Raw genomic sequence first — 144179 nt, 5'->3', positions numbered from 1 at the left:
TATTAGACTTCTCTTTGGAATGACTTAGGAGAGATCTATTTGTTGGTATAAAAGTTGGACCCTGGGGTGCCTGGGTGGCTCAACAGGGTAAGTGTCTGCCTTTGGCTCAGGTCATAATCCCAGGAGCCTGGGATAGAGCCTCTTTTGTCTCCCTGCCCAGCAGGGAGGTGCTTCTCCGCTTCTCCCTCTTCCCATGCTTCTCTCTCTCTCAGATAAATAAATAAAATCTTAAAAAGAAAAGGTAGACTCTAAACAGTATAACTCAAATACACTGAAAGTTTTTTATCTTCCAAGTAACAGTACTGTGTAGTTTGGGAGTTTGGCAAAACAGCACTACTCCACCTAGTTGCTTAGAAATCCAGGCGGCAGAAGTTCTGCCAACTTAGAAATCTGGCTTCCAAGGCCTCTGTGTTCTAATCTGTCCTAATAGGGGAGACACATAAATTAGTTTTATAAGATCCTAACCCTGGAAATGGCACACACCATTTTCAGTTATTTTGCTATACCTAACTATAAAATAGACTGAGACATGTAGTCCGTGTTCTAAAAAGAAAATGCAGATTTTGGTGAACTCCTAGCAGGCTTTGCTGTACCCATCTTTGCTGGGATGAGATGGCGCTTCTATATACATTAGTAATATATAGCCCTCCTCTTTACCTTCACTGATTTATTAATAGGGAATACCCGACATGTCACAAACTGGGTCAGTCAGATTTAGATTCTCCTTGCAGGGAATCAGAAAGTGAGATTCAGAGGTCTTTCCTGTCTGTGGCTGGAACCAAAGCTGTTAAACTCATGAAGTTCCAGGAAGAAGGAGGGGAGGGATGTGGATGGGATGAGAATGAAGCGAAAGAATGCAAAAAAGACATGAGACATATTGGGTTTCTGCTGACTTTCGAATTGCTATCTTAGTTTTTTTCCAAAAGTCTGACTGTTAATTCTGCCTGATTCATGAGATGGGCTTACATACTGTTCATTAATTCTTATTTTTTAATTTGACTCAAGTTGATTTCTATTACTCTAAACCAAATTTTTTTTAAAGATTTTTATTTATTTATTTGACAGATCAGAAGTAGTCAGAGAGGCAGGCAGAGAGAGAGAGAGAGAGAGAGGAGGAGGAAGCAGGCTCCCTACTGAGCAGAGAGCCCGATGCGGGGCTTCATCCCAGGACCCTGAGACCATGACCTGAGCCGAAGGCAGAGTCTTTAACCCACTGAGACACCCAGGTGCCCCCAAACCAGATTTTTAATTAAAAGTGTATATTGAGAGGGACAAACAAACTGAGGGTTGCTGGGGGGAGGGGGGTTGGGAGAAGGGGGTGGGATTATGGACATTGGGGAGGGTATGTGCTTTGGTGAGTGCTGTGAAGTGTATAAACCTGGTGATTAACAGACCTGTACCCCTGGGGATAAAAATATATGGGTTTTTGTGTGTGTGTGTGTGTCTTTTCTTTCAAGATCAGAAAGCAAGTATTTATTTGTATATTTTTTAATATTCATATATAAAGTTTTCACAGACATTGTCATGAAGATTAAAATTACACATTAAAGTTTTAAGAGCACCAGCACATACATATGGAGACAATTTTTTCTGCTATTTAAAAAAAAATTTCCAAATTACTATATGTATGCATATACACCCTTTATTAAGTACTAATTTCAGGGCTTTATAGGTTTGTTCCAGGATGAAAAAAATATATGTTTATAAAAAATAAAAAATTTTTAAAAAAAGTGTATATTGATGAAAAAGTTTATACTGACTAGGAAAGAATTAGACAAAAGCATTACTAACCCTGTTCTCACACATGTTAAGTGTCTGCTTTTCAGAAAATAACCTAACTGAGATTTCCCCCATCTGCAAAATGTGAGCAATAATTCACTCTTCAGGGTCCTTATAGGCTTTTAACATATAAAACATAGACTACAATGACATACATACTATGTATGCTTAGTAATTGATAGTTCTGATAATGATAAAAAGGATGATGATGTTGATAATATTTATAGATATCAAATGGCATGGTATATTGATTTCAGTGGAACTAGTGGACAACAGCTGTCCATGTGTCCATGAGGTGGTGTTTTCTCAGATTTCCAGGAGAAACCAAAACCAACTGGAGTATGGTGTATCTCATTAAGTAAATTGAACCTCTGTGCCAACTTTTGTAAGCTGTTTATAGCTAAAAGTCTTCTAAAGACAAGAAAATCTTTTAGAAAAACTCATCTTAAATCAAATAGTACCAATTATGTAACAGGAAAAATGTATTAATTTCTCTCTCTCTTTTTTTTTTTTTGGCCAATGTTGTCTTAAATTCCGTTTCCTGAACATGATTATATCTATAACTACATTGTTACAATCTGCGTAAAAAAATCAGGAAAGTAAAAGATTTGAAAATATGTTTGTCATTTCTAAGAAATATAAAAATGGCAGGTACAATTTAAGCTGTCTAACTTCACCTAACCAACTCAATTAGTTAACCATCATTTTCTGTGGCAGATGCAATGAGATATACTTAATTTAATTCTACTTAACCAAGTCACTGAATTAACCATCATTCTACATTCTTACTATATTTCACATGAATAGATGCCTACATAATCTTATATGTTCCTAACTAGTGGGCTATTCTCTAACACATGTATAAAGTAAATGCTAAAATTCTTTTGAATAAGAAACAAATGATTGGGATGTAGCTGAAAATTCTAGAAGAGCTTGACACTAAAATTGATTAACACACACACACACACACACACACACACACACCCCTTAGATTAGACCAAATAGGCAAATGTCAATGCTGGTATGTGAGTATAGGATCTGCAATAAGATGACGAAATTTTGATCAGCCAAGCAATGTCCAAATGAAAGTACTTGGTCATGAGTCAAAATCTTGTTCAATGACTGTGTGTGTATATATATACACACACATATATATAATTTAAAATATTTATATATATAAATATATAATATAACATATAAATATAATATATAAAATATATAATTGTATGTTATATATTATACATAAATATATAAAGAATATTTAAATATAATATATAAAATATATAATGTATATAACATATAAAATATATACTATATAAATATATAATATACATATATTTATATTAAATATATATATAATTTAAAGATCTAAATGATACTCTTTTACATGATAGCTCTATTTAACTTTTTTTTTTTTAAAGATTTATTTATTTGACAGACAGATCACAAGTAGGCAGAGAGGCAGGCAGAGAGAGAGGAGGAAGCAGGCTTCCTGCTGAGCAGAGAGCCCGATGATGCAGGGTTTGATTCCAGGACCCTGGAATCATGACCTGAGCTGAAGGCAGAGGCTTTAACCCACTAAGCCACCGAGGTGCCCCTCTCTTCAACTTTTTTGATTAACTGGCTAATTGCCTATCCCAATTGCCTATCTCATTCAATCACGTTCAATGAGAGGCGACTTACTGTCCTGTTAGTTGATACTTTCTATATCAGATTCTTTCTCAGTTCATAGAATATTTATGAATAATGCTTAGACTCCTGAGGAAATTGTGCTCATTTTTTTCCTTCTACTCAGGTAAGAACTACCAAATGCTCCAGAAATGCTGCGATGTATTTAAAGGTCAGAGAAATGGAGTGCTATTAAGTGCATCTTATTCAGGACTCTAAAATTATAGATGGTAGTCAGAAAAACCAGGTACATAAGAAATGAGGGAAATAACCATAGGTATCCTGGACCTGTGTATTTACAGTTTTAGGAAAGGACAAAAGTAACAAGAAATTTGATTAAAGGAAAAAGGTAGGGGCGCCTGGGTGGCTCGGAGTGTTAAGTCTCTGCCTTCAGCTCAGGTCATGATCTCAGGGTCCTGGGATTGAGCCCCGCATTGGTCTGTCTGCTCAGCAGGGAGCCTGCTTCCCCCTCTCTCTGCCTGCCTCTCTGCCTACTTGTGATCTCTCTCTGTCAAATAAATAAATAAAATCTTAAAAAAAAGAAGAAGAAATAAGGTAACTAATGCCAAAAGTGCCAATTCATAATATCCTAAGTTAGAAGGCTTTCCCAGTACTGATATATGATCCAGAGGCATTTTTTTTTTATCTTATTAAAATACTTCTCCACAGCAACAACAACAACAAAGTAAAGTCAAAAGACCAAAAAGAGAAAAATAGCACTGCCAATTCGTATCACAGAGCATGAGTTGAAGTACAGATCAACTTGAAAATGATGAACAATCCAACAGAAAGAGAGCAAATAGTATAAATACAAATATGAACATAAAATTTGTCAAAAAGTTATGAATGGGGGGTGCCTGGGTGGCTCAGTGGGTTAAGCCTCTGCCTTCAGCTCAGGTCATAATCTCAGGGTCCTGGGATGGAGTCCTGCATCGGGCTCTCTGCTCAGCAGGAAGCATGCTTCCTCCTCTCTCTCTGCCTGCCTTTCTGCCTACTTGTGATCTATCTCTCTCTGTCAAATAAACAAATAAAATCTTAAAAAAAAAGAGTTATGAGTGGTCCTTAAACATATATAAAGACTTCACTTTCACTAAAAATATGAGATTTGCAAATTAAGCCAAAACTCTTGTGCCATTTTTTGTCCCTATGAGACTGACAAAGATAGAAGTCTGATAACAGATATTCTTGTCAGGGTGAACAAACAGAAACAGGTTGTTTTATACATTGCTGATGGGAATATAATGTAGTACACCTTCTAAGGAAAGCAATTTGGCAATATATATTACAGTGCCAATATGTATAACCCTTTGTTCCTGTAATTCCAAAACTTTTTCCTTATATACACTTATTCTGTCAAATGATTTCTAATAGCATTTTTTTATAAACATTGGAAATAAAAATTATGTGGTTCCACAGATGATCTGATATATATATATACAATTGAGTTCCATGTGGCCATATAAAAGGCGATTTTCATTTCCCTTAGCCAAGAAACCCTTCTACTATAAGGAAACGAAATATAATGCATTAACATTAAAAAATTTCAGATACTAGTCTAAGTTTTCAATTAAACATGGAAATGCCTTAGAAACCAAATGAAGCTAAAGCACAAATTGAGAGCTAAGCAGGTGCACAAATTCAGAGGTAAGCAGGGGTTAAAATTAGCGGTTGCCAAAAGAACTTGCTATTCCTTGCCTTTAGCGTTATGAGCCATTAAAGACAGGATAAAAGGCCAGACTGGTGCATTGTGGAAAGTTGAATAAGAGATGACACCATAACATGGAACCCCAAAGGCTACAACCTTAATAAAAATGTTGGCCAGAGGTTGGGAAGACCATGTAAACATAAAGAACATGTCTATACTGACCATGGTTGTGATTCAAAGAATAAAGTACCCCCCCCTTAGAAAATGGAATCACAGGTTAGCTTCAGTTGAGACATGTGACCCAAATTAAAAATAACATCAACATTTCAAAGACCTCAAGCAAAGAATTTATTTGAATGTATTCTGGATTGATATCGAATCTTGGCAATGAGAAAAGAAAAAGAGGAGAGGTAACCTCCTCTTGAGGTTAACTTAGGAGCAAACTGGATATATCTTGAAAATAAATTGATTTAATAGATTACAGAAGAAAAAGCAATGTGATCATCTACTTGATCATCTCAATGCAGAAAGAACATTCAACATCACTCAAAATCAATTTACATTAAAACATTTTTTAGGAAATTAGGTATAAAAAAAGGATTTTAAAAATCTGATTAGAGGTACCTATTCAAATGTATAGCAACATCAAATTTGATGGTAAAACATTGAAACCATTCCCTTTAAAATCAGAAACAAGGAAAGGAGAACCACTTTATCATTATGTTCTGCTTATACTTTGGTGTTCTAGCCAGCAAAGTAAGAAAAACAAAAGGGCAAATTATTTAGGAAGAATGAAAAAATACCTACCACTTTTTAAATAGCTGATATGATTGCCAACAAAGAAAATCAATGTAATCTCCTAAAAAATGATTTGAATTAATGAGAGAATTTAAAGCGGTTACTTCAAAAAGTGTCAATATACAACTGTCAGTTGTTTTTCTGAAAGCTAGGTACTTAATTTTAAAAAGAATAGAATTTAAAAATCCCCACAGAACAAAAATATGAAAACTTACAGAGAAATTCAACATTATAAATCATCTTTGTGTATGGATTACTTAATGTAAAAGTATCAGTTAATCAGGCACCTGGATGGCTCAGTTGGTTACATGTCTTACCCTTGGTTTAGGCTAAGGTAATGATCTCAGGGTCATGGGATCAAGCTCTGTGTGGAGCTCCACGCTTAGGCACAGAATCTTCTTGTCCCCCTCCTTCTGTCCCTGCTTGCTCTCTTTCTGTCTGTTTCTCAAATAAATAAATAAAATATATTTTTTAAAAAAAGTATCAATTAATTTATGGAAGTGAAAAAGTCCAAAGACAGACATAACACACTGTAAGAAGAATAAAGTGGGACGCTTTACCTTAATGGGTGTGAGCATGTTTTTTATTAAACAGTAAAACTAAAAACATGCAAGAAATAGACCACTGAAATGGAAAGAAAGCACCCAAACAGATCTACAATATAGACACATGATATATAACAAAAGTAGATGGAAAATCATTTGGGATCAAATGGACCTTTAAATAAATAACACTCATATGATAAGGTATCTAAATGGAAAAAGAATGAAATTTAATCCCTACCTCAAACCACAAACAAAAATAAATTCTGGATGGACTGTGAAAGTAAATTTTATACAGTAGTATAGAACAATTACTTTAAAACCTCAAGATAAATAAGAATTTTAAAAATGAAACACAAACTAAAAATAAATGAAAACAAAAATATTGATAAATTTCACTACACTGAAATAAAAACTTCTATATATCAAGAGATCATAATGAAAATGAAGAAATAAGTTATTGAGTGGGAGAAGATGTTTATGACACATATAACTGCAAAGAATTCATACCTAACTATTCAAATAATTCCTACATTAGTCAATAAAAAATAACTCAAAATGGCATTTTGCAAGAGGAATAAATAATTCATAAAAATAATTTTTATTAATAGTGTTGAAAAGAGATATAAAAATGGAAACTGCAGTGATATGTAATTACATACCTACCAGACTGGTTGGGAAAACAAAACAAAACAAAACAGACTGGATCAAGAAATGGTAGAGACTTGGAGTAATACGGTTTCATGTACATGTGGAACATAAGGAATAGTGTGGAGGACCACAGGGGAAGGAGGGAATCTGAATGGGAAGAAATCAGAGAGGGAGACAAATCATGAGAGACTCTGGACTCCAGGAAACAAACAGGGTCACAGAAGGGAGGTGGGTGGGGGGATAGGGTTACCAGGTGATGGGTATTATGGAGGGCACGTGTGATGAGCACTGAGTGTTATACAGAACTAATGAATCTTTGAACACTACATCAAAAACTAATGTACTATATGTTGGCTAGTGGAACATAATTTAAAAAAATAATAAATAAATAAATAGAAACTGTCACAGACTGCTGGTAGAAGTACAATTTTGATACAACCATTTCAAAAACAATTTGACATCATCTAAATGAGTTGAACATAGATACACCTTATGACCCATTAATTCTGTTCCATTAGGTAATGTTTGAGGTAATCTCTTTTGTCTGTGCTTCAGGAAATACAGGAATGTTCATATAGGATTGAAATAGCTAAAGTTAGAAATAACCAAAATGTCCAAAAAGAGTGGAATGGAGAAATTAAATGTACTGTTACTTTTGTGGACTCCTATACTGCATTAAATAGGAATTAGTTGGAGTTACACATAAAAATATTTACAAGTGTGTAAAATGAAAAACAAGACAGAAAAGATGCATAAGGCGTAGTTTCATTTATATAAGATTTAGGCATAGACACAACTAAACTTTACTGACCAGAAATACATATATGAGTGATAAAATGACAAACAATAGCAAGAAAATTATTAACATAAAAAATCAGGAAAATGGTTACCCTGGGAGGATGAATAAAAAAAGAGAGAATGGACATGAAGGAGCTTCTAGAATGTTGAATGCTTTGAATTTTACCTGATTTATATTTATACAAGATTCACTGTATAATTATTCTTTTTTAAAATTTATTTTAAATTTTGGGGCACCTCGGTGGCTCAGTGGGTTAAAGCCTCTGCCTTCAGCTCAGGTCATGATCCCAGGGTCCTGGGATAGAGCTCCATATAATTCTCTCTGCTCAGCGAGGAGCCTGCTTCTCCTTCTCCCGCTCCCTACCACCCCTTCAAATAAATAAATAAATAATGTTCAAAACAACAAAAAAAAACCTCTGGATGACGAAAAAGAGGAAATTTGATTGGAGAGTTTTGCAAATGGACTTTAAGTTTATTGGTGATGTTCTATATAAAGACATGAGATAGCTATATGAGTGGTCATTTTATTATTATTCTATATATCTTTCATATGCATATAATATATATACACATATATTATGTATATGCACATGTACGCATTACTTATGTATTTTTGACACAATCCTTAGTTTAATAGAGTTATAGGAAAGAAAAAAAGTAAGAATGAAGTGATCCTTTTTATATTTAAATGAAAATCATTTAAAAAATTAGTGGATATGTGAGGAGCATGCTACGATTAGTATGAACAAAAGGGCAAAATGAGACTAAACACATGTTTTGTTTATTTGTGTATGAATATCTTTAGGATGTTACACAGGAAACTGATACTGGGTTGCTACCCAGAGGAATTAGATATTTGGATGACACTCAGCGTGAGGGATACTTTTCACTGAATGCCCTGCTGTAACTTTAAATTCTTGTGCCAAGCAAATAACTGCAATTATTACAGTAACTACAATTTAAAAAATTTAAATATATGGTAATATCCTACCCAAATTTTTTGGTTAACATTGGGTACTATGAAATATATAAACGTGTGGGAAAGAATCCGATTTATATTCTACTAACAAAAATACTAAAGCAATTTATTCCAGGCCTTCTTGCCTAGAGGGCATGACACAAGGAAGGGTATATTCTTCTGTTGCCACAAAAAAAGGCGAGCAGGGGAAAGCATGCTGTGATTATTATTTTTACACATTGCAAATAATAAGCATGAAATAGTAGAATGGGACAAAATTCGGTTAATACCAAGCCAGAAAATCATACCAAATGTAAACGTTCCATAGACATTCTGATTAACAACATTTATGCCAATCACATACACTGGTTTCCACAGAGACCAACCAAAATTTCCAATATTACTGGCTTTAAAATCTGACTTTCTAACAAAACACAGCTTATTATATCCATGCAAAGCCAAAGGTTGAGCAACATAGAATAGCAATAGCAGAGAAGAAATATCATGAGCCAAAATAAATCCACTTACTTATGATGTGGCCTAACCAATTTTTGGAGGGTCATATTTTATAGCACCACCCATGATTATGGAATTTTCCTTCAGTTAAGAACTGTGCTAAATTTAATAAATATATCATTTAGTCCTCTAAAATTGACAAAGCCTTCATTTCAATAAAATGATTATTCTATAACATTAACATTTAACTAGTAATTTAAAAAATGGTTTTAGGTAGGACAGAGCCAATTTATTATTACTTTGTTTTTCAAGTTTCTGTATTGCCATGAAGTTTGTCTCTTTAAACTTTCTAAGGTAGTGTCTAAAAAAAAGTACTAAAGTTACCAATCTTGATATATTATACAAGTTAACAAACATTTGTGTGTCTATTGCATGTAAAATGCTTTATCAAGAGGTAAAAAGACATAGATGGAAAAATAACATATAGACTGTGCTTTCCAATAGATTTGTTTGTCTGCTGACAGAGCTGTACTGTGACTGGGTGATGAAAGATAGGCAAAGAAGATAAGTTATTTGTGGTGACATGTGTGTAGCATCTTGGGTTTACAGAGAAATCTGCTATTATTTGGAGCTATCTGAAGTCCACAAGGCTTAAAGGCAGAAGGAATACTTTACCTGAATCTTGGAAGAAGAGAATGACTTTTATAAGAAGGAAGAGAACAGGGAAGTGACTTCCCAAAAAACAGAAGAGCATGAACCTGGTAAGGATGGTAGTACAAAAATGTTACCACTAATTACCTATTTGGAAAACCAGGAACTATGCCTCAGCTTAAACAGCCAGTTGCAAGATCTCAGATAAAGAAAATAAATTCAGATTAGAGGCCCATTGAAGTTATGCTAAGTCATTTACATGGTGGTGTAACATGTTAATCTGTTCATGGTGAAAGCATTGTTTTTGAAAATGGTTACAAAAATTTGAAACAATTTTCTATAATAGAAGAAATATTTGACTGAAGTAGATTGGTGAACAGATCTTTTTACAAAAATTGTGATAAAATACACTTAACATAAAATTTACCATCTTAATCATTTTTAAGTGTGGCTTTTCTACATCCACATTGTTGTGCTGTGTCACCACTGTCCATCCATAGCACTCTTCCCATCTTGCAAAATGTAACTCCATACCCATTCCTTGATAATAAAAACTCCTCATTTTCCCCTTCACAGATTTTTTTTCTAAAAAACAAAACAAAACAAAACAAAAAAACAGGTATACAAGAGGCAAAACAAACAAACAAACAAACTCCTATGGGTAGTGAGAAAGATACAGGATTTAATGTGCTATACCATATTTACATGTTCCTTGTCATCATCTCACTCTAAGTAGACAAATAGATTTTATATATATATATATATATATATATATATATATATATATATATATATATATAATATGTAGGTCCATATATGTGTTTCTGTAGATCTCAGAAAGTAAAGATAGGCTAAGGAGAGAATATGAGTGAACTGATCAAGTATGAAATACACTTAATTAAGAGGAAACCTTAGAGGTTAGCCATCATGAAGCTTGACCAGTAATACTGACTACTGAACATCAAACATAATAGCTTTGGACACAAAGCTATCATTTAGGCAGGACACAAAACTATCATTTAGGCAGAACACAAAGGGTTGTACTGGGTGATACAGTAAGAGGGTATACAACCACTTTCATGAGTCACCTGGCTGACATATTAATAGTGCTAGGACCTAAGGGCAAAGGATCTAATATTCATTTATGGTCCCAAAGACAATCTCCTGGCCAGGGGCTCTTTCATGGTGCCACTGCCTCAGAGGGTCCTCAAATGGCTGAGGAACTGATGAACACATCCAGTCACAGTGTTTTAACAAGTTTCTGTGGAAAAGAGGGAGCAGTCCAGGAAATTTCAAATGAGCCAAGTAGTCTTTATTGAGTACACACAATGTATTCAGCCTGGTTCTAGATTTTACGGATTATAATTAAGTTTTTACAGTGATGTAGAGTCAGGTAAGTAGTTTTACATCTTATAGGAACATGTAGTTGTATCTAACCCCAATATTATGATATTTCCATTATCTTATGGTATTGCCATGGGAAAACACAAATTTATTTTCATGAATTTACTGAAAAATCAGCTGTCATATAGGCCTTAATTTAAAGATAATTAGCTTTTTTGGTAATTGGAAACATGAGAAAGAATACTGTAAAATACCCTAAAGTAAACAAACCCAGTCAGCAAAGTAAATTAGTTTTGACTTACATGAGATTTTATATGCTTAGAAATCTTGGTTTGAAAGAAACTGAAATTTTGACTCCTAAAACAATTTTAGTTCATTTTATTTCTTATGTTTGTCTAATGTTAACTTTATTGCTTTTTATTGCCATCATCAACTTCCCAGAGTCTTTAAAAAGTTGCATTTTCATATCTCTTATAGTCATTAGACTTTTTAAAAGAAGAATTCAATTCTATTTTGTATAAGATGGGTTGATGATCTACAAATTATTTTGCAATAGCTTAATTTTGTGACAAATGTAATAATGAAAATAATTTTCACTGCATTGGAAAATCACAGTTTTTGTCCACAGCATTGGCTGCTATGTGTTCCTGAACCTGAGGATGACATTCCAGTATGACTGCCTAGTTGAGTGTGGGAAATTCTGTCAAGGTTTTGGAATTGTTCCTTTTAAATCACATGAGCAAGTGGAAAAGAACTCTGGGCTCTCTTCTTTGCTTGTTTCTCAAATTAAGATTTCCAAGCCCAGGTTATTATTATAATAATTATTTTTTATATTTTAGTTACATTTTGCTTATTGTGCTTATCAGAACCAGAGAAAACTTTATGCTTGTAGCTCTGAAGTTTTCAATTAAAGTTTGATGTCACTCCTTATTTAAAAAAATGTCCATGGCTAATCACTGACTGTAGGGCAATGTTTCTATACTTCGTTATTGTTTGGCATACTGGTGTAAGGATATTGTGGTCCCCTTCAGAAAATGAACAAGACAGGACCTTTTTCCAAGTAAGTCTACATACGTATATACATTTACAATCATATGCTATTTCAAGGGGCCATACACATCCTGAACTATACTATGTACCTCCAATTTAGAACCTAAAACTTGAAGTATCAAACATATACTTTAAAAAATATATTTTATTTATTTATTTGACAGAGAGAGACACAGAGAGAGGTAAGACAAGCAGGGGCAGTGGGAGATGTAGAAGCAGGGTTCACACTAAGCAAGGAGTCGATGTAGGGCTCAATCCCAGGACCCTGCGATCATGGCCTGAGCCAAAGGCTTAACAACTGAGACACCCATGTGCCCTCAAATATCTTCTTTTTAAGCTTAACTCCCTACAACTAGAACATCTCCTATCCCTCTCACAATCTCTTCACCTACTATTTCATAAAATTAAACTGCTGCTCAAGTCAATATGATTTCCTTACCATCTCTAAAACAGGTCATATTGAAATCTACTACTGCCATTCTCCCTTGGATCCTGGATAACGATTGAGTTTTTTTCCTCCTATTTCCAGTACTATAAAATCAAAGTCTAAAACTTTTTTTTCTCTCCAAGAAAAAAAAATTTATATCAGTCCACAGGGAATTTTTACTTCTTTACAATTTTAATTTGTGAAGCAGTGCACGTTGTTGACTATACTACAGTATCTCTTAAAGCAGTAACATATTCCTGGGTTGTAGATATCCCTAAGAAGATAGTGAACTCCCATAGCAGAGGGTTATATTTCACACTTGAGTCTTTCAATTAGGAACTACCCAATGAAGAAAAATACTATTGGAGAATGCTGCTGACTTACTGTCAAGTGGACTCTTGAGGAGGACAAGCTATGGCAATATTTTAAACAATTGTCCCCCTACCAATTGCCTTGTTTTGCCTTATGATATTCAAATCTCATACTTAATATCCCTATCCTCTTTCTTTTTTGCCATAGAATGCTTGGAGCTAAATTTGTGGAATTCTAGCAGTATAGGACTTCACGGCATGTTATCATTTTGTTTTACCACATTACATTTTCATTTTATGCAACCTTTCCTACAGTATTTATCCTTTGATAATATACCAAGTTTTTTGAAACCATCTAAATGTTCTACTTGGAAAAAGTTAGAAAAATACACAATAAATAAAATATATTATTTGCTTCTTCCACTGTGTTATGGCAATGCTTAAGAGGAAGACTGATTACCAAAGATCAGGTGAGAAGGAAAGGAAGAAAAGAAGGAAGGAAGTAAGGAGAAGTGGAAGGAAGGAGGGAAGGACAGGAGACATCCACAGATTGGAATATTAGTTTCACCAACTTCAAAGGAGTAATTTTTCTTTATAGGTTATAATAATTTGGATTAAAATGGAAATTTCCCATTTCCAGCACTCTATTCCTCATTCCTGTGTTACTGTCTTCATGAGACTTGTGCTTGGCATATCTCTATTTACCCATTGTTTGTATCTTTCTACTGAAACATCAACTCTGTGAAGGTAAAAATTTGTTTTGTTCCTTACAGAGTCCTAAAGCTGTAATAGAGTTTGGCCCTAATTAGATACTCCAAAGACACTGAATAATTTTTTAAAATATTTTATTTACTTATTTATTTGACAGAGAAAAATCACAAGTAGGCAGAGAGAGAGGAGGAGGAGGAGGAAGCAGGCTCCCTGCCAAGCAGAGAGCCTGATGCGGGACTCTATCCCAGGACCCTGAAATCACGACCTGAGCTGAAGGCAGAGGCTTAACCTACTGAGCCACCCAGGCACCCCATACTGAATAATTTCTTTTTAATTTTTTATTTTGTATAAACATATATTTTTATCCCCAGGGGCACAGGTCTGTGAATCACCAGGTTTACACACTTCACAGCACTCACCAAAGCACATACCCTCCCCAATGTCCATAATCCCACCCCCTTCTCCCAAACCCCCTTCCCCCAGCAACCCTCAGTTTGTTTTGTGAGATTAAGAGTCACTTATGGTTTGTCTCCCTCCCAATCCCATCTTGTTTCATTTATTCTTCTCCTACCCACTTAAGCCCCCATGTTGCATCACCACTTCCTCATATCAGGGAGATCATATGATAGTTGTCTTTCTCTGCTTGACTTATTTCGCTAAGCATGATACGCTTTAGTTTTTAAAAATGACAGCAATGTCATATAGATATGGGGAAGAAATAGTCTCACTAAACTGGAAACCTATGCTTTTGGTTCGATATATTCCAATACCAGTGCTGGGTTTGGCCCAATTATAGTATCTTCCAACTTTATTTTCTTCATTTATTTCCCCCAAGATGATTTTGAACTAGAGGAACTAGAAGATGCAATGCCAAATCCGTTTTAAAATTCTATTAGTAGAGACCTTTAAAGTGTATTAAGTCAATTAGAATCCATGGGGAAAATGATTATTTCTGAAAAATTTTCATGTTGTCTTCTATAATCCTTCTGAAAAGGCCTTTATTTCTAGGTCAAGAATCTCTCTCTCTCTCTCTCTCTCTCTTTTCACTTTTTAAAGATTACAATATCTCATACATACCTACAAACATACCTACATATAGACCTACAAACAAATTGATAGGATTGATCTTAATAGCTTTATTAAGCTATTATTTATTCTGTGACCATTTTGAGTAATTGTTCTTGATTTGAAAGATATTAGCAATGGCTCTAAGTGTATGTAATGAGGGTTTCAGGTTATGAAGTCAAGGAAAGTAGATATGGATCAATTATTTGATGATTTTATGAATGAGGACAGCTGTATTCTAAAGGTAGGATAGGAACAATTTACATTTGCAATTCAGACTTACACCATTTACCTATATTATCTTTATATGTCTAGTTCATTTCCCCTGTAGCTTTATATAGTAACAGACTGATTTGGCTCTGTTTTGTACATGTCCTTCAAACCTTTCATCTTTTTGAGCTCATTTTCATAACAGAAAATAAATGAGTTCTTTTCAGGACAATCAAAGACATGTGAGGTAGGCCATATTTACTCTTTAAGTTTCCTGCATTTTGTCCATTTATATCAACATTCTTCCTCATTTACTATGTTGAAGGCTCTGGGGGCAGGGGGAGGTGGTCTGTAGGCAAACAGCCTTTACAGAGTTCAGTGTAGTGGCAAAAATAGATACACACATATCACTACTCTACAGCTAAAGTCATGAGGCGACAGAGGAAAGAAGGACAAATACCAGCAATTTAAGAAGTAAGGGAGTGGGACAGAAAGAGAATTTGCAAGATTATAAAGAAGCTTTGGAGCATAAGATATCATACTGTGTTGGATAGAAAATATGGCTAGAAACACATGTTATAGCTAGAATGTGAAGGGCCTTACTTTCCAGGTTAAGTTGTATGCAATTTTCCTTTTGGGTAAGGAGAGTATTATGATCCTCTAGTAACTAAATATCAAGAAAACAGCCCATTAGTAGCTACTGAGACTATGTGCTTATTTGAGAATATGAAATGATCTGAAGTATCAGAGGGAAAAGAATTACATATTTTAAACATTTTTGTATAAAAACTGATGAAAGCAAATGACATATAAAATTCACTTAATTATTCAACAAATTAATTTTACACAAGAGAATACAATGTGAATTGGGTTTCCCTCCTACTCAGACTCCTAGTCTTTCTCTTCAGAGATAATTACTCGCAGATTTTTATGATTTAATCCCCAAATCTTTTAAATATATACATGTATATATATATATAAAATCATATGCAACTCCTAGAATTGTATCATGAGGTGGTCTATGGCCTCCAAAACAAGAAAAATTGGCTACAATATAAAAAAAAATTATAGCCTTTAAAAGAGACTTCCAAGGCATAGAGCAAATGAAGAAACATTTATTCATGAAAATTTATGAGAATTAGATTAAGACAGAGAGAGTCTGTGGCATTTGAGGCACAATCCTTTCCCTCCCTCTTCCCCCTTTCAACTCAGCGTGAGCTAAGTTTCCTGCCTGGTAGGTGTGGTCAAGAACATGGAGCTTCTTCACCTCAACTCCCAATCAAAGACTACTGTGATTGAGAGCTGTGGAAGGGAGAGGCCACCAGTATTTCTTATCTTCTCCAACTCAAAATGAGAGAGGCTAAAGTTATGGTGAGTGTAGCCAGGAAGTGTGGGGCTCCTTTCTTCCTACCCAGTCCCTACCAGTAGGAAGAAGCTTTTCCCCCAGGTACAGTTGGCTGAGAATACTGGAAAGTCAACTACCCTCACCCAAGCTCACTGGTAGTACAGAGTTTCCAAGCTGGGAGAGGCTAGCCAGGAAGACCAGAGGCTAGTTTCTTGCCTGAAGTAAAAATAGTGGCTCAGAGTTTTAGTTTTAAGGAGAAGTCCATAAGAAAAGAGAGCTCCAACATTCTCCCACAAAGAATCTGACTTTATTTGAAAAAATTTTTTTAATGCTGATAGTAACATCTGAAAACCAATTATGATGTCCTATAAATAGAATAAAAGCCCCCACATGACCATCCCAATAGATGTGGAAAAAGCATTCAGCAAAACTCAACAACCCATTCATGATAGAAACACCTAACTAGAAATAGAAGGGAATTTTCTCAATCTGATAAAGATGTCTATGAAAACCCACAGCTAACATCATATTTAATGGTAAAACACGAAATACTTTTTCCCTAAGATCAAGAACAAGACAAGATTGTCTGTTTTCTCTATATTGTAGTGTTGATAATATATTTGTAGTAAGATTTTGCTAAACATTGTTGACATATTCTCCAAAAATGTTTATATTAAACTGCCATGAAAATATTAAAATGCCTTTTTTCTTTGTCCATCACAAAACATCTTGAGCTCCACAATCCATGAACTTTAATTTGAATTCATTTAATTACAATTGAGGTTAAATATTTTTCATATGTTGTCTATTTTCAATAGCATTTCTGTAAAACGCCTGTTTATACTTTGACCCATTTTTTATTTGCTATTGGTTTCTTATATTGATTTATGAAAACCTTTTACATATTAAGAATTCTGTCTCTATATTTTATATATAAATGGTTTGCCAACTATTTTTAGTTTGTCATTTGACTTTGATCATATTTTTACACTTATAAATTATTTAATTAAATATTTTTTGTTTTTTAAACAAAATATGTTTTTTATGTTTTATGTTTTTTAATTAAATGTTTTTTTAGAAAGGACTTTCTATTTCCAAAAGATAAAAAATACATCCCCCACTTATTTCTTATAATATTTAAATTTTGATCCATCTAAAATTATGACAAAAGATGAAGGTTGGCATACAACTTGTACAGTTAATAGTTTATATTTAATAGTTAAGCAGTTGCTCCCTCACCATTAAAAAACTGATCCTTTTATCACGTTAAAAAGCCATTTTATCATTAAGTTGATTACTATGTGGGTTTTTTAAAAAATGTATATTTGGGTTATTTACCATATTGTTTCCTTTGTTCTACACTGGGACCATAGGTCTTGAACCACCTTGAACCACCATAGGTCTTGAACATGCCTGTATTATCTTTCAGTATGCTGCAAGGCTTACATATTTCCTGATAGGAGTAGTCTGTAGGTAGTTACACAGACAACTAAGTAGGTCAACATTACTCTGTTCATTTTGGGGGTGGGGGGCAGCGCAGAGAGAGCCTGGCTTGTTCATTGCTTGAAACAATGTTTACTGCTTGCTCAAAAAACACTGGGCCCTTTGCCCTTGATTCCTCTCCTTGAACAAAACCCTCTGTGTATGCATGTATCCTCTGGGCACATTGCATAATCTTGGTGGAATTTGGGGGCAGGGGTGAGCACTGCAAAAATGCTGATGACCATGCTGATTGTTGTAATATGAGTAATGAAGTCCTTTTCTCTGACCCAGGAGTTTCATGTCTTCTGCTAGCAACCATGAAATAGTAACAGGCTATCTTATTAGCTTATACTTTGGTAAAATCTCAAACTCTTTTTTGTTGTTGTTGTTGTTGCAAGGCAGGTTATTTCAATGTTTTATATTTAATAAAATTGATGTAGAAATTAACTGAATTCTCAGCACAAAGATTGATCAAAAATGATCAATCACTATGTAATATTTGGCATAGAACTGCATTTCCATTCTTATCTATTAATTTATGTTGACAAGGTTTTCAAGTTTGTAAAAATAAATATAAAAACATATTTAGCCATGTAGTAGTCAACTGTTCCCTGATACACATAATCAATTTTTTATAACTCTTCATCTACTTCATAAAGGGATCCATTTGCAGTAAAAATTTCCTTTCATGTTATTTTTTTTTGCTGTTATCTTATTTTTTTTGCATTGTAATTTTAAAATTTATTTTATTTTTTTCAGTGTGCCAAAATTCATTGTTTATGCACCACACCCAGTGCTCCATGCAATATGTGCCCTCCTTAATACCCACTACCAGGCCCTCCCAACCCTCAACCCGCTCCCCTCTGAAACCCTCAGTTTGTTTCTCAGAGTCCACAGTCTCTCATGGTTCATCTCTCCCTCCAATTTCCCCCAACACACTTCTCTCCTTCACCCAATATCCTCTGTGTTATTCCTGATGCTCCACAAGTAAGTGAAACCATATGATATTTGACTCTCTTTACTTGACTTATTTCACTCAGCATAATCTCCTCCAGTCCCAACCATGTTGATACAAAAGTTGGGTATTCATCCTTTCTGATGGAGACATAATACTCCATTGTATTCTTTAACCATTCATCAGAGTTGAAAGGCATCTTGGTTCTTTCCACAGTTTGGTGACTATGGCCATTGCTCCTATGAACATTGGGGTACAGATGGCCCTTCTTTTCACTACGTCTGTATCTTTGGGGTAAATATCCAGCAGTGCAATTTCAGGGTCATAGGGTAGCTCTATTTTTAATTTCTTAAGGAATCTCCACACTGTTTTCCAAAGTGGCTGCACCAACTTGCATTCCCACCAACAGTCTAAGAGGGTTCCCCTTTCTCCACATTCTCTCCAATATTTGTTTACAGTCTTGTTAATTTTGGCCATTCTAACTGGTGTAAGGTGGTATCTCAATGTGGTTTTGATTTGAATCTCCCTGATGTCTAGTGATGATGAACATTTTTTCATGTGTCTGTTACCCATTTGTATATCTTCTTTGGAGAAGTGTCTGTTCATGTCTTCTGCCTATTTTTTGATGTGATTATCTGTTTTGTGGGTGTTGAGTTTGAGAAGTTGTTATATATCTTGGATATCAGCCCTTTGTCTGTATTGTCATTTGCAAATATCTTCTCACATTCCATGGGTTGCCTCTTTGTCTTGTTGATTTTTTCCTTTGCTGTGCAGAAGCTTTTTAATCTTGATGAGGTCCCAAAGGTTAATTTTTGCTTTTGTTTCCTTTGCCTTTGGAGACGTATCTTGAAAGATGTTACTGTGGCTGATGTTGAAGAGGTTACTGCCTATGTTCTCCCCCCGGGATTTTGGTAGATTCCTGCCTCATGTATTTTCTCCTGTATCATGTTTAATCCATCAAAAAGCAAAGAATACAGATTTCACAGGTTTCAAGTCTATAAAATTGGTTAATATTGCTGCCTCACCCTGGTTATATTATTCTTGGTTTGCTGACTGATCACCTTTCTTATTATCCAAAAAGGTTTGGATCCTAAATAATGGTAAGTTCACCAAGACAAGTGTGATCTTGAAGGTCCCTATTAAGGTAGTTTTTTCCTCTTTCCTAAGCTATACTTTTTTTTTTTTTTAATTTTACTATGTATAACTAAAATAAGCTATTTATTCCTATCTGATTTAAATTAGTTGAAATTTAAAAGCTAGGAAAACATTTTCTCAGGCTACTACAATAATTCTCAGATATATTATCAGCATTCAGCCTGTAATATAATCTTATTATCTTTATAATATAATGGAATAGGGGAAGTTTTCAGAATATTGGCAATTATAAGTAATGTCCTGATTTTCCAAAAGGATATATATACTGGAACTGATCTTAGGTGATCTTAATGTATAAGTTCAGCAAAATTCTACATAGTATTTTAGAAATTATTGTCTTCTGTAGCCCCCAAACACTTATCAAAACAAAATATATCTGATGAAGCAGACATAGTCAATTAAGAAGTTTTAAAATGGGGATATAACAAGAGCAGAATCTCCAAGAACTCAACACAATGAACAGTTGATCAATCAGGGATAGCAGATAATAAAATAAAATAATAGAAGTAAGCAATCACCTTTTAAGGATACACATCTCCTTTCAAGATTTTAAGGAATTGGTCCATGAATTGTCTACCTTAATCCCAAAAGGAGCAGTATGAAAGAAGGTGAGATTCAAGAAATCTGTTGGTGGAGTATTGAATGAGAATAACTATTATCATTATAAATTATAAGCCAATTAAATGCCTAGCTGGAGTGGCCTAAGAAAACTTAAGTTATATCAAAAGTTTCTTAAAAGGTCAAATATAAGATAAAATTAAAGAGACAAAGGAAAACAAAGCCCTAGGTCTATATAGGAACACTGGGTAAAGGCAAACCAGGGAGGCATGGATTTATCACTCCAAAGAAGAGGAAGAAGAGGGGGAAGAAGGGAAGGTCCTCTAATCCCACAAGAGCCATTAAAAGTGAAGTTAGTATTCACAGAATTATGGAACCTGAGTCTACAGTTTTAATTATCACACACTGCTTGGGCAAGAGTCCGAATGGAAAGGCTATGTGAGACTTGGAGTGATGTGATTTCAAAAGACACCAAGACTGCTGTATCACAGAAAAGAAGAGTAAACCAACTGGTGAAAACTTGCAGACCACTTTACGGGAGAAACAGAAAACAGACCAACAATATTTTATCTTGAAATGGGATAGTTTTGAATTAACTATGAATTTAAAATATTTAAAGGATTAGTATGTGGGCACTGGATTGGAATTCTCTACCTATACATTATCTTTGTCTGGCAGTCCAGCTGATTTCTGGAAACTCCTCCAAGATAAGCATTTTATAATTCTAACAGTTATAGATTACAATTTGGAAATAAGATTTGACTCAATGTAAAGACTTCCTTAATAGAGTCATAATGTAGATGGTTTAGGAATATAGACTCTTGAGACAGACTATCAACTTCAAATCCCAACTCTGCCATTTACTGTGTGACATTTTCCAAGTTACCCTTTCTGTGCCTCAGTTTGCCCATCTGTAAATCACAGATAACAGTCAGAGATAAATCATACATCTATGTTGAGGAGTTAAAGTATGATTTAAAACACTGCCAGACATATAGTAAATGCTGCTTTAATGTTAGCCATTATTACTATTAAATTTGTTAAGAAACAGAACAGCATCTCATAAATAATCACACTAGTTGGGGCCATGTTAGTCAATCCTGCTCACTGGGTAGGAGTCTATGATTCCATTATTCCTTTCTCTCTTCATCATAGAGAACAACCTAACAGGAAAGATAGGCATAAGGAAATAATCATACCTAAGAGAGTTCTGTGTCTTCTTGCATTTATCCTATCACAGGGATAAGAGAGAATGGTCAAAGTGATAGTTTTCCCCACAGGAGAGCAACTGACTTTTATAAATAAATATAAATTTAAGATAAAGCATAAATACTGTCATCCAGAAAACTTAAGGAAGAGTATTTAATGTAAGATACGGGATTAACATCATTTCCATTTTGCAGGGGGTGGGGTGAGAGGGATGCAGAGTGACATCTAGTCCAAAAAGCAAAAGCACCATCTGGAGTAAAGCACAGGCTATGCATCTTCCAGCCTTTGCTTTCCACCAACTTGCAGTGTGAGAGTGGAACTAAATCACTTTCTCATACACACTAAATCACTAGATTTAGAGGCACTGAAATTTCATCAGATGAATTAAAATTTATTTACTTTTCAAAATGTAAAAGCAAGGCTAATGTTTCCTTCTCTCTCTAGGTTTTGCCTATACCTCTCCTACAGTAATTATCATAATCTTCTAATTAATCTCTTGCCTCTGGAAACAATGGTATTTTTTCATATCCATATTGCCAAACTTTTTTCACAGAAAGTGAAATCAAATATTTTTAAAATAAATGCATGAAGTTACTAGTAAAAGCCGAAAATATCAGATACTGTTAAATGAGCAAATGTTTTTGTTAATACTTCCTGTATGCCCTCATTAAAGCTCTGGATTAAGATGATGTTTATACAAAAAAATTAAACAATTAAGCTTAGACTCTGAGCTTATTGCAAATATGATTTCTTATTCATATCTGTACTTCCAGGTTCTTCTACACTTCCAAGCACATGTATAATAATAGTGCACAAAAATGCTATAAGATACACAGTCTTATTTGTTATTGAAAACTGTCTGATTCAACTACCTCAAATAACAACAATAATTTAAAAAAATAATTGTCAACATTTCTTAAGGTTTTTATAGTTCCCTGGGGTAAATACTAAAAATGCACTATTTTATTTAATCCTCACAGTGAATCCATGAAATACATATTATTACATAATGTGTGTGTCTCTTAAATCTCATAAATAATCTCATAAATAATCTGTTATTGGATTTAGGGCTCATCTAGATAATCCACCCAAGATCCATAAATTATTTACATCCACAGAGACCTTTTTTTTTTTTAACCAAATAAGGCCATGTTTGCAGATTTGGGGGGTTAGGAAGTATACATATGATTGGGGGTCATTGTTCAACTCACAACACTGTTAGAATAAATATCATAAACTGAGTAGCCTAAGACACAAATTTATGGTCTCACAGTTCTGTATGTCAGAATGCTGACACAGTCTCATTGGGTTAAAATCAAAATGTTGGCAGGACTATGTTCCTTTCTGCAGACACTATGAGTGAAACTGCTTCCTTGCCATTTCCAGATTCTAGAAGCTGCCCACATTTTTTGGCTCATGGTCTTCATCCTCTAACTTAAAGCCAGAATCACTGCATTTCTCTGACCCTTCTTCTGTCATCACATCTGTCCCTAACAGCTAAAGAAGGTTTTTTTTTTTTTTTACTTTTAAGGACTCATAATTGGACTGGGCACACGTGAATAACCCAGGATAATCTTCTCATCTCAAGGACTTTAACCACATCTACAAAGTTCCTTTTACCATGTAAGGTAGGGTAAATTAAAGGTTTTGGAAGCTAGGACATGGATATATTTAAGGGGCCAATATCCTGTCTCCTGTACAATGCCCAAGACCTGTTATTGCCTCAGAAACAAGTTAGAAGACATATTTGAAGATTAGAGGTACTACTGCACTCACAGGAGCTGAAGACAATGTACACTGATAACCTTATCAATGTACTCTATCAGGTCTGCAGTCTCTGCTCTGCTGGTAAGCTCTGCTCACAACTGTTTCCAATATAAGTTCCAGACCAGGACACAATGGTTTCTTAAAGTGCCATGATGCTAGACAATTACTCCACAGGATCATCATCACCCACAACAAATTAATCCACACCACCAGGATTATAGTGTTATAAAAACAGTAATAAATATTTACCCAAGGGGCAATATGGCCACCAGGATGGTGAACTGAGACAGACTTTGGGTGTCCCCTGACTCATAGACCCTAAACTACCTATTACCCTTCAACTTGGTTTGTTGTCAGGGCAAAATAACAGGTCATATAATTTGGTAAAAGTGACATTGCCTGGTGAGGGTCTTTGGTGAAGTTCATCCTAGTCTAACTGAATAGCTTTTAAAAGCTGAATTTATTGTATATCATATGATGCCAATTTCCTTTAAAAAATTTATTTTAATAACTTAGCCAAAATTGGTCTCTGTTGGATGAAACTTTAAAAGCTGACTAATACAGAAACATTTTTAGTCTGTTCAACATGTTACATTTTATCACAGAAAAGGCTTAGTCTTTCAGTGTGATGTTAATTCCCTCAGACACTTCCATTTTGTCTCCATATGTTGAAATATTTTAATTATAATATTGCTGTTTTCCATCAAGTGCATGACCTAATATGTCATTTCTCTTTGATGTCTAGTTATTATCTGGCCTAACTGGACCAAAATAGAAGAAAAGAAAATTTTAAAAAAGATAGATTTAGTCTAAAGAATGCCAAATTAAAATGGATTGTCTATAGCAGGTCATAAGAGAGAAATTATGGTCTATTAAAATGACCTTCTGCAATTGGATTAACCTCTCTCTGCATCAATTTCTAAATTTTTATTGTGACAAATAAGGGATATGAAATCAATTATTATATGTGAAAACATGACATTATACCTCTAATTTAGCAGGTGATTAGTAAATGTCTAATTGTTGATATAACATAGATTTTGATAAAATTATCATTTCATATTATTGTTTATAACTTTCAGTAGTAAATTTGGAATAATATTTTAAAAGAAATCAAAATCGTGTGCTAAAGCTGACTATCTGGTTCAGAATGTTTGCTGTATGCAGTTGGGGTACTATGAAGGACAAGCATAAAGCCACGGTAATCTAAGATCCATGTCAGAATGGATCCCTATTGGCTAAGTATATAATAACAACACTTTCACTCTTTAAAATATTTCTGTTTCGGGGGGCGCCTGGGTGGCTCAGTGGGTTGGAGCCTCTGCCTTCGGCTCGGGTCATGGTCCCAGGATCCTGGGATTGAGCCCCACGTCGGGCTCTACTGCTCGGTGGGGAGCCTGCTTCCTCCCCCTGTCTCTCTGCCTGCTTGGGATCTCTGTCAAATGAATAAATAAAAATATAAAAAAAATATTTATGTTTCGGGGAAAAAAAAGAACTATGATTTAAGGGGCTGCCTAGTGAAACAAAAAAGCTCAGTGCTCAATTTATTATACCACTGCTTTTCTTAATCCATAAAGAGTACCTCTTGGCATTGACCTGGAAGAGTAGAGCCAAGCCCATGATGCAAATCTTAAACATCTACAATTATTAATTCTAGATTTAAATCTTGAGGTGTTTATCACTCAAAGTCCAAATAGGAAAAGAGACACTTCCCTAAGAATGAACTTAAAGGAGATTTTGTTATACAAGTAACGAGATATCTAAGAAGCCAAGTTAAGTATATAAAGACAACCCAGAAATTAGCAACAGCAGGAAACTACTATCAACCTAGGTTGCACAGACAAGGGAAGGAGGCATTTTGAAATTCTAGGGGCTGATGTCACTGGAGAAAGCTAGAAAATATATCAACCCTGCCTGGTGTGAACTGCTGCTGTAGATACACACATTAGCTGGAGACACCATCTAAGGCAAAGAAAAAGAAAAGAGAAAGAGAAAGGAAGAGAAAAAGAAACACCATCTAAGGCAGAGAAAGTGAAAAGAGAAAGAGACAAAGAGAAGAGAAAGAGAAACTAACATTACCAAAGCAGAGAAAGAGAAAGAGAAAGAGAAAAAGAAACACCACTCAAGACAGAGAAAAAGAGAAAGAGAAAAGAAGAGAAAGAAAAAAAGAAAGAGAAAGAAAAGTCACTCAAGCAAAGACAAAGAAAATTACCTTGACTTCCTTCCACCCTTCAATCTCCTGCAAGAACCATGTACTGGCTGAACCCAGTTAAAAGTCAGTTGAATAAATGCAGTCTGTAGAGATTGGGCACTGTGAAAAGACCAGGGGAGAGCAGAAAAAAGGAAAAAAAAGGAAAAAATTGATAATAGAGGAGAAGAGAAGAGTAGAGAAGAGAGGAAAAGGAAAGAAAATAAGAGTGTGAAAAGAAAAAAGAAAAGAAGAGAAAAAAGAAAAGAAAAAGATCTGAATGCTAATAGAGTCAGAGCTGGTCTCAGCCCAGAGGGGCTTTGTCAGTTCTCAGAATGGACCTTGTTCTCAGTACAGTGGGATAGGAAGTAAATATATCACAGGTATTCCTGAAAGTTCAATAAGCTTACCTTTCTCTCTGTTTCTATTGAGTCCATCACGAAATCCTATTGATTTTACTTTATTCTCCACCGTTGCATTTCTAAATCTGTATTATTGTACTGGCTTCCTAAATAAGTTCTCTGCATTTTATACTGTGAAAAACTTGATGGGGCTTATCAGACAAAAATTATTTTCAAATTACAAATCATATTATATCATTCTTCACTTATCATTTAACTCCTCAATGTTTTCCTGTAACTCCTGGAATAAAGATCTATATCTATCACTTGACATATAAGGCCTTATGTAGCCTGGCCTCTGCCTGTCTCCCCAGGTTCACTTTTGGCTGCTTTCCTTCTCACATTCTGGAATTTTAAAAGAAATGTACCATTCTACCTTTTTTTTTTTTTTTTTTTAATTTTTTATTTTTTATAAACATATATTTTTATCCCCAGGGGTACAGGTCTGTGAATCACCAGGTTTACACACTTCACAGCACTCACCAAAGCACATACCCTCCCCAATGTCCATAATCCCACCCCCTTCTCCCAAACCCCCTCCCCCCGGCAACCCTCAGTTTGTTTTATAGCAGCAATGTCCACAATAGCCAAACTATGGAAAGAACCTAGATGTCCATCAACAGATGAATGGATCAAGAAGATGTGGTATATATACACAATGGAATACTATGCAGCCATCAAAAGAAATGAAATCTTGCCATTTGCACCATTCTACCTTTTATTAGATCGTCATCATACACGATAATCCCTCTACTTGGATTGCCATTTACCCAAATAACTTTTTTTGTTTTTTGATCAACACTTCCTAACTCCCGACTATGTCTTTTTAAGGCACTGTGTACCTTCCCTCACAAATGGTTACTACATATTATAATTAGATGTTTAAAATGAGGGTGGTAATTCATTAATGCATATTTTGCCCCAGAGGTCCAAGGGACTTTCTCTTTAATACTACCAATGTCATTTTCTGGGTTTTCCTTCCTGTGCAAGTCTTTCTCAAAGTTCCCCTCATTGAAATCGCTTCGAGGAGTTCCAACTGTATCTTGCCAGGACTCTGACTGGCACATACTTTTCTAGTTTTGCAGAGCAGTTTTTTTCTTTTTTGATATGGGTACTAAATCTCAGAGTGTGAAACAGGGAATAGAACAGAAAGTCTAGATATATATCCCAGCATACACAGTCAATTGGTTTTTAACAAAAATGCCTACACAATTCAATGAGTGAAAGAACAGTCTTTTCAATTAAAGATGCTGAGAAGTTAAACAACCATATGTGGAAAAAAGAAAAAAGAAAAAAGTCAAACTAGATCCTTGACTCATACTATATGCAAAATTTCACTTGAAATAGATCATACATCTATACGTAAAAGCTAAAATTATAAAATTTCTAGAGGAAAACAAAGGAGAATATTAATCACTTTGAGTTTGACAATGATTTCTTATATGTGACACAAAATATATGAACTATAAAAGGAAAATTAACAAATTAGACTTTATCAAAATTAAAATCTCTGCTCTTCAAAATACACTCTTGAGAAAATGAAAATGTATTTCATAAACTGGGAGAAAATATTTGCAAAATGAACATCTGAAAAGCACTTATATCTAGAGTATGTAATTCCTTGAGCTAAATATTTGAATTAGTAAATATATGGATAGCAAATTATCACATAAAGATACAATCAACTAAACAATCATTAGGAGAATGTAAGTGAATTCCATATGAAAGTCCACCATACTCAGTAAATAGCCAAAATTTAAAATACTGACCATACAAAGTTTTGAAGAATTTGTGCATCAACTTAAACTCCCATACACTGCTTGCTGGTGGGAATGTAAAAACTATTTCAAAAATAATTTGAAAATTCCATAAAATGTTAAACATACATTTACCATACTACCTCAAACATTATTCTAGGTATTTAACCAAGATAATTGGAACCATACATCCATAAAAGCACTGCAATCAAGTGTTCATGAAAGTTTTTTTTAAATTTTTTAAATTTTATTTACTTATTTTTTATTTACTGGACAGACAGAGATCACAAGTAGGCAGAGAGGCAGGCAGAGAGAAAGGAGGAAGCAGGCTCCCTGCTGAGCCAAGAACCTGATGTGGGGCTCGATCCCAGGACCCTGAGATCATGACCCGAGCTGAAGGCAGAGACTTAACCCACTGAGCCACCCAGGTGCCCCAAATGTTCATGAAAGTTTTATCTGTAATACCCCAAATCTAAGAACAATTCAAATGTCCATCAAAAGATGAATGAGTACAGGTCTGTGAATCACCTGTACCCCTGGGGATAAAAATATATGTTTATAAAAAATAAAAAATTATACAAAAACAAACAAACAAAAAAAAGATGAATGAGTAAAAAAAAAAATTGTGGCTTATCATACAATGGAATACTATTCACCAATAAAATGGAATCAACTATTGATACATGCAACATGTCTAAATCACAAAATAAGTTTACTAAATGAAAGAAGCAAGACTAAAAAGATAACATATAATTTTACATATACCTTTTATAAAATGCAAATCAATTTATAGTGGCAGAAAATAGATCAATGACAACACAGAATGGGATGAAGGAGGGTTGATAAGAAAGAAGAAGAGACTTAAAAAAGGAGTATGAAGAAATTTTAAAAGGTGACAGATATGTTCACTAATTTGACTATGAAGATGGTTTCATATATATATATATATATTTTCTAAAATCCATCAAAATTTACACTGGAAACATGTATAGCTTATGTATATAATCATATCTCAATAAAGCTATGAAAGAAAGAGGTTTACTCTTGAAAAAAACCAGTTGAGATCATTTTATACCAATACATTGAAACATGTTTCTTTTTAAACTTGAGCGACTGCTTTATAATTCAATGAATGGAAATATCATAATTTATTTAAATAATTTCCCACTGATACATATTATAATTATTTCCAGTCTTTTGATATAAATAACACTCTGGTAATAAACAAAGTTGTATAAAATTATTTAACATGTGCACAAGAATAACTTAAGTGCACAGAAGTGGACTTATGAGATCAAAGATTATATATATATATTGTTATAGTATATAATGTACATAATATACATATGTACATAATATATTATATATACAATATACTATGTATAATCTTAATTGGCAAATTGACTTCCATAAGATTTAAACAATTTGTTCTCCCATAGCTTGTTACTTCTCAATTAGTCACATTCTACCTCAAATTCTCTTTCCAACCTGAAGGCTTCCCCCCATTTCTGAAAATGTATTCCTTCCATCAAATTGTCATTTTAATTCTGTGACTAAAATATTTCTCAAATTCCACTGGTCATGCTTTAGGACTTCTATTAAGACATTCAGAATCTTGTAATAGAGTCTTAATTTGTCACTCTGGCACCTCTTCTTCCTCTGCATCTTTCACACGGTCACCACCTGTCTCAAATCATAGAATACTCACACCACCACTTTGACAAACGCCTGTGTTTCCTCACTAACCACAGAACCCATACATAAACATGTACAGCTTTGCACATCTGAAGCCAGCTAGTCATTTACATTTCTTCCTCCAACATGATTTCCACTGCCCATACATGTTGCTTTACCTGCACCAAAATGGTTGTGTCTGCCAAACATGCCACTCTGTCACACTACTATGTCTTTCAACATGTATTTCTCTTTATGAAGATGCCTCCTCCCACTCTTTTCTCTGAGTAGGAAATTCTTACTTGTTAAGAGTAAACTAATTGCAGCTTAATTGATATTTAACTAGTATTCTCGAAGTTGCCCTTCACACTGTTCCTTCAAACAATCACACACACACATACACACACACACACACACAAAGAACAAGAGAAATGCAGAAGAAAAGAAAAAGAAAAAAAGTATCAACTCTGAAAAAAGACAAGTTTTGAAGGCAATCTTATTAACTGAAAGAGTCATAATGCTGGGTTGAGAAATCACAATTCTTGATCAATAAAACCTTTGTTTGCTTCATTAGCAAAACCACCTCACCTTTCCAAGACACAGCTATGAGAAAACCAATGGGTTTAAGATAGTGAGGGGAGATAGCGGCAATAAGAAGCTTCTCGGCATACATGCTGGGGGTTGTGATTTTACACTTACTAAGTTTCAAAGTGTTGGAAAACTGAAAATTAAGAGATAAAATTTACGTCAGGTTACTTGCAATCTACATATAGTCAGCAGACTCTGGATATTGGGCCTTCTGTCCAGCTGTAATTCTGTAGCTTTTTTTTTTTTTTTAATCACCATTTAAGTACAGAGTATTTGGAACCAAGAGGAAAACCACACTATTTGGGGCAAGCACTGGGTCTTGACAGGTCCCTTTTCTTTGCTGAGCAAGTAGAAAAATAAATAACAATATTCTTATTAAGATGAAATGTAAAAGTAAACAAAAACCACAATTGACATTCAGAAAAAAAGATACCACTCGGGTTTATTTACCAGAGGTATCAGAATACATTTTAGAAAGTTATTTTTATAGTCTTATTGAGATGGAACAGGGCACACATGTTTTAAAAGGAAAAAAAATCATTTCAGGGTAAGAAGAAAATAAATTTTACTCTTTCAAGGAAATTAAAACTTTATAGTAAAATTAAAATCCATGGTGTGTGGCAATAGAGGAGAAAATTAACCCCCAAAACTAGGAATTATAAAAATGGACTCTAACTATATGAAATGAGAGAAGGAAAGAAGGGAAGAAGAAAGAAAATCAGCATTTCACCAGCAGATATGAAGAAACAAATCATATTTCTAAATAGTATGACTGTCATATAAATAGCTGAAAGATGTCAGATGGATTAAAGGGCTACGAGTAAAAAAAAATATAGTACAGTAAACCAGGAACTATGTAATGTTAAAATAATTTCAGGAAGAGGAACAAATTCCTAAGCACTAAAACAACAATCGAAAAAGGCAACTCTGTGGGCCATTAGCAGTGAACCTTCTGGGTGGGTGGAAGAATAAGTGCCTAAGGTGGCTAAATCCTGAAGGGAGGATTAACTCAGAACACTAGCATACCCTCTACAAATATTGATAGAGCTCTAGTTTACCATAGAGTAAATGAAAATCTAATTTGAAAAAATTTTGTAACTTGACCAACAGAAGAGTGATAAGAACCCAAATTATAGATTTCCTGCCCATGGTATGGGCATGGTATCAAGTATTAAAACCTTATTATCAAAATATCTAAGGTCTCGTCTCACTCAAGATTAAAATAATAATGCAAAAATTTGAAAGGTGGTTAATAGTTTCACATCCATTGCCTAAGGACGGTTATTTAGTGTACACTGAAAAGAAATTTTAAAAATTTAAAAATTTAAAAAAAAGAATGGTTATTTAGTTATTGACCAATCAGAATTTTTGTGTCAATCTGATCCTTGGAATAACTCTTACTCTACTGTAAATCATGACTTTATAGCAAGAATTTCCATGTGTAATATTATTAACATAGAATAGATATATATCATTTAGAAAATCAACAGGACTTTAAAGATATTTAAATTTTATCTAATTTGGTTAGAATGATTAATTTCAATGAAAATTCAAATACAAATGTATTTGTATATAATAAGAATATAAAGTAATATATATTGATATATAACATTTAATGAAGAATTTAAAGTATTTTGTAGAAACTCTGCAATTTCTAAAAGGATGATGATAGAGAAAATATATCATTTTGTAATATATTAGCATTTTCTAAAGTAAGAGGTGTTTGAGACCCAGAAATATTATTTCAAAACAAAATTAAAACTTAAAGGAGATATGGTAATGATAGTAGGAGTAAGAGGTTATGTGAAACCTCTCAGAGGCAATGATTTAAAAATCTGAATAAAATATAAAAAAAATTAAGGAAACTTAAGAGTCTAAGAGGTCATATGAGAGTTTACACTTGAAAATCTGCAACTAAATATTAGAATTATGACAGGGTAGGATTCTGGCCTGTGGGCCCTGCCAATTCTCCACAGCTATAGCAGGAGGGCATGGACAGTAGAAAAGCCTTACCTGAGCAGAAAAAGACAATTCTCATACAGTTTCACTCAAATGTGGAATACTAACAAGGGAAGGGAGGGAAAACTTAATGGGAAGAAATCAAAGAGGGAGACAAACCATGAAAGACCTTGGACTCTGGGAACCAAAATGAGGGTTACAGAAGGGAGGGGTTGTGGAGGGATGGGTATTAAGGAGGGCAAATTTTGTGATACACAATGGTACACAAACTAGTGAATCATTGAACCCACTACTTCAAAAACTGATGATGTATTATATGCTGGCTAACCGAACATAAAAAAAGAAAAGAGGGCGCCTGGGTGGCTCAGTGGGTTAAGCCGCTGCCTTCGGCTCAGGTCATGATCTCAGGGTCCTGGGATCGAGTCCCGCATCGGGCTTTCTGCTCAGCAGGGAGCCTGCTTCCCTCTCTCTCTCTCTCTGCCTGCTTCTCCATCTACTTGTGATTTCTCTCTGTCAAATAAATAAAATCTTTTGAAAAAAAAAAAAAAAAAAAAAAAAAAAAAAAAAAAAAAAAAAAAGAAAAGAAAAGAAAAACTCACCTTATCAGTTCAACTTCCAGAGATAAAAACTCAGGTCTGAATAACATGAATTTAAAGGGTAATTTTAATCAGCAAGAGAACTATGGAGGAAATATCTAAAATCTGAGCATTAACTGCCCAAAACATTAACTGAAGTGTTCATTTACAGCAAATATTCCAAAGTCCCTAATGAGAAAGGACAAAGGCTTTAATTGTACTGGGCCAGATCTGTAAGTTTGTAACTTTTTTTTTTTAACTGAGTACATTTCCCAACGGAACTGATATTCTTATATCAGCAGCAGAAAGCTAAAGCCTTTTAAGCTAAGAAAGTAATGAAATCTAGTGGTTGCATGGCATGAGGAAGAAAAATTTTGCAGTGTGAATTAGGTAAGTTAGTTAACTGCCTATTAGAGCATTAAACCAAAATCATCATAAGAATACGACACAATCCAGTCACCACAATATATCTATTATAATATTAATTTTTCAACAAAAAAATTCTGGACATGATAAGAAACAGGAAAATATGACTCATACTTTTCTTTTGGATAAAAAGCTATCATGAGAATATGATTTTGATTTATGGCATGGACGGAGTCTGCCTCTCAAGTAATGCTTTTTCAGTGTTTTGTTTTCTTTTTTATGAGGATGTCTATAGATTACAGTTATCTGCAAGACAGTTGGTTTAACAGGAATTACTTGGTCATCATGGAAGCAGAATCTTTTGATCTGTTCTTGACATGCATTTATTCATTCAGTTATTTGGTCATGCAATTATTCAATAACATATTTGTTAGTATTTGATATCAGTGTGTATAAAGTTTGTTCAAAACTGTGAAGATGAGGTTGAGCCAGAGAAAGACCTTTTCCAATATTAATGAAAGAGACAGAAAATAGATATGAATACAAGCACATTAATTACACATGAAAAGAAATTCTATAGAAAAAGTAAAAGAAGGCAAAGGTGGAGGGTGCGGGGTACGTTTTGTGCTAGGAAATAAAGGAAGTCCTGTATGAGAAGATGAAATTTGAACTGAAGCATGAACAAAGAGAAGAGGAAGCATATAGTCAACTGTAGTATTACATCTTACACAGGAGAACAGCAAGAACTAATGCCTGAAGGAGACTTTGGGAGAGGTTGCCAGTTTGTGAGTAAGTGGCTTTAGAACTTCCAACCTTAGTAAATAAAAATACACTGTTGCCCAGTTAAATTTGAAGAAATTGCCATGAGACGTATTATTTAGTTTAACTGCAATGGAAAGCACTAGAAGATTTTAAGCAAGATTGATATAATCTTTTTTTTTTAATATTTTATTTATTTATTTGCCAGAGAGAGAGAGATCACAAGTAGGCAGAGGGGCAGGTAGAGAGAGGGGGGGAAGCAGGCTCCCCGCTGAGCAGGGAGCCCGATGTGGGACTCAATCCCAGGACCCTGAGATCATGACCCGAGCCAAAGGCAGAGGCTTAACCCACTGAGCCACTCAGGTTCCCCCATAATCTGTTTTTTAAGTTAAACTTTAAAAAACCCCATAATTACAGAATTCAAAGATTAAATTGGATAAACAAAAATCTGGTTGCCTTATAGCAGCAAATATTTTTTTTAATTTTTTTTTATAAACATATATTTTTATCCCCAGGGGTACAGGTTTGTGAATCACCAGGTTTACACACTTCACAGCACTCACCAAAACACATACCCTCCCCAATGTCCATAATCCCACCCCCTTCTCCCAAACCCCCTCCCCCCAGCAACCCTCAGTTTGTTTTGTGAGATTAAGAGTCACTTATGGTTTGTCTCCCTCCCAATCCCATCTTGTTTCATTTATTCTTCTCCTACCCACTTAAGCCCCCATGTTGCGTCACCACTTCCTCATATCAGGGAGATCATATGATAGTTGTCTTTCTCTGCTTGACTTATTTCGCTAAGCATGATACGCTCTAGTTCCATCCATGTTGTCGCAAATGGCAAGATTTCATTTCTTTTGATGGCTGCATAGTATTCCATTGTGTATATATACCACATCTTCTTGATCCATTCATCTGTTGATGGACATCTAGGTTCTTTCCATAGTTTGGCTATTGTGGACATTGCTGCTATAAACATTCGGGTGCACGTGCCCCTTTGGATCACTACGTTTGTATCTTTAGGGTAAATACCCAATAGTGCAATTGCTGGGTCATAGGGCAGTTCTATTTTCAACATTTTGAGGAACCTCCATGCTGTTTTCCAGAGTGGCTGCACCAGCTTGCATTCCCACCAACAGTGTAGGAGGGTTCCCCTTTCTCCGCATCCTCGCCAGCATCTGTCATTTCCTGACTTGTTGATTTTAGCCATTCTGACTGGTGTGAGGTGATATCTCATTGTGGTTTTGATTTGTATTTCCCTGATGCCGAGTGATATGGAGCACTTTTTCATGTGTCTGTTGGCCATCTGGATGTCCTCTTTGCAGAAATGTCTGTTCATGTCCTCTGCCCATTTCTTGATTGGATTATTTGTTCTTTGGGTGTTGAGTTTGCTAAGTTCTTTATAGATTCTGGACACTAGTCCTTTATCTGATATGTCGTTTACAAATATCTTCTCCCATTCTGTCAGTTGTCTTTTGATTTTGTTAACTGTTTCCTTTGCTGTGCAAAAGCTTTTGATCTTGAGGAAATCCCAATAGTTCATTTTTTCCCTTGCTTCCCTTGCCTTTTGCGTTATTCCTAGGAAGATGTTGCTGCGGCTGAGGTCAAAGAGGTTGCTGCCTGTGTTCTCCTCAAGGATTTTGATGGATTCCTTTCGCACATTGAGGTCCTTCATCCATTTTGAGTCTATTTTTGTGTGTGGTGTAAGGAAATGGTCCAATTTCATTTTTCTAGCAGCAAATATTTTTTAACTCATTCATGCTAAAGGTGGAAAAGCAGGAATGCACACGGTAGGTTCATACAATAGGAAGTCAGCTAGCTGGAGTTAAGGGTTTATATTAAACAGAATATAGAAGTAGGCTTAGTATAGTTGAAAAGGGGCCTTGAAAAATGACCAAGATATACCTTATTTTGGTAGGCACTGGGGAGATGAGACAAAAGTATTGTTATAGATCAGATCTGGAGTATGCCTATGGAAATGGCAATTAAAAACATCAAGACTTCTGTTTCCCACAATGTGGCAGACTAGATATTCTTACAAGCCGATTTGATTGAAGCATAGGGAGTGGAGAGCAGGATGAAGATAATTTTGATTTGTTGCACTTTGGGTGCTAATAGAAAACTGAAGTGAATTGCCTTGTGAAGAGTTGGAGTCAACGGTCTGGAGCTCAGAAGTAATCTGGTTAGGAAATTTAGTTATTAAACTTATAAAAGTCGGTTTTATCACCAACACATTGTAGCAGTGAAGAATAGTTGTCTGGCCACTAAGCCTTGGATATGTAAGAACAGAATAAGGAGTTAGCAAAATTAATATAGAAGACATAATAGGAAAAGTGGAAAACACAGACTTCAGACAGAGGTTTTTATAGGAAGGCACTGAATTCACCTTCATCATTACTTCATTCTCTAAGGCTTGTGTTTGGCAGGTGCTTACTTAGTATTTGTTGAGAAGGTTATAAGATCCTCCTGTATTGTAAATTATTCACAGAATAAAAATTAAGTCACCACAACTTTTAATTTGACAGAGTTAGAAATTTTATTAAAAATTTAAAAAGCGGGGGGCGCCTGGGTGGCTCAGTGGGTTGAGCCTCTCCCTTTGGCTTGGGTCATGATACCAGGATCCTGGAATCAAGCCCCGGGCTCTCTGCTGGGCAGGGAGCCTGCTTCCCCCTCTCTCTCTGTCTGTCTCTCTGCCTCTCTCCCTTGTGATCTCTGTCCATTAAATAAATAAATTTAAAAAGCTGGAGTTTTTAACTTATGGACAATTCTTATTTAATAGCCAGTATTTTATAGCTTTTACCTTATCTATAAAGAATATTCCAAGATTCACAATGAAAATATACACCTCTCACTTTGTTCTTATATTTTATAGGTCATAAAACACAGGACTTAAGTATGTAATAGCAGTAGAATGACATCTTATAAATGAACAAAGTACACAGTATTAATGAACAGTCTCAGCTAAATTTGCCCATTTAAAAATAATGCCTACAAAACTAGACTTAAAATATAATAATTTGGGAACTAATCTGCTGAAAGACAATTACTATAATCAATAACGTTTTTGTTTTATTTAGATTTCTGTATTTTAGAAAATATGTGAAAAAATCTTACCATCACTTTGAGATTGTACTATATCAACCATAGTTGATCTTACAGTTGATATCAGCAGTTCTCAACAGGGGTGACTTCCCCACCATGAGACACTTGGCACTGTCTACAGATATTTTTGTTTGTTCCATTTAAGTGGGCAAAGGGATGGAGTGGGGACAGTGCTACTGGTTTTAGTGATGGAGGCCAAGGATACTACTAAGCATCCTGCAACACTCAGGACACTATCTCATCATAAAGAATTATCCTACCAAGTAGTGCCAGCATTGAAGCGCCCTGTATATCAAAGTCTGTGGTTCCAGAGACAGTCTTAAAATATACCTGGGTCAAAACCCTCTTTACAGGGACAAAATTTTTCACCCAGTGCTGAGATTTTGAGGCCCCTTCAGCAGAGCTGTTTTTGCCTGCTTGGATTTATAGTGGAGGTCTTTTCCTTCATATATTCTATACTCCTAAAACTATACAGGAAGCTTGAAAATATTTTGCATATGTCCCAAAAGCTAAAAAATGGTTTTAAAATCCCTCATCACATCTCCTTTGTTAGACACATTCATGGCATATATGTGTCATTTTTTAAATGTACTTTATTTTTCCCTTTCTTCCATCAAGCAGTACGTGGTCAACTAGCTTAGATAGTTAGCATCAAACTCAGTCTATAAATTTGTTACTGTTTTTTCTATCTTTGTGTCAATGTTAAATGTATGATACCTATGATTTTACCAGTATTAACACATTTTTCCATGATCACTCTTGTATAAAAAGGCAACAATTTTCAAATGTCTTTTACTGGTCACCCTGTCCCCTTTTTATATATTCTTACATGATGTCCCAAATGTAAATAAAAGACTTAGTGCCAAGTCACCTTTACTCCCTAACTCTATCGTTCTTACCTCTTTACCTCATCTTCTTAAACAAGCAATAACTTTTTGCAAAACACCTGGGGCTAGAAGAAATAGAATTTGAAAGACACTGTAATACTATATAGAACAATTGCACAAACATTGCCCTTCTCTACTGAGAAAGACCTTGTTGCTGCTAAACAACTTTTGGCTGGCAGTCAGCAAGCTATGTATCGGTTTCAAATATTCCTACATGAACAGATGTATCAAAATCCAAGTCTGGCATACAAGAGTCCCTTTGGGGGCATTAATTTATAATATATAATATAGCATGGGTTGTTCAAAGCTTGATTGTGTATTAATGGGAATGACCATTTTCTCTTCACCTCAACTAATTTTTGCTGAACTTGCTCCCTTGCTATTACCCAATGAAATCTCCCGAATTTGCTCCTTGCCATGGCTAATCTACCCTACTTCTGATAAGGATAGAAGCAGGACACATCTTCTTACCTGTAGTGTCCCCTGCTACTCTTGCCCTAAATGACACTTAGAAAAAAAGAGACATTGAGGTCATTTGACTAAAGGTAAGGTTCTAAATCTTATGGTGATATAAGGCAAATTATCTCTGAAAAAATATTTGGCTTTATTTTTGCCTATCAAAAGCATCTTTAAAAGTAACAGTCTTAGGGGTCCCTTGAGGGTTAAGTGTCTGACTTCTGTTCAGGTCATGATCTGAGGGTCCTGGGATTGAGCCCCACTCCAGACTTCCTGCTCAGCAGGCAGTCTGCTTCTCCCTTGCCCTCTGCCCCTCCCCATCTGCATTTGTGCTCTTAAATAAATAAATAAAAGCTTTAAAAGTAACAATCTTAAAACTGAGATAAAATGGTAATTTAACCAAAAGAATGCATAAAATAAAAAGATATTACCAATGAAAGAAGAACTAACTTCAAATTATATTTTCATATAGAAAATGGTTTTCAGATAAGGAATTTCAGAGGAGCACAGCCATCCAAGACCTGTTTTTGTCTTTGTGCCACCCTCTCTTCTCTACACATTTTATAACCTAATTCCCTTGTCTTGCTTCTTTCATGTAAGAAAGACAAATCTTTTTCTTCAAAAATCACTTGTTCATTTGTCAAATATGTCATGAACATTTATTATGTGTACTGTATATGGAAGATAAAATGAAGCAAATAAAGTGTAAGATTCTTATATCCAACCAGTATAATTCAGTGCCTATAGTTGATGAGGCACTGTTCTAGGTATCTTGGGCACAACAACAAGCAAAACAGGCACCATCTTGCCCTCATGGATTCTAGTGAAAGGTATAATTCCTGTTAATGAAAAGCTTTCAAGGAAAGTTGGAGAGAAATAGGTATGTTGATCATCAAAAATAAGAAGTTGTGCCCCTCACAGTTGTTCCCTAACTGTATATATAGGCATAATAAATTAGTCAATTGTAATTATCTGCTTATTTTTCTATTTCCCTCATTAAAACAGTTTTCAGTCACTAAAGAAAATCAGCAGAAGCCTGTATATGAGTGCATGCCAGTTCCCTATGTAAAACTGATAAAAGTAAAACTGATTAAAGTGGAAAGAAAGGATCATATGTCACCAGCATCCTGGCCAACCTAAATTATCCCTAGGTCACCTACAAGGACTCTGTGGGACACAGATAAAAACCACCATTGAAAATGCTATGGACAGAGAATATAGTTTACTGTGGGTGGCAAAGTGCCCATGAACTCAAATACTTGTTGAATGAATAAGTAACACTTTTGAGAAAAAGGGCTTTCTAAATGCTGTCGTGTAAACGTTTTCATAAAAGACACGAGACTCAGGCTGACATTTAAGAGAATTTTAGTTTGATGTAAAGAAGAAAAGTGGATTTGTCTTGCAAAACAGTGTAAATAAAGAAATGGACAGGGAAGCACAAATGCATGGTGGGGGAGGGGGCAGAAGGAGATCACGGGGGCAGAAGAGGTGGACACATGTTGAAAACAATATGTTGGTACTGTATAGGTAATGGGTCATCAAGAATAGATACTAGCCAGAAAGAAATGAAATTGACCAGATCACACCACTTCCTTAAGGTTAGTCTCCAAATCCGCACTCTATATCATGACCATTTAAATATATTTTATAAAATGCAAAGCAGTGTGCATGCTTTATTTATGAATCATAGGTCATTTTACAATTCTGCGCAGTTATAAGCAGATTATTTCAACTAGAAATACTGAGATACAGTCAAGATTTCTTCTAACTCTAAGACTTGTGATTTTTTTTTAAGATTTTATGTATTTATTTGACACAGAGAGAGAGATCACAAGTAGGCAGAGGTAGGCAGAGAGGGAGGGAAGTAGGCACCCTGCTGAGGAGAGACGGAAACATGGAGCTTGATCCCAGGACCCTGAGATCATGACCTGAGCCAAAGGCAGAAGCTTAACCTACTGAGCCATCCAGGTGCCCCAAAGATTTATGATTTTTAAGCTTAGAGATGTATTCATGGTTGTGTATATATTTATCCTAGTTAAATTAAAAATAAGGGTTCACGTAATTGTTCCTTTTTTGACTGGTCATATTCAAATAATCAAAATTAATTTATATTTTAAAAATAGAATTGCATTAACAATGTTCAATAGTACTTCCATTCTATTCGAAAAGCTATAACTCATGAAGAAAATGGACTTCGAGAAGCACTTAGGAAGGACAAGTATAGCAATATAAATCGTATACATGTCCTCCTAGGAAAGCAGTTATGTTTAAAACTCTTACAAATCATGGTTTATAGTGGTTGTTTTAGAACGAGAAATGAGTATATTACTGTACATATATTTTTATGGCTTCATAAAGCTAAGCACTGCTTAAATGTATAAAGGGGTCATTATGTCAACTAAATGACTTCTCTTCCCCTAGAGTAGGTTTTAAATATCTGAGCTTAGCAAACATTTGCTAGCTTATCCTTGCCCTTTAGAGAGACAATTCTGAAAGAGATATTTCAGTGTTTGATCTATAATAATTAAAAGAAAAACATCTTCTCCTTTTTTCTTTGAGCACCAGGAATTTGAGCTTCAGTTAATATAAAAAATGAAAACTTCCTAATTACTGACCTGAGAAATTTTCCAAGCAGGAATGAGGAATTACTCACCCACTAAGGAATCCAATTAATTCGCTTTCTACTAATTCTTCTCCTCTTAAAAATTTTCTGTAACACACTTAAAAGGTATAATCTGCCAAGTAACTAACTAAATGATCATTATCTACACAGGTGCATATTGACTCTCCTTCCAAATACTCAGCAGATTTACCCAGAGCTCTGAGCCCTATTTCAGTTCCACTGAACTCAACAAATATTTGCTAGATCAACTACTATATGCTAGACATTGTAGCAGTGACAAAAATGAATTATGTCTTAGTTTATTTCCTCAAAGAGTTTCCAATCAAGACAGGAAGCAAGAAATATATAAATAGCTAGCCAGAATCCAGAGGAAAGGTATAAACAAACTGTTCTGGAGAAACCAAAGGAAAACAAAAAATTACTTTCCACTGCAGAGAGGTAAGGCAATCAGGGAAGGATTCACAAAGGAGGCTGTATTTCAGTACATTGGGCTTCAGTAGGTAGAAGGGGGCTAAGAAAGAGGCATCATGGCCTAGAGAAAAATAAGAGCAAAAGTCTTGAGTTATGATACTTCAGATTCTTCTTCAGTGCTGCCTGATCTTATGGACTTCCTCCCTGATAAAGATGGATTCATAATGGGTAAGCTTTTCTATTTTACCCAGAGGCCAGTGGCAAGCTATGTATATAGTGCTAGTAAGATTAGTAGTTCCGGAATCAGAGAGATTTAGGATCTGATTCCAGCTGAGCTGCTTACTGGCAGATATGCTACATACTATTCCTGAGCCTCAGTTTTCTTATCTGTGATATAGATCTAGTAATATCTACCTTAAAAGGAGATTGAGAAAATTAATTTTAAAAACCTCCATAGAGAGCAACTACTAAATAAAATAATATGGAAGGAAATACCACAAAAAGAGTATAAATAAATTAAAATAGAATCCTAAAAAAAAGTTTGATCAGCACACAGTAAGGCAAGAAACAGGAAAAACAAAAAGAAACTAATAGTAAAGATGTAGACTTGAGCTAAGAGCCCAAAACTTGAAGCAGCTCAGATGTCCTTGAGCAGGTGAATGGTTAAATGGTAAATAACCTCTGGTACATATAAACCATGGAATACTACTGACCAGTAGAAAAGAATGAATTATTAATACAAGCAACAATTTGGAAGAATTTCAAAGGAATTATGATGAGCAGGAAAAAAAAAACAATCCCAAGGGTTTTATATTGTGTGATTTCATATATATAATATTCTTGAAATGACAAAATTATACAAATCGAGAAGATATTAGCCTTTTGCCAGGAGTTAAGTATTTGGGGTTATAAAAGGTAACACCAGGGATCTTACAATAGAAATGTCCAATATCTCAGGTGTGGAGGTTGATATGTGAAGACACACATGTGATAAAATTGTACAGAATTAGAAACACGCACAGACACACACACAACTAAAAGTAAAATGGGGTAAATATGAATACTTCAGAATTGTCTCAATATCAGGATCTTCTTTGTGATGGTATACTCTATTTCTATAAGATATTACCATTAAGGGAAACACAATGAATAACACAATTGCATGTAAATCTACATTATCTCAAAATAAAAAGTTTAATTCAAAACCAAAATAAAACAAAACTCCACAGACATTGTATTAGTTTGCTAGGGCTGCCATGATAAAATATCACAGAGTTTGTGGCTTAAATAACACACATTAATTTCCTCATAGTTCTGAAGGTTTGAAAGTCTAAGATGAGTTCTCAACAGCTTTGGTTTCTTCTGAGGCCTTTCTCCTTGGCTCGTAGATTGCTGCCTTTTTGCTGTGTCCTCACATGGTCTTTCCTCTGTGTGCCCATGTCTGTATCCAAGTTTTCTCTTCTTATAGTGATATCAGTCATATTGGGTTGGGCTGGGGCTCATGCTGAAGATCTTATTTTAACTAAATTACCTCTTCAAAGTCTTTATCTCCAAATGTGGTTACATTCTGAGGTACTGGGGTGTAGGGCTTCAACAAAAGAATTTTGGGCAGAGTGCCAATCTAGCCCACACAGTCTTAAAACAATAAAAATATAGCAGAACACATAGGAGGAAATTTTCTTGGCATTTGATTTAGCCATAATTTCTTAGATATGATACCAAAAGCACAGGCAACAAAAGAAAAGCAGATAATTTATATTACCTCAAAATTAAAAACTTCTGTGCATCAAAGGATATGACCAAGAATGAAAAAACAATTCATAGGATGGGAGAAAATAGTTGGAAATCATAAATCTGATAATGGGTCAATATTCAGAATATATAAAGAATGGCTACAACTCAACAAGAAAATAAATAATCCAATGAGAAAATGGGCAAAAGACTTAGATGGACATATCTCCAAAGATATATAAATGACTAGTAAGCACATGAACAGATGCTAGTATCATTAATCACTGGGGAAATGTAGATAAAATCCACAATGAGATATCACTTCCCATCCATTAGGTGACTACTAACAACAACTAAAAAACAAAGCAAAACAAACAAACAAAAAAAACCCAGAAAATAATGCTTGTGCACTGTTGGTAGGATTATACAAAAATACAACTCAGTGGAAGTTGTTCTTGTATTTTTCACAAAAAATTACACTTAAGATTATAATATGATCCCGTAGTTCTACCTTTGGCTATATACCTTATACCCGAAAGAACTGAAAACCGGGACTCAACAAATATTTTAAACCCATATTCATAACAGCATTATTCAGAATAGCAAAAAGTTAGAAGTAACACAAGTATCCATTACCAGATAATTTAGATAAATAAAATGTGATGTAGACATAAAATGGAATATTATTCAGCCTAAAAAAGGAAACGCTAACATATGCTATGACATGGATGAACTCCAAGGACATTATATTAAGTAAAAGAAACCAATCATAAAAGAATATGAGCTATTTCAAGTAGTCAAATTCATAGACACCAAAAGTAGAATGGTAACTGCCAGGGGCTGAGATAGAAGGGAGCATGTAAATTATTATTTAATAGGTAGAGTTATCAGTTTTGTAAAATGAAATAAGTTCAATGGATAGATGGTAGTAATGGTAGCACAAAAATGTGAATGTATTTAATGTCACTAAATTAAACACTTGAGAATTGTTAAGATAGTAAATTTCATGTCTATTTTGCTATAATTAAAATAAATGCAAATTAAAGTTTGTGGGTTTTTTTCAAGTTATAGAGACCTGCACACGTATTAAACACTTAGAAAATGTTAGTTGTTGCCTCTTCTTCTACAGACCCCAAGATGGATTTGTTTCCTTCTTGGTTTCTCTCCAGAATTCACCTCTTATCCTCTTTCCTTTCTTCTTCAGCAAGAAGTCTGAATTTTAGTAAGGAAGATCTTGAAGATATAGTCAGACTAGGTCTCTGTCACTTCACTCCTTTACTCTACATGGCTCCCAAACTGAACAGTTGGGTAGAGGTCATTTTATATGTATTTTTTTCAACTTAGATATAATAAAGTTGTTTCTTGGCTTAATACATCTCTTTTTGTAATAGAATGGCAAATTTAATAACACAAATAAGATAATAAGTGTTCTTATCCTGTTGCCTGGATACATTGGCATTTAATATTCCTGAGGTAATGAAAAAAAATGGAAGTGAGATATTTTTCCTCTACAGTGAGAGCTACATCTAATGGAGTGTCTTACTTTCTATTATTTTAACATAAAATGTATTCAGTGTTCTCCATATTATACATCAGAGTTAATATACCTTAGTCACAAGGACCTAATGTTCATACATGTCAAATAGATTAGACATTTTGCCCAAAATAAACTCCTCATTTCTTACCCCTGAATTTCTTGAATATCTCGAAGGATGTTTATATATAGACAAATCAGTCTATTGTTTATCTTAAGTTTGGAAGACATTGAAAAAGCAAGGTTAAACATTTATTTATGGTTGAGCTTTTTTGGCACCAATTTGTGCTTTTTTTCTCCAAGCAGGAAATACAATAAATGGGAGTCTTCAAACTCCACTGACCATCCTACCACTTATTATTTTAAATTGAATCAGTTCAGAACTGTTAAAATACCTTTTGGGATGCAAGAGGCATTTTGGGATCCAATTTGGGATTGGGATAGATGAGGATGAGACAAGCTGCCCGTGAAGAAACTGGAACATGGTGCTTCATATTGGCTTTTCCTGCAAAAGACATGGGAAAGGCAAACACTGGCTTCTCCTATTTAAATATAAATGTTGTTGTTCTGAGGTTGACCCTAGAAAAATCTGAGAATGTTGGCATGGTGAAGTGGTGACTAGCATTTAACAAGTGTCTGCTGAGCATCAAAGACTTTGTCTTAATAGAGCAGGGTAACCCGGTAATGAAAAGGGAAGCACAAAAGACTGGAGAACTTAATGTATTCATTTGGATATAGCTGGGTTAATTCTCATTATTATAGCTTAAAATAACTGTAAGTGGTTTAAAACCAGATTCTTCAAGGTGGAAAAAAGTAGAGACAAGAAGTTATAATTAAGATAATCAGGAGATACAATCTAAAAATCACTTTCAATAGTACCAAGGAACAATGAAACAAGAGATATGCAAGAACTATTCATAGAAATGTATAATATTTTAATGAGACTTTAAATAAAACCTAAATAATTTGTCAAATATTTCTCATATAGAAAGATGATATTATAAAAATGGCAATTTTCCTAGTTGACCTGGATATCTTACACAACAGCAGTTAAAATCACATCAGGAGGGACACCTGGGTGGCTCAGTTGGTTAAGCAGCTGCCTTCAGCTCAGGTCATGATCCCAGCGTCCTGGGATCGAGTCCCACATTGGGCTCCTTGCTCGGCAGGGAGCCTGCTTCTCCCTCTGCCTCTGCCTGCCATTCTGTCTGCTTGTGCTCATTCTCGCTCCTCTCTCTCTCTGACAAATAAATAAATTAAATCTTTAAAAAATAAAAATAAAATCACATCAGGAATACTTTCTTTTTTTTTCATGTATCATTTTTTAAATTAGTATTTTTTTATTTTATTTTAATTTTTTATTTTTTATAAACATATATTTTTAATTGGTGATACTTTCTTTTTTTAATTTATTTTTTTTGACACAGAGAGAGAGAGATCACAAGTAGGCAGAGAGAGAGAGGGAAGCAGGCTCCCTGCCAAGCAGAGAGCCCAACGCAGGGCTTGATCCCAAGACCCTGAGATCACGACTTGAGCCGAAGGCAGAGGTTTTAATCCACTGAGCCACCCAGGCGCCCCACATCAGGAATACTTTTGAAACTTGATAATATGATTGTAAAATTTATGTACAAAAAAAAGGGCCAGTTGTCAGCATACTTTCAAAGATGAAAAATGAGGAAAGAAAATTGTTTTAACAGATATAAATACTCAAACTAAAGCTATAGTAATTAAGATAATATTGTATTGATGCAGGGATAGGCAAAATAATCAGTAGAATTTAGAAAAGATCCGAAGATAGAATGTTGTGTGGAATGGGTGACATAATAGATCAATTGAAAAAGAAGGGACTATTAAAAAAATAGAGCTGACACTTAGTTAGCCATATTGAGAGGGAGTAGGGGTAGGAAAAGCATTTAATTTATGATATGCAACTCAACCAAAAATTAGCTCCATATGTATTAAGGTCACAAACAGAATTCTAGACCTTTGGAAGAAATTATAGTCTAATATCTTTCTGGTGGTGGATAAGGGAGGCATTCTTAAACAAGATACAAAAACTCACCAGGAAAGAAAAAACCCTGATAAATTATTTTACCTTATTAACAAATATTGCTCATCTAAACATACCTCAAAGCAAGTGAAACATGAGGCTGGGAAGATAACAGAGTAAAAGAACCTTAAACATACTTCATCCCATGGATACAACTAAACAACCTCACATCAGCATAGATAACCTAGAAAATGATCCCCAAACTGGCAGAACAAACTCTCCAACTAAAGGCAGAGGTGATATCAAAAAAGGTAGGAAGGGGTACCTGGGCAGCTTACTCGTTAAGCATTTCAGATCAGGTCATAATCCCAGGGTTCTGGGATTGAAACCCACACCAGGGACCCTGCTCAGTGGGAAGCCTACTTCTGCCTCTCCCACTTACCCTGCTTGTGTTCCCTCTCTCATTTTGTCTCTCTCTGTCAAATAAATAAGTAAAATCTTTTTTTTTTTTAAATAAGTAAAATCTTTAAAAAAAAAAAAAAAAAGGAAGATAAAGATGTAGTATGGAGTTAGAGGGACCTCACAAGTCCAAGGGAGGGAGGGAGCCACAGTGCAGAGAAGGAAAAGAAACAAACTTTCACACTGGGAAGCCCACACAGGAAAAAACAATCCTCATGCATTTGCTTTTGAAAGCAAGAGACACTGAATTCTGTGAATTCTTACAACCAGTGGGACTTAAAGCCTGGAATTTTAAAAGTCAGTAAGCTCAGTTCTGGGAGAAGAAGGTGATAGAAAGTTGAGTTCCTGCCCTTAAAGAGACAACAAGACTAACAGCCTTTGGATATACAGCATAAAGGCAGCAGTTTTAAAAATGCCAGAAGCAAGGGCAAAAATGAACTATTGGGATTTCATCAAGATCAAAAGCTTTTGCACAGCAAAGGAAACAGTTAACAAAATCAAAAGACAACTGACAGAATGGGAGAAGATATTTGCAAACGACATATCAGATAAAGGACTAGTGTCCAGAATCTATAAAGAATTTAGCAAACTCAACACCCAAAGAACAAATAATCCAATCAAGAAATGGGCAGAGGACATGAACAGACATTTGTTTTTTTTTTTTTTTAATTTTTTATTTTTTATAAACATATATTTTTATCCCCAGGGGTACAGGTCTGTGAATCACCAGGTTTACACACTTCACAGCACTCACCAAATCACATACCCTCCCCAATGTCCATAATCCCACCCCCTTCTCCCAAACCCCCTCCCCCCGGCAACCCTCAGTTTGTTCAGACACATAGATCAATGGAACAGAATAGAGAGCCCAGAAATAGACCCTCAAATCTATGGTCAACTAATCTTCGACAAAGCAGGAAAGAATGTCCAATGGAAAAAAGACAGCCTTTTCAATAAATGGTGCTGGGAAAATTGGACATCCACATGCAGAAAAATGAAATTGGACCATTTCCTTACACCACACACAAAAATAGACTCAAAATGGATGATGAACAGACATTTCTGCAAAGAAGACATCCAGATGGCCAACAGACACATGAAAAAGTGCTCCATATCACTCGGCATCAGGGAAATACAAATCAAAACCACAATGAGATATCACCTCACACCAGTCAGAATGGCTAAAATCAACAAGTCAGGAAATGACAGATGCTGGCGAGGATGCGGAGAAAGGGGAACCCTCCTACACTGTTGGTGGGAATGCAAGCTGGTGCAGCCACTCTGGAAAACAGCATGGAGGTTCCTCAAAATGTTGAAAATAGAACTGCCCTATGACCCAGCAATTGCACTATTGGGTATTTACCCTAAAGATACAAACGTAGTGATCCAAAGGGGCACGTGCACCCGAATGTTTATAGCAGCAATGTCCACAATAGCCAAACTATGGAAAGAACCTAGATGTCCATCAACAGATGAATGGATCAAGAAGATGTGGTATATATACACAATGGAATACTATGCAGCCATCAAAAGAAATGAAATCTTGCCATTTGCGACAACATGGATGGAACTAGAGCGTATCATGCTTAGCGAAATAAGTCAAGCAGAGAAAGACAACTATCATATGATCTCCCTGATATGAGGAAGTGGTGACGCAACATGGGGGCTTAAGTGGGTAGGAGAAGAATAAATGAAACAAGATGGGATTGGGAGGGAGACAAACCATAAGTGACTCTTAATCTCACAAAACAAACTGAGGGTTGCTGGGGGGAGGGGGTTTGGGAGAAGGGGGTGGGATTATGGACATTGGGGAGGGTATGTGTTTTGGTGAGTGCTGTGAAGTGTGTAAACCTGGTGATTCACAAACCTGTACCCCTGGGGATAAAAATATATGTTTATAAAAAATAAAAAAATTTATAAAAAAAAAATGCCAGAAGCATCTTCCTTATCCATTCGTCTGTCGAAGGGCATCTTCGTTCTTTCCACAGTGTGGTCCATATACACTATGGAGTATTATGCCTCCATCAGAAAGGATGAACACCCAACTTTTGTAGCAATATGGACGGGACTGGAAGAGATTATGCTGAGTGAAATAAGTCAAGCAGAGAGAGTCAATTATCAGATGGTTTCACTTATTTGTGGAGCATAACAAATAACATGGAGAACAAGGGGGATGGAGAGGAGAAGGGAGTTGAGGGAAATTGGAAGGGGAGGTGAACCATGAGAGACTATGGACTCTGAAAAACAACGAAGGTTTTGAAGGGGCGGGGGGTGGGGTGTTGGGGGAGCCAGGTGGTGGGTCTTAAGGAAGGCACATATTGCATGGAGCACTGGGTGTGGTGCAAAAACAATGAATTCTGTTACGCTGAAAAGAAATTTTAAAAAAATGTATTTTAAGCATATTTAAATATAAATTTTAAGTATCTATAATGCTTATTACTCTTAAAATAATCTGAAGTATTTATAACAAAATTTTAGCATTTTTTTATTCCTGGAGGTATAAATATGGGTGTTTATACTAATCTCTCCTTATGTGTACTTTGGAAATATTTCCTTATGTAAAGAATAATTTTGAAACCTATCTTTAACACAAAACATAGGTTAAAACTATAACCAAAGAAGATTTTATATTCAAGGAATGAGAAATACTTGAATAATCAGAAAATTTTGTTGTTTAAAATCTTTAAATAAATCAGAAGACAGCATCCATAAAGTACAAATAGGAGCTTATACAACAAAAACAAAAAATAGAAAACTCAAACAGGAAGATACCAAAAAAAAGCATTTAAAAATTTTATAAATAAAAAAAATGCCAGGGGCAGTGTCATTTGCAAATATCTTCCCTCATTCCTTGGGTTGCCTCTTTGTTTTACTGACTGTTTCCTTTGCTGTGCAGAAGCTTTTGATCTTAATGAAGTCCCAAAAGTTCATTTTTGCTTTTGTCTCATTTGCTTTTGGAGACATATCTTGAAAGAAGTTGCTGTGGCCAATGTTGAAGAGTTTACTGCCTATGTTCTCCTCCAGGATTTTGATAGATTCCTGCCTCATGTTTAGGTCTTTTATCCATTTTGAGTTTGTCTTTTGTAAGAGAATGGTCAAGTTTCATTCTTCTATACATAGCTGTCCAATTTTCCCAGCACCGTTTATTGAGGAGACTGTCTTTTTTCCACTGGATATTCTTTCCTGCTTTGTTACTTGACCATAGAGTTGTGGGCCCATATCTGGGCTCTCTACTCTGTTCCACTGGTCTATGTGTTTGTTTTTGTGCAAGTACTATGCTGTCTTGGTGATCACAGCTTTGTAGTAAAGCTTGAAATAAGGCAACGTGATGCCCCCAGTTTTGTTTTTCTTTTTCAACATATCCTCAGCAATTTGAGGTCTTTACTGATTCCATACAAATTTTAGGATTATTTGTTCTACCACTTCGAAAAATGCTGGTGGAATTTTAATCGGGATGGCACTGAAAGTATAGAAAAGTGAACTTGGGGGAATCGGAGGAGGAGATGAACCATGAGAGACTGTGGACTCTGAGAAACAAAGGGTTTTGGAGGGGAGGGGAATGGGGGGTTAGGTGAGCCTGGTGATAGGTATTAAGGAGGGTAGGTATTGCATGGAGCACTGGGTGTGGTGCATAAACAATGAATCTTGGGTCACTGAAAAAATAAAATTAATTTTTAAAAAATGCCTGAGGGATACAAGAGGGGAAGTAAATCACTCAATTCAGAGCAAGTCTTGAAGTGAGCTTCCACCACGCACAAAGGAGCTGGCAGGCTGTTTCCCCCTCCTGTCTGCTAACATAAACACATGGCCACCTGCAGGAACCAGAGCAGTGCCTACAAATTGATACCTAACCTGCTTTTACTAACCCTAACCTTCCCAACACCCCTTACTTTGGCAATTTCCATTACACCTGCCTCAGTCCCAGCACGTCAGGTCCCCTCTTTCAGAATACTCGCTCAAATTCTGCCAACATGGTGTTTCCCAACCCACATGTTTTGTGGGTCTTTGGTCCTAGCAGTGGCAACAGTGGGTGCTGGTAAAGCCGAAGGCACACCTTTTTGAAGTAGTGTCTTCCACCCAGCTGGTGACCAAATACTGCCCACAACAGGTGATGAGAGCCTTGGAAGATGACTGCACTAAAAGAAAAATGACCAGGACAAAACAGCACAGCACATGCAGCATACATAGGAGACATCCCCTGAAGCTCTGGGTTCTGGGGAGTAGGGGAAACTACACTACAGGACCTCATCTTCAAGAACAGGAGAGATAGCTGACTTTCATTACACACAGAAACAGACACAGAGAGTTAGGCAAAATGAGGACACAGAGAAATATGTCTGAAATGAAAAAACAATACAAAACCACAGCAAAAGCCTAAGCAGAACAGTTATAATATGCTTGATAGAGAATTTAAAAGTAATGATATGAAGATATAGGACTTGAGAGAAGAGTGGAGGACATCAGTGAGACCTTTAACAAAGAGATTTAAAAAAAATAATTAGAGATGAAAAATACAACAAATGAAATTAAAAATACACTAGATGGAAAAATAACAGGCTAGAGGAAGCTGAGGAATAAATTAGTGACCTAGAAGACAGAGTAATAAAAAGCAATCAAGCAGAGCAGGTGAGAGAAAAAAATATTACACAAAATGTGAATAGACTTAGGGAACTTTGTGACTCCATCAAGTATAATAACACTTACATTATAGGGATCCCAGAAGAAGAAAGAGAGAAAAGGGAGAAGAAAATTTATTTGAAGAAATAATGGCTCTTTCCCTCATTGAGAGAAAGAAATATATATCCAGATCCCTCATCTGAGGAAAGAAACAGATATCCAGATCCAGGAGGCACAGAGAGGCCCTCAAAAGTAAGCCAAGAAGCTCCACACCAAGACACATTGTAATTAAAATGTCAAAAAGTAGTGATAAAGAGAGAAATTTAAAAGCAGCAAGAGAAAATAAGACAGTTACATATAAGGGAAATCCCATAAGGCTTAGCGGTGTTTTCAGCAAAAACTTTGCAGGCCAAAAGGGAGTGGAATGGTATATTCAAAGTGCTGGAAGGAAAAAACAGCAAACAAACAAATGAACAAACAAACAAAAAACCTGCGGCCAATGATACTCTAACCAACAAGGCTACCATTCAGAATAGGAGAAATAAAGAGTTTTCTCAGAGAAACATTGAAGAAGTTCATGAACACTAAGTGAGTGTTCATTGGGTGGAAAGGAAAGACCACTTTCCTGAGAGTATGAAAAGTAGGAAAAACAGAAGAAATAAAAACAAGTATATCTGTAAAAATTAATCAAGGGTTTCATACACATGCACACACACCGAGTTGTAAAATATGATACCGTATACCTAAAATGTATGAGGGAGAGGAGAAAAGAATGAGTCCAAACTTAAGCAACCATCAACTTAATATGGACTAATATATGCAGAAGATGTTATATACAAACCTAATGGTACCCAAAAATCAAAAACGAGTAACATTATGCAAATAATAAAGAGAAAGGAATTCAACTATATCATTAAAGAAAGCCAACAAACCACAAAAAAAGCAAGAGAAGTATCAGACAAAAACTACAAAACAACCACAAAACAAATAACAAAATGGCAACAAATTCATGTTTATCAATAATTACTTTGAACATAAATAGACTAACTGCTCCAATCAAAAGACAGACTGTGACAGAATGGATTTAAAAAAAAAGATCCATCTATATATGATGCCTACAAGAAGCTCATTTCAGACTGAAAGACACACCTGAAGATTAAAAGTGAGGGGATGGAGAAACATTTATCATGAAAATGTTTGCCAAAAGAAAGCGCCTGGGAGGAGGACAATGCTTCTATCAGAAAAAATAGACTTTAAAACAAAGACTGTAACATGAAACAAAGGATGACACTACATTTTAATAAAAGGGACAATCCAACAAGAAGCTCGCTCAAATTCTGCCAACATGGTGTAAATATTGTAAATATTTATGCACCCAACATGGGAGCACCCAAATACATAAAGCACCTAATAACAAACATAAAGGAAGTCATCAATAGTAATACAGTAATAGGGGCCTTGAACACCCCACTTACATTAATGCACAGATCATCTAAGCAGAAAATCAACAATGACTTTGAATGACAAACTGGACCAGATGTATTTAACAGATATAATCAGAACATTCCATCCTAAATAGCAGAATACACATTCTTTCAAGTGCATATGGAACATTCTCCAGAACAGATAACATGTTAGGCCACAAAACAAGTCTCAACAAATTGAAATAGGTCTAAGTCATACCATGCGTCTTTTCAGACCACAACACTATGAAACTAGAAATCAACCACAGGAAAAAATCTGGACAAAGCACAAATACATGAAGGTTATAACATGCCACTGAACAACATAAGGGTCAAACAAGAAATTAAGAAGTTACAGGGAGATAAATGAAAATGAAAACACAACAATTCAAAATCTGAGATGCAGCAAAAGCAGTTCTAAGAGGGCAGCTTATAGCAACACAGGCCTACCTCAAGCAGTAAGCTCAAATACACAACCTAAACTTACGTTTAAAGGAACTAGAAAAGAACAAACAAAACCCGAAACCAGCAAAAGGAAGGAAATAATAAAGAATAGAGCAGAAATAAATAATACAGAAATTTTTTAAAAAGAACACATCAATAAAAGCAGGAGCTGGTTCTTTGAAAATCAATAAGCCTCTTGTTAGACACTTCAAAAAAAGAAAAGGATTCAAATATTCAAATAAATAAAATCAGAAATGAAAGAAAAATAACAACTGAAAACACAAAAATAAAAGCAACCATACAAATGCTAACAAATTTGACAACCTAGATACATATAACCTTCCAAAACTGAAGCAGGAAGAAACAGAACATTTGAACAGACTGATTACCAGCAATGAAACTGAATCAGTAATTAAAAACAAAACAAAACAAAACAAAACAAAAACCTCCCAACAAACAAAAATTCAAGAACAGAGAGCGTCATAGGTGAATTCTACCAAACATTTAAAGAAGGGTTAACTTCTATTTTCATCCTAAATTATTAGGAAAAATAGAAGAGAAAGAGAACTTCCAAGTTCATTCTATTAGGACAGCATTATACCCTGATACTCATACCAGATAAAGACACCACCAAAAAAAAAGAACTAAGGGTCAATAATCCCTGATGAATATAGATGCAAAAATCCTCAACAAAATATTAGCAAACTAAATCCAGCATACATTTGAAAAATTATTCACATGACCAAGAGGGATTTATTTCTGGGTTACAAGTGATAATACATTACACCAACAAAGGAAAGGATAAAAACTGTATGATCATTTCAGGAGATGCAGAAAAAACTTTTGGCAAAGCACAATATCCATTCATGACAAAAACAGTCCACAAAGTAGGTTTACAGGGAACATACCTCTACATATTAAGGTCTTATATGGAAAACCCCAAAGCTAATGTCATATGCAATTGGTAAAACTGGCTTTTTCCCTAAGATCAGGAATAAGACAAGGATCTCCATTCTCACCCCTTTTATTCAATATAGTACTGGAAGTCCTAGCCACAGCAATCAGGCAACAAAAAGACATTAAAAAAGGCATCCAAACTGGTAAGGAAGAAGTTAAACTTTTAGTATTTGCAGATAACATGATGCTATATATAGAAAACTCTAAAGATTTTACCAAAGAGTTACTAGAACTGATAAATTAATTCAGTAAGGTTGCAGTATACAAAATCAATACACAGAAATCTGTTTCACTTCTATAAACTAATAACGAAGTAGCAGAAAGAGAAATTATGAAACAGTTCCATTAGTAATTGCAACAAAAATTGTAAAATCCTAGGAATAAACTTAACCAAAGACATAAAAGACCTGTACTCTGAAAACTGTAAAACACTGCTGAAAAAACTGAAGATGACACAAAGTGGACAGATATTCCACACTTATGGATTAGAAGAAAAAATGTTGTTAAAATCTCCATACTACCCAAAGCAATCTACAGATTAATGCAATCCCTATCAAAATACTAACAGCATTTTTCACAGAACTAGAACAAACAATCCTAAAACTTGTATGGAATCACAAAAGAACCTGAAGAGACAAAGCAATCTTGATAAAGAAAAATAAAACAGAAGGTATCACAACTCTGAAATTCAAGTTATATTACAAAGTTGTAGTAATCAAAATAGTGTGATATGGGCACAGAAACAGACACATAGATCAATGGGACAGAGTAGAAAGCCCCAAAATAAAATTATAATTAATGGTCAATTAATAATTGACAAAGGAAGCAAGAATATGCAATGGGACAAAGTCTCTTCAACAAATGGTGTTGGGAAAACTGGACAACTATATGCAAAAGAATGAAACTAGGCCATATTCTTACACCATACACAAAAATGAACTACAAATAGATTAAAAGACCTAAGTGGGAGTACTGAAGCCATAAGAATCCTAGAAAAGAGCATAGGCTATAATTTCTCTGACATGACCATAGCAACATCTTTCTAGAAACATCTCCTAAGGCAAGAGCAACAAAAGCAAAAATAAACTATTGGGACTGCATCAAAATAAAAAGCTTCTGCATAGCAGAGAAAACCATCAACAAACTAAAAGACAACCTGTGGAATAGGAGAAGATATTTGTAGTGACATGCCCAATAAAGGATTAGTATCTAAATATATATAAAGAACTTACACAACTCATCATCCCCAAAACAAATAATCCAATTAAAAATGGGCAAAAGACACGAACACACATTTCTCCAAAGAAAATATACAGATGGCCAACAGACCCATGAAAAGATGCTCAACATCCCTCATTATCAGGGAAATGCAAATCAAAACCACAGTGAGATACTACCTCATACCTGCCAGAATTGGTAAAATAAAAAATGCAGGAAACAACAAGTGTTGGTGAGATTGTGAAGGAAAAGGAATGAATGCTTGTGCACTGCTAGTGGGAATGCAAAATAGTGCAGCCACTGTGGAAGACAGTATGGAGTTTCTCTAAAAATTAAATACAGAACTACCATATGATCCAGTAATCACACAGTGTATTTAAACAAAGAATACAAATACACTAATTTGAAGGGATATAATCACCCCTATGTTTATTGCAGCATTATTTACAACAGCCAAACTATGGAAACAGCTTGAGTGTCTAGGGGTAGATGAATGGATAAAGAAGTGGCATATACATATAGATGTATATGTATATAGATATATATCTGTATCTATATAGATAGATATAGACTAGACTATAACCCAGCCATAAATAAGAATAAAATTTTGCTATTTGTAATAAAATCTGTGGAACTAGAGTATATAATACTAAGTGAGATAAGTCAGAGAAAAATCCTATATGATTTCCCTCATATGTGGAATTTAAGAACTAAACAAATGAATAAAGGGGGAAATAAAGAGACAGACAAACCAAAAACACGGACTCTCAACCACAGAGAACCAGCAGATGATTACCAGAGGGAAGGTAGATGGAGGGGTAAATGAAATAATGAATGAGGTTAAGAGTACACGTACCATGATGAGCACTGAGTAACATATGGAAATGTTTAATCATTATGTTGTACACCTGAAACTACAATAATACCATATGTTAGTTCACTTGAATTAAAATTTTTAAAAATGGTAAAAGGAAAAGAAAAAGAAAAGAAACAAACAAGGTACAAATTACAGGAAGTATTTGTAGCATACATAATCCAAAGAAGTCTAATATCAGGAATATATAAATCCAATGTATATCCAATATTTGATTGGCAAAAATTAAGAAGTCTGATAATGTACAGAGATGGAGAGATGCGGATGAAACCCAGATTTTCTGCGTTGCTAGTACAAGCTGATGATTCAATACAACCTCACTGGAAAACAACTTGGCATGTCTACATTTGTATATCCCATGACTCAACCATTTCACTGACAGTTTAACCCTAGGTATTTGGACACCTGTACAAGAATACTGATTGTAGTTCTGACTCAGGAAAACAATCAATCTAGAAACAGCCCATATGCTCTTGCTGAGGGAAGGAGCAAATGAATGGTGCTGTTTTCATGAAGTGGGATACTATACAGCAGTGAAAACTTAATGAACTACAGCTAGATGCAACAATAAGCATGAATCTGGGTACACTAAGTTTGAGTCAAAAAAATATAATAGATTAAAAATAGTATACATAAGAATGCACAATACATTCTTTAGGCATGTATACATATGAACTATGGCTCACTTTTATAAAGCAAGAAGAGAGAAAACACAAAATTCTTGAGAAAGTGATTGGCTGACAGAAGGATGAGTGGGTAAGTATGGATCTAGGTTAGAAGAGGAAAACAAAGATGAACACGTAAGTTCCTCTTACTATCGTAGTTCCTGGGTTGAATATTTATAAGTTTCATTTTCCTAACTATGTATACATACAGACAGACATGAGCTGTCAAATAAAAAACTTACATTAGTTCACTTATGATTAATTCAACTTTGTACACCTGATTTTCAGAAGAAAAATAAAATATATAACCTTAGTTTTACATTGTGATGGCCCCCAATGTCTCCACAGAAGCTATTATTACAGTGGAAATAAGCCAGGACCCATTACTCAGAGAGACTTTGTGTTGTGTTTCTACCAGAAACCCAGACCTTTGGGGATCTCCAGTACAGTTCTGGCATCACTACCCTTTCTTGATAATAGAAGGAATTCTAAACAGCACAGCAACACCTTCCTGAGTGTCAATGGAGATGTTTTAAATGTCTCTACATTGCCTTCTTTTTTAGAAAACCTTATTTTTACAGTTATCAATCACTCTTTTTTTTTAAAGATTTTATTTATTTATTTGACAGAGAGAGATCACAAGTAGATGGATAGGCAGGCAGAGAGAGAGAGAGAGGGAAGCAGGCTCCCTGCCGAGCAGAGAGCCCGATGTGGGACTCGATCCCAGGACCCTGAGATCATGACCTGAGCCGAAGGCAGCGGCTTAACCCACTGAGCCACTCAGGCACCCCTATCAATCACTCTTGATTGGAACCTGTCAATCACTAAATCTATTTTCCATTTTCAGATGGCTAAGGTCAAACCCATGGAAGTAGAATTGCCTTCAGTAATGATCAAATTGATGAAGTGAAAGTCAATAAAAATATGTCAGTTCTTATTTTGTCCATGCTGATATCTGTGACTTCTCCCGACCAATGTAGGACTTGAGTGATCTAAAACAGCAGCAGTAGCTGAAAAGTAAACAGAATTGTGGTTTTCATGAGTCATCGATGTGAATCACAACCGGTTTCCAGTCAAACTCTAGTGGCATCTCTGGCCTGGATGGAATGCATTGAAATGTTCCTTTTTCTGACAGCATGTATGCTCACTTTCCTGTACAGTCACTTTCCACTGGGCACTTTCCAACCTCAGTGGGTTAGCATTTTAATAGCTACCTTCCTCAGCCAGGAAGCAGCTTAAGCTATAATTCATTCAGATTGGTAAAAATAGATCTTTCTGGGGACTACAATCTTCAAGTCAATTGAGGAAAACAACTGAGCAGCAAAAGGATATAGGGAAAACATAATAACTAAAGAAAACAAAGAATTTTATTTGATTGGTAGATGATTTGTAGTCTAGCTTTTAGCTTGTGTCTGAGAAATTTAAATAGAAATAATAGGACAACTCTTGATTTAATTTTAAAGTATGATTATAACGGCCTTCTGCTCAGACCTTGGGAATGTTATTTTAAAAATAAAAATAAACTGGTACCATGGCAGTTAGATGAGAAGGCACTTCCTTAGAACACTGATGAGGGAGAAGTTTATTTTGCATGGATCCATCCATCCCACCATCCATCCATCCATCCATCCACCCAGTAATTACCAGGTATCTTCTATGTAGAAGGCACTGGTATAAATCAATTTGAAGCACAGTCCTTTTCTTTAAAAGGTTTATATCTAATATTATTTAATCCCCCATGGTAAAAATAAATCAAGATTTAATCTGTCACTAAGTACAAAAGCTTTTTCTAACACTTTTCAATATATTACTGAACTCTGAATATCAAAATTATGAAAAATAAATTTAGGTATTCATTTTTCTTTAGGACTTTTGTCATATGCTTAAAAATTATACCTATAAATCAAACTGCCTTATATTTCAGAAGACTACTAAAGAAATGAAATCTAGATATCTTTGTGAATCAACATAGCTAAAGTATGTTTTTAATACTTCTCATTTATCCCACAACATTTTGTACTGTGAATTACTTTTGAGGCCATGAAAACCAATCAGATTGAAATAATGTGTTTGGAGGAAAAAAGGCTCAAGTAGAGCTCATTGTAAGTGTAATTCCAATTTAATTCTCAAGGATAATTACATCTTTGGAAGTCCCTTATAGAGCCCAAATAGTGACACTTCATTGTGAAGACAGTCATATTTGTCATCTGTTTATTACTATTCTATCTTGTGAAATTCTCAAAAGCCTATAAACACCTTATTGCTACTGAGGAATGTATGTGTTGTAGTCTTAGAAATTAAAAAAAAAAAAAAACAAAAAACAAAGATGCAGGTCAGAATTATGGAACTCTGACTTCTCTTGAGAAGTCTTGTTCTTCTCTTGTAATTAAGAAATTTTGCAGAATACTTTTTATTTAAAAAGATATGGCTAAAACAACATTTATAGATACAGTGAGTGAAAAATAATGAGACTAAGACCATGAAGCTTTTACCAGTAAAAGCCAGTTTCATTACACTTTTTAAAAATATTAAAAAGAAAAAATGAAATGTGTAAATCAAGAAGTTTAAGAAATAGCGATGGCTTAACAATACCTCACAGGCTTCCTATTTTGCTTTCTTTATATTTGTCTTTATACATTACACTCAGATTTTAAGTTCACAAACTTTAAGTTGTAAAAGAAACGGAAAGTATAAAAACACCAACAAAAATGAAAACCCTTTGATAGGAAACCAAATACATATAGACAGTAATTAATATATTGAATGTGTGTTCACTGAGTGCTCTGTGTTCAAGATATAATATTTACTGCTACAGGAGGACATAAACATGATCAACTAAAAGTCTCCACCTGAAGTTTCCAATTCTGTTGAAAGAGCAAGAAACAGACATAAAATTCAAAGGACACTGAATCATTTGTAATCTCTCCTAAAACAAAAATACATTAGGCCCCCCAGTGTCCTACTTTCTCAAACACCTTTATAAATGTATTTTCCTTTAATGTGCTTAACACATTGGTGCTTCTTTATTGACTTCTGTGCGTTTTTAAACTGTCTATCACCCCTACTAAAGTGGAAGTTTCATGAGAACAGGAATCATTACAATTTAGCTGGCCCATATTTTCTCAGCATCTCACATAATATAGCACACGAAGTACTCAATAAATGTGGTTTTTTAAAAGATTTTTATTTATTTGAGAGAGAACACACAAGAAGAGGAGAGGGAGGAACAGGGGGGAGGATCAGAGGAAGAGGGAGAAACAGATTCCCCACTGAGCAAAGGGGTTTGATCCTAGGAACCTGAGATCATGACCTTGGCCAAGGGCAGATGCTTAACCCATTAAGCTACCCAGGTGCCCCTCAATAAATGTTTTTGAATGAATGTCCAAACAAGTGAATTAAAAAAGAATGATAACAATACATTTATATGAAAAATATTATGTAATATTTACATACTAAGATCATAACATTTAGAGAAAAAAAATCAGTGAAAGAAGACTTTGCATAAAATGTAATCTCACAATAGAACAGATCAATGAAACCAGGAGATGCTTCTTTGACAAAATCGAAAAACATTTAGCCAGATTTATCAAAAGAAAAAAGTAGAGGACTCAAATAAAAACAATCAGAAAGAGGAGAAATAACAACCAACACTATAGACACTCAAAGGATTATAAAGATTATGAAATATTATATGCCAACAAATTGGACAATGAAGAAGAAATGAATAAATTCCCAGAAATGAAAAAACCTCTCAAAATTGAAGCAGGAAGAAACAGAACATTCAAACAGACTGATAACAAACAATGAAGTTGTCAATCAAAAAAATCCCAACAAATAAAAATCCAAGACCAGAGAGCTTCACGGGTGAATTCTACCACATCTAAAGAGGAGTTAATGCTTAGTATTCTCAAACTATTCCAAAATATAGAAGTGGAAGGATTGTTTCTAAATTCATTCTAGGAGGCCAGAATTACCTTGATACCAAAATCAGATAGACATAACAGAAAAAAGAGAACTAAAGGTCAATAATCTCTGATGAACATATCTCTGGGTTGCAAGGGTGTTTCAATATCCACAAATCAATCAATGTGATATATCACATTAATAAGAGAAAGCATAAGAACCACATGATCATTTCAACAGGTGCAGAAAAAGCATTTGACAAAGCCATAGATTCATTCATGATAAAAAGCCTCTAAAATGTAGACTTAGAGGGAACATATCTCAACACACTAAAGGCCTTATATAAAAAACCCACAGCTAACATCATACTCAATAGGGAGAAATTGAGAACCTTTCCCCTAAGACCACTTTTATTCAATATAGTCCTGGAAGTCCTAGCCACAGCAATCAAAAAACAAAAAGAAATAAAAGGCATCCAAATTGGCAAGGAAGAAGTAAAACTCTCAGTATTTGCAGATAACATTATACCATATAGAGAAAACCCTAAAGAATCTCCAAAAAACTACCAGAACAGACGAATGAGTTCAGTAGGGTCACAGAATATAAAAATCAGTAAACAGAAGTCCGGTGCACTTTTATACACCAATAATGAAGGTAGCAGAAAAAGAAATTAACAAAATGGTCCCATTTACAATTCCACCCAAAATAATAATACCTAGGAATAAACTTAACCAAGGAGGTGAAAGACCTGTACTCTGAAAGCAATAAAACACTGATGAATGAATTGAAGATGACAGAAGAAATGGAAAGATACTCCATGCTCAAGGATTGGAAGAACAAGTATTGTTAAAATCTCCACACTACCCAAAGCAATCTACAGATTTAATGAAATCCCTATCAAAATACCAATAGCATTTCTTACAGACCTAGAACAAATAACAAAAATTTGCATGGTACCACAGAAGACCCTGAAGACCCAAGGCAATCTTGAAACAGAACAAAACTGTAGGTACTGCAATCCTGGATTTCAGGATATACTACAAAACTGGTAGTGAAAACAGTAAGGTACTAGCTCAAAAATAGACACATAGATCAATGGAACAGGAAAGGCAGTCCAGAATTGAACCCACACGTATATGGTCAACTCATGTTCAAGAAAGGAGGCAAGGATATAGAATGGGAAAAAGTCTCTTCAACAAATGATGTGGAAAAACCAGACAGCTACATGCAAAAGAACCAAAACTGAACCACGTTCTTACACCAGACACAAAAACAAACTCAAAATAGATTAAAGACCTAAAGGTGAGAACTGAAACCACAAAAGTCTTAGAAGAGAGCCCAGGCAGTAATTCCTCTGTCATGGCCATAGCAACATTTTTCTAGATGTTTCTCCTAAGGCAAGTGTAACAAAAGCAAAAACAAACTATTAGGACTGCAGCAGAATAAAAAAAGGTTCTGCGGAGTAAAGGAAACTATCAACAAAACTAAGGGACAACATACTGAATGGGAGAAGATACTTTACAAATAACATATCTGATAAAGGGTTAGTATCCAAATACCTGTAAAGAACTTATACAAGTCATCACCCCCAAAACAAGTAATCCAATTAAAAATGGACAGAAGATATGAACACACATTTCTCCAAAGAAGACATACAGATGGCCAACAGACACATGAGAAGATGTTCGACATCACTCATCATCAGGGAAATGCAAACCAAAAGTACAATGAGATACCACCTCATGCCCGTCAGAATGGCTAAAATAAAAAATCCAAGAAACAAGTAGCATTGGTGAGGATGTGGAGAAAAAGGAACCCTTGTACACTGTGGGAATGGTTGGAATACAAACAGATGCAGCCACTTGGAAAACAGGATGGAGATTCCTCAAATATTAAAAAGAGAACTAACCTATGATCCAGTAATTCCACTATTGGGCATTAACCCAAAGGCAAAAAAACACTAATTGGGAAAAATATAAGTGCCTCTCTGCTTACTGCAGAATTATTTACAATAACCAAAGTATGGAACCACCCTGAGTGTCCATGGATAGATGAATGGATAAGGAAGAGCACACACACACACACACACACACACACACACACACACCCCACTGGAATATAAGTCAGTCATAAAAAAGAATAAGGTCTTGCCATTTTGCAACAACATGGGTGGATCTAAATGGTATAATGCTAAGTGAAATAAGTCAGTCAGAAAAAGATAAATACCATAAGATTTCACTTATATGTGAAATTTAAGGAACAAAACAAATGAACAAAGAAAAAAAGACAAACACACTCTCTTAAAGATACAAATAGGTGATTACCAGAAGGGACATAAAAGAAGGCAATATAGGTGAAGGGGATAAAGAGCACAGTTATTGTGATAATCACTGAATTATGTATAGAATTATTGAATCACTACATTGTACATCTGAAGCTAACATGACACTGAATATTAGTTATACTGGAATTTAAATAAATAAATTAATTAAAAGATCTGTAAGAAAAACATGATGTGATTCCTTTGCTCTTGCTAAGGCTGAGAGTAATTTTAACAAATTTATTCTTGTATTTAGTGTACCCACTCACCTATACATGTTCAGGTTTGGCTCTGCTGAAAAGCATAAAAAGCAGGACAAGTACATCGTCATTATTATTAGGGCATTGTGATATATGAACCTTAAATTTGTTGCATTTACTACTTTTCCTAGCCTCTTGGATCCTATGGTTCATTTCATATCTGCCTTAGACCTTCATCCAACTTTCTTATTTTGTTTTCCCTCTCTCTCTCTCTTTTTTCTTTAATGATTTTCCATTTGAATGCCTTTCTGGTTTGTAAATAACCGTTTACTTTAAGCGTTAATGTACATGTGTGACTTGATTTCTTCTTTATCTTCTTGATTTATGACAGGTTTTTCATACTATTTCACTCTAGATTTTAATTGTATTTTGTCATTAGAATTTAGATTCCATTTCTGCTATGGGTTTCCTACCCTCAATTTTCTCAACTCTCTCAGCATTATGGGTAAGATCAGTAAAGAAGTTTCAATGACACAAAATGGTCTTTCAGGAATACCCACAATTAAAAAGTATGTAATTTAAACCATTTTATAAAATAATCATTTTGTCTCTTTTAACTTTCTTTCACTTATATCTTTTGTTAATTGTATAGTAATGACTTTTTTGATGAGTACCTTTGAAAATAACAAGTTAAATTTCTAACACATTTACTTACAAGTATACTATAAGCTAGGCTAGAAAACAACATTTCTGTAAAAAACAATCAGAAAGGATGAATACAATATCCAACTTTTGTATCAACATGGACAGGACTGGAGGAAATTATGCTGAGTGAAATAAGTCAAGCAGAGAAAGTAATTATTGTATGGTTTCACTTGCGGAGCATAAGGAATAACATGGAGGACATTAGGAGAAGGAAAGGAAAAGTAAGGTAAATCAGAGCGGGAGACAAGCATGAGAGACTGTGGACTCTGAGAAACAAACTGAGGATTTTGGAGGGGATGGGGGTAGGGGGTGGATGAGCCTGGTGGGGGTATTGAGGAGGGTACCTATTGCATGGAGCATTGGGTATCATGCATAAACAATGAATCTTGAAATATTGAAATAGTAAAATAAAATAAAAAAGAATAATAAGAAAAAGACAAAAAAAAAGAGGGGTTATGGAAAATGCACGTGAGAATCCAGGGGGATTTATTCACTCATTAATATATAGATAATAAATGCTTATTTCTTATGCACTGTAAATATAAATATGAATAAAACAGAGTATCAGCCTTCAAGGACCTCAGTCTAACACAACGATAGACCTGCAAACTGGTAATCTCACATGTAATATGGTAAATATATTACAGTAGGGACCATAGGTGAGAAGGCCGTTAACTTGCTTAAAAGCCTAGCATAACTTCACAGAAAAAAACCCTTTTTCAGCTGCATCTTATAAGGTGATTAGACCTTGTCACACATACAATGTGAGGAAAGACTTTTTAGGGAGAAAAGGTCATCATGTATGAAATGTTTAAATTTTATTTTATATTCAGAGGATGACCATGGGAATGAAATATCAAGTGTGTGGTATTCACATTAACAGATTAAATAATAAATGGATGTTTGGACAAGATTGTGTACCTTACTGAGGAATTCAAATTTTATCCTGAAGCTTTGGAGAACACAGGTATCCATTATAGAATGGTTACTTGAGGGTTATTTTGTCCTCCAAGGGGAGCTAGAGTAGGGAAGAGGCAAAGGTAGGGGAGGACCCTCTTCCAATAGCCTAGTCACTAATGATGAAAATGGGAAGGATAGAATGGATTTGAGAACCACAGTTGAGGTTGGGTTGTTGGATTTTTTTTTGATTGTAGTGATGGTGAGAAAAAAGTCAGATAGTACCTGCTTAGAACTAAGAGTTAAAGAAAGAATGTTTTAAAGGTGAAAAGAAATCTAAGGCTAAGAGGAAGCACATAACAGGGGACTAGAAAAGTCCAGTCTTCACTGAACAATTTGTTGCCATTCTCCTTATAGTCTGTGAGAATGGGGCCCTCTGTAATTGTGCATGTACAACCTGCATGGCTAGATGCAGTCAGGAGTAGAGCAGTCCCTAAGATGGTTGAGACTAGAGCAAAATTCTGTGGGGATTCTGTCAATAAAAACAACTTGATTAAAAATGTTTTATAAAACTCAAGGGCCCATTCAAGGTATATTAATTTAGCAATGAAAAATTTGAATAAAGAGTAGAGAGAAGGTACTTAAATATTGTTATTATTGTCCAGTCAGTGCACATAAAGACTCTTTATAATGCCTAGAACCCATCTCTTCCTGTCAGGTCTAAGACCTCCTCTTTATTATTAAATTGATTTAATAATATCTAAATTGCTGTGTCTGGCTGATTTCTTATCTCCCACCATTAGAAAAAAATAATGCTATTTTTGCTCATAATGCCATGATTCTTCCCAACCTTTTTATATTGAAATAATAAAGATTTTCTTCAGTCCACTAATACAAATTTTTAAATGTTGATTACATTTTTACTCAAGATGCTAAATCAACCACTGTGCTACCTGTCAATAATGGCTCCTACTGATTGTTTCAGAGGTTGTTACTCTGCTTCTTTGATGATGTCCACATACACAAGTGTCATCCAGGGTAGGGGGAAACATGACTGACAATTTGTCATTCAGAAGTTTGTAGTATAGATATTGAACAACACATCTTCCAACTGTGTCTTCTCTTGAATTCTTTAGACTGTCATCTCTGCATTTGTAGAGTATTATTTCTTTAATTATTAACTACACCCCTACCATCACACATCATCAGCAAAGAAGTTAAGTGAGGGGACCCTAAGTCGAGTAATGGGGCAGTTCTGTTTGCACAAAGAATGTCTGTCCTTTATTGACGGTAGCTTAAGAGTGACCAGGAGAATATAATGTTACTACATCAATCAGAGACAAGGAAGGACATCAGTAAGAAGGGTCTTTGGCATTGAAAAGCTACTCCCTTTCCCAGTCTCAAGAGTCCTTGTCGGAGACAGGTGTGGTAGTTACCCCAGAGGACTCTCTGACACTTGGTACGGAAAAAGTAAAGGGGATGGAATGACCATCTTGAGTCCCAGTGATGAGGGGTACACATTGTAAAGGATTCTGGCTACTACTCTTGGGGTGCTAGAGGCCAGAGGCAGCACTGCAGTGGGACCTAAATGAGTGAGAACCAACTGACGGATTCACACACAGGAATCAAGCCTAATGGTCAGAAATAGATGATTGTTAGTCCAGAGTTCTAAGCACACCTGATGTCCAACATAAGTGAGAGTCACCCCATATCAGTATGTCAGAAATAGTCAGGCATACCAATCTTGCATTATCCCATGAAAGAAATACTTTACCAGTCAGGTGGGGGGATATTCCCATCAGGATACCCTCCTTGCCTTTAGGCATGATCCACAGCGTTTCTTGGGAACTCTAGTCAATCCCATATCCTAGGTAGAGGTCCAGGGAATGATCCAAAAGGGAAAATGGTAAGCTGTCCCAGGCTTGGAGCTCCTAATCCAGACTGCACAGTCCAAGCCTCTGGAAAGGGACTTTAAATATTGAATTTGGTACATCTGACAACTTGACTCATGCATGACCAGGCCTAGACACAGAGACCCCCGCCCAGATAACACTGGTAACCTCAGCTGGTCCCAAGCATGGCAAAGTGAGACTCAAAAAATATTTGAGGAAGGCATTCAAAAGAGTGTGGCACCCTGAGGGATAGGTTCTAGTGCAGTACTTACTTGCTTGCTCGCTTGTCTAACAAGTTTCTAATTGGTGGTACTGATTCAGAGCAGATGTAGCGTTTTTGTTTTTTTTGGATGGGCTAAGAATTTTGTTAATAAGTTTTAATATATTCTCTCTTTCAATTTGCTATTGATCTCATTTAGTAGTTATTAACTCTATCATATATAGGATGAAAGTAACCTTAAGAAATTGAGCAACCTATAAATATCACACAATAAATATTGGAGCCAGGAATCAAATCTGAGTCTATGTAACATCAAAACTCATGCTCTTGAGGATGGATTCTAAGCTTTCTCTTTTCTGAGGTGGTAGGTAAAAGTAATAAGTAATCCTAACTGACCTGACTCCAGTCATATATCCTTCTTTAATCAAGCTTTTCATGGTATCAAAGACATAGGCTGCTTGACACGATTAAAACTTCTCATGGAGACTAGGGCATGCATAATCCTAACAAACAACTAAACTAAGAAACTCAATATCCAGTTATAAAACAGAAGGTAAAAGAGATAATAGAGATAGAAATAACTTTTATATTTGTAGTGTTATGAAGAACTGCTTTATTTTGTATTTCTTTTTCTTATCCACATTAGCAGTGGAGAGAAGTTTAAAATAATGTAAGAAGGCAAGACAAAAAACAATTTTCATAATGCTCTCTTAAAATCTAAAAGATTTTAGACGTCCATTTTGGACATAAATCTTTTCTTATGCATTTAGAATAGTGTAGCATCTGCCTTTGATTAAGTAAGCCAGTTGTCTGGGGACAAAGTGGAGGGACAGGAAAACTCAGTGGTGAAGGAAAAGAAAGAAGACACCCTCCAGCAATAATTCAAGACTCCTTCTTTTTCCACTAGTCTCTGTTGCTCCAGATTTGTGGCTTTTGTTGATTTAACTTTTTCAAGTGGTAGGTAGTGTTTACGTATCTTCTATAATCTCCTCCTAGGCAGTTTTATAAAATTTTTTTTTACTAAATTTCCTTTCTAAGCCCTAGACCCTCATTCCTAGAGTGACTGAGCCCATTGCCACTGTACCCTTCTCAGGGCAGTATTGCTGAACTTGTCTGTTAAGTGGGAAAGGGAGTTCCAAGAACCTCCCAAGTAGATCATGCAGGTATCAAAAGCATTCCTTCTTGCTCCCACCATAACAGTAGCTCTGCCCCCACCAAGTGGTCAGGGTCTATTACCCCTGTCCTAGTTATTAACTCCTCTTGCCTGTTTGGCACAAGGAGCTGGGGAGTAGATCCATGAAATTCCTCACACTGTTTGGCTTGGAATAGGGCTCCCAACATGTGCTTTTAACTATCAAACTCTTGTAAACCATGGGGTTCATGTTGCTGCCATGCCAGCCTTGCTGTTCATTGTGGTAACTGCACTCACCTGTATTCTGACAGTTACACCTTGTCATCCGGCCTCTATTCTTTCCAATTGGTATCATCCATCTTGCAAATGATGTGAGATTCTGTGCATTACATCTGTGAAAACTTGACCTAAAAAGGAGAGCCTCTACTGAACTTAGTGATGCCAAGAGCACATTACTCTGGGTCAGTGTGTGGAACAGCATCCCCTGGGAGGTTTATAGCCATACAAAATACAACCACACAAAATGCCTACTTCTCCAGTCCACTTTAAACCCCTTCTTTCATCATAGCAGTTTTGGAATTTCCATCTTAATGTGATCTGTCACTTTTTCCATGTTTCCAAAAGCCATCTGGATGCAGGTATCATCTCCAGTCCTTTCTAGGGTATTAAATTTTATGTTACAGGAAAGTGTATGTTCTGCTTCAGTTTAGTCTCTCAGCCTCATAATGCAGAACAATGAGTAATCTCCCAGATCCTTTCAATACACAACAGCTAGTTCCTGAAATTCTTTCATCCTCTTTCCTTAGTTGACCCAGAATATTTATAGTGAGGCTATACTGAGACATAAGCTTAGTTTTTGGCCTAGGAGCCAAGAAAGGAGGTTGAGGGAGATCCTAAGGGAGGGTGGAAGAGGTGAGTAAAATGTTCTCTCTCAAGGGAATGTTATCTCTCAAGGGAGGGGCACCTGCAGCAACTTCAAGGGAGGGGAGACTGGTAGACCTTATAAGGGAGATATAAGCTACTTTTGTAGGCTCAGTGATTCCAGAGAAATCTTGGGATTCAAGTTTCATGTACATTAACATACTTGTGTCCATTCCATGTACAGGACTGTATTCTTTTCCAAACCAGACTCTGAACATGGCATAGGAGACCTACCCTAGCTGTACCTTTGAACTTTTTTGGAGCTCAGCTGCTCTGAGAATTAAGGCCTGGGCCTCAGCTTTTTAACTTTCTCATTGTAAGATATATGAGCTTCTTTATATGCTGGTAAGAAGATCCTCTCGCTTTTGTAATTAGGTTTTTTTTTTTTTTAAGTTTTTATTTAAATAATTTCTGTAACCAACGTGGAGCTCAAACTTAACTACCCAGAGATCAAGAGTCACATGCTTCTCTGAGCCAGCCAGGCACCCCTTGTACTTAGATTTTTATTGCTGGTTAATCACTTTGGGCTTTTTGTTCTCTTACCCAAGAGCTTAAGTTGAGCTTAGTAATAGCCACTTAACTCCGTTGTCCTCATCCTTCTCCAGATGAGTCAAACACTTGCTCTATCACACCAGCTTATGTATTTTCCTCCCTCAACAGAGTATCCCAGTTCACCACTGATGAACAACTGCCCTGCTACCCAAGTGCTTCATTCCTTTTTTTTTTTTTTTTTAAGATTTATTTATTTATTTGAGAGATAGAGATGAGTGCACACAGGGAGAAGGAAAAGCAGAAGCAAGACTCCGCAGAGCAGGGAGTCTGATGCAGGGCTCCATCCAACCATCCAAGGACCCCAGGATCATGACCTGAGCTGAAGGCAGACACTTAACTGACTGAGCCACCAGGTGCCCCTAAATGCTTCATTCCTGAGAGGAATTTTGACAACACATCATAGTGTGCACCACAAGATTCAAATAAAATGTAACTGAATATTGAGTTAGGAGCATGGTCCTTTCTCTTACTTCCTGGGCTACTGACATTTAGTAATACATTATGTAGCACTTCCTAGTCCTGCTAACAAGAAGTTGTATAAACCTAGAAGAAGACTTCAACAAAACTCTTCGTGTCATCTTTCCTCCTTCCTGTAGATGAGGAACACATAGTCCAGTGAATCTTTATCTCTTTGGAGCATTAGACATAAGAGACATTTGGACTTTAAAAAGGTATAATAATTTTTCTCTTGGAATAATATGGAATATGCCCACTAGTGATATCTTTTCACCCAAATAAGTAAAGTAAAGATATCACTAGTGATATCTTTTACATTAGGGAAATTTAGGGGGGAATTCATTCTGTTTAAGTAATGTAATAAGGTCTTATTTGCCAAATTTAAAAATTGATATAAAAATTTTAAATAGATTAATGATACTATTTCAGCTCTTTTTATAACTAGAGCAAAAATGTGAAGAATATTAAAATACTCTACAAGTTTCTTTGTGTTTTTCACACTTGCCTGAAGTAACTCCTTGATTACTGTTCCATGGCCTCATGGAACAATATTTACTAATATTTAACAGTATTTATTAATACTGTTAATAGTAAAAACAGTATTTAATCCTTTAACTTCATATTCAGATTCTATAATAATTTAGGTCATTATTAGAGATAAAAGTAACACTAAAAAGAAACAGAAATCATGTAGTAAAAAATATCTCTTGTTTTGAAGATTTAAAAACTGAGGTTCAATTAGGTTATCTAAGTTCCTGGATTAAACATAAAGATTTAGAGGCAGAATTTGGACTTAGCAGGGAAAGGAGAGAGAATGATAGATTTACCTCTGAAGGTTAGGTTTCTTCTCCTAACTGGTGTTCCTTTTCAGTATAGTGTTTCGCATATTCTTTTCTGCCCCTGTACTAATCCTGTCAAAAACTGAATATGAATTTTTGAAGGATAGTAAGCTCTTTTCTTAAATTCTTAACAACTGCATAAATATGAGAAACCTATTTAAATCTAAAAGGAAGGTAAAATCTTCAGTTACTTAATACACATTCATATTTGATCATATTTAATGACTGATTTAATGCAGTATGTTCAACAATCATAAATTTAAGAAAAAGACTCACACTTGTTGTCTATTTTTGCTTCTTCCTTCCTCTCAATTTCCTTACCATTCTCTTTTTAATAATGTGTAAGGAAAACTATTTCAGATGAAAAGAGGATCTGGGAGCTCAGAAGACCACTTTTAAGACAGCCATACAATTATTTCAGGTAAAAGCAAATATAACTCTTACAGTTTTGAGTTCCTTGATGAAAAATCCTTTAAGGGGGAAAAAATCCCATATCAAGGGTAGATCTACATCTAAGAAAGTGAGATCCAAACATTTCAGACATTCATTTAACAAGAATTCTTGTTTATTAAACCCACAGAGATGCTGATGTCTTTCAGAAATAAACATAGCTTAATTATTCAAAGAACATAAAATTGTGTTGAAGGCTAAAAACAGCAAAATAAACATTCAAGTTAATAAACTACATGATAACAGCAAAATAAACATTCAAGTTAATAAACTACATGATAACCTCTATAAATGAATATTGTACACCTGTGTTAACATTGTATCTTGACTACCTGGAAACAACAGGAAATATAATAGCCAAAGGCTGTTATCCTCTTTTCCACTCTCCTTTCTATGTAGCCTCTACCATGATCTCTTCAGTTTCTCTTTGTCTCTCCCTTCCCACACCCCTATCTCTGCCTAGTCAGATCAGATCCTGTTCTTTCTCTAAGGCTTATTGTGAGTTTGATCACTTCCTTGGGTCTGACTTTCCTCTGATCCTTCTTAAAGTTTATGCCTTATTACCTGCCACTTGCTCTTATCCACCCTTCTTCACATTTCTCAGGGTCCTAACTATATTAATCTGGTCTCAGCAGCACTGTGAACTCCTTAAAGGTTGTGACTCTGCTTTAGATCTCTCTTGGATTCCTAATAACACCTGTTTCCTCACATTCTCTCTGCAAGATGAAAAAAACTTAAATCTCCTTTTTGGTGATAACCTTATCTATAGCTTATAGAAGGAAGTCAAGGCAGGTGCAGAGTGTTTTCAGAAGTAAATAACACCTAAGGCCACCCACAAAACAAGAGTCTGTGGGAAAGACAACTAGTATTTTAAAATTTTAAAAAGGAATATTGGGGATAAGAAATTAAATTTGTTCTAACAAAATATCTGTTCTCTTTTATCATCTTGAGCATTTCATTTCACCTCATTCTGTTTCATTTGACTCCATAAAACTCTATGGTTTTTTTTCTGGTGTAATTTTCTCTTATTATTTAAACAAGATGATTGCATATTTACTCTAGAGGGGAAAGAAAACATATATGGAGAGACCTTTGTCATTGAACCAGCTATAAAGCTTTAATCTGTTAAGAGTAATCTTTTAGTGCCGTGAATGCTTTTTATCTTTCTGTAAGTCACTCTTTAGTATGCCAAAAGCAGACATCAAAAGGGTACCAAAGCTCCCCAACAATTAAGCAGTCAACTCTTTTTGGGGTTTTTCTGGTAATTAGTTGATAAAAGAACTGTCAAAAGCCAGGAGTTGTGAGTATCCCAATGATAGGAAATATCTTACACTTAGGATGCTTTCTTAGAGAACCCCCTTCTTGACAGCAGCACACTTCTGAAGTTGGATAATGTATATCCCAAAGATTGCTGCTTTATAATTTCATACATTTACCAGCATCTTTCACTATTATTATTATTTTTTTAAGATTTTATTTATTTATTTGATAGAGAGAGATCACAAGTAGGCAGAGAGACAGGCAGAGAAAGGGGAAGCAGGCTCCCCACCGAGCAGAGAGCCCAATGCGGGGCTCGATCCCAGGACTCTGGGATCATAACCTGAGCAGGAGGCAGAGGCTTAACCCACTGAGCTACCCAAGTTCCCTTGGTTTTATTCTTTCTGGCAAAACCCTCCCAGGGAATAATAAATGAGATTTGGAAGGCTTTATGTTCATAGGTTTAGAAAAATGTTATGTAGTCTGTGTGCTCTCCTCTGAACATGTCAGAGAAGCTTTTCCCATGGGCATCTTATCAGTTCTTTAGTGCACTTGCACTTATCTGTTGTTTAAAAGTCAAACTTTGTTATTAAAAAGTCCACTTTGTTATTAAAAGACATCATCACCATTCTTCCCACGAAACAACTCCAATTCTAACTTTATTAATAATATTTATAAACTGAAAATACTCCAGGATCCATATTGATATTCCATATAAATGTCCAGGCATATTTATAAGGAATACTACTCAGCAATTTAAAAAGAATGTATTGTTAATACATAAAAACATGGATGAATCTCAAAACCATTAGGCTGAAATTAATGGAGTCTTACCCTAAAGAGTATATACTGCATCAGTCCATTTAGATCTAGAACAGGCAAAACTAACCTGTGGTATATAAAATAATCAAAACAATGTTTTCTTCAGGAAATGGAGGTAAAGATTGACAGGCGAAGGGACATAAGGGATGATGGTAATATTCTAGATTTTGCTGGGGATATCGGTTACAGAAATGCATTCACTGTCACAAGTGAACAAATGAATAGTTAAGATTTCTCCATTTTTGTGTGTGTAAATTTTACATAAGAAGTACAAATATTCAGACCTCATTAATAAGATATGCTGAAGTCTGTAAAGAGAAGTGTGCCATTTGCTTGGAAATGCATCAAAAAATTTGTTGGATTGATGGATTTTAGAAGAATGGCTAGTTAGGTGATAAATAAAATATTAATGGAAAATATAAATGTAGGTATATAAGTTTTCACTGTAAAGTAATTTAACTCAGTGTTGTGTTTGAAATTTTTTGTGACATAATGATGGAGGAAAGGAGAGCAACTAGCTGATCATTCTTGGTAGTTTAATACTAGTAAATCTCACTAAATTTCCTAGAATTTGAGTGCACTTACTAGTTTTTAGCTTGTAGTAAGTTTATAAACAAAATAAACTCTCAGTATCCAGGAAACTAAGGATACTGGGTATATTAATATAAGAATGCTACAACTGTTACTTGAACTTTCATTACTATTTAGAATGACTTTATTATGTATTACATGAAAAATTCAAATTTAACTATTGAATAAATCCAAATCAAATAGTGTATGAATTAAGCCCAATTTTCCTTATGGTTAAAATTTACTAAATAAAATGACTAGGTACTAAAATAGTTTTTTAAAGACTATTAAAAATATAAATAAAAATAGAAAATGGAAGGTCTGCACCATCTGGAATGAGGTTCAATCTCGTGCATTTTCTCTAGATGGTAGAATTAACATACTGATCATAATATCTTTAGCCATTAGCTCCTTTAATCCATCAGCTCCTTTAATCCATCCACAATCTCATTAAAACCTCCTCCAAACTCTGATGGACCTATTATCAACAACATTTAAGGTATTTTTAAAAAGATTTCTTATTTAGTCATTTGAGAGACAGCAAGAAAGGCAGGAATGGCAAGAGAGATTACACACAAGCAGGGGTTAGGAGCAGAGGAAAGGGAGAAGCAGACTCCCACTCCCCTATGGGGGTCAGTCAGGGTCTCTGACATCATGACTTGAGCTGAAGCCAGACATTTAACTGACTAAGCCACCCATGTACCCCTTAAGGTAACTTTCTTTATCATCTGAAATAGAAATTTTTATTATTTTAGAAAATTTGAAAAATATGGAAAAGACTACAAAAGAAGAATGAAATTAATTCATATTTTGCCAAACAAAATCTTCAGGAAACATTTTAAATATTTCATTTTTTAAAGTATCTATTATTACATATTTGAGACTTTTCTAAAATTTTAATTCCAGTATAGTTAACATGCAGTGTTATATTAGCTCCAGGTGCACAATGTAATAATTAAACAATCGCATACATTACTCAGGGCTCATAATGATAAGTGTACTGTACTCTTAATCCCCTTCACCTACTTCACCCACCCCCACCAACCTCTCCTCTGGTAACCATCATTTTATTCTTGTAGTTAAGACTGTATTTTGGCTTCTCTCTTTTTTTTTTTTAAAGATTTTTTATTTTATTTTTTTTTATTTGACAGAGAGAGATCACAGGTAGGTAGAGAGGCTGGCAGAGAGAGAGAGAAGAAGGCTCCCTGTCGAGCAGAGAGCCCGATGTGGGACTCAATCCCAGGACCCTGAGATCATGACCTGAGCCGAAGGCAGCGGCTTAACCCACTGAGCCACCCAGGCGCCCCTCTTTTTTTTTTCTTTGTTTTGTCTCTTAAATTGCACATAAGTTGAAATCCTAGGGTATTTGTCTTTCTCTGACAGACTTATTTCACTTAACATTATACTCTTTAGATCCATTCATGTTGTTGCAAATGGCGAGAGCTCATTCTTATTTATAGGTGAGTAATATTCCACTGTAGACATATGTCACTTTTTCATCCATTCATCTATCCATGGACACTCAGGGTGGTTCCATACTTTGGTTATTGTAAATAATTCTGCAGTAAGCAGAGAGGCACTTATATTTTTCCAATTAGTGTTTTTATGTTTTAGGGCAAATACCCAATAGTGGAATTATTGGGTCATAGGTTAGTTCTCTTTTTAATATTTGAGGAATCTCCATCCTGTTTTCCAAGTGGCTGCATCTGTTTGTATTCCGACCATTCCCACAGTGTACAAGGGTTCCTTTTTCTCCACATCCTCACCAATGCTACTTGTTTCTTGGATTTTTTATTTTAGCCATTCTGACGGGCATGAGGTGGTATCTCATTGTACTTTTGGTTTGCATTTCCCTGATGATGAGTGATGTCGAACATCTTCTCATGTGTCTGTTGGCCATCTGTATGTCTTCTTTGGAGAAATGTGTGTTCATATCTTCTGTCCATTTTTAATTGGATTACTTGTTTTGGGGGTGATGACTTGTATAAGTTCTTTACAGGTATTTGGATACTAACCCTTTATCAGATATGTTATTTGTAAAGTATCTTCTCCCATTCAGTATGTTGTCCCTTAGTTTTGTTGATAGTTTCCTTTACTCCGCAGAACCTTTTTTTATTCTGCTGCAGTCCTAATAGTTTGTTTTTGCTTTTGTTACACTTGCCTTAGGAGAAACATCTAGAAAAATGTTGCTATGGCCATGACAGAGGAATTACTGCCTGGGCTCTCTTCTAAGACTTTTGTGGTTTCAGTTCTCACCTTTAGGTCTTTAATCTATTTTGAGTTTGTTTTTGTGTCTGGTGTAAGAACGTGGTTCAGTTTTGGTTCTTTTGCATGTAGCTGTCTGGTTTTTCCACATCATTTGTTGAAGAGACTTTTTCCCATTCTATATCCTTGCCTCCTTTCTTGAACATGAGTTGACCATATACGTGTGGGTTCAATTCTGGACTGCCTTTCCTGTTCCATTGATCTATGTGTCTATTTTTGAGCTAGTACCTTACTGTTTTCACTACCAGTTTTGTAGTATATCCTGAAATCCAGGATTGCAGTACCTACAGTTTTGTTCTGTTTCAAGATTGCCTTGGGTTGGGACGCCTGGGTGGCTCAGTTGGTTGGACGACTGCCTTCGGCTCAGGTCATGATCCTGGAGTCCCGGGATCGAGTCCCGTATCGGACTCCCAGCTCCATGGGGAGTCTGCTTCTCTCTCTGACCTTCTCCTCATTCATGCTCTGTCTCACTGTCTCTCTCTCAAGTAAATAAATAAAATCTTTAAAAAAAACAAAAAGATTGCCTTGGGTCTTCAGGGTCTTCTATGGTACCATGCAAATTTTTGTTATTTGTTCTAGGTCTGTAAGAAATGCTATTGGTATTTTGATAGGGATTTCATTAAATCTGTAGATTGCTTTGGGTAGTGTGGAGATTTTAACAATACTTGTTCTTCCAATCATTGAGCATGGAGTATCTTTCCATTTCTTCTGTCATCTTCAATTCATTCATCAGTGTTTTATTGCTTTCAGAGTACAGGTCTTTCACCTCCTTGGTTAAGTTTATTCCTAGGTATTATTATTTTGGGTGGAATTGTAAATGGGACCATTTTGTTAATTTCTTTTTCTGCTACCTTCATTATTGGTGTATAAAAGTGCACCGGACTTCTGTTTACTGATTTTTATATTCTGTGACCCTACTGAACTCATTCGTCTGTTCTGGTAGTTTTTTGGAGATTCTTTAGGGTTTTCTCTATATGGTATAATGTTATCTGCAAATACTGAGAGTTTTACTTCTTCCTTGCCAATTTGGATGCCTTTTATTTCTTTTTGTTTTTTGATTGCTGTGGCTAGGACTTCCAGGACTATATTGAATAAAAGTGGTCTTAGGGGAAAGGTTCTCAATTTCTCCCTATTGAGTATGATGTTAGCTGTGGGTTTTTTATATAAGGCCTTTAGTGTGTTGAGATATGTTCCCTCTAAGTCTACATTTTAGAGGCTTTTTATCATGAATGAATCTATGGCTTTGTCAAATGCTTTTTCTGCACCTGTTGAAATGATCATGTGGTTCTTATGCTTTCTCTTATTAATGTGATATATCACATTGATTGATTTGTGGATATTGAAACACCCTTGCAACCCAGGATTAAATACTACTTGTGGTCAATGATTTTTTTTTCAATGTTACTGAATTCAGTTTACTAATATTTTGTTGTGAATTTTTTGCATCTATGTTCATCAGAGATTATTGACCTTTAGTTCTCTTTTTTACTGGTGTCTCTATCTGGTTTTGGAATCAGGGTAATGCTGGCCTCATAGAATGAATTTGGAAGCTTTCCTTCTTCTTCTTATTTTGAAATAGTTTGAGAATAGGTATTAATTCTTCTTTTTTTTTTTTTTTAAAGATTTTATTTATTTATTTGTCAGAGATAGAGCGCGAGTTAAAGCGAGCACAGGCAGACAGAGTGGAGGGCAGAGTCAGAGGGAGAAGCAGGCTCCCCGTGGAGCAAGGAGCCCGATGTGGGACTCGATCCCAGGACGCTGGGACCATGACCTGAGCCGAAGGCAGCTGCTTAACCAACTGAGCCACCCAGGCGTCCCTAATTCTTCTTTAAATGATTAGTAGAGGAGCTTCTGGGTGACTCAGGTGGTTAAATATCCAAGTCTTGATTTTGGCTCAGGTCATGTTTTCAGGGTCATGAGATAGCACTTAATGTGGGGCTCATTGCTCAGTGGGGCATCTGCTTGGGAATCTCTCTGTCTCCCTCTGTGCCCCCCTAAGATATATAATTAAGTCTTTGAAAAAATAGCTGCTTGATAGAATTCACCTGTGAAGCCAGCTGGTCCTGAACTTTTGTTTGCCGAGGGGATTTTGATTAGTGATTCAGTTTCTTTGCTGGTATTCAGTCTGTTCAAGCTTTTTATTTCTTCCTTATTCAGTTTTGGTAGGTTATATATACTAGGGATTTATCCATTTCTTCCAGGTTGTCCAATCTTGTTGGCATATAATTTTTCATAATGTTTTATAATCATATAATGTTTTATAATCATTTGTATATATCTGTGGTGTTGCTTGTTATTTCTTCTCTTTCATTTCTGATTTTCTTTGTTTGAGTCCTCTCTCCTCTCTCTGTACTAAATCTGGCAAGTTTTATCAATTGTGTTGATTTTTTCTAAGAACCAGCTCCTGGTTTCATTGATGTGTTTTATCAGTTTGTTGTTTTTATTATTATTTTGTTTTGTTTGTGTGTGTGTTTAGTTTCTATTTCATTTATTTTTCTCTAGTCTTTATTGTTTCCTTATTTCTACTGGTTTTGAGTTTTGTCTGTTCTTTTTCAAGCTTCTCAAGCGATAAGGTTAGGTTTTTATTTGAGCTTTTTCTCGCTTCCTGAGGTAGGCCTGTGTTGTTATAAGCTTCCCACTTAGAACAGCTTTTGCTGCATCCCAAAGATTTGACAAGTGTGTTGTCATCTTCATCAATCCTTTTTAATTTGTTGAGACTTGTTTTGTGGTCTAACATGTGATCTGTCTTGGAGAATGTTCCATGAGGAATCACATCATTTTAAAAAATTTTGCACCTTCATGTTCAAGTGGTTCAGAAATTTGCAATTTGATAGGTACCCTCAAACATATGGCATTCAAACATATAGTAAAAATAGATATATAAATACAATTAACCTAAATGTCATAAGTGGATTATAGATAAAAATGTATGAGAACTTAAATAAAAAGGAGGGGTGCCTGGGTATGTCAGTCGGTTAAGTGTCTCATTCTTGACCTGGGCTCAGGTTGGAGCTGTGTCTTGAGTTCTACACTAGGCGTGGAGCCAAATTAAGAAAAAAAAAAGGAACATAGTGACCAGGGGTAAAGATAAACTTCTCTTGGGTGGGAACATGAAATAAGTAATTCACCTTTGGTCAGAAACTCTTATAGGATAATGGTGACTCAATCATGAGAGATGGTGGTCTGGACTCAAGGTCACTATGAGCCTCTCACTAATGTAAGTAGAATAGGGTGAGCCTCTCATTAATATAAATAGAAAAAAAAAGAAAGTATATTTGGAGCTCTGGCTTATACAGAGCTATGGACCTGGTGAGGTGAGACTCTAATTCACCCTTAGGACAAAGAGTGAAAGCTACAGTTCAGTCAGAGCTAGTATCTTGAATCATCATTTTAAGACTTAATTCTCAATCCAAGGTTGAGAAACCTTGGATTTGTGCCACCACAAATCCGCTAGCCAGGGTCAGGTATGCAGAGGAATGAGGGTAGAACATAAAAACAACATTAAACCCAAAACTACAAAGTGAATATTACAAAATACAACAAGAAACCTAATGATAAGAAAGCATTTACATCAATTAGGCTATATTATTAAAAATAAATATATAAAAACAACATCTGAAAATAACAAGTGTTGCAAAGACATGGAGAGACTGGAACACTTGTGCATTGCTGGCGGGAATGTAAAATGGTATAATCACTTTGGAAAACAGTATGATAGTCCAATAAAACCTTAAACCTAGAATTACAATGTGACTCACCAATTCCAATTCAGGATATATATAACAAATAGAATTGAAAACAGGGATTCAAACAGATACTGTCCCCTCATGTTCATAGAACCGTTATTCACAATATCCAAGAGTAGAAGCAACCCAAATGTCCATTGACAGATGAATGGATAAACAAACATGGTATATATATACAATATAACATTATTCATCCTTAATAGAGTAAGGAAATTTTGATACATACTGCAGCATGGATGAACCTTGAGGACATTATGCTAAGTCAGTAAGGACCATAAATCAGTACAAAAAGACAAATAGTGTATAATTACATTTCTATGAAGTACAGCAGTAGTCAATTTTACAGTGAAAGTAGAATGGTGGTTGCGAGGGGGTTGGGGGAAGAGAGAATAAGTGTTTGGGTTTTATGGTACAGAGATTCCGTTTGGGAAGAAAAAGTTCTGGAGATGCATAGTAGCGATGGTTGTATAATATGAATGTACTTAATGCCACTGAAGTAAAAACTGGTGAAAAATGGTAAAAATGGTTTATACATTTTTCCACAATTAAAAAAAGAAAAAAAGTAGCAAACATAATTAAATATAATATTAAGTTATTAGAGATAAGATAATATTTAAGCATGTGGTAAAGGATAAAATAAGCATAGTAAGGATACTGATACACATTTCAGATAGGAATATACTTGGGTACTGAAAGATGTTGGTAGAACCCAAGGTCTTATCAGATTTCTATAAAATAATACTTAATGTGTGTATGTGTGTGTGTGTGTGTGTGTGTGTGTGTCCTTGTGGCCACAAAATGGCTGCTGCATTTCTGGAATAATTTCCACATTGAATGCAAGAAGGCTGAATGAGGTAACAGGCTTTTTTCATAAGACCTTTTATCTTAATCAGAAGGGGGAAGAACTCCTTAAATACTATGCTAATATGTCTCTCTCCATGGCCAAGGCAAATGCCCAATTTTAAACTAATCAACAGCAAAGGAAATGCAATTATCCCAACTGACTTAGATCAATCATGATTTATAATATGGAGATGAAAACATGCTTAGCCTTCTCCCCTCTGCCCACCCTCCTCACTTTCTGGATAAATTAAGGTTATGTTTGCATTTAAGGGAAGGGGAAGTGGCTCTTGCGTATGTAATAAAGACAATCTGACATATTTATCAAGAAGAAAAGTGAACTCAAAGGAAACCTGTGGAATACAAAAAAATAGCAAAGCCCTTATTTGTAATGTAAATTATACTAATAAACCCAATTCTTTGGTATTCAAAAAATCCTACTTTGTGGGGTTTACAAAAGTAGCTTAATTACTTTATAACAAACTAATAAGGGACTTATTAATTGGTAGTTAAAATATTATAGGGTCCTTTCTGTGTTTAGAGGAAAGCCTGAAATACTGAATTATAAGATTTAGTTAGAAAAGTATGTAGTTAATACATTTTCTAAGAATTTAAGAATGGAATCTCCTGATTCCAAAAAGCAAAGGAAAAAAAGCTGTCTTTAGAAAACTTTGTCATTCCAAAGAAGCCCTAACAGCAGAAAAAAAGAAAAGAAAAAAGGGGAAGGGAACCAGGAGGAAATCTACCTAAAAGGGGGAGATTATCAGCTTGACAAACAGTTATAGTTATCTACAAGAGAGATTAAGTTGAAAAGAATTAAACCACACTTATTTTCCAACCTCAAGCTGGGAGTATTACTATTGATAGAGCTGAAACCTGTTTACGGAATGTTCTGCTAGCATGCTCTTCACAACCCCTCCCTCTCCTAATATATTTGTTCAATCTCTCTCTATATTTCTATGGACTTCTCTTCATACAGATGCATCCCTGAACAACATATTTATCATTTTCTTATCTTTAAACTTTATATGAATTGGAACACAGTATCTACTCTTCTGCAACACCTTGCTTCAACATTATGTTTATAGGATTTAGCCATATGGAGTTTTTTTCATTTTTCTTGTGAATAGTATTGTTTGAATAAACCATTTTTATGTTAAATATTTGGAAGGTTTTTCTCTAAGTTTTTGTAATCACAAACAATACTGCTATATATTTTCTTAAACAAATCTCCTTGGCCACCTATTTAAGAAGTTCCACTTTATAACAAAGAGTGAAATTGCTGATTTATGAGACATGTTTATACATTCAGCTTTACTAGATCTCATCAAGTTGTGCTCCAGGGTAGATATTTGTCCCAGACTAAATTTCTACCACCAGTAATGAGAATTCCCATTAATTTGTATTCCCATTAATTTGCATTCCCATTAGTCTGGTATTATAAGACTGCCTAATTTTACTAATCTTGTTAGTATGCAATAGTTTCTAATTATGATTTTCATTTACATTTTCCTGCAATTCAATGAGTTGGAGCATCTTTTATACTATTGGCAATTTGGTTTATTGGCAATTTGGTTTTCTTATTTTGTGCATTTCCTTTTCATACCCTTCGTCCATTTCCCTTTTGGTTTGCAGGGGATTTTCCTCATTAGTAAGAGTTCACTAGATATTCTGCATAATAATTCTTGGTGGAATATATGTATTTCAAATAACCTTTTCTAGTTATCTTTCCACTTTCCTTCTAGGGTCTTTTGAGGAATAAAATTTCTAATGTAAGCTTTATCTATTTTATCAGTCTTTTCTTGAATAGATATTACTTAAGCATCTTTAAAAAGTTCTTCCCCAGCTCAAGATCATGGAAATATTTTGCTGTATTTTCTTAAAACAAACAAACAAACAAGTTTTGGTGTTTTACATTTAGGTTCTTTAGTATACCTGAAGCAAAGGCCAGTGCTGACTGCTTACTTTGGCAGACACGAGCCCAGAAGCAAAATGAAGCCTTTGGCAGAAGTTCTTTTGGGGAATATGTTTCTCCAGGCTCTTAATCCAAAACACTGCAGTTCTTAGCAACAGCTCTCTCCTTTCTTATCTAGGTCTGCTTTCTAGGGAAAAAAAATGCTTCTGGAACTATCAATTATTGTACAAGTTGTGCTCTCCCATAGGTTAATATATCCCTTAGTCCCTGATAATTGACCACTGTGAAGATGGCATCCTCTTTTCTCAGGGCAACCGTTGGTACTATCCTGCTAAAAAAGACTTTACTCAGAGATTTCCAGGTTCTTTTCTGATCCTACCCAGAATGTGACCTATCCAACAACTTCATGTACCAAATAAAGAGACAGAGAGAAAAATAAACTCACTAATTTAGGGTGTCCTTTACAACCATGTGTTCTTTAGCCAGCCAATAGATATTATTTGTACTCAGTCAATCTAAGTTTTAATGGCTCTTATCTTCTTACTTTATGTGCTAAATCTATAAATACTCATATGGAAAAAATTCCCATTAAATTGTTTATCTTGGTAACTCAATGTAGCTACAGACAATAAAAACAATGCTCCTAAATTGAGATCCCCCAAACTGATGTTTTCCTATTCCCTTCTACTAATCAGTAGTTCAGTACTGGGGTTCCTTCTTCCTCACATAACTCTATCACCATCTGAGGGGTCCTCATATGTCAAAATGAACAGAGAGGCTGTCATCAGAAGTTTTTACCAGAGAGAGGTGAGGAAAGAGTTATGAGTAGTGAAAATTATTATAAACTTTGTGTCCAAATAGGCAATCAAATCACACCATTATGTGGTGCTTGATAGTCTGGAGGAGAAAGATAAGCCTGATATATACCTTACTGATGTGCTTCCTGCTACAAGTCAAGGCCACAGTGTCCAGGGTCAAACAGCGAACTGGAAATGTTGGAATTCAAATCCCTGGTTTGACCAAGTCAGGTCAGCCTAACTAATGCCTTTTGTAACCAACCATGTTCATAAACTGGGAACAGAGAGTAAAAAGGGACCTGACAAAGATGAGGCTGATTTGGAAGTGGAGGCTCTTCCAGTATAGGAGAAAGGCCTGGGGAATGGAAACTGGAAAAATCCTCAAGTCTTTTTATCCAAGTAAGGAATATAAAAAGCTTTATTCAAAGTGAGGAGTCAGTGATGTGCATGTTTGAGATAAATGCAGCAAACTGATTTTTAGTACACTTTTAGGTGGTTTCTTATAAATTAGGGTGAGGAAAATTTGTGCAACTTAGGAATATTTGCTTTTGAGGGGAAACACACTTTGGGTTCACCTTAATTCACTTGACATTTTCCCCATCCTTTCACCTCTTCCAATTTAATGTTATGAAAGAAATTCCAGAAAGCAGAAAAGAAATACAAGTTGGACAGAGACACTTCTAAGGCAATTCTGTAAGAGAGTCAGAAAGAATCATGTAGAATAAAACATTGCTCCAGAATAGGAGGGTAGAAATCAAAGCTGCTTTCTTAACCTGGCTAGAAACCCCCTTAGAACCTAGAGGAAACTCCTGGCAGTACAGACAAAAGACATTTGGTTCTGTTACTGTTTCTGTGAGGATATATGTGATGGGGGTGATAATAGTTACAGAAATAAAAAGATATTTTTTATGTAAAATAAACATAGAGGCTGAAGAGCAAACTAATCCTCAGAATGCAGATGCTTAGTTATATTGAAAAAAATTCCTTTGAAAGAAAATTGATGAAGATCCACATGTTTGAATCTTCGGAAGAATTTGGATTATAAATGATGCAATAAATCAACATCTTGGGCAAAAAGGGATAATTTGTAATCTCTTGATGAAGCTAAATTTTCAATGAAGGAAAATGAAGCCAAGTTTAAAAAAAGAAGAAGAGTTATTTGATGATTTGGGTGGCATATTGCAAATATAGAACTTAAACAGAAAACAAAACACAGAAAAAGAAATAGATTGAAATGATAAGTGATAAATACGTTATTTTCTAATATATAGTTTATAACATACAGACTTAGTATACAATTAAGATGCAGTAATTCTCTATAACTCGCAGTTTAAAAAAAAAAATACTTGGGGCACCTGGGTGGTACAGTTGGTTAAACAACTGCCTTCAGCTCAGGTCATGATCCTGGAGTCCTGGAATCGAGTCCCATGTCAGGCGCCCTGTTCAATGGGGAGTCTGCTTCTCCCTCTGACCCTCTCCCCTCTCATGCTCTTTCTCTCACTCTCTCTCTCTGTCAAGTAAATAAATAAAATTTTTTAAAAAAGAAAATCTTATTTAAAAAAAAAATCTACAGCATACCCACAGTATGTGCTATGAAAGAAATATACATTTATTTAAATATTTCTGCTTATGCTAGGTAGAAAAGCCCCTCTTCCAGATAAAAAATATGCTTATGATATGGAAAGAGCCCCAGATGTCCACTGAAAGATGAATGGGTAAAGAAGACATGAAATGAATGATAGATACGTACATAGATAGATAGATACCCCTATACATATTGGAATATTACTCAGGCATCAAAAGGAATGAAAGCTTACCATTTGCAACAACATGGATGGAACTAGAGGGTACTGTGCTAAGCAAAAGAAGACAGAGAAAGACAGATACCATATGGTTTCACTCATATGTGGAATTTAAGAAATAAAATATATGAACATAGGAAAAGGGAAGGAAAAATTAAGATAAAAACAGAGAGGGAGGGAAACCATAAGGGACTCTTAACTATAAAAAACAATCTGAAGGTTGCTGGAGGGGCGGTGGGTGGGAGGATGGGATAACTGAGTGATAGGCATTAAGGAGGGCATGTGATGTAATGAGCATTTGGTGTTATATGCAAATGATGAACTCTACTGTTGATACTAACAATATACTATATGGTAACTATATAAATTTTAAAATTTTAAAACTACTTATATATATATAACAGACTTAGATAATATTTGTAAAAGGTGTTCTAAGATAGGTTAATCAGATTAATTTACTAACCAAGGTGTTTCACCATGACAAGGGAGACATTCTGAAAGGATTATCAAACCCATTTCCTCATTTTATTGTCTGAAAAATCAAAACATTAAAAACCTATTAGATGAGACCCAGGTCGAATTTGTGCTTCAACTGGTCCACAAGACAGCTTTCAGAGATCAAATTACTGAAAATGTAGAAACATACTGCAAGCGAATAATACTTTTTCTATTAAAAAACATCTCTCAAACATCTGGTATAATGTTTTACACTCTCAAAGCAGATACATCATGCCTTACAGATGTATATTCTATTAAACTTGAATTTAAATTAAGTATATGAACTCTGTTTTCTGATTTTTATGACAAAAATTAGGCATCTTACCAGGAGCATTATTCTAATAGATGCGATTTAATTCTTTTACACAAAGAAGAAATTTAGAAAGTAATAACGGGGTCATACATAAGCTAATAACAGAAGTCTCAAGTTTATGAGACTTAGAGACTTAGTATAAAATTAAGGACCATGGAACAGTTTATTACTTCCCTTATATGCTCCTCAACTTTTCACAGGCATTTTTTCTTTCATTTTTCTATTTTGGAATAACTAGTAGAATGATTTTAACCCTCATCAGGTCAAACCCTAACGCTTTTGACCAAAACTCACTATGAATTCAAAGTCACTTTCCACGGTAAGGTCAAAAAATGCCACACGTTACCAAACCCCTAAACTCTCAGAATTTTCTACCTTTTATTTATTATATTTGCTTAATATGCGGGATCCCAAGGGCTTATGAGTACTTTCTCTTTATTGATTTACTCTCAAATTTCCATATTTTGCTTGAAGTGGTTAAGAAACAAGCTACATGGTATTATGGTTGTATACTAAGAAAAGGCAATGGTACACTAAAAATAATTGCCATTAATCAGCTCAGAATAATCTTACTAGTTATTCAATACTCTAACAATCATAGTTCAGAATTAGCAATTGTTAATATGGTATAACTCTTATGGTACATAAGCTAAATCATAAGTCCTTCCATCATAAAAAAGGGACTGAAATCTTAATTTCATTAGCCTTTTCATATTAAGTTTTTAATAAATTAATGAGCTCTCAACATCCCTTTAGCTTTTTTTTTTTTTTTTTAATTTTTTATTTTTGATAAACATATATTTTTATCCCCAGGGGTACAGGTCTGTGAATCAACAGGTTTACACACTTCACAGCACTCACCAAATCACATACCCTCCCCAATGTCCATAATCCCACCCCCTTCTCCCAAACCCCCTCCCCCCGGCAACCCTCAGTTTGTTTTGTGAGATTAAGAGTCACTTATGGTTTGTCTCCCTCCCAATCCCATCTTGTTTCATTTATTCTTCTTCTACCCACTTAAGCCTCCATGTTGTATCACCACTTCCTCATATCAGGGAGATCATATGATAGTTGTCTTTCTCTGCTTGACTTATTTCGCTAAGCATGATACGCTCTAGTTCCATCCACGTTGTTGCAAATGGCAAGATTTCATTTCTTTTGATGGCTGCATAGTATTCCATTGTGTATATATACCACATCTTCTTGATCCATTCATCTGTTGATGGACATCTAGGTTCTTTCCATAGTTTGGCTATTGTGGACATTGCTGCTATAAACATTCGGGTGCATGTGCCCCTTTGGATCACTACATTTGTATCTTTAGGGTAAATACCCAATAGTGCAATTGCTGGGTCATAGGGCAGTTCTATTTTCAACATTTTGAGGAACCTCCATGCTGTTTTCCAGAGTGGCTGCACCAGCTTGCATTCCCACCAACAGTGTAGGAGGGTTCCCCTTTCTCCGCATCCTCGCCAGCATCTGTCATTTCCTGACTTGTTGATTTTAGCCATTCTGACTGGTGTGAGGTGATATCTCATTGTGGTTTTTTGATTTGTATTTCCCTGATGCCGAGTGATATGGAGCACTTTTTCATGTGTCTGTTCGCCATCTGGATGTCTTCTTTGCAGAAATGTCTGTTCATGTCCTCTGCCCATTTCTTGATTGGATTATTTGTTTTTTGGGTGTTGAGTTTGCTAAGTTCTTTATAGATTCTGGACACTAGTCCTTTATCTGATATGTCGTTTGCAAATATCTTCTCCCATTCTGTCAGTTGTCTTTTGATTTTGTTAACTGTTTCCTTTGCTGTGCAAAAGCTTTTGATCTTGATGAAATCCCAGTAGTTCATTTTTTCCCTTGCTTCCCTTGCCTTTGGCGTTGTTCCTAGGAAGATGTTGCTGCGGCAGAGGTCGAAGAGGTTGCTGCCCGTGTTCTCCTCAAGGATTTTGATGGATTCCTTTCGTACATTGAGGTCCTTCATCCATTTTGAGTCGATTTTTGTGTGTGGTGTAAGGGAATGGTCCAATTTCATTTTTCTGCATGTGGCTGTCCAATTTTCCCAGCACCATTTATTGAAAAGGCTGTCTTTTTTCCATTGGACATTCTTTCCTGCTTTGTCGAAGATTAGTTGACCATAGATTTGAGGGTCTATTTCTGGGCTCTCTATTCTGTTCCATTGATCTATGTGTCTGTTTTTGTGCCAGTACCATGCTGTCTTGATGATGACAGCTTTGTAATAGAGCCTGAAGTCCGGAATTGTGATGCCACCAACGTTGGCTTTCTTTTTCAATATCCCTTTGGCTATTCGAGGTCTTTTCTGGTTCCATATAAATTTTAGAATTATTTGTTCCATTTCTTTGAAAAAGATGGATGGTACTTTGATAGGAATTGCATTAAATGTGTAGATTGCTTTAGGTAGCATAGACATTTTCACAATATTTATTCTTCCAATCCAGGAGCATGGAACATTTTTCCATTTCTTTGTGTCTTCCTCAATTTCTTTCATGAGTACTTTATAGTTTTCTGAGTATAGATTCTGTGTCTCTTTGGTTAGGTTTATTCCTAGGTATCTTATGGTTTTGGATGCAATTGTAAATGGGATTGACTCCTTAATATCTCTTTCTTCTGTCTTGCTGTTGGTGTAGAGAAATGCAACTGATTTCTGTGCATTGATTTTATATCCTGACACTTTACTAAATTCCTGTATAAGTTCTAGCAGTTTTGGAGTGGAGTCTTTTGGGTTTTCCACATATAGTATCATATCATCTGCGAAGAGTGATAATTTGACTTCTTTGCCGATTTGGATGCCTTTAATTTCCTTTTGTTGTCTGATTGCTGAGGCTAGGACCTCTAGTACGATGTTGAATAGCAGTGGTGATAATGGACATCCCTGCCGTGATACCTCAATATCATCAAAGCCATCTATGAAAAACCCACCGCAAATATCATTCTCAATGGAGAAAAACTGAAAGCTTTTCCGCTAAGGTCCCTTTAGCTTTTGTATCTACTGATTGTTAAATGTTAATACACTGTTAGATTTATCATATGTAGGACATATTTATATTTAATTATAACTAAATAATTTATATCACAATTATGAAACATATAAGATTTAGTAATATATGTTTATATATAAGTTGAGAAATATTAATGGGAATCACTACTTTACATTTTTGTTTATAACACATATGTTCAAGTAAGTACAAATCATGTTTTAAAGTAGAGCTTACAGTTCCAGATTTTTCAGGCATTCTCACAGTTGCATGCCTTCAAGTCATCAAAATTGAAACATTTTAAATGAGTGACATAAATGAAAGGTTACTTTATGAAGGAAGAGTGACATGTTAAAAATTCTAACAAACTATACATATGAATGCAGGATGTTTAAACTGACTGGGGTTTTCTGGATATTTTATTTATTTATTTATTTATTTATTTATAATGTCTTTCTTATTTATTTATTTATTTGATTTATTTTTTATTTTTAGCATAACAGTATTCATTATTTTTGCACCATACCCAGTGCTTCATGCAATCCATGCCCTCTATAATACCCACCACCTGGTACCCCGACCTCCCACCCCCCACCCCTTCAAAACCCTTAGAGTGTTTTTCAGAGTCCATAGTCTCTCATGGTTCACCTCCCCTTCCAATTAAGTCAGAGACTTCCTCTTCAGTCCTTCCTGCATTACTAAGAAATAGTTTTCCTTTAATAGCCAAGTAAAATAAAATAGAAAAAACATATAACAAAAAGTAACAGTAATACAAATAAATTTAAGAAAATTGAGTCGAAAAAGCCAAGATTTCTATTGATAACAGTTTTATTGCTGAAATAATAGCTTTACAGAGCTATGAAAAATTAAGTTTTTCTATTTTCTGAAGTATTAGGTATCCCAGAAATGTAAAATGAAGATATTCCATATTCTTCTACAATTCTGCAAATAATCAGAACTTAAAATTTAATTTGAGACATAATAACTCAACATATGTCAAACTCAACAGTCTCTAGTTACTAACCAGAATGTAGAATATGTACTTTTGATGGAATAAAGGATTACACAATGAAATCAAGAAGCTTTTCTCTTTCAGACTTTGTTTTTGACATCTAATTTTAGATCTGAAGGTATTTTTGTATAGTAAATGACTTTTATACTTTCATATTCAATAACTGATTGAGGGTACTAGTATCTGACAGAGGATGGTTGTAACAGATTTTGTGTTTTTATGTGTGTTTCTGTTTCATTCTTAATAGACTTTAGAGCACTTTTGAAGTCACAGCAAACTGAAGAGAAAGTACAGAGATTTCTCCTATACCTCCTGCCCCGATACATGTATAGCCTCCCCCATAATCAACATCTCCCCCAAAGGGGTACATTTGTTACAACTGATGAACCAACAATGACACATCATGATAATCCAAAGTCCACAGTTTAAACCCTGCTTTACTCTTTCTGTTTTATATTCAGTGGGTTTAGGCAAATGTATAAACCTTTATAGTGTCATACAGGATATTCCCACTGCCTTAAAGATCCTCTGTGCTATGCCCATTTATCTTTCCCTGCCCCCTAACCTCTGGCAACTACTAACTTTTTACCGTCTCCATAGTTTGGCTTTTCCAGAATTTCATATATTTGGGATCATACAGCATGTAGCCTTTTCAAATTGGCTTCTTTCACTTAGTAATATGCATTTGAAATTCTTCCATGTCTTTTTATGATTTAACAACTCATTTCTTTTTAGTGATGAATAATATTCTATTATCTGGATGTACCATAGTTCGTTCATTTACCTACTGTAGGACATCTTGGTTGTTTTCAAGTTTTGGCAGTTTTAAAATAAGTAACTTTCTGTGGAGATTTTGTGTTGATGTGTTTTCAGCCCCTTTGTGTAATATACCAAGGAGTGCAAGTGATGGATCACATGGTAAGAGTAGGTATACTTTTACAAATAATAGAATTCTAAGATATATACTAGGCTAACATTTGTATATTAGGATAAACAAATAAAAGAGAACAATACTGTCAAATTATTTTCCTTGAGTCCAACTAGGCAAGAAAACAAAATAAATTTATAAGTTTGTCTTTTATGAAAAAAAAAGGAAAAAGTTATTTACCAATTAAATACACAAAAATAACCAACTGAACAATTATTCTGGAAATGTAAAAAAATTTTACCATTAAAACAAATTCATAGAAAGTTTCATTTCCATTTATATAGTGAGTTAATTTCTCAGATAGGCTCTTTCAATGAAAACAGGTAAAATACCAGGTAACTTAAAATTAAAAATCTTAAGCATGAATATGTACTATTAGGGAAGTATGAAATACTCAAGCCAAAATCTACTTGAAGGCAGAAATCTTGAGAACTAATCACCACAAGTGACTTTTGAAGAACAGAAAACTAAACTGCCATAGCCTCTAGAGCATCAGGGACCAGTAGCAAGGTCTTAGGTACCTTCTTCAAGTTGAGTAGTATAAAAGGAGAGATATCTAACAAACCCCCTTCCCCTAACTACAAGACAAATGAATTATCTTGAATCTAGGCACTGAAATAAGAAAGAAAAAAAGAAAAAAAAAAAAAAGGCCTGCCTCTAAAATACTGTAACCACAAACCTAACCTTATATCAACCTGGAGTGAGAATTCATACTACTTTTGCAGGGGAAGAAAAGAAAGTGATAGAACACCGAAAAAGCCAAAACTCTTAGGAAAGAACACCTGCCTCTCCTTTGGCTTTACTTACAGTTTCAAAAGGTGGGGGTCGGGCAGGGCAAAGCAGGAGGGAGGGGAAGGGTGGTAGGGGGTGAGTCCTACAGTGTTTTTATCTCTGTCCTCCTTCCTATAGAGCCAGAACAGAGTTTCCATCATGAAAATGCATCAAAGAGCATGGTAGTGTGGTTCCACTATACATACCACCAAAAAATGGAGCCCCTGAAAATCAAAGTATTGGGGAGGTGATAAAAAGGAGATGAGCTCAGAAAAATCACCCAACAAAGTCAAGAACTTTAGGGCTTTTTCTTAAGCTCTATATGCATTGATCTGATCCTAATTAACATCCCTAAGATTTTGAGAACTAAACAGAGTGGGTCTGAGACTGATCACTATGGGGCACCCACCCAAGAGAAAACAAAAAGCATAACAAAAGTTTTAAAAACTGAACTAACACTGGAACCATAACCCACAGGAGGTGGGTTAGAATCTGTGGCCTGAACCTACTAAAACAAAAATATTAACATTTTGTATAGAATTTAAACAAGATTTAAAGTATCTTAAAGATATACAAATGACTCAATTTGAACAGAGGAGAGAAAAAAAAATAAAAAATGAATAGAATCTCAAGTACCAATAGGAGAATACCAGAAGGCCTAATGATCATGCCAACAGCATCCCTGAAAGACAGGAGAAAAAGAATGGTAATGAAAAAGAGATAAAGAAATAATGGCTGAAAATTGCCCGTTTGGCAAAAAACAAACAAACAGACAGACAAAAATATACCCCAGAGGTTCAAGAAGCTAAGCAAACCCCAAATAGAGTAAACCCAAAGAAATCTATGCCCATATAAATCATAATCAAATGGCTGAAAACAGAAGGTGAAGAAAAAATATTGAAAGCAATAAAAAAAAAATGCTATGTTAACTATAGGGGACCATCAATTCACACAACAGAGGATTTCTTACCAGAAACCATGGAAATGAAGAGAAAATGGCACAACATTTTTAAAGTGTTGAAAGAAAAAATTATAAACCCAGAATTTTATTTCCAAGTAAAATATCCTTCAGTTGTAAGGTAAATTAAAATATGGAAAAGTAAGAGAATTTATACCTAACAAATGCGATAGAAAAATTTCTAAAGGAAGCTTTTTAGACCAAAAGGAAAAGATTCCAGGGTTTGGAGGGAGAGTACAACTCAGAATGTCAGGAATGAAAGAAGGGCAAAAGCAAGAGTAAGTATGTGGGAAATGCAATAGAGTAGTTTTCCTGCCTTGAGTTTTTTAACTTAAAGGAGTCTGGAAATTGCAAATAATGTGAAATAAGCAGGAACAAGCAATAAATAAATAAATAAATAAATAAACACAGGGATGGGCCTAAATCTAAAGTTATCAATAATCACATTAAATGTAAATGATCTGAAGATGCCAATTTAAAGACAAATGTGGTCAAAATGAGTTTGTTAAAAATAATCGTATACTATCTTAAAAATCAGTCACTTGAAATACAGTGATATAGGCAACTTAAAAGTAAAATGATGAAAAATTGCATAGCTGGAGTAGCTAAGCTAATATCATTAAAGAAACTTCAAAGCAATGAAAATTACCAGGAATAAAGAAAAAAATTTCATACATAATGAAAAAAAGTTTCCAATTTACCAAGAAGACATAATTTACAAGGTATAGGAACCCAATAACATAGCTTCAAAATATACAAAGAAAAACCTACAGCACTGAAAGAAAAAATAGACATATTTAAAATTATAGTTGGAGATTTGAACATTCCCTTCTCAGTAATAAATAAACTTAGTTGACAGAGAGTCAGCAAGTATACAGAAGAACAAAACAATATATCAACCAACTTGATCTATTTGATATACATAGAACTCTACCTAACAACAGCAAAATGTACATTCTTTCCAGGAGTACATGGAATATTCACCAGGATAGATGATACTCAGGATCACGATATACCCATTGATTTTAAAATGGGTCACAAACCTTAAATACATACCTCACCAAAAAATATATACAGATGCCTATAAGCATATAAAAAGATGTACCATATCATGTGTCACACAAATAAAACAACAATGAGATCGCACTATACTCCTATTAGAATGGCCAAAATCTTGAACACTGACAATACCAAATGCTAGTAAAGATCTACAAAAGTGGGAGCTCTCATTCATTCCTGGTGGGAATGCAAAATGGTATAGCCACTTTGGAAGACAGTTTGGAGGTTTCTTACAAAATTAAACATACTCTTATCATATGATCCAGCAAATGTGCCCCTTGGTAGGTAGCCAAAGGAGGTGAAAACTTATAACCACACAAAAACCTAAACACAAATATCTACAGCAGCTTTGCCCAATAGCCAAAACTTAGAAGTAAACAAGATATCCTTCAACAGGTAAATGGCTAAATAAACTGTGGTATATCCAGACAATGAAACAGTATACAGTGCTAAACAGAAATACACTATCAAGACATGAAAAGGTATAGAAGATACTAAATTCATATTACTAAGTGAAAGAAGTCAATCTAAAAAACTGTACTGTGTGATTCCAACATATGACATTTTGCAAAAGGCAACACTATGGAAACAACAAAAAGATCAGTGGTTGCCAAAAGTTGGAGAGGTGGAGGTATAAATAGAACACAAAGCATTTCAGGGTAGTGTAACTTCTTTGTTTGATACCATAAATGATAGAAACATGTTTTTATACATTTATCCAAACCCACAGAATGTACATCAAGAGTAGACCATTATGTAAACTCTGGACTTTGGGTGATGATGATGTGTCAATGTAGATTCATCAATTATAACAAATGTACCACTCTGGTAAACATTATTAATAATGGGTGAGGCTATGCACCAATGTGGGTAGGGAATATATGGGCAATCTCTATATCTTCCACTCAATTTTGTTGTGAACCTAAAACTACTCTAAAATTCTTAATAAAAAAAATTTTAAATGACATAAATATATGAAGTACCTAAGAATAAGTCTAGCAAAAGATGTTCCAGACCTTTGCATGGAATAGTAGTAAAGCTTGGTGCAACTTAAATAAAATCTAAGTAAGTATAAGTGTATACTGTGCTCAAGGACTAAAAGATTCCATATGGCAAAGATATGAAGGATCCTCAAATTAATCAATAAATTCAAGCAATTCTGATCACATTGCCAAATGATTTTCTATTGCATTTGACATGTAGGTTAGAAACTTATATTTGGTAATATAAGAACCAAGAATAATCCAGAAAACCTTGAAGAAAAAGACAAAATTGAGGAGATTTCTCTAGCAGACACTAATACTAATAATATCCTGATAATATGATATGGGTATGGGATAAACCAATAGCCATACACAAACAAAAAATCCAGAAACAGACCCTTGCATATGTGGACTCTTGATATATTTATTACAGGGATGGTATGTGGTTCTTTATAAAAGGAACTGACATTTCAATAAATGATGCTAGAAGGACTGGATATGCTATCAGAAAAAGAAAAGAGAAGAAACTGAATTCCCAACTCATTCTATTTATTAAAAATAATCTTAAAGAATTAAATGTGAAAATCCAAACTGCAAATCTTTAGAAGAAAATTTGGGGATATAATGGAAAGATTATGAGTTAAATGTATTTTAAATCAGATTTGAAATATTTTAAATATAATACAAAATGTACAAGTGTCGCAGGAAAAAGCGATATACCTATCCACATTAAAATATAAAGCTTATTTTCATCAAAACACCATGAAGTTAAAAAAAAAAGGAAAAAACTATAGAAAAAAACTCCTATAACCATCAAAAACCTGGTGTCCAGTTCTATAACTTTTTAAAATGAATTACAATTGACAAACAAATAATAGAAAATTAAAGCCTTAAAAAGCATACATTTTTAAAAATGAAAATTAGCCAATAAACATGAAAAGATGTTCACCTTTTAAGGTTTTTATTTTATTTTATTGCTAAGATAAAAGTTTTTATACCAATAAAAAATAAAGCAAGTTAAACTATAAGAGTTACCATGCATCACCCAAACTTTCAGGCAAAAATTTAGAAATCTGATATTCATATGTTGGGATACATGTGAAACAACAGGAATATCTGGCCATTGGTGGTTGTGATATACAAATTGACCCAAACACTTTCAATAAACCAACTGGCATTCCAGAGGAAAGGTGAAATACCCACAATAACATATGATCCAGGGATTTCACTCCTGGAGTAAATATTTAAGAATATTAATAACAAATTACAAGAAAATCTAAATGTCTATCAATATTAGAATGGCAAATGTTTTGTCAAATGGGCTTATAATTGAATGCTATTCAGTAGGGAAACTGAATGAAGGATGGCTACATATAACACCAGTGAATCTTCCCAAACATTGTAACTGTTGAGTGAAATAAGCTTGACACAGGAAATGTTATAAAGTAGGAATCTGTATTCATTAAGTTCACAAATAGCAGAAATATAGTCGTAACTGGTAAATTATTTAAAATTAATAAAATAAAATGGGACGATAATTGTAGAAATCAGAACGATAAAAACTTCTGGATAGAGGGTGAGAAGTGAAACAATTGGGGAGGAGCATACAGGGGACTTTGAAAGAACTGCCAGCAAAAATGGAGGTGCATAGTTTATTAAAATTCTTTAAGGCAACATATACCCCTATGCACTCTTCTGTATGATATACAGAAGAATAAAACAAATGGAAAATTACATAGAAAATAATTTTTTATGATATCCCAAACTCAGTTAGTGTACCTGTTCAAAAGTTGCTTCCCGATGTAGAATATTTGGCTATAATTTTTCTTATTCTCACTTATTCCAATTTTGAATTCTTGACTCCCCTAAATACCAAATATGATTATAATAAGGTGTTTTGTTTAAGCATGTGTGATTAAAAGGACACCACTGAGAGAAAAAGGGTTATCAGCTGTTGATAGAATGCAAACAGGAAAACCATTGTGAAAAACGTACAGAGTTTCCTCAAGAAATTAGAAATAGAAATGCCATATGATCCAGTAATTCCACTAATGGGTATTTACCCAAAGAAAATGAAAATATTAATTTGAAAAGGTATATGCACCACTACATCCACTAAAGCATCATCTAAAATAGCCAAGATATGGAAGCAACGTAAGTGTCCAGTGACAGATGAATGGATAAAAGAGATGTGGTACACAATGGAATATTACTGAGCCATAAAAAGATAAGATCTTGCCATCTGTGACAACATGGATGGACTTAGAGGGTATTATGCTAAGTGAAATAATCAGAGTGAGAAAGACAAATATCTTATGATTTCATTCATAAATGGGATCTGAAAACAAAACGAATAGACAAAAAGCAGAATCAAACCTATAAATACAGATAACAAACTGATGATTGGCAGAGGTAAGGGAAGTGGGGTGATTGACAAAATGTGTGTGTTAGTGTGGTGGGAGATATAGGCTTCCAATTAATGAGTGAGTAAATCACAGGAATAAAAAACATAGCACAGGGAATATAGTCAATGCTGTAATTGCATTTATGGTTGATAAATAGTAGCTACTCTTATGGTGAGCACAGCAGAAGATACAGAGTTGTCAAATCACTATATCATGCACCTGAAACTAATGTAACATTGTGCATCAACTGTACTCAAAAAATTTTTTAATTAAATATTAAGAGGACACCACTTAATTGTGGTAATTTGTAATGTTTTCCAACTTCTAGAAGTGGAGAACATAATTTTATGTTTATGTTTGTTCCCACTGAGGACTCTTTTCTCATAGATTTCTGTAATATTAGAAAGATGTCTTTCAGGGGCACCTGGGTGGCTCAGTCAGTTAATGTCTCCCTTCAGCTCAGGTCATGATCACAGGGTTTTGGGATCAAGGTTGGGCACTCTGCTCAGCAGGGAGCCTGCTTCTCCCTCTCCCTCTGCCTGCCACTCCCCAGGTTTTTGCTCTCTTTTTCTCTCTCAAATAAATACATACAATCTTTAAATAGAAAGAAGAAAGGTCTCCTTCATTCTACCAAACTCTCTATCTGGGTTTATAGATTAGAAGTGAATTTTTTTTTTTATTTTTTATTTTTTGTATGAAAGTCTGGAGACTGCTTCTAGAATGCTGGTAATTCATTCAAGGAAATACTATCCAGGCATAAAAAGGCCAGTTGTTGAAGCCAGAATTGCCAGTGCATTATTGCTCTTTTTTGTACAGTTTGGCATATGTTGAGAATGTATTTGGGACTATGCTGCAGTTCAGCTCGTTAGAACATGAGTTTAAGTTCATATTTGGAGAAACATGCAGAGTGGAGAAATTAATAGGAACCAATTTTAATCCTACTAATTTATTTTCTATGATACTGTCTTTTACAGAAGACTTTAACCCACTATGTTTTCACATCTCAGCATTTCTTTCTCATGATTCCCTAAGACTTTGTTATAGCCTATAACCTGGAAATATAACTTTTTAAGTTTTCCTCACTAGATAAATAGGCAAAATTTGTACAAGTTCCTGTGCAGATTACAAATCAAACACAGTCTTTAAAAGAATTACTTCTCTTGCTACATCTTGTAAAACATTTTTTCCTTGCTAGTTTACACCTACTTATAAATAGACACATTTATCCTATGATTTAAATTAAGCATCCATTTGTATAACATGGTAGAAAATGTGCTTTTACTTTGACACTGGCTAGGACTAATGAGTACAAGTCCCCTTCTGCATAAGTTATGAGTATATTTTAAGAATATTTTACAACTAAAATTTAAGTACCAGTGTTTTTTCCAAGTAATACAATAGTTACAGTGTTCCCTAAAAACTCATGCTTTGTGCACTTAATTAAACTTGCCAGAAACCACCATTCCTTCTATGGAAGATACTAATACTATGGATAGAAATTTACATACAAAATATGCTTGCAGAGTTCATGGTGTTCAGAGTTAAAACATGCAACTTAAATTAGACCAAGTTTTATATAAATATTCTGTGGGAATTAAAAATATTTAGAGCTGAGTCAATAATTTTTATACATATACATGAATGTATATGTGTCTGTAATTATTTATTTCTGTTTTCCAAATTGCTTGCCTCAAACAGCTGAGATGAAATCAGCCTAATTCTGAGATAAATGCAGCTTTCATTTGACACAAATAGTACACAAAGGTAGGTCCCTGAAAAATCTGAATGTTAAAATCTCTAAAACTTATTTTAGCCAATTCTGAGACATGACAATTCAAATCAAATCACTTTATTTTTGTTTGTTTTGAGCAAATCATATTGAAGTGTGTGTGTGTGTGTGTGTGTGTGTATACATACATACACACAGAGATCACTGGTGTATAAGTTAATTAATTTTCACAAAACAAACACATCTGCACAGTGAAGACTTATGTCCAGAAACAGAATACTACTATATCCCAGAAGTCTCCTTCATATGCCCTTCTAGTCACTACCCTATCCACAAAAGAAGGCATTATCTGATTTTTAACACCATAGGTTAATTTTCCTTACCTTCAAATTTTATATAAGTGGAATCATATAACATATACTCATCTATGTCCTTTTTTCCACTCAATATTATGTTTGCAAAATTTATCCATGTTGTTTTACATATTTTTCACTTATTCACATTTCTGTTTAGTATAAAATAATGATTTTAAAACATCATCTTTCATGACTATATATACTATGTTAAAGATATTGTATTTAAAAAAATACTACTTTAAGAGTCACTGGCTTAAACCTAGCATTGTAACAGGGCATAAAATTTGGTATCAGAGGACCTGAAGAAAAGTTAGTAGCAGAACCCCTTTATAACTCTTCCTTCCTAGGCAGGAAAAGCTGACCTTACTTCTTAGTTTACATAGCAAACCCCTATTAAGAAGCTATTTTATCTCTGGGTAAGATACAAATATAATGATCTGAAGGGGCAAGTGCACCCCAATGTTTATAGTAGCAATGTCCACAATAGCCAAACTATGGAATGAGCCAAGATGTCCATCGATGGATGAATGGATAAAGAAGATGTGGTTTATATACACAGTGGAATATTACTCAGCCATCAAAAGGGATGAATATTTACCATTTACATTGACATGGATGGAACTAGAGGGTATTATGCTGAAGAAAATAAGTCAATCAGAGAAAGACAATTATCATATGTGGAACATAAGAAACAGCACAGAGAATCACAGGGGAAGGGAGGGGAAACTGAATGAGAAGTAATCAGAAAGGGAGACAAACAATGAAAGACTCTTTTAACTATAAGAAAAAACTGAGGGTTGCTGAAGGGGAGGATGGTGGGGGGGGAATGGGGTAATTGGGTGATGGGCATTAAGGAGGGAAGGTGATGAGAGGAGCACTGGGTGTTATATCCAACTGATGAACTATCAAACTCTACATCTGAAACTAATGATGTACTATATGTTGGCTAACTGAATTTAAATTTAAAAAGGGGGCTATTGTAATTTACCATATTCTTAATGTAGCAGACCCTATTTGTTGGCTCATAAAAGAACTACTAAAACTAATTGCTTTCAAAACCAAAGCTAAAATTTTTCTCCCTTTCCTCTATAGAGGGTGAAAAGTCTAGGTATATATTTTTTCTCAACCTTTCTAACAATTAGGCATGGCCATGTAAAACAGTCCTGCCAGTGAAATTTAAGAGGAAGTTTTCTGGGGATTTCTGAGAAAGACTTTGCTTTTTTGTATGGAGAAGGCAAAAGAATAGCCAATATTGAGAGAGAACAACAAAGTTGGAAGAATCATACTATCTGACTTTAAGACTTAACTAAAAAGCAACAGTAACCAAGATAGTGTAGTATTAGCAAATGAATAGAAAAATAGATCAATGGAACAGAATAGAGGACCAAGAAATAGACCACCATATATACAGTCAATTAATCTTTGACAAAGGAGCAAAGGCAACACAAAAGAGCATAGATAATCTCTTCAACAAATGGTGCTGGAACAACTGGACATCTATATGTAAAAATTAAATCCAGAAACAGACCATATACCCAACACAAAAATTAACTTAAAATGAGTAACAAACCTAAATGTAAACTGCAAAACTACAAAACTCCTAGAATATAATGTACAAGAAAACCTAGATGACCTCTGGTGTGGAGATGCTTTTTTTTGATACAGCACCAAAGCCACAATTCATGAAAGAAATAATATGGACTTCATAAAATTAAAAGCTTCTGTTCTGTGAAAGACAATGTCATGAGAATGAGAAGACAAACCATAGACTGGGAGAAAATACTTGCAAAAGACACTTCTGATAAAGGACTTATCCAAAATATATAAAGAACTCTTAAAACTGAATAATAAGAAAACAACCTGACTAAAATGTGGGTCAAAGACCTTAATATACACTTCAACAAAGAAGATATATGGAAGGAAATGAGCATATGAGAAAGTGCTCCACATCATATGTCATCAGAAAAATGCAAACTAAAACATCAGTGAGATACCACTATACTCCTGTTAGAATGGCCAAAATCTTGAGCACTGAGAACACCAAATGTTGGCAAGAACATAATTCACTGATGATGGGAATGCAAAATGGTACATCCACTTTGGAAGACAGTCTGGCGGTTTTTTACAAAACTGAACACACTCTTACTATGTGATCCAGAAAATACACTCCTTGGCATTTACCCAAAGAAGCTGAAAACTCATGTCCACACAAAAAGCTGCACATGAATGTCTACAGCAGCTTTATTCATAATTGCCAAAACCTGAAAGCAAACAAGATTTTCCTCAATAGGTGAATGGAAATAAACTGTGGTATATACAAACAATGGAATAGTATTCAGCATTAAAAAGATATTATCTGGGTGTATGAGTGGCTCAGTTGGTTAAGCAACTGCCTTCAGCTCAGGTCATGATCCCAGACTCCTGGGATCGAGTCCCTCATCAGGCTCTCAGCTCCTCTGACTTTCTCCCCTCTCATGCACTCTCTCTCTCTTAAATAAATAAATAAAATCTTAAAAAAAAAAAAAAGAAGAAGAAGAAGGAGAAGAAGAAGAAATGATCTATGGAGTAGCCTTAAATGCATATCAATAGGAGAAAGAAACCAATGTGAAAAGGCTACTTTTTGTGTGACTCCAGCTATACAACATTCTGCAAAAGGCAAAATTGTGAAGACACTAAAAAGATCAATGGTTTCCAGAGGTAGGGATGGGAGGAAAGGATAAATGGGTAGAGCAAAGAGGATTTTTAGGATAGTGAAAAGACTTTTTATGATAATATAATGATGAATATATGCCACTGCACATTTGTCCACACCCACACAATGAACAACACCAAGAATGAACCCTAACATAAACTATGAACTTTGGGTGATTATGATGTGTTAATGTAGGTTCATCAATTGTAACAAATGTACTGTTCTGCTGAGTGATGTTGATAATGGAAGAGATATATGTGTTTAGCAGGGAATATATAAAAAATCTCTGCACCCTCTCCTTAAATATATTATGAACCTAAAAATAGTCTAAAAATTAATATTTTAACAAATAAATATGACAAGAAAGGGGAAAAATGACAATTCAAAAAGAGGTAAGCATAAGAGAACAAGTTATCGATGTCATTCTTGACCTTATCTTCCTATCTTTCTTCTGAATATGATTCAGCAGTACTATTGTGACCATGAAATAATGAACATGGAAATGAAAAGGTGATACACCTAAAGTGGTCAAGCCAAAATACGATAATCAGCATGTTATTTGAGCTTTCCATTAATGCAGCTAAAACTATGTCATTGATATACTATTTATCCAAGTAATCAAGATAGAAACATGAACTGAAGAATATTGCATAAAACTATGCTGTATTTTACATTGATTTCTTGAAAAAAAAATACTGACTGAAAGTATAAAACTGGGTGATCATCCCACATGAATTATGCCTAGTTATGAGATAACTGCAGTACTTTCAGATTATTTTCTTTAAAACAGTATTGTGAATTTCTTGTTGTGGCAGCATAACTTGAGCAAACATCCAAATATCTTACTATTGAGACTCTCTGGGGTCCACTGGAGAATGCTGATGGTAGACTGCTACTTACGCACCTTGCAGGAATCCCCAGAGGTCAATGGACTTCAAACAATTATTATTTCAGCAGTTACAGAAAATATAATTTAACATCTTCCTTTAAACAGGTAGACTACTGTAATGATAGTTCTGAAGTGGTTTATTGTCTCATTAAATTAACAGTTTCCCACAGACTCTTGGGGTCTGGTTTTGGGGTTGAGATGTTAGGGGAAAAGCATTTAAAAGTCCTTTGCTCCTCCTGTTGAAAGTGATTAATCCTTTATTTGCACCTATTTATTCTTATTTGTAGCAAAAATCCCTTTATCTCTCCCTTACTGGCTTTCTAAAACTACATCTAAATAAAAATAAATTATACTTCAGCTTTTTTTTAATTTAAAGCACATCTGATGTTTATATCTATATCTGGATATATCCCAATAGGTATTTTATGAGTATTTAAAATCTATCTTAAAACATGGCATCTTACTAACAATGTATATTTCTTATGTTTGTGCTAAGACCATACACTGTGTTGAGTTGGTTTAAACAATGCAGTTAGAAAATCTGTTCTCAAATTCCATTGTTAGTAATTTTGTAGTAGAGAGGTTCAGGAATCATAAGAAAAACTATGTTAACATTCCTGCTTTTTTGTTTGGAGAAGCACTGTTTTTATACAATTGAGGGCCCAATTAATGAATTTTTCTATTTTCTCTATATTTTATAGCAGGAAAATCAAGGAATTTGGGGTTTACAGAACAGTTGTGTGGTATATGTAAAACTGAAAAATATCTGCATATTCAGAGCCCCTGCTTTTGATGTCTAGACTACTTTAATGGACCTCATTCACTTAAACTAAAAATCACACTGAGGCATAGAAATGATGACAAATATTTCCCAGAAAAGCCCAAAATGAGCATTCTTTCTTGTAATCCACTGATTGTAAATAGAAGAAAAGCATCAAAGAACTCTGATATGATCTTTTAAAAGTACATTTTCCATGTTATATTAAATTTCTAAAATTTTATTCATTTAGGAAGATAAATAGGAAAATAAAATTCCATATAAAAAGAAATAGATACAACTACTCACATTTCCCAAATGACAAATAATATTATAGCTAAGACTTGCAGACACCCAATGTTATTTATCAAACCATATGCAAGCATAGTGTAAGGAGAAAGTGCTTATGTAGTATGTAAGCCAGCCTTTGACCAGCTCTGGCACCTGACCAGAAGTCGTATTTTTGGAGGCACAGATGTCTTCAGCACAGATAGTGTTCTATTTAACACCAGGAGCATGTCTTTTTCTACTTACATTTCCTGGAAAATAAGCACATATTTTGTAACCAGTCTATGAATAATGAAATACCTTCTCATGAATGGCTGACTTCAGAAGGTTCAGGGTTTCAACCTGGGTAAACAAGTATATATTTGTATGTCTGTCTAGGTTTATGTGTACTTGTGCTACATTTCATAAACTGTCTTACAAAAAGGTTTCTGAAGGCCTCTGCTGACTTCTACTTCCCACATTTCGTGAAGGGGTAGAGGGGGTGGCTCTTCATTGAAGGCTTCAAGTCATGTGTTTCTGTCTTGAGACAAATCACAGACTACTTTAGTAAGTAGAGCATGGATTGTCTCAAGATGCTCCCCAATCAGTAACATTCTATTGGAAGACAAAGCAAGTAAGTGCTCTTCATTTATCTGAGAGGTCCTAGAGACACTTCTGGCTCATGGAAAGAGTCAAAGTAAAACTTTGATGATATGAACTAAAATGAGAAAGAATACCCATATGTCCTAATAAAGGAAGAAACAGAGGCAGAAACCAGTTAGTCGTGTGAGTCTATGTGTGTGATGTGTGGTGTGTCAGAGTAGGGGGGAGGGTCAGCCATAAGGGGTCTGACCTCTAGACATTAATTCCTCTTGTTACATTCAGCATCTAAGTTTTTGATTCCTTTAATTATGTCCATTGCACCTTGGTGAAAATGCTGAAACATCCTCTCTTCACATCCCTCCCCCAACACTCCCCATACACACACATAGAGATGGATAAACTCAGATGGATAAAAAGAAGATCCCTCAAGGTTCTTTTCATGAAGACAGAAGATAGAGTGGGTTTGCAAAATGGCCACAAAGATTACCCAGGCATCCTTTAACTGGGGACTCAATGAGTTTCTTTGGGTTCTCAGAGACTGGATGAGATGGAAACTACAGAGATAATTAAAAGTCAATATACATTTTAAATTCCATTTTTGTTTAAAGAAAGTTACACAAAGTTGTGAAAACAATTCATATGTTGCTTATTACCTAGAAATTTAGCCCAATGTTCAGAGTAGCATTGTCGAGAATAACCAAAATATGGAAAGAGCTGAGATGACCTTCAATAGACAAAAAAAGAATATGTGGTCCATACATACAAGGGAATATTACTCAGCCATCAGGAAGGATGAATACCCAGCTTTTTCATCAACATGGATGGAACTAGAGTAGACTACACTAAGTGAAATAACTCAATTATCATATGGCTTCACTTATTTACACAACATAAGAAATAGCATGGAGAACATGAGGAGAAGGAAGGGAAAAATGAAGGGGGGGAAATCAGACGGGGAGATGAACCACAAGAGACTATGGATTCTGAGAAACAGAGTTTTAAACGGGAGGAGCATGGGGTGATGGGTGAGCCTGGTGATGGGTATTAAGGAGGACCTGCATTGCAGGGAGCACTGGTGTTACACACAAACAATGAATCATGGAACACTACATCAAAAACTAATGATGTACTGTATGGTGACCAACACACCATAATTTTAAAAAAAAGAAGGGGGCATCTGGGTGGCTCAGTGGGTTAAGCCTCTGCCTTCAGCTCAGGTCATGATCTCAGGGTCTTGGGATTGAGCCCCACATCGGGCTCTTCACTCAGCAAGAGCCTGCTTCCCCCTCTCTCTCTGCCTGCCTCTCTGCCTACTTGTGATCTCTCTCTCTCTGTCAAATAAATAAATAAAATCTTTAAAAAAAAAAAAGAAGAAGAAGATTGAGGGGGAAAAAAAGAAATTTAAATAAATATCTGTAACATTTTCTATCCATTTGGGTTTTGAGTTGCCAAGTGGATTCTGGGCTTTATTTTTTTCTGAGGTAATTCTGTTACATTTCAATATCAGTACGTGGCCATGGTGCCTGATTTAGGTATCCTTGTCTGAACAGAGTATAAACCATGCAATTAAAAATCCTAAATCATACATAAATGGTTATTTTCTTTTCAAACATACAATTACTCAAAAAGCAAACAGATTTTTTCCCTAAGTACATACATTTTATGTGCATTTAGTTCGTATGAATTTCCATTACTGTAAAATTTTTTCCAAGTCTGTACTGATTCATCAATTTAAAAGTGATATTAATCTCTGCACCCCCAATAATATTTTGAAAATGATAGTAAATTGTAAATTGTATTTGTACTAATGGTGGCACCATTGTAGGTATTATATAGAAATAACAGCTCTGCTTTGAGGGACTGAGTCTTGCATTTTGCAAGTATTATTATACAAGAGTTTCAGAGATGCATACCTTGTATAAAATGTGCCCACCCTGTAATTATATGATCATTGTGAAATATTCAGACAATCAAAACATATAAAGAAGAAAGTAAAAATCATCCATAAGCCTAATACTAAGAAATATAATTATAGTCTTTGAAAAAAAAAACTGCTAAAATGTTTAAACAAAATATTAACATATTTTCCTTATGATAAAAAATTAGAATAAGGTTAGAAGAAATATTTTATTAGTTAAATACCTCAATCACTTAACTACTAATGCTCCTTAACTCCTGCTTATTCAGATTTATCTTCACTTCCCACTCTTTGATTTGAAAGGAGCACAACCAAATGCCTTCAGCCACACAGTGGTCCTCCTCAATCCCTCAATCCTTGCTCCTTAAGACCAAGTCCCTTTGATTATACTTTGAAATACACCTCCATTCCTCCATCTTTGCTCTCACTCCCCTCATCTACTCCTCCATCATTCTGTACCTAGACTATGCAAGAGCCTCATCTTTGTCTCCCTGCTTTCTTCCATTTCTGTCCCTTTAAAATAGTCTCTCATTCAACAGCTAATTCCAGGCTGTTTATTCTAATAATCAAATTATTAGATTTATTTATTCAGTCATTCATGGCCTTGAACCTATTTTGTACTCCAAACTTTCCTAGGCACCAGAGATACATCAGTGAATAAAACAAATCTCCTCTCTTGATGCAACAACTTACAGGTTCTGGGATTTCTCAGGACTTCTCAGGCCTTCATGTTCTTTCTCAGATGCCTGTTTAGGGAAGACTTCTGTGTCCCCCAGTCCACCCCATCCCACCCCACCCCACCTGCTGGATTAAGTGCACATACTTGTATTTTCAGGATTTCCTGTGCATTCCTATCTCTCAGCAGCTACCTACAGTATACTATCATGGTCAATTCCTTTGCATCCTTCCTATGTTAGACTATGAAGTCCTCCTAAGAAGGAACTCTGTGCTTCCACTCTTGTTTTTTAGATGACATCATGACCCCATGACCTAACTACCAGTTATTGGAATACTTGTTTGGAAAAAAAAAGGCCCAGAGAATTTAATTTCAGTATCATACAGAAATGAAGCAGCAAATAAAAAACCTAATGAAGCGTCTCAGGCTCAGAATTCCATTCTGGGTTTTTCTTTCTTGTATCTCTAGACGTATTTTAGAATCTGATTGGTAGAAAATGGCCCTAGATAAGGTAGGGATCACATAAAAGGGAACAGGTTTGTGGAGACTAAAAATACAGTTAATACCAAACCCATTTTTAACCTTCCAGCTGGGTGATTACAAATTAAATAAATTCAAGACTTATTTTCTTAATTTTATAATTTCTTAATTTCATTTCATAATTGATATGTAGGTCATGAAATATCTAGCCAGTTTTCCTGCAGGCAGATGAAAATGCGGTATGATGCTTAATGGTGGATTATATCCATGCAGTATGAGTTTTTATTTATTTCAATTACTGGCAATTTTCTGACTCTTCTCCTTGAGGTCTGGGCCTATCCCTTAGGCCTATTCATCTCCATCCCTTCTGTTTTTCCAGGGATAGGAATGTAGTAGGGTGTGTTAGACAGTGGTTTACAGTCAAACATAATTGGTCACATTGCTCAAAAAATATGTTTTTTTCTGAGATTCTGTCTGCAGAAAGAACATTGAATCCACATGTGTTGTTTTCTCCTGTTGCCACTGACATCCAACGGTCAACATCTGGTCTGTTTTTGGTTTTAAAAAACTTTTTGTTTTGTTTTGTTTTGTTTTTTGTTTTAATGTGGCTTTCCTATTTTTCTAAACTTATCCCAGATGCCAAGATTGTCCAAATTCTAACCTTTTTTCCAGGCTTTATTTTGTATGGATAATGGTTCAGTAAGTGATTATTATTACTTTCCTCTGCGAAATGAAAGACGATAATCCTTCTTTATGTTCTCTTAAGCTTTTCTAAAGATGAATTGGCTTTTTAAAACAAAATATTTTAAAGTAGAATTTTATGCTTTTTTAATTAAAGGGGTATTTTTTAAATAATTGAAAAAAGCTGGCTTAATATATCAGAACAATAATATATTCTTCATCTTGGCTCAGGAGGAATTGGCTTGATTTTGCAAAGACCAAAGTATTCATTTTTCTTGGTGTGAATTCATTCACCTTCTTAATCTTGGTTTAGAATATATAATATTGTATGGAAAGTGGAGATCGGAGAACTTAGGACACCCTTTGAGTTTTATTAGGAGGAAATAAAAATTCACATTAAAACTTATCTTGGAATGACTCACAGATTCAACAGGGATCATTCTCCAAAATAAAAATGGCCCTATATTTAGGGGAAAAAAGATAATAAGAGGCTGTGCCCAGCCCGAGTTTTAATTCTTAAAGAACCAAAATTCTCTGTTCAACCTTAACCCATGTGAATTTCTTAAATCTCAGCCGATTTTACTTTAAAACTGGAAAGCATCAGGACCACCATGAAAAAACAGACAATAATTTGGTCTTAAAAATTATTAAGTAAATATTGATTTTTCAGGAGAAAAACTCAAACCACAGACATCCACACCCAATAACTAGCTAATCTACTCTAAGTGCCAAAGATGAATAGTAAAAAATAGAAAAAGAAACTATAGCTTTTATCCACACTTCAAAAAGTATATTAAATACCAAAGGCAAATTTCAGTTATCTAGAGCTTAGATTGGTAAATACTTGACTTCTTTGGTTTTACAAATTTAATGTTTTTTAATTAAAATGATCAAAATAAAGTGCTATTTAAATAATTCTCCTACAGTTCTTATTCCCTTTTCCCTATGACTAGGGACTAAGAACGTTGGTCATTTTTGCTCAAAAATTACTTGAAACTATTTAGTTTCTTTTCCTCAAAAATTAGCATAAATATTGCTGACAATTCACACTTCTATCTTATTGTCTTTCATTAAGAACATTTAGCCTGAGAAGGTACAAAAGGGGACACAAGTTCTATAGAGTGTTCATATTCAAGTTGATGATTAATCTTTTCAAATGTTTTAATGTTATTATGTCTAGAAATCATTCTCTGGTGCATTTTCTAATTTATACCACCGTATATCAGGATTTTCTTTTATGAAACTGATTTCTGTATGCAGTATTATGAATATGATTATTAAGGTTCTAACACATGATCTTGGGTACATCATAAGAGCTGGTGTGCATTGAATGCTACAATTTGTCAAGTTCACATTTGGGAAAAATAGGATTATAGTGAAATATGCTTTGATGATAAGGATGAGAATTTTTATCAGAAAATTAACACGCCCCCCCCAAAAAAGAAAATTAACATGGTCCAAAGATGATTTATAAAATCGTCATTGTCCAGAAGTCAGCTCCATAAAAACTACAGATTACGTGAAAAGAATTCCCCTTGCTTCCTAATAAAGAAAGTGCCCTCTGTAACTTCAAGGTTGGTTACCTGTCTAAAAACTTGAGTGTCAAGGATCATCATTAAAAGGCTGATTTTGTTTTTCTCACTTTAGCACATAGTAAGTTATCTTTTAAAGCAAACTCTACTTACGATTTTAGGATTTACGCAAACATGAAATTAGAGTCCAGTCTTCCAAATCATCTTTTTTCCATAAAAGTATAGAATCACGTGATTCCTGGTCTTGGATTTTCACTAGAGTCACAAGATTCCTATAGCAAACAATGAAAAATGAATAGAGACAAGATCAGAGAAAGGAAAAAGACCCCCCTTCCATATTATGTCATAGCCAGGCACTTCATTCTATATAATTGATTACTCTGAAATTGACTTCGATATTTAGTCCTTTTCATTTTTTTTGTTTGTTTGTTTTTCTTCATCTTCAGAGGGTTAAAAAAAAAAAAAGTTTCAGGTTAGAGGAAGTAACAAGTTAGGCATTAGAAATCAAAGGCTGCCGGATGATGCAAATGACATCACTGAAAATATAACAGTGATGATATTAATGATGCACAAACAAATGCAGCCCTGGCTTACCCTGTGACCTTGTATCCACCTTGCTTTACCAGAACAAACCCTATTTAAGGTGATCAAACCAGGTAGTGCAAGGCTTGAATTAGATTTTGGAGGGGAGACAACTTCTTTGTTACACATTGATTGGGTTATGCAGCTCCTTTTCTTCTTTATAATTTTAAGTGTTTATCATGTAGATGTTGTTGAATACTGGCCATCTTTTCCCATCCTAACTGCATAATAGTAACACAATTTGCCTTGGATATCTATTAAGCTGGCGTTACTGGTGATGCTGGTTGCCTATTATGTGTACACCATTCCTTCCTGGGCAAGGAATGTGGTAAGGAATTATCTATTATCCTCGATATCCAGAAAAGGAAAAAAATGGCAGGTGCTTGCTGCTGCAGCAGCTAGGATAAAAGCATATAATATTGATATTGCCAGTCATACACTCTCAACCAGTAAATCCACTTTGGAGTGAGGTATGCAAAGATGCAGGGACAAAGGAGATATTGTCCTGGTACAAACAGCAGAGACAACAGTTCCAGGGTTAGCACTGGCAATGGTTCCAATGGCAGAAAAGGTCCAAGATTGGGGGTAACGGTGGGGGTGGGGCAGTATCTGGCATCCTGCAGCTGTGGTCATAATTTTATCCTAGTGTTTCCTGAGGAGTAACTTTAGCTGTGTTCCTGGTGTTCAGTCTTTCTTGATTCCTGCTTGTTTTCTGAGCCTAATATTCAAAATTTGCTACAAATTCTGTGAGTACCCCCACAAGCTTTTTGAGAAATTCCTTTTGTATTTAACTCATCCAGGGTCATTCTGGTTAGTTTGAAGAAGAAACTCTGATGGTTAAATGGCTTGAATAGAGAAGTTTTTGCTTTCTGGGTCTGGAAATAGCCAATTCGTATGCTTGCTTTGGTGCAGATTCCATTCACTAGTAAGGAAAAGTATTGAAAGCCAGCTGAATTTATCAACTGCTGATAAGTGCTTGCTGTCCATTCTAACCTCTCCAGAATTTTCCCTAGATCATCAACAAAATATTAAAAGTGAAATAACTTTCTCTCTCCACTTCTTTTTTAACTGGTAGGCTCAGTTCTTCCTTCTTTATGAAAATTTTCTAAAGGCTTTGCTATAAACAATGCATCATGCATCTAAAGAAATCTGATCATTTGCTGTTATGCTCATAAAAATCTCCATCCCACCATTGTTCTTTCTCAGTGGCAAGAGCACTGGACCAGAAGTCTGGAGAACATACTTCCTAGTCCTTGTTCTTTTCCTAATTGATTTTTGACCTTCGTCAATGATTTCATCTTTCTTACATACCAGTTGCCCATGTATAAAATGTGGGAAGGAAACCTCAGGAAGGTGGGCTGTTATCACTGCTTCTTGTATTACTTCTTACTTCACACAATCTGATTTCATAAGAAAATGTTTTAACAGGGAAAAATTTGCCCTATTCTCCCCAGCCCCTCAACAGAAGCATTATTATCCATCCTTCAATAGAACATAAGGAGAAAACGGGGGCAATAAAAGCAGAAAAAGAAAAAAAAAACCTTGTTTTATTTTGATAGAAGTTCATGAAATATTGCAACTCAGTTTCAATTTTCTGGAGCTCTGTACAATTAGTTAATCTTAATTATTGCCTAGAGAAACCAAACATGCTTAATTCCAGGGTTTTAAAGAATTCCATTCATTAAAATAAAGGAGTCAGGCATAGGTAGAGCGATATTTTTATGAAGCACTAGACTTGTAATTTTCCAACATCTGTAGGGAGTTAAAAAACAATCACTATGATCATTTCAGTTACTCTGAAGCCAGAAATATGAGTAATCCTTAGACGTTTTATGGGTCCTACAAAATCATCAAATAGATTTTCAAAAAGTGTTTGCAGTAAGAACCACACCTCTTTTTTTCTGGCCATGGAAAAACCATGTAAAATAGATTCTCAATGAAGCCAGCATTGTAAGTAACAGACACAGAGTTTATTTTTAGAGGCTGGGTTGCCATTAGTACATGGTTGGACACTTTCTAGTCTGACTTAAACACACAAGAGACACCTTCCTGATATACTCCACCCTATATAAAGTATAAAACATAAGGTTCTAATAATAGGGATACACCTAATAAATGCATTGATGGGTGTTTTTTCTTTCGACACAATTAAATTACCCTAAGCCGTATCTAGTTAATGAGGCCTTAAATTGTCAGAAATAAATCGGTGCACTCTGCCTTAACTTCCCCATGAGGCAATGGGAGTCACTGCTCTTTTCAGCTACTTAAATTTATTTTGGACCCTCTGCCTATCTAGTGAAGGTCCCTTTAGTGAGACCAGTCAGGGACTCCAGCTGCCTGTCTCCTCCCTAAGAGTGCCACATAAGTCTCCTCTACTGGAAGCTACATTGTACTAACAAAGAAAGCTGGCAAGCAGCTGTAATTGGGAAGTTTAAGCTTGGGAATATTAGGAAAAGACACTTAGTTCTGCATCACCCTTGAGCATTTTTAGAAGGTGTGAGGTACTTCTGCTTCTAATTAAAACCAGAGGAAACACTGAATGAAGGCCAGGCTCACATGTAATAAAAGAGATGTGTATTTTGACAGGCTTTTTCCCTGGTAGTTACTACATCTTTACCCTGACTTTTCAAATTTCTGTAGTAAGGGAGCGTCACTCTCATTCAACTTTTCAATTACAGAATAACATGACCATGTGCCTAAGGAAGGTGATATGATGATTTAAATTCCTATTAAAGTATACGTGACCGACATTAGATTATTTCTGAAGGCAGGTTAGGATAAGAAGAAGAGTATTAAGATACTAAGAGTGTAAAAAAATGTTGGAAGTTGGCCAGGAAACATAATTCATCCACAGATTAACATGGGGAAGCTGGTATTTAGGAGGGACTTTTGAGCTAACTTGACGCTTACCCACTAGGCTTACAGAGAAGCTGCAAGGTGACTTTTGTTTTAACGGGGAACCCTTGGTCAGGCTTGACTTGATGTTCAAAGACTACATCACGTAAATGTTGTCAACAGAAATCCCAGGCTGACTTTTTGTTTATTGCCAGTCTCTGTCTGTTATGTGAATTTCTTGGGGGTAAGGAGTATTACTGTTCTATACACCACTGGAGCCCAAGCACCTGAAAAGTGTCTGGTACATGAGAAGGACTCAATAAATATTTGTCTTAGGAAGGAAGGAGCAGAGGCCTATTGAGACCACCCAGTGACAGAAAATCTGGGGCATGCGGTCTTCGGTAGTCCAATGAACATGTAGCTATGTTCAAGAAGTCTGTGGTATAAACAAATGAATTTATAACATACCCAAAGGAGTGTGGTTATAAGAGAGTTGACACATCATTCGCTTGGCAAGGTTTATCTCACTATGTTCACTCACCCCAAAGCTTGCTCTGGCCTCTGACTTACCTCCCACAGCATGCAACTTTCATTCTTAAGCATGCCCCCAATCTGGCCACTGCCCAACCATGTTAAGTCCCATGTTCATCGTGTGGTATAAATCTGAGAGTGAGATTAAATCTTTAGAGGAGGGAACTAATGGATCCACCTAGCAACAGAAGAGCCTGAGGAAAGGGGAAGAGGGTAGAAAGAAAGGAGCTCCATGAAATCTGAGCGCATGGAAAGGGTGATGGGAGCAAAAAAAACTCTATATACTTTAAAATCTGGCTCTGGATTTGCCCTGTCTCAAATGCTGACTGTACCAGCCTGTAAAACATTTAGAGAGATGCACAACTGTGCAAACAAAGCAAATTGCAAACCAGTTTTAGTAATTTCTCAATGAAGAGATTACCCTGTAATTCTCTGTGAACCTCCTATTTTGCAAGCCCAAAGGGAAAATAGTTTGTTCTAGACACGTCTATCATTGCTTGTCCCACCCTCAGCTAGTTGGAAGGGAAACTGCCCTTGCCTTCAAGTCCCTGCTGAACACGCACAACCATGCTCACTGGCCTCCTCTATAAAATATGGTCAAAATAGTATCTGCCTCCCAAATTGTTATTGGGATTAAATGAATCATGTCTAGAGTTTTTAGGAGACTGTCTGGCACTTAGTAAGTATCAAATAAATGTCAGCAGTGATAAGGACTGTGATGGTAAGAGATGACAGTGATGATGTTTATAATAATGTCAACACACTACTAGGTATGACTGACTGGATAGGACAGGGTCCTAGCCAAAAGTTACCAATCAAGAAACTGCATGTTGTTTTCTGATTTCTGTGGCCAGTTTCCAGCAGTGAGTTGCACCAGTCAGAGCCTTTCTCAGAGAACCAACCAATAGTGACTGATAAAGGTCATGAGTGGGGTGGCCCCAATGTGGCAGTTGAAGGTTACAATCAGAAGGAGAAAGTAACTGAAAGAAAAGTGAGTGAAAAATAGGCATTGTAAGAAATGCACAAAGAAACTAAAACACTTACAGAGAGAAAGAGAATGCAAACCCTGAGTGATCAGCACCTGGCCTGCCTCTTAATTCTGCTGCTCTCACTACTGGTTTCTTAAATGTTCTCCTAGATTCCAACCCTCACTCCTGACTTCTAGTTTTTTAGCTTTTTTTGTTTTAAGATTTTATTTATTTATTTTACAGAGATCACAAGTAGGCAGAGAGACAAATAGAGAGAGAGGAGGAAGCAGGCTCCCTGCTGAGCAGAGAGCCCAATGCGGGGCTCCATCCCAGGACCCTAGGATCATGACCTGAGCCGAAAGCAGAGGCTTTAACCCACTGAGCCACCCAGGCGTCCCCTGACTTTTAGTTTTAAATCCATTTGAGTTTGAGTGGTTTTTATGTTTCATGAGCCCAAAGACTCCTTGCTGGATTTTAAAAATACTTTTTATAGTATAATTAGTCATACTACAAAAAATGAGTCAGACATTATCTGGCTACAAGACTTCCTTTCAACTGTGGTTTACAAGTTTTAGAGCATACCAATGATTACAAACACTGGTTAACAGATTCAGCTGTTTATGCACATTGGAATTTCTATGGATAGTCCCTTCTATGTAATTCCATCCTCATGGGCACTACAAAGAGATGGTGATGTTAGTGATCTGAACCCAGGACTGGGGTAGCAGAGGAGTGTCAGGCAGCGCAAACTCAAATGCCTACAGGAGACACTAATGCATAAACCAAGTACAATTTACTACAGAGTGGTAGCAATTCTGCCAATTGAAGAGGCATGCCATCCTGCGTCTCTCTGGGCCCCTTCCCAAGAAGAGAATTTCTCCTCAGATCAGTCTTCTGTTGACGGATGGAAATATGTTTCCAATATAAAAACTGGAAATCCAAAATTTAAAAACTTGAATCTTCTGATTTTTAAATGTTGGAAACTAATTTAATTTTTAAAACTAGATATGGTCTGAGGAAAATGTGTCTGTAGACCCAGCTTTATCTGAGGCTGCCAGCATGCATCCTTTGATTTAATGGGATGAGAAGTCCTCTCTGGTAAGGAGCTGGATGCCTCACAACTTACCATATTTCCTAAGTCCCCAGCTGGCTATGTGGTTACACTGTAAAAAGACAAGAAAGGGGAGAATTATTTTGAGATGTTTTGCCTGAGGGAAATGAAAAAAGTACATCAACATTAATCTAAAAGATTCGAGAACAAGTTAGCATAATTATCTTCAAATTATGGATCCTGGTAATAATGCATACATAATAATGCAATAATGCCTTTTGTACTGAAACAAAACTGTGTTGTGTCTCCTAGCATATTTGTATGTCATTTTGCAATTGTCTTCTCCAGCATGTACATTTCAACAACGATGTCTAAGAAAATCACAATATGCGGGTAATTTTTAAACTTTTTTTTCCTGTTCCTAACAGATTCAGATTAAAACCATGGCTTTTAAAGTTATATTTAAACATACTCATTGTCTACGGTAGGAAAATAGTTTAAGTGATATATACGTGCATTTTAATTTCCCTAGAATGATGTGCTCTAAGTTGAAAAAAGAATTTTCCAGAATAACCTAATTAATTGCAATAGAATATACATTTTGAAGTGCAGACTATATATATAAAACATGATACAAGGCATGGCTTTCAGATTATAATTCAGTCAGTCTTCTCAGTGTGTACTACAACTATCCTCTTATTTTCAAAAGACTGTATGAGCTCTCTCTATGAAATGTAAATTTTGGTATTATGTCTTTTGCTCTAAATTCTTCAAATTTAAAGCAAAGTAGTTATAACAGAGAGATTAACTTCCTTCCACATCTTCTCTCTTAAAATCTGTGTATCTAATGCTGAAGACAAATGATGTAAGAGAATCAGTTAGTGGTATTTAAAAACTCTAGACCTCGTATGAATAAGTCTTCACTACTTTCAGTGTTAACCCCAACATGTAAAGAGTTTAGAAATTTCCAGTGTTAATCCCAATTTAGAAGAGTTTACTACTATCCTTGAAGAAGAGAACACTGAACAAACAGAAAATCAGCAACTGTTCTTAGAACCATTAGGGACTCGGGTTGGAGGGCAAACCACCCCTGAAATCTGAGAGAGACAGGTGGTGACAGGCAGAATAACAGCTACCCAAAGAAGTCCACATCCTAATTCCTGGAACTTGTAACTATGTTACTTTACACAGCAAAAGGAAATTAAGATATTAGGTGGAACTATGGTCAATAATCAACTAATATTAAAATACACAAATTACTGACTAGGCCTAATGCAATCACAAAAGTACCTCAGAAATGGGAGAATGAGACGGAAGAGAATCATAAAGGTGGCAGTGTGTAAAGTTCCCTGCCCTATGTCAATGGTTTGGAAGATGGGGAAATGAATTCACCATCAGGGATGCAAGTGGGCTTCAGGAAGTGGAAAAAACGCAGACAAAAGATTGTACCATGGAACTTCCCCAAGAAATGTCACCCTTCCAACCAGCCCAATGAGACCCATACAAACTTCTGAATCCAGAACCAAAAGATAATAAATTTGTATTGTTTTAAGACATCAAGTTTGGGGTAACCTGTTATAGTAGCAATAATAAAATAATGCACGGGCTAATCCAGAGAGTCTCAGCCCTGCAGCTTACCTGAAGCAGAGGCTACTACAGTCATAATACCAAAATGCTAATCTTTGCAAACCGCTGGAAGGTGAACGTGGACCAGCTGAGAGTGAGAAAGCCCTGGGAGCTGTAGTCTTAAGAGAGGTCCCACCATTTTCACGGTTTCACCTCTAAGAGCCCCCTACCAGGTTCTCATAATGATGTAGGAAAGCTCACCCAAGGCAGGGGGAAGGGTAGACCAAGCAACACAAAATCCACCCAGAGCCTGGAGCGCGTGAGTGGCTCCGTCTCTTGAGCACCGGACTCTTGATTTTGGGTCAGGTCTTCTCAGGGTCATGAGATCAAGGTTTGCGGCACCGGGTAACATGCTGAGCATGGAGCCTGCTGAAGACTTTGTCTCTTCCTGTCCCTCTGTCCCCGCCACACACACATACACACACCCCTTGCGCACGTTCTCTCCCTCATTCTCCCTAAAAAACAAACAAACAAACAAACAAAAAACATCCAGAGCATTCTCCCTAACAAAGGTTTATCCCTTAAGTTTACCCCGTGTGAAGTATAACTTTACTGTTTTTTGCGGGTAGTCTCTCCCTTATCCACGGAGGCTACTTTCCAAGAACCCCAGGGGACACCTGACATCTCAGAAAGTACTGAAATGCACCTACACCACGTTTGTCCCACCACATGTATACTCGGGAACTCCCTCTCAAAATTCCTTATTGTGTTTACTCACCATTCTTCTTGAGACGAGGTGAGACGCTCCAACGCCTACGTGAGGAGATGAAGAGAGGGAACGACGCAGGCAGCGAGACGCGGGGACTGACCTTCTGCTGATTCGTCAGAAGGAGAATCACCTGTTTCTGGAGACTGACTCTCGAAACTGCGGATGCCAAAACCGTGGATAAGTAGGGGACATTCACAGGAATAGCTTGGAGGAGTACTGGTTTAGGTGAACAGTTCATAAAGTGCTGGGATCAGAAGCATTACGATCATGTGGAAACCTGTTAGATCTACTGAGTGAGGGCTGAGGGAGAGGGAGAGAACGAACGGGGATGGGGTGGGGGGTGATGGCAGACATTTGTGATTTTTTTTTCAGACATTTGTGGTTTGTAAGTCTTCCAGGGGAATCTAATGCAGCTGAAATTTGAGGAAGAGCAGATCTCACACAAAGGAGGGGCACCTGGGCGGCTCAGTCGGTTATCCCTCGGACTCTTGATTTCGGCTCAGGTCATGATCTCCAGGTCATGTGAGCAAGCGCTTTTTCGGGCTCTGTGCTTGGTGGGGAGTCAGCTTGAGATTCTCTCTCCTTCTCCCTTTGCCCCTCCCTCCTGCACTCTGTCTCTCTCTCCAAAATAAATAAATAAATCTTAAAAAAAAAAAAAAGAATCTTGGAACACTGCATCAAAAACCAATGATGCATTTTATGGTGACTAACATAACACAATAAAAATTAAAATTAATAAGTAAATAAATAAAATCTTTTTTTTAGAAAAAAGAGGGCTCAAGATAGATCTCTTGCATCAACACAGGCTCTCTTGTGTGTGAGGTCATCTAGGCATGTTTTTGCTTCCTTAGGGGGCATATGAAGAATGCTGCTAAGAACCAGCAGACCTCGAGTAGCCCTGCCATACTTGAGGATAAATGCCAGGAGCCAAAGGTCCAGGGAACCCCTTTGGCCAGGTTTGGTGGTGGAGAGCATGGCTGAGACTCAGGGAGCTGACAACATCTGAAACCGACGAGGAGGAGCCAAGGCCGAAAAATGGTGGATCAACCAGCCAGTTCTACAAAGACCCAGGAGTCAAAGAGGAGGGTAAGGTGAGCTTTTTATGAGGTAGAAGGGAAAGAAGCAAACAGGGCTTGGAAGAGGTCAGACCATATACTCTCTGAATATTTGTATGAAATGGCACTGTTTTCAGTGTTTAATTTGTAAAGTTATTGCCAAACCCTTTCCCTACCCAGTGACTTAGAATTTACAGATAAATTTAAAAAGAAGACAAAATTTTGCAAATCTCTAGGGTGGAAATATTTCAATGCAACTACATAAAGCTACTTGGTCCCTTTTATTATTTAATTATTTAGAAAGTATTTGAAAATTAAAGATCATTTTTTTTCAGACGTCTCACAATCACATCTTAGGATGTGATTGTGAGAGAAAACTTCAGTTTTGAAATAGAAATACTGCAGTGATGAATTACAACCACTTGAGGGCAGTAGAAGCACATTTCTTGTCTGTATACCGCAGTCGATTTAATGACAACTTTAAAATTAAACACTTGACAAAGACATACAATACTTTTTTGTATGTCTACCTTGGTCTAGAGTTATTATCCCCCACCTCCACAATTCATATTCCCAGGGAGTTTTCCTCATGTAAGTAGAACGACAACAAAAATATTTTAAATGTACATATTCTTTTTGTTTGTTTTATTAGCTCTATTTTTGCTGGGGCTTATAACGTATAATTATGAAACGTCACTTCATTAAGTCACAAGTTCAATTTCTTCTCCTCAAATCATCCTTTAGGTTCATGTAAGTGTATATTAATGTCTGTCTATGTATGTGGGCATGCATGTTTGTGCAAGTGTGTGTATGTTTACTCAACAGATTGTTGAGGAAATAAATACTGTTGCAAGCATTCCAGTGAACAAACAGAATTTGGGGGGGGGGTATGTTCATAAAGTGCCTTTATTTTTTCCCATAACTGCAAACCCTCTATGTTGGTATGCTTCTTTTCATCACCACTTAGATAACATCTTGGGCAAGTCCCATAATTTCTCAGACGTTAAGAGATTTTCCAGTTACTTTTATTTCCTCCCTCCAAGTATCTAATTTCAGTGAATCAAATGTGTGTCTTGTATAATACTTAAAATTCCCAAACTTGAATTTCTCCCTTTGTTTGTTCTGCCTCCCACTGGAAGCCTGCACTGGGAAGAAGAGGTGGGGTAGTCACAAACATTCATCCCTCTCCTCATTTCCACTCATCTTCCCTTTCACAAGGTAGCGGAGGGTTGGAAGAGAGGTAAAGAGCAGGAGTCGTGTTCTTTCATGAATATCTCTGTAATCTAACACTGTTTATCTCCACTGTGGTAGAAGTTTAAATCTGCCTCTTTCTCTTGAAGCAGCCTTTGGGAGGTTTTAGGAACTGTGCGATTATACTATTTGAACTGCCGGCTTCATGGGTGTGAGACCTGTGTAGATCTCCAGACCACATGCTTAGAGAAGCCTTGTGCTCAGTTTAATGCTCTGTCATTACCACCTTAAAATTTTTAATAATTTTTTAAAAAGAGACTCTGCATTTTCATTTTGCATTGGAACCCAAAATTTACAAAGCCAGTATTGACTGAGTCCCTCCAGACTGCAGATCTATTGCAAGGTAGTTGCCTCTCCTTTAGCTGATAATTTATAATCTCCCCTCAAACTCTCTCTGGCAGAAACCCCTTGGGCAGGATCCCATGAGTAAAGACTTCAAGCCAATGCCTTCTGTGGGTTCTTTTGCTCCAGAAAAACAAGCACTTGTGGGGAATAAAGCTACTGTAAATCTCCTGGCTACTGCCATGAACCATCTCAGCCAAGCTCTCCCTGGAGATTTCTTTTCAGGCATGAGCTGGACAGTTCTATTGCGTTTCTAAACAACAGTGATCCCATACAGGGATGCCAAACAGGCTCTCTGTTTACTCCAGAAAGCCCCTCTTCTTCCAGATAATTGTCAACCTTTCAGTCCCTCTAATTCCCTGACTTTCTGGACCTCAATTCTTTGATACTTCTAAGGTGGGTGGGAAGCTCAGGGTCAACAATTCAGTTTTTGGCCCCTCCTGTGCAGGTTCTGGATAGAGTATTCAGCCTCACTTTGGAAACGACAAGTTCCTGCCTTCTGCTGTTTTGTTCTGACTTTCTGCTGAGGGAGCTCAGCAGAAACAGAGTCGGAAAAAATGCCAATAAAAAATCCCAGCCACATCATTTGTAATGATGACATTTTGCTCAAAACTGGAGATTTTGAAACTATTTATCTGAGAAACATTTTAAATAGTTCTAACTCGGTAAAGATAGTAACCCCTTCATCAGTAGGAAAAAAGAAATATTCAACAAATATTTTGAGCATTTCCTTTGTGTAGGAATACGTTGCACTGATAGGCAAATTATTAAGATAGCCCCACAGTCCTGGGGAGCCCACGGTTAGAAACTGGGTAGCACAAGTAGACAATTTTCCAAAGTTAGATGAGTGATAATCAAGTTTTGTCATGGGTTTTGTGTGTGCTTCCTGAGCTTGTCTTTGAGAGTGGGGTTGTGGAACTTCTTTCCTGAAGCTTAGTGATTGATAAGTTGCTTTTAAGATCCCCTTAAATAGATCCATCCCTCATCTCTCAGTTTCTGGCTGTACTGAATATATAGGATGAAATTACAACTCATGTACTTTCAGACATGGGATTCAATTCTACCCATTAATTATTTTACATCTATCCAAAACTCAACTCTGTGGCAAGGCTTTGCACAGGGCATCTTGAAATTTTTTTTTTCTCTCAATACTATGATGAACCAATATAAAAACCATTAGATAAGTCTTTTTTAGTTTCTCCTTCAGTGTAGGAGAAGGAATCCATAATGAGAGGTAGACAGGTACCTCTCTGTACTGTTAAAGAACAGAGAAGGAATCCAGTAGCAATGTTCTTAGTGACATTGGATGTCTTCACTTGGAAATCAGTTGTCTTTTTGCCCTTTTGGAGAGTTATTCATATGATTAATGAAATTTTATTAAATCTCTTTATTTGTGGATCTCCTTGGGAACAATAAGGATGCTTACATCTTCACCAAGTAAAAAAATACTCCCAGGGGCACCTGGGTGGCTCAGTGGGTTAAAGCCTCTGCCTTCGGCTCGGGTCATGATCCCAGGGTCCTGGGATCGAGCCCTCTCTGCTCAACGGGGAGCCGGCTTCCTCCTCTCTCTCTGTCTGCCTCTCTGCCTACTTGGGATCTCTGTCTGTCAAATAAATAAATAAAAATCTTTAAAAAAAATACTCCCAGATTAATTGACAGAATTAAACAAAGAAACAAAAACACCTCCCTTGATTGGGATGGGAAATATCAAGTTGGATTTCCTGGGCATAGCAATTATAATGTTGTTCATAGCTTGGAAAAATTGTCCAGATTTTGTCTTTCTGGTACTAAAGGCAGAAAATCAATGCATACTGATTATATGCTGTGGTGGCTTTTCTAGATAGGCTGACTTGCTGGGTGGTATTTTTCTTAGGGGAAGGAGTTACATTTTGTGTAAACATCCTCTGCCTTAGTGAAACCAAACTGTGCCTTCTGACTGGCTCTGACTGAAGTCATCATGCATCACTTTCAGCACAAGGGAGCAGTATTTCTAAAGCAATACCACTGTGTCTATAGTCTATGTACTGGGCATCAGTATACTATGTCATATACCTTTAATAATTTCTCCCATCCTTAAAATAGGATTCTCATACTTTTGGGGAAGATCTAGAGCTATCTTGCCAGGAGTACTCATATTTCTCATCCCACTCTCCTCTGAACCTCCAAAACTACCCAAAGGGTCTCTTTTTCAATATTTTCTTTCCATATATAGAGAGACTAGATTTAAATGTATCTTTCTCAGCTTATGTTGGTGCAATTTCCAGTGGAAGCCCCAGATGTCAATTATGTCTCTGCCTACCTGAGCTTTAGAGGTCCATCCAATTTATACCCCAAATGGAGAGTGTCCATAGTCTGAGAGTGAAGACTGCCTTGTAGAACATTTGCTTCTCTGGCTGAACCCTGGCCAGTAACAGGTGATTAAATTATACTCTTGAAGCCAGCTAAACTTATAATATCATCCCATCAAGTTTATGACAAGGAAGGACATAATTGAGAAAAAATGTGTTGTTACCAATCTACTCTTGAAAGACCCTCTAAGTAGTTAATCTTCAAATTTAACCATGTACTCCACCTCAGTGAAAAAACTCTAGTTTATGAATGCAGAATTGGGCTTTTAGTATAGACTAGCAAATGCCACAGTTTTCTTTCTCCAGTGATTTAATTTTTAAAACTATAAGACCATTCATAAGATCTATGAGTCAGCATCAATGTATGATATAAAGCTTATTAAAATTGGTAGAATTAAAATAGAGATATTTTCATTAAGACAGAAATGCTCAACCCTGGCAAAATATTAAAGTCATGGGGGATCTTTTAAAAGAAGGACATTACTTGAATTAGAATTTCTGAATTTTAAAAAAATCCCCCTAGGTGGTTCTTATAATCAGCCAAAGTTGAAAAATCAGTGGCCTAGGGTTTAGAATACCTGTTCCAGGTTTTACTGGAGGTGATTGGGTCAATCTTCTTTCTCACACAGCTGCTGTGAGAATCATCCTACAGATGGGAGGGAGCATAGTACTAACCAAAGGCTCACAAGTCAAATCAGTAAGAGAAGTGGGATCCAGGTGTAATCTTTGATTGACAGCTTTAAACACCAGCTATATTTTCAATGCATCCTTACTTCTCTAAATCTACTGAGTGGAAGCTAGCAGATAGGACAAAATTTCCATGATAAAAAAAACCATGACTACTATATAATTAACAGAAGCCTAGGCATAGCAGAGCTCACACCTCTTGGGGATGTGCCCCCTTGAGATGGTCTAAGGATTCAGTTTTTATCTCCCCAAAGTCTTTCCAAATACAATCATATTATCTAAATATTCCAACACCTTAAATGCTATCCCACATTAGTCACTGATGGTATCAGAGAAGTCTTGATGTGCTCTTTCAGACAGTAAAAAATTCCCTCTGGACAAATTAGTACTGAATTCTCATCACCTTCAGTTTTGTAATAGCCATTCTGTAATAGTAAGAACCATTGTCTCTGCCAGAAACCCCAGGACATACTAATATCAAGGCATATTGGTCACATGTAGTCCATTTGTTTAGTATGTCACAGTTAATATGCATTTTTAATCTTTCTAGGTTTCTCAATCTGGATGTGCAATCATGTGGATTGCAAAACTTAGTACTGTGATGGTTACAAGGTCTTGAATATGGTCTGATGGCTTTATAACCATATTTCTTAAAGGGTCAAGTATCTCATAACAATTTTCTATACTGTACCCCTTTCCAACAACCAATTCTCATTCTAGAGAATAGCACGTTCCTATCAAATAGTCTTCCTATTATTTTTTCCATCTATTGCATGCATTCCAAGGAGTCACTGAAATCAAAATTGTCTAAACATCAGACTCCTCACTAGCTAAGTGAGGAAACACTAGCTAAGCCATGTTGAAAAGGACTTCCTTCGGTCTTCTAACATCTGCTAGTTTCAACAATCATGTGGATAAGTATAGCCATGTTCTGCTTTTTAAACATATTACTGCAATAATTAGTATCCACTTTTAAATATTAAAATATTAGACCAACCTAAATAAGATGTCCCTGAAAATCCTAATTGAAAGCTTTTTCTTATGACCATGATCTAGTTCCTCTTGTGTTTCAGATTCCTCCAAAATCAGATTGTGGGGAGATGGAATTAGAAGAAAGAAGCAAGGATTTTTTTTTTTTTTTTTTGCTTAATTCATCCTGCTGCAGTCCCTGGGCTTTACATCTACAGGAGGCAGGCCTCTAATAGTGGCCTGCATGGATGCAAGTATGAGTTCTTGGGAGGATTCACAGGAAAGTTGGCCTCACTGTAGTTGTCTAATATGTGTCATGTGCTTTCCAGCAGGCTTTTCCCAACTACATCAAGCAAGTTCCAGCTTGCTCCTGGTGTCATCTTACTTAGACTAAAGTCCTCCAGACAGGGGACTGGAGAAATGGCTCAAACTTAATATCCCTTGACTGATAGGAGACTCACATGACCTTGTCAGGCTAATGAGGACCACACTGCTCTTGCTTCTTCTTATATCTTTGTCAGTATGGACTAATTCAGCAAGCTTCTCATCAACTTAGTCTTCTGGGTAAGAAGCAGCTTAAGCCATTACATTCAGATATGCATTTGGACCTCTAGGGTCATATGCTTGGCCTCCTAAGAACTCTTTTACTGTGCTCTATCCTGTAGCCTGAATTTGTTTTCTCTACTGATCATATAACAAACATTTTTAATATATGATTATTAACCTTGTTTGAAATGGTTTACTACTCCAAGAACTTCCTTTGAGAAAGAAACTGATTGGGTCAAAAAATAAACCCTAGTTCCATCTGCTATGGCCAAGGATATAGAGTTTTGTGGGTTTCGCCCATTTAGAAATTTCTCAGGAAGCAGAGTCTCTGATCAGAGGAATTTAGCAGATTTATTAAGGGTGAGTAGGGCAGAGTGGAAAAGGGTGATTTCATGTCTAAAGTACCTCCCAAATCTAATTCTCTGGGGTGTAAAAATCAAGAAGAGAAGAAAAGAACTCAGAAACTGGGATACCTAAAAGAGAATAGGTCTTTAATAAATGCACTTTGGTGTAAATTTTTTGGTTAATTTTTGGTATAAATCTTCAGTATAAATTCTGTACTTTCTCATCTAACAAGTTAAATAAGATTAGTGAAAGCATGCCAATTGGGTTTTTAAGTGATAAAAAGTAAAATGGAAATGAAAGTTTCTTATAATAGTAAACATTTGCATAACCAGCTACAAGAATTAACCTCTTACTACATGAGATTTTATTTTAGATTTTAAAGGTCAACACATCATAGTAAAAGAAAACAGACTAGTAAAGAAAACATATTTTATGGCAATTTTCATGTTCTCATAAAACTACAGCTCAAGGTTCAAAGCTCAGGTCAATAGATACATATTGTCTCCATATTCTGAAGATAAATACTAGATTCATCTCTGTGGAACTTGATGAAAGCTGGCAAAACCAGTCCTCTATCATCCTTTATAGATAGAACACTAGAAATATTTCTCATAAAATCTGAATATCTTCCTTCCTCTGGGAAGATGGAATTTATAAGGTAGAAAGAACTCTATAACCTTTTGATTTGTTTCTCTATTTTTGCCTGAGGTACTTCTATGAATCACTGTTACTTGCAACCAAAGGATCCCAGACTATAATATGAAGTACTATAGTCTTAAGTGGATTTTCAGGCAACCATATAATTTTCCTTTTTCTAAGTAAGTTTCTAATGGAAGTAAGGAGGAAACATCAGAAGTAATGAGACCAGTCTTGGGAAGGTTATAGAAGGACATCTTAAGGTCATGATATGGAAAAAACACAAGGTTCAGGTGGTAACTCAGTCGTCCAGAAAGCAAACAAAATAAAAATTGCCATCTCAGCTACACGGACAGCAGTTGCATTCTAAAGAAGTGTGTAAAATGAGGTGGTGTCTCATTTCTATAATGTATTATTGCTTATTATTTATCTTTTAGCCTATGTAAAAGTTTACATATATTATCTTCCTTATAAGACTGTGCAGCTCTGAGGACATAGTTCCTAATTCATCTCCATGTTTGCCCATCAATCAGCATGAGGTCTATAATTTAGTATTTAATAAGTGCTTGGTAGATATTTGTTAATTAAGTGAAAATAAGGAATAGGATTAACTTGACTCTTGTTGAAAGTTCTGACACACAGGGATAGCTCAATTGAAAACAGGAAGAACATGCTTTAAAAGAAGAGTGTTTCCACGGGGCACCTGAGTGGCTCAGTCATTAAGTGTCTGCCTTTGGCTCAGGTCATGATCCCAGGGTCTTGGGATCAAGCCCTGCATCAGACTCCCTGCACAGTGGGAAGCTTGCTTCTCCCTCTCCCATTCCCCCAGCTTGTGTTCCCTCTCTTGCTGTCTCTCTCTCTGTCAAATAAATAAATAAATCTTAAAAAAGGAAAAAAAAAGAATAAGAAAACAGAAGAAGAAAAGAGCATCTCTGAGATAGCATGTTACAGCTAGAGTAGTGGTTCTCAGAGCTAGTTTGCTCCCAGTGCATGGAGCCAAATGGAGACATTTTTGTTTCTCACCACACCCCCCTGGGGGGGAGGGGGTTGAGGGAGGAGGAGGAGGAGGACACTACTTGGCTACCAACTAAAGACTATATTTCTCATTCTTGGCTAAAAATGAAGGTGGGATTAAATTCTAGCCAATGGAAAGGAATGGAAGCAATGGAAGCAATATGTGCTTTGTTCTTAAAAAGGAAGATCTTTGTACTCTCCACTCTTTCCTTCCCGCAAGTCATAACATGAATGTGGCGGACGTGAAACAAGTTTTCTATGAAGCCTGAGGGAGGGCAAATCTCAGAGTTAACTCCACTCAGTGTCCCTGTTCCCAGCCAAAGTCATCATTGCCCAGGGACAGAAGAGTAGAATCAGAGATGTTTCATTGGAGATCGCTACAGATATCCTAAGTCTCTCACAGTTTTGAATTAGTGCAGAAGAGTTTTCAGTGTCCTGGAGAAGGGGGACAAGAGAGCTGATTGGGAATTTGAACAGACCTTAACAGGTGGGATGAGCAGGATGGGAAGTGACCTTAGGGCAGAGTGAAAGTAGAGGGGCATGAGGATGCTGTGATAGTGGGTGTAAGTGGGCTCAAGTTTGATGAACAAATGGCAGTAAACCCCAGCATAGGACCGAGACAAAGTAAGGAAAAGAACTACCCTTCTGTGTAGGCCAGTGTGTACTGAATCCCTTCTGAAATATAATTTATGTCATCCCCTCAAGAAAAGAGAAGAAAACAAAAACAATCTGGAATTGACTACTCACCCAAAGAAAGAAAAATCTCATAGACCTTCTATGTAAATACACAGTGATCTCCAGTGGATGGAAAACAGAAATCTTTCAAAGATCCACAAAATCTTGCCTAGTTGGTAGCCAAGGACCCAGCTAAAATTCAGGATGTTTTGTCACTGAAAAAGAAAAAGAGAGATTTGCCGTCATGGGACAAATAATATTGCTGGCATCAGCTGTTGTTATTAGCAACTGAAACCTGATGCATCCTTCCTGTTCCAGTCAGTAAGAAGGGGCTGTTGACTAGAGAAAACTCTAGTGCAGTATCTTTCAACCTTGGCACTACTGATAGTTTGGACTACATAGTTTCTTTTTGTAGAGGGGTCAGGGTGGGACTGTTCTGGCATGTTTAGCTGCATCACTGGCCTCTCTATCATTGTCTTTGTTCAGAATCCATTTCTTCAAAACATCTTTGAAGAAATGGATTCTGAACAAAGACGATAGTTTCCAAATTCTAAGAAAGAATTAAAGATGGACTAAAGTAAGTAGTATTTGAAGAGGGCATAGAGAACGAAATGTGGTAGAATGAATATTGGGGTGATACCTGAAACTTTCTACCACCTTCTCAAATGGGTTCAATGCCCTAATAATGGATTCTGGGCATTTATTGCTATGGAAGAGGAATAGATAGAGTTCAACAAATTGTCAGTTGGTTCCTACATAAATGATTTTTAAAAGGTAATTTAAATCATAAATCTTATCAACACAAAAGCCAGGGTTATGAGAAATAAGAGGTAGTTAGGGAACAAATTCCTAAAATGCAAAGACCACTAAGCTTTCAGATGAGTGATCCTAAAAGGAAGAAAGCATGATGATTTAATGGTAGTTTTCTCAGTCAAAAGAGACAGAAGTTTAACCTGTCACTAGGAAAGGGAGCCTCACAGGACACAGGACTAGACCTTAGAAGTTTGTCTGTGTCTGGGAATGGGAATTTTCAGCACCCCTCGCCCCTCCCTCCACTGATTCTAGAGCTCTGTGTAATAAATAAAGCCAAACAGAATCAGTGCCACTAGAGTGATATCAACTATATACTCTGAGTGGTCCGGTTCACAAAACTAAGCATAGTTTATATAGTGAATCATATGGCACATTGAACAAAAATATTAAAAAATATTAAAACACCTATTAGGAAAGTTTAATTATGAAGTTTTCAAATAAAAAAAGAAACAAAAACAAAACAACAAAAGAACACCAGTGTACCTTCTTAAAGATTTTACGAAAAACTAAAAATTTTCCTGATTTTTACTGGATTTAAAAAATAAATTAAATATAACTCATCTATTTTCCTTCTTCATATCATTCCATTATTTTAAAACAGACAATGTTTACCTTAGCATAGATGCTAATCCTCAGACAAGAGGGCAAAGAAAAGAGATAAGAGATCAGGAGCCAGGCTATGGAGCCCTTGTCTGGGTCTGGGCCAGAGGCTGGGCCTAGGAATGGGTCTGTGGTGGGTCTGTGGATCATGGGGTAAGCCTGGTCTGGGCCTGGGCCTGGTTTCTAAACGAGACTTGGGGCCTGAAGCTGGGACTAGGACAAAGCTTAATCCTAAATCTGGGTTTGGGATTATGCCTAATTCTGGATTGGCTCTGGGCATAGATATAAAATGGCCTGCGGGGGTGCAGTGGGGGGCAGATTGGGGGTGTCTGGGTGTGGTCTTTTCCTGAGGGCTTTCTGGGTTTAAGCCTGGACCTAGGGCTGGGGCTGAAGTTGCAAATTTTTATCTAAAAGAGGAAGTTTCTGTTACAGCTGTAGAGGTTTTGTTGTTGATTAAGTCAGTAGTATCAAGAGTTGTATCTAAACTTGCTCTGATACAAAGTCTCTGAATTTATCTCAGTGACTGAAAATTTCTCATCAGCAAAGCAAAGTCTTTCAGACTCAGTCTTTCTGTTTAAATCCTGAAATCTTGATATCTGAATTAAAATAAAAGTTCATCAGAGGAGAGCAGACAAGAGAAGACATAGCTTTAGTTACGGCAAAAAGTCTTAACAATTAATTTGTAGTGAGAGAACACTTAGTTTTTTTAGTTCTTTTAAATCCTAAATAATTTTTAGTTATTCAAGTTTATGTTTTAAAATGATGATTTATATTTTAATCAAACATGTTGCCTTTGGTTGTTATTGTCTTTGTCTTTGGAACTGAGTAATTATGACACTTCTGTTTCTAAACTTTTGTGGGTTTGTGATTCTATTAAAATGGATCATAGTTTATAGTTATCTATGTAGAGATGCCTTAAGAACCACTCTTTCAGTTTCAGCTCTGCCTTTGACTTGACTTTGAACACATTGGTTACTCTTAGAACCTAACACTTGGGGCACCTGGGTGGCTTAGTCTGTTAAGCGTCTGCCTTAAGCTCAGGTCATGATCTCGGGATCCTGGGATTGGGCCTTGCAGGCTCTCTGCTCGATGGGGAGTCTGCTTCTCCTCTGTGCTCTCTTTCATTCTTACTCTCTCACTCAAGTAAATAAATAAAATCTTTAAAAATAAAAGAGAAACTCACACTTGGCTAATACCTCTGCCTCCTGGAGTTGTGAACAGTCTGTCAGCTAGTAAAAACAAAGTAAAGAATCAACAAGCCATACCCATTCCCTTCATAGGCATCACCCTCCACCAGGCCTCACTATCAAAATTCTTCTGTTAGAGAATGCAAGCTACTGTGAGCAACTCATTTGTTTGAGTTGGTAATGAATAATCTAGAGATTGTAGAATACCCCAGGATACACTGCTGACATGCAAGTCACTACCTCAATTTGTACTAATTTTGCTTCTTCTGTTTTGATCTTGGTTAGAGAAAATAACTACTACTGAGTTTCTATGATGTGTCTGCACTTAATACTCATTTACTCACATAATTTTCAGAATGACCTGCAAAGCAGTGGTGTGATCCCAATAAAATATGAGGAATATGAGCTTGAGAGAGATTTAATCACTTGCCTCAGGCTCTGTAGGTATATCTGACTGAACCAGGATTTGAAGTTGACATTCTCAGACCCTATATAGGAGCTGTCTGACTTCTGTCTGTTCTCTGATTCCTGGGATGTCTACAGAAGGGACAGTGCTCCCTGACTCATAAAAAATGCTTGCCTTTAGTTTATGACCCTTATTAGTTTACCTGACCCTTGTTTTTCCTTCAGTATTGTGACTTACCTTGTATCTGGAATCTGAGCCCCAGGCTATGAGTCACTGTTAGCTATTCTCTTGGTATGGCTTCTATAATTGGCATTTTTAATGTATGTAACAACTGATTTAATTTTGTGAAGCTGCATATAGAAAACCTCATTTAAAATGGAGTCAGGAAACCAGAAAGGGAAACTCACCTTTTACCATTCCTCCTCATTAATTGCAGAACTGCTTACTCCAACAAGAAGGGACCTTGCATTTCCAAAGAGAAGAAGCCTACTTTATTACTCCAGCAAAAGGAGGGCAGAATTTCTTCTTACCCAGCAACAAGCTCAGCCAATAAGAAAATACCGTAATTCAGCCAATGAAAAACCATCACTACTCTGAACTTTCGCTTTCCTCCAGTAGACTTCTTTTTTTCCCCCAAAAGCAGTCCCTCCCAACTTCCTCCTTTTTTCTGTAAAGTAATGTTCCTCTGGTTTGATCTCCAGACTTGCCTATGATTTGTCATAGCTTGCATGTCACCGGTTGCAATTCCTCTGCTATACCCAAATAAACCCGTTTTGCTGGTAAAATAACTGGCTGTTTTAAGGTTAATAGTTGGACTTATATAATAATGTAGAAATTAAGATATATGACATATAAACTAACAAAAAGAAACATAGCAATTCTTGATTTTCACAAGATGGGGTGTGTGTGTGTGTGTGTGTGTGTGTGTGTGTTAGTCAAGATATTATTATGAATCCCAAGGCGACTTCTTATCCTTATCCAGTATGATATGCTGTTGCCTATGCCAGTCTGTTTGTTTTTAAAGAATGCAAATTAATTTTAATATTGGACTAAGGCATTTCCAAGGAAGGAAAATCTGTTGTAAAATGTCATATGATTCAAATTTCATTTGTATTCCACTTTGAATAGCATTGCCTGTGGCATCACTTCAATTAGTAGCACAGATGGTAGAAATGTGTTTGTATATCCACATTTTTATATTCCTTATCAATTTCATTCATAACCTTTGGTGCTGTCAATTGAGACAGTTTTCATTATTGAGACTCTAAGATACATGCAGAAATAACCTGTGCAGCTGCCCTGAGTAAACAAATCCAGGAAACTCAGGGTCATGAGAAAGTCATTAGTTATGACCTAGGAGAGTTAATGTAGCAAATAAAATCATGAGGAAAGATTCTGTTGACAACAGATTATTATTCAACATCATTTTTTTTTTTAAAGTAGGCTTCCTGCCCAGTGTGGAAGTCAGTGCAGGGCTTGAACTCAAAACCCTGAGATCGAAACCTGAGCTGAGGTCAAGAGCCAGACAGACGCTCAACCGACTGAGCTACCCACATGCCCCTCAACATCACTTTTTGGTGAAAGACAAATATTAAAAGGGGAAACAGAAAACTTTACACACACTACTCCTTATTGATGTACTTAGTATGGCTAATGGATGCCCTGGCCACCAGAGTCTCTAAGGGACTCAGTACATTCTCCATGCAGCCATCAGCACCTCAGCCTCTGAAATTACACTAGGAAAGAAATGAGAGCTTTATTTTCTCTTACTATCTTTCATAAAATGCAGCATCTGGACAGTGAAACTTTAAATCAACTTGACTAAGCATGGGCTGTTAAAAGCAGAGTGCTAATGAGGTAAAGGAAAAATGATGGGACATAAGTAGCATCAGGTTGTATTAAGGTAGTGGTGAAAAGGGATTTTCCAGTCTGAGCTAGATTTACATAAATTATCTAAATGTTAGCCTGTTATAAATTCTGTGGTGTTGGAAAAATAAAATAAGGAATTAATTCATGCCTAAAATCTCACACCATCTTTGTCCTTCAGGTAAGAGTTTTGAACTGTAGTAAATGCAAATAACTTTCCCTGAAAGGTGATGCCGTACGGTAGCTGGTACGACTTGCTTAAAGAAGAACCAGAGCAGGTTGGTGCCCATGAAGCAGAGTCATTTCTTAAATCAGTTTGTGTTGAGTTGCTTTGAGGCTGTCTGTCTGTCACACTGACATAAATGAGTATCTGAAGGCAGGTTTTTCTAGGAGAGAGAGAGAGAGAGGGAGGGAGGAAGTAGAGTTAAGCAGTGCCTGGGTGGGTCAGTTAAGTGTCTGTCTAGACAGCTTAGGTCATGATCCCCAGTATTTGCCTTTGGTTCAGGTCATGATCCCTTGGGTACTTGAATTGATCCCTGATCAGTTCTCTCTTCGCTCACTCTCTATTTGTCTCAAGTAAGTAAATAAAATCTGAAAAAAAAAAAAAATAGAGTTGAATCACACTAGAAGAGCATAATCAGTGGGGTAGGTAGACCATAGTTGCATGAAATTATATGGAAAGCATGGTATTTAAGGACAGAGATTTTATTTTTTTTAAAGATTTATTTATTTATTTATTTAAAAGCAAGAGAGAGAGAAAGAAAACAAAGGAGAGGAGCAGAGGGAGAAGCACAGGTAGACTCTGTACTGAGCCTGGAGCTAGACTTGGGGCTCCATCTCATGACCCTGAGATCATGACCTGAGCCAAAATCAAGAGTCAGACCCCAACCAACTGAGCCACCCAGATATCCCAGGGCAGAGATTTTAGAACTATGCTCCGGGGCTCAAATCCTTGATCCAGTTACAATTAGTAGAAACATGATACATAACTGTGCCATGGCTTAGTCTCCTCAGTTATGGATAAGATTAAAGATGATGAATATCATGAGGGTGGTATAAGATTTAGCTCCACAAAATTAGAAAATGTTTGGATCTTGGTAGCTAATATGAATTCTATTATTATCATCATCACTTCCACTGCATAGTATGAGTGTGGATTCTGGAGTCAGATAATTTAGGTTCAAATTCTTTCTCCTTCATTTACTAACTTTGTAACCCTTGACAGGTTATTTACCCCTGATGTGCCTTGATGTTATCATCTGTAAAATGAAAATTATACCTACCTTGTGAATTTCTTAGGAGGGTTAAATAATTTAATTCAGGTGGAGCTATTAGAATCATTAGATCCTACAAATAGTAAGCACTCTAAATGTTAGATGATATTACACCTGTATAGTTTTAAATGGCTTAAAAAACTCTGAACAATTTTGATTTGATCATAATAGAGGATGGTTTCAGTATAGATTAAAAGTTGGGGGGCACCTGGGTGGCTCAGTGGGTTATGCCGCTGCCTTTGGCTCAGGTCATGATCTCAGGGTCCTGGGATCGAGTCCCGCATCGGGCTCTCTGCTAAGCAGGGAGCCTGCTTCCTTCTCTCTCTCTCTGCCTGCCTCTCAGTGTACTTGTAATTTCTCTCTGTCAAATAAATAAATAAAATCTTAAAAAAAAAAAAGTTGGGTTTTGGGAGTTTTTTAATAGGTTTTTGTTTGTTTGTTTGTTTTTGTTTTGGTAAGAGTGTCTAAACTAACCTCAGGTGCCTGAAGGTTGGGATTTTTTTTTTTTTCCAGGATTCTGTTATGCTTGGAGCAGTACTCACAGTCACAGCCTCTCTAACCCAGAGGTCATCCTAACCCATTTAAGACATGCACGCTTTTTACAGCATCTCCAACAACACAAAGCATAGCCAGTGATGGGGAACACATCACATCTCAAGGCAGCTCATCCAATTTTCAGATACTCATAGGATAGAAAGTTTGTTCTTGTCTAGAACTGAGCATCACCTCAATTCTCTCCCAACCACTGGACGAGTTCTGTCCTGTAAAGCATTTCAGACTCCATCTAATTCCTCTTCCTTGTGAACATTTTTTGAATATTTGCAAATAGCATCCAAATCTACTCTTCTCTGGACTATACCAAGTTCCTCTTTTCTTGAAGCTAGGTTCCTTCCATTGTTACTTGTAAAAGAGCAGCATGGAGTTCTCTGGACTCCAACTGAGTGAACGTGAAATTTTCATGTGCTTAACCTGAACAGTTTATCAGATTCCTCTGATGGAGGAATCTACCTCATAGAGATGGATGAGGTAATAGACTACTGTAAAGGTCACATTCGGGATTAAATGTATGAATAGACATACAACATTAGGTACAACATAGGTGCTCAATAATAACAATAATTATTAATAATAATTATCCTGATAATTATTGTTTTATATAGAATGTTTCTGCCACTATTCTGGGCCTTCTTTTGATGAAAGTGTTCAATGGACAAACATGTGGAAAAGAGTGAAATAACGATTAATCTTTTTCTGTACTATTCTTAGATGTGATCTAACGTTAAATTTTCAGTCTCATAGAGAAGTTCAAAATCACTTCTAAGTAATAAGTGGGGTAAAAGTTAGAGAATGCTTATTATGTGTTGTTCACTGCATTAGTGTGTTAGGTACATCATGCAGCATCTCCATTACAATAATACTATGAAACAAAAAGCCATTATTATCTCCATTTTAGAAGACCAAATTAAGGTTTAGTGATACTAAAAACCTTTTGTAAATTCGCACAGCCAGTAAGTGGCAAGATTAAAATTATAATTCAGGTCACTCTGACTTTCTTTCAAATCATCTTCTCTATTTTCTTCACTTGTGGTATGAGTTGATTTAACATTTATAATAGCAAGAATTGGTGTCATCTCCTCAATTTACTCCCACTAAAAACAGAGAAACTAGGATAACAAAACCCAAATTCCTTGCCAAACATCTACAACAAACTAGTTGAGACAGTTGGGGAAATGATGACAGTAGTGGAGTGGGAGGAAGCAAGTGGAAGCAGTGAGGTATCTGATGGGTCTGAAGACACGAGAACCTCCAAATTGCCAATAATTATTCACTAAAGGTGTGATAGGCCAATCCAAAAATCAGAAGTTGCAGCCAGGGGAGGGGGTAGATTTTTAAATTTTACATCTTTGCCCAAGGGGTCCACAGTCAGGTGTGAGGTTGCTAGAACAATTCAGAGTCTTATGAATTTTCAAAATTAATCAACTGAAGCTGTCTTGTGGGATAAAGTTCAACTATGATGAGGAACTAGCTTCTGGGCATAGAATCCAAACTGAAAAGAACCGTGTCAACTCAAGGAAAGAGAAGAAAATTTCCAGATAAAGGAAGTGAGTGGGTGAGTGGGCAGTGCCAGATCTCAAGAAATATACTTTATATTTTTTGACTTTATGTAAATTGAGTTATGTAAATTAACTTTACAAAAGACATAGACTAGCAGGCTCTAGGTCTGGGGTACTGGAAGACCTGGAGGTTCCACAATGATTCCTTTGGTGTTGTTGCCTGCCATCTGTAGGGATCTTAGCTGAGACTCTTACTGGGGGTCTTGATTCTTCTCCACATGGGTCTATCATCAAACCCTTTTGGACTTTCTCAAGCCTAAGGACTGTGTTCCAAGGAGATCTAAGAAGAAAGAAGGAAGCAAAGGCTGTCAGTTATCTTAAGTCCTGGGCTCATAAATCCACAGAAATCACTTCTGCTCTACTGGTCAAAGCAGTCATAAGACCAACCAAGATCCAAGGTGTGGAGAAATAAACTCCACCTCTCAAAAGGACAGTGGCACATATGAGCAGTAAGAAAAAAACTGATGGAGGCCATCTTTGGAAACTACCTAGTATGCATGTTTATATTGGTAGCAAAGAATGAAAGTGTACCCAGTTATTGATATAACTACGCAGTAACAAACTATTTCAACTGACTTCAAAATATAGTCATAATTATGCACCTTTAATAGGTATATTCTAAGGAGAAGAATAACTGCAAAATGAAATATGTATCTTAAAATAATTTTTAAAATCATATTGTTTGTGGTAGTGTTGCTATTGACATTCTGAGACATAAATGTAAGCTAGAAAAAAAACAAGAAAATACTGTGATATCATAAATTTATCATTTCTTATGTTTTTGAGAATCAGGATTCTTAGGATGGGAAAAAGAATAGAGTATAAACTCATGGTATATTTTATCTTAAATTTTTTCTTATAATGTATTTTATCTTAAAAAAATCTATGCACTATAATTCCTAGAAAAATGAACAATCTAGAAGAAACACACAATCAGCACTCAAATTAAAAATATTAATTTCTCACTAAAAATAATGAAAGTTTCTTAATAAATGATTGTTGTCAGTAAAAGAAATGTACAAGATGGGCATAGAAAATAGCAAGGAAACTATCAAAAACATCAAAAAAGTTGTACCAAAATACTTAGGAGTCTATCTGAGGAATTTCTCAGGGGCCAAGTAGTGAATAATCTGACCATAAACAAAGATATAACTATAATAAGCTTAAATATATCACAAAGTTTAAATCCATGAGTTTAATATTGTCAATATGGGAGAATGCTAAGAACCCAGGTTATTATTTTAAAAACTGCTAAATGAAGGGAAATGACAAACATTTATCCTTTTTCTTCTATATTTATTTGGTTACCCCTGGGGAAGAGCAGATATGTGAATTGCCTCTTTATAGGAGTATTACAGTTAATAAGTAAAGAAAGAATATTAAAAATATTACCATATTTAATTCTTTAAAGATTCATGAATCCATTCATTCATTGTTAATGGTTTCTAACATTACAAAATGGAGGGAACTAGACATTATGTATTTCTTTTTTTTTTAAAGATTTTATTTATTTATTTATTTGACAGAAATCACAAGTAGACAGAGAGGCAGACAGAGAGAGAGGAGGAAGCAGGCTTCCTGCTGAGCAGAGAGCCCAATGCGGGGCTTGATCCTAGTACCCTGAGATCATGAACTGAGCCGAAGGCAGAGGCTTTAACCCACTGAGCCACCCATGTGCCCCTGACATTATGTATTTCTTGATGAAAGAACACAACAGCATCTATGAAGCCATCTTACAAAAGCAACCAAGCAAAAGTGAGCATGAAACTGAGTAAGCCTAAGGATTCAAAATCCACTAATCAGAGGAAAATGTTAAGTGGCAATCACAGGGATATAATCACAAAAATTCAGATCACAGCAAAATCTACAGAGAAAACAACTTAATTTATTCAACAAGTAAATGACAATAAAATAAAAGAAATGGAAAAGATGCTTAGAGATTTTTGAGACATTAACCAAGTATAATGTGTACTTCTAATTTGAAAAATTGAGAAAAGAATTTGGTTTATACACATTTACTACATTGCCCATAATATATATATACACACATATATACATGGACAATATATATTTATTATATATTTATTATACATTTTATAATATATATCACATTTTTTATAGAATTAAGAATTTTAAACTTAGATATTTAATATACAACAACATTGGAGAAATATAAAGAAATTTCAGATGCAAAAATTAATCTGAATCTCAAATCTCAAAAAATACGTGTTTCTCTTTCCCCCCAGTTTTTACATTGTATTAGTGGTTCCACTTCAGCCTGTTTTGGATGAGTTTCTTAGTCTCCTTAGATTACATGTATTTTTAGTGGCAGATAGCAGGAGCACACAGGCCAAACTTAATCACACAGCCGTATGTAGTCTCTGCTGGTGTCATCTCATGTCACTAGTATTATACACTGTTTTCATAACCAAGTTCAATATCCACAGGAAGGGACATAAACTGTCCACAGGGGAGGAACAGCAAAGTCACATGGAAAGATGAACGTATAATTCTGTAATGGAAGAGAAGTGAAGACATAAAAACAATAACTCATTCTATCACATAATAGTTTTAAAAATAAATTCTTGGGGTGCCTGGGTGGCTCATTTGGTAAAGCATCTGCTTTTAGCTCAGGCCATGATCTCAGGGGTCCTGGGATTGAGCCCACATCCGGCTCCCTGCTCGGGGGGGCGGGGGAGTGGGTTGGGGCTTCGGGAGTCTTGCTTCTCCTCTCCTGCTCCCTCAGCTTGTGCTTGCTCTCTCTCTCTCAAATAAATAAATAAAATCTTTTAAAGAAGTAAATTAATTCTTATCTTTTAGAGATAAGTTAAGTATCAACATTTATGGATTAAATGATGTGATGCTGGGCATTTACTTCAATAAATGATGAAGGTACAGATAAAACAAGATCTTTCATTCATTGGTATATATTGAAGCTACATGATAGGGACATTAGGAGTTCATTTTACTATTGTTTATTTATTACGAGTTTACCTTATGCTCCAAAATAAAAAGTTAAAAATCTCAGGATGATTGAAGACGAAGAATCAACGTTAATTCATCATTATTTATAGATCATGGAATTGTGAGTAAAAATTTTCTAGACATTCTTAGATATACAAATAGTTTGAATAGCATCTTAAGGAAGGAGAATTTCTTAAAAATGAAGTAATTCTGAATTGTGGAAGATGAGACAATAAACCAAGCATGTTTATTCTTTCTGAGAAACTAAGTAATACATGCTAATATAAATGACTTTCTTTTTTTTAGTTCAAGAAACACTTTTATTTACATTATTTTAATTAATTATCTCTTTGAAATTTTGTTATTTAGAGATGTAAATATTTAATTGTATATTTATCTGTACCACAACAGAAATATTTCCTAGCTACCAAAAATATCAGATGTCAGTTTTCTCTGCAAATGTATGTGTTGTATCACTCATGATTCTCGAAAGAACAACAAGTACGTGACTGAAAGATAAAATCAAATGAAAAAAAACTTCATTCAGGGCTTTGTAGCCAGCAAAGTGTTTCCATATTCACCAACTCAAATTCCATATAAGTAAAAGGAATTATTAACAAACAAACAACAGCAACAAAAAATCCAGGGCACACAGGTTGCTCAGTGAGTTAAGCCTCTGCCTTTGACTGAGGTCATGATCTCAGGGTCCTGGGATCGAGCTCAGCATCAGGCTCTCTGCTCAGCAGGTAGCCTGCATCCCCCTCTCTCTCTGCCTGCCTCTCTGCCTACTTGTGATCTCCGTTCATCAAATAAATAAATAAAATATTTTTTTAAAAATCCTGTAATTTATACTTCCCCTAAGACTATTTTAAGACATCATATATAATAATCCTTCTATGATCCTGGTTAATCTTAAAATCTTAAATGACACAATAAAACCATTTCAAATTCTATAAACAAGATATATCCACAATCACCTATTCGGTGATTATTCAGTGATCTTGTAAAATGAATGATCATTTCTCTTTTAAGCATATCACAATTATTGAATGAAACAAAAAGTAAAATTCTGATCCTCCTTTTTTACCCATATTCTACATACTCCGATCTCTCTTCCATGTACTTTTTGCAATTTGGGGATACCTCTCTTTTTGCCCTGACCACGTTAGGCAGGTCTGTGTATACAATTGTTTTTCCTATTAAGATCATAAGCTAGGGGCGCCTGGGTGGCTCAGTGGGTTGAGCCTCTGCCTTGGGCTCAGGTCATGATCTCAGGGTCCTGGGATCGAGCCCCGAATGGGGCTCTCTGCTCAGCAGGGAGCTTGCTTCCCCCCTCTCTCTCTGCCTGCCTCTCTGCCTACTTGTGTTCTCTCTCTACCAAATAAATAAATAAAATATTTTTTAAAAAAGATCATGAGCTAATTGAAGGAAGGGAATATTTGTTGTTCATACTTTGACCAATTACAACATTTCTGACAAATACTGGCAAGAATTTAATGAATATTTGTTGAATATTTATTGAATTTGTTGAATAAGTCTATTTGTTATAGAAGTGGCAAGCTGGCACATAATTCTACCTGTTTACATAATATGTTTTTATTTTTATTTTAAATCTATTTTTAGAGATTAATTAATTAATTTATTTATTTTAGAGACACAGAGAGTGGGAGCAGGGAAGAAAGAGCACAGAACCCAACATGGGGCTTGATCCCATGACGAGACCATGACCTGAGTTGAAATCAAGAACTGGTTGCCCAACAGACTGAGCCACTCAGATACCCCTGTTTTGAATGTATTTAGAACCCATAGCACATCTCAGTTTGTCTCATCAATCTCTAGTACAGACAAAAGTTTAATGAGAAAACTTGACATAGGAAAAAAAATGGTTGAATGATTGATATAATGAGCTTTACTTTCTGGTTAAATGTATTACACATGTATATATTTATCTCTCTATACAATAAATTTCTATGTGTTTGTCAAGACTTCCCCCAAGTCCATCAATATAGAAGCCTGAATAGAATTACAGAATACCAATGCTTGGTCTTGGTTATGCTCCACCTACTCAGCATGTCTGAAATCCTGCCCAGGTATGTATTTATGCAAGGCCATTGGGATATGTTTTATTTAGGCTCATAAATATCCTCATGCTTCCTTCTCCTTTTCTGGAAGATTCTTTCTCATGCCATTCTGCTGGGATTGCTGAACACAGATCTTACTAACAGCTTTGCTCCTTGTAGGTACTTCCACTTAGGTCTGGCATCAAAAGTTCTAAAGGAAGCCACCATCACTGCCAATGGATGTTGTATTATTATTCAAGTTTCAAAATACCTTGATGTTCCACATTTACATTTGGGAGAATCTTTCTTCTCTGTTTTTACCTTCTACTATACAGAGGTTTGGGATAATGTGTGTGGTGTGGGTGTTTGGGGTAGGGGGAGGGGTGCTGCTCACAAAGCTATGCTGCTTGTGCTCCAATGTTTTACAAAGATTTTAATGAAACTATTCTTCAATTAACTTTTATCCATTCTTCTCCATAGAACTCAGACATGACTATTGGGATTTAGGGGAAAAAAAAATCTAAGTGACCCACACTGTGTTGCACTCAGAATCACCCGTTTCTCATGTCAAAGGCCTTGTCCTGGAAAAAGAATTGGCTGAATTCGCCTGTTTCTACTGAGGATAAGTTCTTCCCCTGTTGAACCCTTCATATACACACAGTGCATTCTGCCCTGCCCCATGATTTACCAAGCAAGTCTTTATCCTGGCTGTAGACAAACTGAAGCTAAAACTGAGGTAATAGTTTCTAATGTACACATTAGAAATCTTGTAGAACATTTCAATTTTCCAACACACCAAAACATTTACTAAGTTACATAGTTTTTGATCGTTGAAACCATAGGAAGTGGGTACAATGTAATACATGCAAGTTGAGACAGCCCTGCTTCAGCAACTGCTATTAACTTGAAGAATGAATATCCTCATCCTTTCCCCTTGATAATAATCTTAAAGTTTGCTACAAGTAACTCGAATGGAGACTTTTAAAACAGGTACTTTTGTATATTTTAATTTAATACACTTTGAATGGAAAGTGCTGAAGTTAGCTTTCATTAAATTAATTTCAAACTCTTTGTATTCTTAAAAGTTAAATTTTAAGTGAAGAAAAGTACATTTTTAGTAGGAAAAAATTAAAAATCTCCCTTCTCCATATCATTGTTTTCATATCAAAAACAATGTAAAATCTAATTACAAAGTAAATCTAATTACATATTATAATGAATAAGAGAAAATTTTACATTTGAATACATTGTTACTTTCAGTAGGAAGTTATCAAAGAATAAATTTTCTAATAAAATATCCATATTATTAAAATTTAGAGAAAATATAAACATGACTTATTGATTCTAACTGGGAATCACAAGACTCTGGGTTATAAGATATATCACTGCATTACAAAAGTAGCCAGTTACCTATAAACCTTATATACTATCATTTAACAGAAATTTTTATTCTGACATGTTAATATTCTCAAGCTTATTCTATCTTGTGGAAACATTATCCATAGATTCCAAATCATATGGTTAAATTCAAGATTATAAATGCGTCCAACATCCTGCATGTGTAAATAAAATGTGGCTGACTTAAGAGCCTATTTTAAAACTTACTCTCACATCATCCTGCTGTGGTCTTCCTTAGAGTTGTTTTATAAGATGACACTGGAATCAAATGATGTGATAAATTATAAAATAAACATCCATAGATGGAATCTAAAAATGGTCCTGAAGTATAAGAACCTCCATGCAATTGTAGGCAAGTATGTGGAGGTTAAGAGCACGGTCTTTGTAGTACAGTCCTACCACTAACTGGCTATGAGACCATTAAACTCTCTGTGCCTTGGTTTCTTCATCTGTAACCTTCATCAGGTTTGGCAACAGTTGAATGAGTAACATATATAAAGTGCTAGAGTAACCATGCCTCCCACATTTTAAGTGCTACCTAAGTGTTTGTTATTACTATTATTTGTACTGATGGTTTAGGATGGGATCTGGTGACTTGGTTCTGATAAATCCCATTTAGAGTTCTGAATAATAGGGTATCCCAATAGGAATCCATAGCAAACAGAGATCAAAGCACCTGATTTGTTACTGGTAAGTCTGGATTGCAAAGCACTTGAACTTGAACTTGAGACCAAAGTAGGGTTTCCCCACTAATTTAAACATATAAATCTCCTATCTACTAAGGTCTACTAAGTATCTACTAAGGTCTCTTAGTAAGGTTTCTTCTACATTTTTATAGGTACATAAAGAAGAATCTCTTTCACATGATGGTAGATAGATATATATTTATGTATATACAGATATATAGATATATCTATCTTCTCTAATAATATCAGAATTAAGTTAAATTACAGGATACTCAGGTGGTATCACAGAGAATTGCTTGGTGGAAAAAATTCTCCAGGAGGACAAAAGTTTCCCTACATGCTTCCTTTCCTATAACAACAGACAAGAAAATGTTTTAAATATTTATCATAGGAAAATGAGAAGTATG

The 144179-nt window shown here is 35.6% G+C and overlaps 1 long non-coding RNA gene across 2 annotated transcripts; it reads right to left on the bottom strand.

The window, feature by feature from the left end:
* Nucleotides 1-41891: 41891 nt before the first annotated feature.
* LOC106006099 lies at nucleotides 41892-118627 on the bottom strand. Of its 2 annotated transcripts, XR_001179978.2 has the most exons (5): nucleotides 118546-118627; nucleotides 116277-116313; nucleotides 110388-110506; nucleotides 68803-68912; nucleotides 41892-45054 (listed from the first exon to the last, which is right to left on the bottom strand). It is a non-coding gene; the product is annotated as an uncharacterized LOC106006099 (long non-coding RNA). The 2 variants fall into 2 exon arrangements; XR_001179977.2 differs by lacking the exon at nucleotides 68803-68912.
* Nucleotides 118628-144179: the final 25552 nt, after the last annotated feature.

Source organism: Mustela putorius, unplaced genomic scaffold (assembly GCF_011764305.1).
Source record: "Mustela putorius furo isolate JIRA1106 unplaced genomic scaffold, ASM1176430v1.1 tig00003834_pilon_pilon_pilon, whole genome shotgun sequence".
In the NCBI taxonomy this organism is placed as follows: Eukaryota; Metazoa; Chordata; class Mammalia; order Carnivora; family Mustelidae; genus Mustela; species Mustela putorius.
This window is presented reverse-complemented; position numbering and strand designations above follow the sequence as displayed.